General features: G+C 43.0%; 4 protein-coding genes and 1 non-coding gene across 11 annotated transcripts; 3 read left to right on the forward strand and 2 right to left on the reverse strand.

The window, feature by feature from the left end:
* Positions 1-5,310: 5,310 nt before the first annotated feature.
* TRNAI-AAU (transfer RNA isoleucine (anticodon AAU)) lies at positions 5,311-5,384 on the forward strand. Its single transcript has one exon. It is a non-coding gene; the product is annotated as a tRNA-Ile (tRNA).
* Positions 5,385-6,388: 1,004 nt separating this feature from the next.
* On the forward strand, positions 6,389-17,328 carry ZNF839 (zinc finger protein 839). Its single transcript, XM_069018295.1, has 8 exons — positions 6,389-7,067; positions 7,979-8,884; positions 10,704-10,955; positions 11,691-11,783; positions 12,133-12,285; positions 13,397-13,537; positions 14,196-14,334; positions 15,966-17,328. Exons 1-8 carry the CDS (start codon positions 6,504-6,506, stop codon positions 16,940-16,942), a joined length of 3,225 nt encoding a protein of 1,074 aa, XP_068874396.1. The 5' UTR covers positions 6,389-6,503; the 3' UTR covers positions 16,943-17,328.
* On the reverse strand, positions 8,289-26,221 carry CINP (cyclin dependent kinase 2 interacting protein). Of its 2 annotated transcripts, none has more exons than XM_069018297.1 (6): positions 26,182-26,221; positions 24,777-24,945; positions 23,452-23,578; positions 21,793-21,922; positions 20,063-20,339; positions 8,289-8,377 (listed from the first exon to the last, which is right to left on the reverse strand). In XM_069018297.1, the coding sequence occupies exons 1-5, from the start codon at positions 26,186-26,188 to the stop codon at positions 20,137-20,139; spliced, it is 636 nt and encodes a 211-aa protein (XP_068874398.1). In that variant the 5' UTR covers positions 26,189-26,221; the 3' UTR covers positions 8,289-8,377; positions 20,063-20,136. The 2 variants fall into 2 exon arrangements, with proteins under 2 accessions (XP_068874398.1, XP_068874397.1); XM_069018296.1 differs by lacking the exon at positions 8,289-8,377 and adding an exon at positions 16,304-16,393.
* Positions 26,222-26,245: 24 nt separating this feature from the next.
* On the forward strand, positions 26,246-68,620 carry TECPR2 (tectonin beta-propeller repeat containing 2). 5 transcript variants are annotated; one of them, XM_069018299.1, is made up of 21 exons: positions 26,246-26,348; positions 27,921-28,068; positions 31,144-31,428; positions 31,544-31,672; positions 32,095-32,226; positions 33,151-33,308; positions 34,414-34,726; positions 35,543-35,675; positions 36,988-37,419; positions 38,033-39,030; positions 40,410-40,593; positions 42,360-42,533; positions 44,601-44,781; positions 46,270-46,411; positions 47,629-47,869; positions 48,623-48,712; positions 49,515-49,748; positions 53,330-53,478; positions 64,863-65,004; positions 65,997-66,146; positions 66,401-68,620. In XM_069018299.1, the coding sequence occupies exons 3-21, from the start codon at positions 31,210-31,212 to the stop codon at positions 66,556-66,558; spliced, it is 4,359 nt and encodes a 1,452-aa protein (XP_068874400.1). In that variant the 5' UTR covers positions 26,246-26,348; positions 27,921-28,068; positions 31,144-31,209; the 3' UTR covers positions 66,559-68,620. The 5 variants fall into 5 exon arrangements, 2 of the variants coding, with proteins under 2 accessions (XP_068874400.1, XP_068874399.1); XR_011151483.1 differs by lacking the exons at positions 26,246-26,348; positions 27,921-28,068 and having other exon boundaries at positions 31,195-31,428; positions 66,401-66,613; positions 67,923-67,971; positions 68,142-68,620; XM_069018298.1 differs by lacking the exon at positions 27,921-28,068.
* A 15,139-nt stretch (positions 68,621-83,759) lies between these two features.
* ANKRD9 (ankyrin repeat domain 9) lies at positions 83,760-85,905 on the reverse strand. 2 transcript variants are annotated; one of them, XM_069018301.1, is made up of 2 exons: positions 85,749-85,905; positions 83,760-85,291 (listed from the first exon to the last, which is right to left on the reverse strand). In XM_069018301.1, exons 1-2 carry the CDS (start codon positions 85,903-85,905, stop codon positions 84,366-84,368), a joined length of 1,083 nt encoding a protein of 360 aa, XP_068874402.1. In that variant the 3' UTR covers positions 83,760-84,365. The 2 variants fall into 2 exon arrangements, with proteins under 2 accessions (XP_068874402.1, XP_068874403.1); XM_069018302.1 differs by having other exon boundaries at positions 85,718-85,808.
* Positions 85,906-120,378: the final 34,473 nt, after the last annotated feature.

Below are 120,378 nucleotides of genomic sequence, written 5' to 3' on the forward strand. Positions count from 1 at the left end.
TAGTTTCCTTCACCCACCTCATCCTCCTATTGCCTTTTATTTTTAGCACTTACAGATTCTATCCTGGATAATTTTTTTCAGTAATTTCACCTGAGCAAAATCCAGTTCTAATTAGCTTTATGCTACTGTTGCTTTTGACATGGTCTTATTATTCAAGAAAGATACAAAGCCAGTCATTTTGAGGGAGGCAGGACAGAAAACCTCTTTTATAATATTTAGCCCTTTATGGGTGTCAGAATAACTGTGGGAGTCTCAAGCTATGTCAATAGCAGTAAATTCAGTGAAGCTGCCTGTTATTAGTTACTGTGACAACAGTCCCTGGCAGGGATTTGGCTTGTGACAATCAGCACTTTCCGAGGCACCTTCCCTGCCTGGTGTGAAGACTCCTTCTAAGGTCAGTCAGTTCTCAAGCAGTTTCTGTCCTACTGCCTTGTTTTGGAAGATAAGAGAATTTACTAGCAGATGATGGGGGCCATTTCATGCCAGTTGCTCTTTGTGTCCAAGAAGATTTCCAGATATGCTTAATTTACAAGTATAAACACAGCCTTATAGTGGAGAAAGCCTGCCAAGAAATTTTGCAGAGGGAAAAGTTACTTAGGCAGGGATATTCTAATGCTGTCTTCCAACTAACAATCAATTTGTGTTGTCTTATTCTCTTTTCATCTCCCCAGCTTTCACACTTGCTCCTGTTAAAAAGAAACAACCAAGTGTTTTCTTTCCTTGTGAGCCAAATGCTTGTATTTTAATTAGTAGAAACCTTCCCCTTGCAACCCCTCTTTATCCAATACAGTAGCAGCACTGACATGAGAATTGTCAGTTGCTCTTCTCATTTTTATCATCTGCTGCTTCTGTTTTCTGATCACTATTGATCATGCTGCATCATAAACTAATTAGGCCATCTAACTTTGAAAAACTGAAAATAGCAGAGCAATTTTAAATTAACCATCTAATGCACTCAATATAGACAATTTACACATAGATCTATTTTAAAACCAGAAACTGAATTTGAAAATCATTGTGGGTAAAGGAAGCAATCTCTAACAGACACTCCCAAATGGGGAGGAGACCATGGCACTGTTTAATTGCTTTGGCTGTTAATTGATAACTGGTCAGTTAGTGCTTCAAGCGAGCTTATCCTCAGCCTTCACTAAAAAGACTGAGGAAACAATGTCTTGACAGCAAAAATCACCATGCTCTCTATCTCCACCTTAAGTTTTAATTTCCTATCTAAATTGCTAAATATAAGATGGACATTGTGAATTCAGACTACTTAAATACTACTCTCACAGAATTCAGTGTAAATGGATATTTTTGGTAGCAATTGATACCCTCCAACCAGTCAGAAACACAATGGCTATGTTATATGTTCTTATAATGTCAGAGCCAGCCCTGGGGCCAAAATATACCCAAGATAGACACAAAAAAAGTTAGATATTTATTGATATACTCTTTTGTTCTAATAAATGGCCATCCTGGTTTTTTGTTGTTTTTTTTTGTTTGGTTGTTGGTTTTTTTTTGTTTTTCTTACATGCAAGTAATTGGTTCTCTGGCATTAAAAAAAAATTCAAATCATATGATCTGAAAATAAGATCTTAATATCTATGGCATACCAGCCATAGATGTTAATGAACCTAAGTACTTGGGCAGAGAAACACAGGGAAAGCATTACTGTACAAACTTAATGAAAATATCTCTAGGTATATACAGAAGTCAGATAGTATATGTTTATACTATTTGGTTATGTTTATATATTTTCTTCTATAAATGTATTTTACTCATACAAAAGAAGCCCAGATCGCAGTGGAGAGCTCAAAACAACTTGAGTTGTTTAAATTTAAACGGCAGAGTTCTAATACTGTACAAAGAGTTAATCCTTTACACATTTTGAAACATTCTTACAGCACTGAAGATCTTTTCCATGTAAGCGTACAAAGCTTGTTATTGTAATTCTTTTACATCAGAGTGCTCTGTAGACAAAATAAATACCCCACATATAACAAACAACTGGGGCTTTAACCTGGCACTTATGAGATCCATCCAGTGAAAAGAATGAAGCAAAGGCCTGAATAATTTCAACTGACTGAATAAAGTGCAGAATCAGGAATGAATATTGCATTATTTGAAATGCCTCTTTGATTAATAAAGTCAATGTGTAAACTCTGAACAAAACAGGTCACTAAAATAAGAGAGATTTTCTCCAGGGACACAATGAGAATGATCACATGACAAATTAGTTATTGTTTAATCAGCAGCTGAAAGAAAATCAGGTATTGTAAGAATAACAGCATAGAAGTTTATATAGAATAAGAAGAAATAAAATGTAGATGTACTAACAAAGTTTGATTTTTGCATTCATAAGCCAAGATTTTTGGAGATTCTTAAAAATCCACTTCAGCACCATCCTGATCATTATGTGATCTCATCCTGAGAGTGACCAGGCAACAAAAAGAACCAACCAAAACAAAAAACTTCAAACACACGCTGAACAAAAAAAGCCAGGTCACAGCCTGGCAGCTTTAAGCTATGAAAGTTGTTACAGCTACAAAACAAAACTTACTTCCAGTTAGATTACCTGAATTTGGTGTACTCAAAGATGAAGACTCAAAGAAAGGTTAAAAATGTTCTGAGCACTGTAAGACTGAAAGGTTTGAGGATAAATTAAAGGAAGTGTTTTAATTAAATTTGCATAAAACATTGAAGAATAAAAGAAACCTGATCACTGCGTAGCAGTTCTTTCATGCATCTGTAACAATAGAAGTTATCTAACCTCTTCCCTCCCCTCTGTTTCAGCACACATAGATGTTCAAGCTTAGAATCGTTAGTGGAAAGGGAAAAAAAGGTTGGGAAGAACAAGTTGTAGCAATATGAACTCATCTAACACCCCCAAAAAAGTGGCCATGAATCATTCAATAGAATAAGATTTTAATGTGCAAGAGGCTAAAGAACCCAGGAAATAAGGAACAATCTAAATATAAATTATGGGCAAGTGATGGAATTCAAAGACAACACCCAATCACTGCAACTAGAGAGCGCAGAAAATTAATAATCATTTAGAATTAAAGAATCCAATACAAAATGAGGGAAGACAGCACTACAGTAGTCAAAAGAGGGTATTATAAAAATCTAAAGCAGACACTTTGTTACAAAGATGCCAAGATACCGAGGAACAAAAAGCTATGATGTTTAAGTATGATATTGATACACGTAGGAAGAGAGAAATAAAGAAGAAATGAAGAAAGCAAGAAGCTGATCTTCAAGGCCATGGTACGTAATTATTGCACTCAGAGACACACCAGATGTCTCTGAGTGCAGGGTGTGACATGGGATGATGTGAAGAAGGATGCTAAGCAATGGAAAGCAAGGCGTGCCGAACCAAGAAAACTCAGCAATTCCTGAGAAAGCACTTGGGAGAGACCAGCACCTAGGGCGATGCCCCGCAGGAGCCGAGAGAAAGACCTATTCGCACCCTGTTGCGGAGGAGTGGGACGCAGAGACTAGCTCTGGCATGCGAGACCCAGGAGCTGCCCACGGGCAGCAGGGACGGCATTTCCAGGGGCTATAGAAGCACCTACGGCCCCCTCAGCGCGGGTACTCCCTAAGAACACAGCCGCTTGGTGACCGCCAGCCTCTGTGGAGGCTCCGAGCCCGCACCACCCCTCAGAAAGACCCCGAGACCTTCACCCGTACCCCCTTACTCTGCATCCCGCGCCGTCCCGCAGGTGACGGGATTGGCAGATGAGCGGCCGGGCCCGACCCGGCCCCGCTCCCGGCGCTCCCCTCAGGCCGCCATGTTGTGTTCCAGTCGCCCCGGCAACCGCGCACGCGCCGCTCCCACGCCGCGGCCCGCTGCGCACGGCACGGCCGGGAGGCGCATGCGCGGTGTGCACGGGGCGCCATCGCCCCGCCCCTGCCCGCCAGGTGCGCGCTCAGATGTGGGGCAATTGTGGATGTCGCACCCATGGATAAGCTTTCGTTTTAAGGAAAAAAGACAATCCCAAAGTGAACGGGCTGTCTGGACGAGAGCCACCAGGACTTAAGTCAGGAGAATGGAGCAGTAAGTGGGAGAAACGTAATTTCGGCAGTGCGAGATCGCAACCCATTGGCCGCCTACCCAAAGCGGACCCCAGACTCAACTGGAAGAAAGAACTGCGCCTGCGGACTAATTAGCATGAGAAGTGAGATGCAACTAGCAAATACTGGTTTCAGTACGAATTAATAGAAAACTTATGTAGCTGGTAACCAAGGAATGCTGATGTCTTTGTTTGTTAAAATGTATACAAGTTTAAAGTTTTGATGATCACTGAGCTAGACTTTCGTGGGTTACCACCCAACTCCCTACTTTGCGCAAACTAGAATAAAACCCAGAAATACCTCGCCTAGAGGTGTCAGTTGGCGCTGCGCACCCGGTAACGAGCCCGCGTTCGGGACACACCACGGTCCCGACTCCCCGGGGATGGCGGGGCTGAGCCGCCCGTGGGTGAGGGGTTGAGGGGAACCCTCGGGACAAGGGATGTGCTCCATGAGTCCAGCGGCGGGCCCTGGCTGCTGTCAAGTCTCCCGTGGCCGGAGCAGCGCCCCGGCGGCCTCAGATTCATCCCCGGTGATGGTCTGATCCCTGGCGGATCCTGCGCGCCACTGCGGGATGTCGAGGGCAGCTGTACCGCCAGCCCGGCATGAAGAGGAGCCCGGGAAGAGACCAGGGGCTGCGTTCTCCTAACTGAGCTGTCTCCAAAACCCTGCATTTTGGAGAGCTGTGTCGTCCCCTTCGTGCCCACCACCCCACCACCCCCCCCCCGGCGTTTGCCTCTTGCTAAACGGACATCCTGTGCTTTCATGTAGGGTTCAAAGGTGAGCAGAAAGGTTGTCTTTTATATGCAGCTTATGTAATAAAAATCAAAATACTAGGAAAAGGTGACTCGTTTGTCCGTGCAAACTAAGATCCTAGTAGTGCGTTAAACAATAGGAAATGCTTTTTAAGAATGTTCAAATATTTTAATTAAATGAAACTGGAATCATATCCTAGTAAACTTGAAGTATTACCCTACTGACTTAGAGGGGAAGTTGTCCCCGATCCCGCTTTATGGTTGTTCCACTACCAGGCGCTGCATCTCTCTATAGGCAGGGCAGAGTTTTCCGGTTTGCTTTTTTGGTTTTGCTGAGGAGTTTCCACATGCGCGGGCCCGGCTCCGGCGCTCCCGGGGACGAGGAAGTTCTTCGCCCAGTCTATCGTCTTCACTCTTCCAGGCTGAGAGTGGAACATTGGCGCGGATCTGTCTTTATGTAACCCAGAGGCGGTACCGTTTGCAAGGTGGCCGGTTAGCTCAGTTGGTTAGAGCGTGGTGCTAATAACGCCAAGGTCGCGGGTTCGATCCCCGTACGGGCCATAAAAGTTAGCCTTTTCCACTTTTTTTTCTCCACTCTCTCCAATTTGTCCCACCGATTCCCACCAACCTCGCGCGGTTCTGCTGAGACACGGTGTCACCTCTACACAAGGGCACGGCCGCGAGGTGGGGTGTGTGTGTGCAGGGCTCGAGCACCCAGGGCGGCTGCAGCACTAGCCGAGCTTCATCGCGCTCCTCCGGCTGATGGAGCCTGGCCGGTCCCGGCAGAGCGCGGATTTCTGTTTCCGCGCGGGCGGCTCAGCGTGCTCGGGTGACCCCTTCGGGCGCTTTTCTGCCGTGCGGATTGCCCTTCGCGCGTGACACGCGCTCCCCCGCCCGAAACCCGCCCGGTGACAGCGAGTGGGGAGTGATCCACAGAATGGGCCACGTTGGAGGAGACCACATCTCGTACAACCTCCCTCCTCAAGCAGACTTGTCCTAGAGCACACGGCACAGGATTGCGTCCAGACCGTTCTGGGATATCTCCAGTTGAGGTAAACTACACAATCTCTCTGAGCAACCTGTTCCAGTGTTCGGTAACCTGCACAGTAAAGTTCTTCTTCATGTTCAGGTGGAACATGCTGTGCATCGGTTTCTGCCAGTTGTCTCGTGTCCTAGAGGTTGGCACCTCCGAGAAGAGCGTGGCTCCCATTCTCTTGGCACAATCCCCTTTAGATATTTATACACAGAGATGGGGCCCCCTCTCAGTTGTCTCTTCTCGAGGCTGGAAAGGCCCGACTCCCTCATCCTCTTCTCGTAAGAGAGACGCTCCAGTCCCACAACTACCCCCCGCTGCCCTGCACTGGACCAGCTCCAGGAGCCTCACGCCCCTCTTGAACTGAGACTCGGTACACTCTGCCTGAAGAGCGGGGAAACCCAACTCGCGGCAACTCCGCCCACAGGTCCCACCTCCAGCCCCACCCGGGGCCAGACGCTTCGGCCGCACCTCCGCCGGTTTTTGCCCGCGCGAGCCGCCGTCGGCGCCGGGCGGCCCCGCCCCGGGAGGGCGCGGCGGGCGCTGCCGGGGGCGCCATTGGCTCCGCTGCCGGTGCCCCGCGCATCCCCCGCGCCGCCGACACCGCCCGGGGCAGCTGCCGATGCGGCGCCCGCCCGCCTGCCAAGATGGCGTCTCCCGGGGCGGGGGGCGCCGAGGCGCCGCCGTCCCCTCCGCCCGCTGAGGACGAGCCCCCCGGGACGCGCGGGGCTCCCCCCGGCGCCGTAGCGGTGGCGGCGGGGCGGGAGGAGGGCGGCAGCGGCGGCGCGGAGCTGCTGGCGGTGACGGAGGAGCTGGTGCAGAGCTTGGCCGCCCTGGAAGCCGGTGCGGGGGCGGCGGCGAGCGGCACCGTGCTGTACCTGCGGGCGGACGGGAGCGCGGCGGAGGGCGCGGGGCTGAACGCCGGCGAGCAGCGGCGGCGACTGGAGCGGCTGCTGGAGAGCCCGGGGCTGCCCCTGCCGCCCCGTCCCGCCGCCGCGCCGCTGGCCCCCGCGGAGCTCCGGCGGGTCATCGAGCAAGTGAGCAAGGCCCAGGAGCAGCTGAAGCCGGCGGCGGCCGCCGCGGCCCCGCCGCAGCCCTGCCCCGCGGGCGGCATCATGCAGAACGCCGCCCAGCAGCTGCAGAGCGTGGCCCAGCAGGTCGCCCTGCAGCAGGACAGGGCCGCCGCGGCCGCCCGCCTCCTCCCGCAGAAGGTAACCCCGGGGGCTGGGGGGCGGGAGGCTGCGGCGCTCCATTGGGGATGAAAGCCACGGCTCCGGCGGGTTTAAACCCTTTGTAATGATTTTTTTTTTTTTTCCCGTTCTCCTCAGTCACACCTGTCCTCGGGTGTAGATTCCAGTCCCGTAGCTGAAAGGCACAGCTTTCAATGTGGTTTAGGAAAATCCGTGTTTGAATGTAGCTAATAGCTGCTGCGGTCAGTATTTCGGTCTGACAACACGTGCAGCCAAGAACAGCTTAGAAGAGCTGTTTCACAGTGGTTAAGTGGTGATACAGAAAGTTAGTGCATGCCTTTCTTGCAGGTGACAGTATCTGGGCTTTCAACCCACGTCTGGGGTGCAGGGTTTGTCAAGTGATTGATCCAAACTGAGGCAGAAATTTGGATGAAGCAGGCAGAACTGTGAGGGAGATGAACAGTAACGTCTGATTCTCTGAATCATCACCACGAAGTTTTTGTGAACTGAACACATACTATAGTATGTCCTGAACTGGTTTTTTGGCCTGTGTCATGTAGCATTGTAGTTCTCCCGTGTTTGGGGTTTGCTGAAGGTTATGAATGTGCCTTGGTGATGGCATTGACCCTGCTATTCCAGACAGACCTGCTAGTAGGAGACAAAGCTGTGACATGGCCTCAGAGCAAACTTTACATGTTTTAGTTGAACATCAGTCACAGCAGTAAATGTGCAGGAAAACCCATAGCTTGGAGGAAGGGAAATGTGTGCTTTGATGTTAAATCTGTGCTTTGATGCATTAAAATGAAAAACTAATGATGTGCAGTGGTTTCTTCATGCTTTGCTTTAAGGTCATGTGTGTATTATCTTGATAAGTATTTATTGATTAATGCTATACTTTTTGTAATTGCAATTCTTCCTTTTTTCCACAAAAGCATCTGGAAGCCATTTGTGTCCAAGTTCAGCCAGGACAGATGAAGGAAACTGAAAGGCCAATGACATCATTGGCACCAATCCAGTCCAAAACTCTAACGCTGAGTCAGCCAGTTGGTAGGAATTCTAGCATACCAGGACTTGGCATTATTAATCCCCACATAATTAGGATACAGCCTGTTTCAGGAACTGAGCAGCAGCAGCTATTCCTGCAAAGTTCTTCCGAGTCTCCGGTTCAGTTGCTTATGCAGAGGCCTTTACCATCTCATGGCTCAGTGTCTGTGAGCAAGATTCCCCCATCTAAGATGGTGAATGGACAGAGGGCTACTCGTGCCACAACATCGGCTTCAAGGTCTCCAAATCCTACCATGGCTGCAGCCAGTTCAGCAAGTACACAATGCCTTGAAAAAAAGCAAAAGGATGACAAGTTAAAGAAATCCTTGAAGGTGAAAACTCGTTCTGGACGGATTTCACGCCCCCCCAAATACAAAGCTAAAGATTACAAATTCATTAAAATGGAGGATTTGGCTGATGGTCATCAATCTGATTCTGATGACTACTCTGAGCTGAGTATAGAAGATGATGAAGAAGGAAAGGTGAAGGGAAAGGATGCGTTATTCAGTTCTTCAAATTATAATCTGAAACCCAAAATGTTTAAATGTCAGACTTGTGAAAAATCTTACATAGGAAAAGGAGGATTAGCAAGACATTATAAACTTAACCCAGACCATGGACAGCTGGAGTCTTCACCTCAGAAAATACCTCTAAATAAGCCTAATGGAAGTATATTTGTGGAAGAGCAAATGATGAGTCCAGCACATTTGGATTCAACTACTGTCACTTTAAATCATGAAAAAGCACTAGCTACCAATCTGGAAGAAACTGTTGATTCAAAGGCTGGAGAACAGGTAAAGTGTTACTTAGAAAAACTGTCAGTTCTTTCATTCAAAGTAGGATGGCAGTTCTGTAGCTGCACAGTCTTGTACTGCTCAGAAATATCCATATTTCTGATATGTAGTCATATCAGAAATATCCATATTTCTGAGCAGTACAAGTTATGATAGACTACATTAGGCAAATTTCCCAGTGAAGTGCTTTAAAAATCAAATTGTCTCTTGCAGTGCTGCAGCAACAGTACTGTTGCACAGACACATATAACTAAATGTTCACTGGGTGCTCATTTGTTACTGGGCTTCTGACAGTTTTCACCTTATCTGCATAAATGACATTCTTTGCATTTGGATAAGAACACTGTTGTTCAGTTACAGCCTTTAGCATGACAGCAACACATCATCTGCTCTCTCATTTTCTGTTGCTGAAATAATGTCATCACAGAAAAATATCTTATTTGGAACACAACAGTGAACTGCAGCTTTTCCTAGAGCAGGTTTTCAAAGTGGGGCTTTGAAACCCTGCACACCAAACACTGGTGAAATTTGAGTCTCTGGGTAGGAAGCTGCCTCAGCTGCAAATTTTTTCCTGTGATGTTTTAAGCTGGTCACTTCAAAGAAAAGTTTATCTTCTAATATTAAAATGACTCTTAACATTTTGCAGCAAGTTGATGCAGCTGCTGGCTAGGAAAAAGTACTCGTTTAGATCTAGGGGTGTCACATTTATTACTTGTGTTTGTGAAGTTGTTCTCAGGAAAGTGAAAATTTATAGCTTAAGGTGCCAGTTCAGCAAACAAACCTTCCTTCATCATCTACACTTGCTTATCATCTCTGGAAAAGGAGAATTGCAGAATGCTGAAGTCTGCTCTCTGAATTATTGTACAGTTTTTTGATACAGATAGGAAGCCAATCAAGATCCCCATGCTCAACCCCTAGTCTTATGACAAATTTAGAACTAATTTAGTAATTTAATCCCTGGATAGAACTGACATAAATTTGCCATTTTTAGAGCTTCCCTAATCAGTAGAATAGTAGGGAGTTACTGAATGTTGGGATGCAAATGTACAGATTATGCAAAGAAGCCTGATGTACCTCAGTACTATTATAAACTCATTTCTTAAAAGATGCTAGAACATTCTTGGAATTTCTAGCTTGGAAGGGAAGATGTTTAAGTAAGAAATCACTCCTTTAAACAGTTAAAAAGTTTTGTACTGAAATAATGATGATAACTTAAAAATAGAAAAGGTATTTTGAGTTTCTGTGTGATCTTATAACAGAAGCTACTTTCTAGCTATGTTCCTAGGAAAGACTGGATTTTGAAATGTGGCAACTGGGCAGTACGTTTTGATATTTAATTACTGGGCTTGTCACTGTTCATGGTGCCGGCGTTTTTGTCTTTTGTATAAAGTCTTTATGCTTTGATGTGGTTACAATGAAACCCAGGTTATTCTTTGAGTATGTTTTACTGCTAATTAAGTTTTAGTTCTACAACTTCTTTATCTAAAGAGGATATATTTTACTTCAAAAATATTAAATGTATTTAACCCGCTTAAAACAGCTCTTTTATTATGTTTATTTAATCTCTTTATTTTGTATGACATCTTGTGGTTCAAAAATGCTAACTTTGCAAATAATGACATACATGTGATGCGGAAATAGCATTCTTAACTAACGTCTTGGATTTATTCCACAACTTTATTTGCAAGTTTTGCTTGTATCCAGCTTTGCATTTTTTTAATATGCTATTATTGTTTGCATAGATGGCAAACTTAATTACAAAACTGTCTTCCTCAAAACTGTTTAAAATAGTGAATAAATACTTTTTCTTTTAATTAAGGCTTCAGAGTCTGAGGAAAGCAGACACTTGCTGGCAGAAAAACCAAATGAAACCAGTTCAGGACACCAGGGACCCGTAACACCAAAAGGACCTGGAAGACCCAGACGACCAAAGAGACGTGGTCGACCCAGGACGGGTGGAAGATCCAGGTGTTCTGGAAGGCTTAGCAGACCTGGTCAGTCCCCTTCAAAGTCACTTAGTAGTGTGTCAGCAGAACACAATGTATTCAGAAGAAAAGCTAGGTTAAAAGAGGTATGGTTCTCTTCTGCAATTACTTCACAAGTATTTTTCTCCCGCCCTATTTTTTTTCCCCCCTTTTTTTTCATCACTTATTTTCAATGAATCATTTTCAAAAAGATTTTTTTTTTTTTACATCCTTGTGTATGGACAAGATGAAAGCCCAAGATGGCTTCTAAGAAGAAAAAATTAAGTTGTCTTTTAAGAAAAAAATATTTCCAACAGAATACTGGAAAAAGGGAAAATGGGAACTCAGTCTGGAAAGGGATTTTTGACATGTAGATATATTCTTGCTATCCTTTTTCTGGAGAAGGAAAGTTACTAGCTATTACTACATATCTTCTCCAACACAGTAAAAGAAGTAATAATAAAAGAACCCCAAAAAACCAAAACAAACCCACAAAGAAGGTCTTGGGGGAGGATAGAATGGGGATTAAAATCCAACTAACACAACTTGTTCTTTGTTTTCTGTGTGTTGTAGATCCTTTATGGCTACTAAAGCTACTGAGGTTGCTGTTCTTTCTATGAATTGGCAACATTTTTGGGACTGAGTTTTGTCTGCACATGAGTAGTAACTGTTCTGAGGTCTTCTAGCTTACCCCATTTTGGAGTTAGTTTGCATGTATTCTTAAAGCTGCCTAAACATACAGCACATCTTCAAAAAAAAGTAGTGATATTTTATGTTCGGAAAATGGGGTGCATAATGTGTGGGCTGCTTTTTCCTAATAATCTCATTCTGGCTTTTGACAGCTAATACAACAATGTGATAATGAAGACTTAATGGAGCTGGCTCTCCCACGTCTTACAAAGCTTGTTACGGTGTATGAATTTCTGTTGATGAAGGTGAGTTTTTATGTAAAAATAGTAAATTATTTTAGGGATACTTCCATTAGTATACATAAAAAGATTACTTTAGAGACATAATTGAATTTCTTAAATTAGTATTGTGCAGCATGTAGATGTTCCACACATCACTTCAGTCTTACATAGGCAAAACTCTCGTAGGTTTCAACTCAAAGCCTTGGCTTTTTGCTGCCTGGTTCAGTGGCATTTTGAATATTGCATAGTCTTTTGACTTGCATGTTTCTATTTTAAAATGTTGAACATAACAAAACTGACAGATCTTAATTTAATCTTTTTTTAAAGTATAGGGAGGGAAAACCAAGCCTTTTTATTCCCCTCTTATTCCTAGGTTGAAAAAGGATATCCAGCCAAAGCTTACTTTCCAGATGTGTACAGGGAATTTGAAGACTTGCATAACATGGTAAAGAAAATGGCTTATGATCACCTCAGTAATTCTGATTCTGTGAGTTGCCAGCAGCCTGTTGAAATAAAAGATGCTAAGGTAATAAAGCACTCTGTTTGGAACTATGATTGGTTTGTTTGCTTGCTTTATTTTAGATGCCTTGCATTTTTCATTTTCTCTGATAAGCTTTCTCATGCAGGTAAATTTATTTGAAGACAACATGATTTTTGATGAGCAAAAGTTTTATTGTAAAAAGTCCAACAATTTACCAAGAAGAAAAAGAAATCCATAATAAAACTACAATTCTAGTTTATGTCAGTGGATACACCTAGAAAGATTAAAACCAATTCTAGCAGTGCTGATACCTGCCTTGCATATCTGGGATAGTATGAAGCTGCATGTTACTGCAAGGTGTCTTTAGCATTAACTGCTAATAAAAGTACATCCTGATGTTTGATCAGGAAGGAGAGGGGGGGTCTATATTTAAAATGAGTGACCTTGATTTGAAGGGATAAGTAGTTTCATTGCAAAATGAGGGCAAACTGAATGCATCTATACAGTTCACAGTGATACCAACAAATGTGAAAGGTAGGGACTGCATTAATGAAACTGCAAACTATTATTTCAGTGACTCCAGATTCATTGTTTATGGAGCTGTATCTAGAAAGACAGATGGAACCTCTTTCTTGCTTCTCTTGTGTGTTCATGTGCATTCTTAATATAGAATGATGCTTTTTAAAAAATAAAAACAAGACCAAACCAAACCCCAAAACAACCTAGCCTTGCGAAGCTGGATAGTAGCACATCTACATAGGGATGAAGCACAGGAATGGAATGTGAGGAGGGGGGAAACTCCTTAACTATGCAGAGATATTCTAAACAGGAAGACTTAAATGTTTTTTATATGATGGAGACCCTCAATAATCTTTATTAAACTCTGCTCTGAGTAACTGTCTCTGGATTCTATATATAACCATCATTCTTTCAAGTTTGCCTGTTAACAGTCACCTTCAGATGAAAATCATGTGTCAGTGTGAAGGCTAGGAGAAAACATGGGAGTCTAAATACTTGCATTGAGCTGAGGTGATTGTCAGGCTAGACATGGTGTAATTCTAGTTCAGTTTTAAGAAAACAAATCTGTATTTCAGCATTTATGTATTCAGATCTGAGAGGCTAACTTTTACTTTTTTCCCTGTATCTGTTTTTAAAGGTTGCTGAATCTCTAGGAATCACAGAAATACTCAGTGGAGAACAGAAGATGCAAGGTGCAGGCTCTTGTTCACAATGTGTAATTAAAATGGTTAGTGAGCAAGTGCCTGAGGATGTACTGGAACAAAAATGGTTAGCTGAGGTATGGAATACCTTTGTGAAAATTAACAATGAAACTAAGACAAATTAAAACTTTTTAAAACACATAATTATTCCTTACAAAATCATGCTAGTATTATCTGAGTCATGTTAAAGTAAGGCTTTCACGGTGTTCAGAAATACTGAAAGTACTCTCTGCTGTGGTATCATAGCAGGGCATATGAACTAACACATTTAGTATGTGCTTTGGGAAGACACTTGGTAGTGTTCAGGACAGAATATCAAAGACTTACAGGTCTTGCAGGGACAAAAGAACTTCGTTGAGGTGCTGGTAACTGGGGGCCCCACAGATTCCAACCTGTGTTAGAGGAAAGGCCTAACCTACAAGAGGCTCAGACGTTGGAGAAGTCATTGCTGTGCTAATTGGTGGTGGATAGAGGGGCATGAAAACAGTTTCTTTCTGACAAGTCAGTTGACAAGCTTCAGTCTGTTTACAGCTGTAGCAGAGAGCTGTGTTTCCTCCCCTTGGAGTTCTGGTGAAGTGTGAGGGCTGTGTTTAAATCCTTACCTTTTAGAAGACCTTTAGTGTAAACCCTGTTTTCAAGGATCATCAGTTCACTGCCATGATGTTTCCACAATTATCTTTTCCAGTATTTTCAACTGTTATAGGGGCAGCAGTTAATCATCTCTTATATTGACAGAGCTCAGGGGAAGAACTGTTGCCACCAGCCAAAAGGACCAAGTTAGAAGATGTAACAGAGAATGTGAACGGTGCTTATGCCAGTCAAGATGAAGTGAAAGAAAAGAGTGGAAATTTGTGTACACTGTTTGAAAAAGATGGTAACCTCTTCAGATTTTCCAGTTCTGTTCTGTTCATGGAGGAGCTGAACAAATCTTTGTTCTTCAGGCTACTGTGGTTTTTGTATTAAAGTTTCATTTCTTAACTTGCTTCCCAAGTCCTTCAAAAGCAACTGTTTAACTGGAAAGGCCTCATGAGGAGGGAAAATTTATAAATGATGCAGACAGCAGTAGCTCAATTCTAGATGCATGATAATCCAGTTATTGATACTAAGGAGCATAGTACTGTCCTCTGCTGTGTGCTTCCTGTTTGTCCTATCCCTCAAAGTGCTTGACCATTGTGTCAGCTGTGGGAGAGCAGAGGAAGAGGAAGCAGAGTGCACATTCTTCCTCTTGGTCCTTGCCTGCTACAAGAGCAGAATTCCCAGAGCTTTGTGGATCTTGGGGGAAATGGAGAGCTGGTGTAGGCTGTCCTATATCCATCATTGGAATACATCTTGTATTGGAATTGAGGCACCATTTTTCACCAGTCTTCAGATGGTTGCCTTTCTTTTTATTATTTCTTCATCTTTCATCCTGCTGCCCTTCAGATTAGCAGGGTAACAGTGAAAGGAAAGTAAATCTGTAGTAAGGTGTGTCTATCAGTACCATCCTCTTTGTAAATACCTTGTTTTGTTGTTGGTGTAAGTGGATTTGCTTTTGCCCTTTGCATGTTTTTCAGTCAATGGTCATTTTTTTTCCCTCCATTAGATTTTCTTTCTCTGAAAGGCTCTCTTCATAACCATGCTTACTTCTTGCTGCACTATGATTTTCTTCTGGGCTATGAGTTTTTAAAATTATATTTTGCTTGCACCTGCTAGTAGGGCGTTTGCTAGTCTACAGCGCAAAAAATTAAAAATAGTCCTTTCTGCAGTGTTACATCTCCTTTGTTGTGCAGTGATATCTTTCATAACAAAAAAAATCTGAAACCAAACCAACCTACTTGTTCCTTTTGACCTTTAATAATAAAGACTGACAGCTCATACCACTGCAGCTTAGTAGTTATTGTTCAACTACCTTCCGGGTTTGGGACTCTGGTCAGGTCCAGGTCAAGTAACTGGTAGAACACTGCATTTCTTGTGGTTTTTACCTTTTCTGGCACAGGACAAAAGTGCCTCTGTGGCTCTTAGCACATTAATATGTAGCAACCTGATGACATGTCTGAGTCCAGGATGTGCTTGATTAGGAATAGAAATTTAAACAAATTTAAATGCTTCCATCGACTTACTAATGGTGATGATGATGAGCAGCTGACAAATTTGTGCCTGGTAAAGTTTATATCTTTTAATGTTACTGGCTGCACAGTGGAAGAAAATTGAGTTTGACTTTCAGCTCAGGTTGTTTTCAGGATTAACAGAAAAATGCTGCCTCTTAATGTAAGGTCTCTTAATATCTCTTAATATAGAAATACTTGATAAAATATCACTATTCAAAAATTCCCTAAATATTTTTATACTGACTTTCTCATTGGGAAGTTCTGTGAAACTCCTGTAAGGTGCCTCAGGTTTGCTAATGTGGGGGAAAGAAACCAGGGAGGTAGTCTAGCTTTTCCTGCAAAATTTTTGCTGAAAAACATTTTTTTTGGCATGCAATATTAGGTTCCCAACAAAATAATATTTCTTTTCCCTTTTCAGGTTTTAATCCATTAAATGGAGAAATCTTGCTTTCAGAAGATAGGCATATCACTTGCTGCACAACTGGAAGTACATTACAGACAGCAGAAGAACATAATTCAGTTGCTGATTCAGGAGTTAGAAACTATGCTGAAAATTCAGGTACCTTCTCCCAGACTGTGGAAATGAGGATAGAGTATCCCCAGCCTGTGAGCATACAGGGAGCAGATCTGGCAGGTGCTGCATCTCTGCTGAACACTGAAGTCGTGCTGCCTGTTGAAGCAGGTGGCTCAGCTGGGCTGGTTCAGGCGCACTTTGTGAGCGGGAATGCGGCGGGGGGCCTGGCAGCTCCTGAACTCCGCAGCTCCATGCCGAAGCAGGCAGTGGGCAGTCAGAGCACTGGCTTACCAACGAGTGAAGAAAATGGTCACAATCCAAAATATCAGGAACTGCAAGAAGAAAACCCTAAATTTGCAATTAAAGAACATTCTGAGCAACTTCATAATGCTGATATGACTGATGACATACAGGAACTTGAAAAAGTTTTTTCAACAAACATTGTGCCAATAAACTACCCCCACAGTGCTCAGGCTGAATCGCATCAGAACACTGTCCAGGGAGCCTCCCTGTCCACTCGTGGGAACCAGGAAAATGCTTTTAAAAATGAGAGTGAATATTCTTCACACGAGCTGGCAAATACAGTTACTGTAGATGAAACTGTAGCTTTTGAGATTTCTGATGAGAGCCATGATTTTTTGTCTCAGGGACATGAACAGATTTTTATCCAGACTTCAGATGGGCTTATCTTGTCTCATCCAGACACTGCTGTTTTGTCTCAGGCGGAAGGCATCGTTATTGTGACTGATTCCAATGGTACTACAATGCACATTCGCACACCCGAAGGGATACCTTTGGAAACAGTGGAAGCACTACTGGCAATGGAAGCAGGTGGCCAAAGTGAAGATATTTTGCTCTCGCAAAGTGAATTGGAGCCATAATTAGAAAACCCTTTAAGCTTTCTTCTGGAAAAGACTGATTATAAAATGTATATTTTTCTAATGTGAATACTGAGATAATTGAAATTTAACTTATTTGTAAACTGTTTCTATGCCCTGTACTTTTTATAACTTATGTTTATATAAATCTAGCAGCATTGCAACCAAAAATTCTAGAATTAACATTGTTCTATTTGCTTTGTATGTTGGGGATGGGTGGAAAGTGGAAATCTTGTCAACCCAAAAACTTGCACTGTTCCCTTTTGTTACATAATTCCTTTTCTCTCTAGCCATCTAAAAATGCAGTAAGTTGTACTGCTGTTCAGCAGTGATGTGCTGTGTACTGGCAAGCTGTATATGGGTAAAATAAAAGCTATATTAAAAATGTGCATTTTCTTTGCCACTGAGATTACAAAACACCATCATTGCACTTTTTAAAAGCTATCTTGAACATTCATTAGCATCTAGACTTGATGCACATAAATCTGCCTGGAAAAATGGGCAGTTTTAAGTATAATCCACACTTCTGCATTCCGGGAACAATGTGACAGCCTAGCTGATCCTTACTGAAATAGGCATTCACTGAGTTAGGGACAAAAATAGCCTCAAACAAGATATGTTTTGTACTGAACAGTTGGAAATGTATTTAAGTTGCTTGTCTAACGTTCAGCCACATCTTTAAAAACTGCTGTTGCGTAGACATAAACGGGAAGGTGCGTAAGTAGTGATCTAATTTTCCTTAATGAGGTACCACATTCTTTTTTTGCTTTAGTCTGTGATGGCCTATTTTTGTTAGACTGGTATTAGACTTTTCTTTCAGATGATGCATCCTTATGAATTCTACCCTTTGACCTTCCTAGTAACTCCACACTACCTTGTACTGTTTAATCATAATACAAAGGGACTGTTTCTCTGAGCAGGGAGAGAACTTGGCAAATTACCTGAATTTTTGTCATACTTTCAGTATGATCCTTGGATCATATTATATTTTTGTGGAGACCTACCAGCATCCTCTGAGGCACTGTCTTTTCTTTCAAGATGTTTAGCAGGTGAAAAAGAACAGCATTAAATGAGCAGACATTACTGAAAAGTGGTAACATAAAATGTTAACCTTAAAATGTGTGTGCCACCTCATTGCTGAATAGATGCAACTACTGGGATAATCAGGCAAATCTGCCAAGCACAGGAGAATTGTACTTAAATCAAGTATGAACACTGATTTTTTTTCATGGTATTGTTACTGAAGAAAACCACTAAAATTGCATCTAAACAAAAGAGAAGACAATTTACAGATTACATAAACTGCTCTACTATGTCCCTTTAAACATAGTTGAGTTAGGCTTTTTTGTTTGGTGGGTTTTTTTCTTGGTTGCCTGAGTAGGAGATGAATTTGATTACCCAAAATGTTGCCTTTTATGAGTAGTTGTGAAAGATACTGTATGTTAATGAGTTATTAATGTGTTACTATTTGTGTCGGGGTTTTTTCCCTCTTTTTTAGGAGGTGGTAATTGCCAGAGGATACAGACCTACCTTGTAAGTGAAGGTAATATACAAAGCAAAGTTCTGCTGGTCTTGCAGTCTTCGACTGCAGTGACCAATTCTTTATGATATTCTTTTGTACTGACTGTCTAATAATTATATCTGAGGGCTACAAATATAACAATCAACTGCTTAGAGCTGGAATGACAAAACATCTCTGCAATGGTTTTGCAGTAATCTTCTGGTGTCCAACAACAGTCAATAAGCAAGAAGGGTCTGTGAATATGAAGACCTGTTCCTGAAGAGCTTCTCTCCTTTTAAGAAGTGAGAACAAACCACAATTACCTCCTGTGCAGAAAATGAAAATTGGCCTCAATTTTGCCTTCCCTATCAATTTGCACATGCTGGGAAATACAATACACCTACTCTCATCTTAAAAGCACAGTTCTATATGTGAACCAATCTTTTCTCCTTGGAAAATATTTTTGAAGTATGGAGATGTTTCCATAGTGACACAGGTCTGGCCCTACTCAGAGGAATTAAGGTGGCTGTTAAACTAGGTGGAACACTTCCACTGAAAAAATAACAAAACCCAACAAAGCTGTTCCTAACTGTATTCTTGAGCTACTGCAGAATTTCTTTTCATATGCTGGAATTGCAGGCTAAGAATAGAACTCTTATTAGCTGCCAGAAACAACCTCATTGTTCAACAGAGCAACATTTCAAGAAAACTTTTCAATTCATGACTGTCTGTCCTGTTACTGCAGGAAACTGATGTTATTTCCCTACTAAGCTTACGAGGTTTCAGCTTGGAGCTAAGTAGGTAAGTGACCCTGCTTTTCCTATCAGTACACAGGAACACACCTTCAAACCAAAACCACTTGACATCAATAACAGTAATCCAAGGAAAAACTTACTGAGCCCCATGACAGGGAGCAAACAATATGGGATAGAGCCTTGATTAAAGAAGGTTTTGTTTTATACAACAGATGCTTTCATGAAACATCTCTTAAAAAAAAAAAAAGTTAAAATTAATTAAAAGGGACAAGACCTTCTTATACAATGACTGTGGAATGCTAAATTGTACTAAAACTTCCTGGCTGCTGGTTCAGGCTTGGATCACTCTCCGAGGGTGAGGTACCCAACATCACCAGAATCAAAACCAATCCAGAATTTACACTATTGTCTGCAAGAGCATTTCAAAACCACATACCAAACTATGTGGATCCTTTTGGAGTCTTCCTTTTGTGCTTCCCTCTCCTCCACTTATAAAGCGAGCACAAAAAACATTTGCCCTGTTAATTCATGCAAAAAAATCCCCCATGTAAAGATCAAGAAGTGTTGAATTTTGATGGCAAAAGGGACCATGTAGGTATGTTAGGCTGTCCAGACTTGGGAGGAAGTAACATTTTTTGCTGTAGCTTCTATATGCATTGAATCCCCCCAGACCATCAAGCAGTCCTTACCTCTTTGTGATTATAGAGGACTTAGCCTCCTACCTGTAGCCTCTGTGTTGCCCTAAAATAGATAAAACCAACCAAAACCAGATTGTCCCACACAGGAAAAGGAGTATCAGCTGAGACAAAGTAAGGAATACAAATAGAGAAAAATATTTTTAATAAGTTTTACAAAAAATCAACTTACTTGGTAAGCCTTGCAATTTGCCAATTCAGTTTCCTGTAAGCATCACTAGAAGCAGCCATGTAACCTTTGGAATTCTAGCACTGCCTGTGTCCTGTTTCCAGCAGCATGGCTTCAAGCAGCAGTGTGCTGCTGTTCTCAATGTAAGGCTGATACAACCACGATGATAAATACACCATCATCAGATCCTGGTCAGCAGAATGAGCAATGTCTTGCACAATTGTTTGCTTGAGTTTTAGTTCCTTCTTGTACATTTCAGAGAGCTTCAGACAAACCTCATCTGAAATGGATTGAAAAACCAAACACATTGACCAGAACATTTCAGCAATTCTCTAAAAGCTAACTTATACTTGTAATATGTGGATCATAAAAAACCTCTACCTTACATAAGCTATTCCCTCAATTTAGCCTTTTCTTTTTTTTACAGCATTAATCATGTTTTTACATTAGAATATAAAATGCTAAACAATTTGGGATATATTTTACACACTTCTGATTTTGACATGAGTCCCCATTTAATTATAGAATAAGCAGTGGCACTGGTTGTCAGGACCCACTGTAATATTATCAATTACAGCTATTCCTCAAATAACCAAAATTTGATTTTAAAATTTGGTAATGCTATCCTGCAATACAAGCTTCACATTTTAGAGTCCCTCTTGATTTTAGTTAATCTAAAGGATGCTCTCACATACTGTGATGCACTTCAGCAATGAATGATCAGCAATGAGTAACACCAATAGTGAAAAACAACAGTAAAAATCCCCAACAGATCAAAACTGAAGTGTTTATTGTAAAAGCTGTTACTGGTTATGTTAGTAATAATGTTGGGGGGTACAAATGCATCTGTAATCTTTCATTGTTTGACTTCTTAAAAAGTAACTGCACAAAGTATTTTTAAAGAAAGACTGATCTTGTGTTTCTAACTTACCCTGAACTATCACTGCCTTCAGAAGGATTTAGTCTTTCATGGAGTAGACAGCATCACTAAATGATTCAGTCACAATGGGTGTTTTGACAGCAGCTGTCTTTGTCATTCTTATTCTTTTAAGCTGGCAGAAACTAATACATAAGATTCCTGCTAAACTGTGGTAGTGAAGTACAAAGCAGGGCTTCACAGAGGTATGATTTTCACTTCACAAAACAGGCAGTTGTCTCACACGCAATCAGGCTTCTCTTGAATTCAGTTTTAAAACTGGGGTAATACCAGTATGGAGGCAGTACCTTTTGCCATCAAGTGAATGCTGAAAGAATTAATATTAACAGTAGACTGTAACATTTCTTTACTTGTCTTGACTTACACTGATATCAGAGGTATTTTTCTTTGGCTGCTTGAGAATTAACTGAGGTATAGCTTGCTCTTTGCATTCAAGGATTTAATTTCAATGTCAAGTAAGAAGTCAAGTAGTTAAGCCTGCAGCTTAACACCAGCAAGTTGCAAATACATCTCTGCCTGCAGAGGATGTGGCTGTTGCAGCTTGGACATTGTAAACTGCTGACAAATTTAGTTCTATGCTGTAATTGTTGCATGTCAGACAATGCTTGGCAGTCATCAGCAGTAACCCTAAACCAAGTGGTGCATTCATTTGTTTATTGATTGGTCAATTGTAAAGGAGACAGCACTCTCTCCCTCTCAGGCAAGACATCCAGATGAGAGGGCTTATTTTTCAGTCATAAATTAGATACACTGATGACACAATGTAATTAGCTAAGATAATCAATATTTTACTTACAGAAGTATGGTGTGGGCCATGTATGAAAGAAGGGTGCTGTGCAATTCCCAGCTCCATGGTGGAATGTTTCCAAGTCACAGATCGCTTTAGTAGTCGAAGTAAGCTTTTCCATTTTCAGTTGTATTTTTGTCTGAAAATGATGAACATGGAACGTTAATGAATATCTCAGGAACATTAGGCTACTTTAATATTAAGCATTTTTAAAAAACACACTATTTGTGAAGGCTATTTAGTATTAATGTTTCTAACTCACATTTTTGTAACTCCAGACAGGAATCAAAGCTGGAATCTATATACAGATTTAATATGAGATACTGTGAAATTCTGAACACTGCAGATATGACTCTGATTTTGCACATTCTTTTGTTTCTCTCATTTAGAAATATACTAGAGCCCTTTCATTTTTTCACCTCCCTAGTTTTTCCTATAGCAATTTAGCACTGGGGAAAAACATCACACAGGTGTAGCACAAGCCCTATCATTTTTTCTAACATTACCATATCGAGATGACTTTAATTTCAAAAGATCAGCAGCAGGTGAGAAAAGCAGCTCAAGCTACTACTGACAATATATCTAGGCTGGTCTAACAGCTTGCTTCAAAAAACAGTTCATTCTATCCACTTCCTTCATGTTCACCTTACTTTGTGCATTTGGGTATGAATATTTACACCAAAATGAAGCTTGCAGGCAGTATCTTTAAGTCAAGCAGCTAACCACAGATACAGCTATGAACCTATAAGCTCACATAAACTCCTAAGGAATGAAAAATAAATTAGGTCAAAGTAGCTATGTTTAGTATCCAATCTAACACTGGCTGCTTAGACTCCTCTGTTACTCAGGAAGAGTAAAAAATTTCATCAATGCATTTATAGTCTGAATACAAAAGCACCTCAAGGAAAAAAAAAGGAAAAAAACCCCCACATTTTCCCCACAGAACAAAATCTGAGGCAAATCTACCCAGTTTCCTATTTTTTCTAAATACTGGAGGACTGTATCCTGTCTATATAAAAAAACAGATCTACCATCCTTTTAATGGGGCCTCCACTTTGGCAAAAGGCTATAGAAGCTATTTTTGATAAGAATTTAAAATTACAGTACCAGGCAGAAAAAAAAAATTTTGCTTCCTGTCAAACTGACAGGTGACAATAATTCCTAGCAAGGTATCCAGAAAAAAAGGTGGGTTACATAATAATTATCTTACTCCACTCTCCAGAGGAAGAGATCTGCACAGCAAATGCAGGTAGGCAGGCTAAAAATATGACTACATTGTCTGATCAAAGACAGCTGCACAGGTATGATGGCAGGTAAAGCACTGCTTTATGTTTTGCTGTTTCTTTTGTTCTAAACAGAGGGACTATCCAGGATGAGAAAACAGAAAACAGGTGCAGCTTTGGAATGCATTCTTTCTATGATTTGTTTCCAGATCACTTTATAAAGGGGGGAGTAGAACTATAAGCAGACAGCAGATGTAAAACCAACTTTCAAATTTACCAAATAAATGGTGCACTCTGGATTTATAGTCATTAAGGTTTGAAGCCAAAGAACTATAAATGAAAATCCCAATCTTCTGTCTACAATAAATACTTCAGGACATTTCCTTGTTACTTGAGCACGCTTAGAATTGATTCATATTGACTAAGCCTGAAAAATGAGTATTACCATATGCTTTAAGGTCTCTAGTAATTCTGCACAACAATTGTCCAACTCTTCATTGTATTTTGGGGTTGGCTTTTCAGGTTCTGTGGCATTGTTATCACATGCTATCTCCAGTTTGTTGTCTTGAAATCTAAAATAGAAACATAAGGTAGTGTAAACAACTGCATATAGGTTTACTTGACCAGTGCAGATTTTAAATCCTTGTGGTCTGATCCTACAAAATCTCTCTCTCACAGGCTGTTCATGAGAATTCCTACATAAAAACAGCACAAAGCATAGCTGGCCATGTGAGCAAATGGGGCTAGTGCAACAATCTTCAGAGAAAAACATAACTACACTACCTTAGAATATGTGCTTGAAAAAACATTTGCAGGTGTTAAGAAAACACTTTTTCCCTCTTTACCTTGCCCCTGTGCTGGAGGTTGTTCTCTCATAATTGACAAGGTATGCCCAAGCTTCAGCTGCTCCACGGGATAATCTGGTGCCTCACCACAAACTCACCTTTGTGTACAATTTAAGGCAAGACATTTATTTATCTGTGACACCACAGCAGCCAATGTACAGACACCTGCCCCATCTGGCAGACTTTCCCACACCAGCTGTAAACTTAGACCAGAGAGTAAAAACAACATCTGGCACCATTACAGCAAAATATTCCTCAGCTTGTACCTGCCAGAACCCTGTCAGACAAACCCTCTTCAGCTGTCAGGACCCTGGAGAACCTGCTCAAAGCCCTGTTAACTAAGGTTTTTCATTACAGCACGAAAATAAAAGCTCTACCAAAGTGGGGGTTTTTCAGTTTTTTGGTGGGTTTGGTTTTGTTTTGGAGTTTTTTTATGGTGGTTGTGGTGTGGTATTTTTGCTCTTTGTTGGTTTTCTTTTAAATCATCACTGTTAAAACCTTTTTGTCTGTACAAATCAGTGATTCTTTCTTAAAATCTTCTGAACTTTTGACTTGAGTGAAACTTGGTAATACTCGCCTCACTGTAAAATGTGCGAGAGAATAAGGGAACTCACATGGGCTGAAGTTTATAGAACTAGATTTTAACTTGGTACATTATATAAGGATTTAAAATACATTATGTTTGACTATGTAAAATAAACATCTCTAATTTCTTGCAAATATCATTACTATATGAGACATTATTTGAATGTAAATAGTTTCTGTAACCAAAGAATGCAACTGCTGGGTTTGATCTAAGAGCTAGTTTATCCACTGTGACATGTTATTTCCCGATCACCAAAAAGAACTTTCTAGTGAAGAAAGCAGATTATTCTCTCAATAAAAGCAATCTTTCTGCTATCTTTACTTGAATTAGCATACTTACTGCTCACTGATCCTCATGTTGACTATTTTGTTTGCCGTAGTAAATCCATTATCATTCAGTCTCTCCCATTTCATCATTAAATTATGCCAGTCTGCTGCATTATCTTTAATTTTTCTTGCACTGACAGATAAAACAGGCCTTCTTGGAGTACTATCAGGAGGGCTTTTTGCTGTATGAGAAAATAAAGCTATTGAAACCATTTAAAGCATATAGAAACATAGTGTCCAGCAGCTATTTGTGTTAAGGATTTCCTTGCTTTACTGGTGAATATTGATTAAAGTAAAATGCAATTTACGTTAACTGTCTTTGATCATGAAATCGAATTCCTCATCTATTGCTATTTACAAGAAAACTGTATTATTAAACAAATGCAAGCACATTCTGAGATGTGATGTTGCAGCATGGACGGCTGTAGTGTCTTTGTAGTGCTGGAAGATCTAGCAGTCTACTGACATCAAATGACAGATGCTTATGCAGGGTATGACAGAAAGAAATCATGGCAGCAATTACTGTGCATGCATGCAGTGCTCATGCCATGAATGTCAGAATTAATTCACAGCAACACATGAGCTGTAAGAATTTGGGGGAAGGCTGGGTCCCGCTGAAGGCGGTGGGTGCTTTATTGCTGAGCAGAAAGCCCTCGTTTCGTGGTGTCTGTTTGGAGGCCAGACAGCTGTAGGAACCCACTGCACATCCTCTGATCACACAAAGCAGGCCCTGCCCTGGCAGCCAAAGCAGGGGTCAAAGCCAAGCCAGATGCCGTGCCTGAATGTTTGCTGGCTTCAACTTTTATCCACAGAGATGTCTGAAAAGAGTTCGTCACATAAAAAGATGTAAAGTCCACACAGAATCGTAGAACGGGTCAGGCTGGGAGGGACCACAGTGGGTCACTTGGTCCAACCTTCCTGCTGAAGCAGGGCAATCCCAGAGCACGTGGCACAGGATTGCGTCCAGATGGTTTTCGGGTATCTCCAGTGACGGAGACTGCACAACCTCTCTGGCCAGTCTGTTTCAAGGCTCAGTCACAGCACAGTAAAGAAGTTCCTCCTCATGTTCAGGTGGAACTTCCTGTGCATCAGTTTCTGCCCGCTGTCTCTCGTCCTGTTGGTTGGCACCACCGAGAAGAGCCTGGCTCAATTCTCTTGACACCCACCCTTTAGATATTTATTCACAGGGATGTGGTAACAGACATGGGGAGACACGGGAGTCCTCCGCTGCACCCGGGGCGTGAGCGAGGTGCTGGGCACGGTGCACACCAGGGCGTGACAGTGGCGGCCCGGCGGGCTGGCAGGGCACCACAGGCACATTAAACCTCGTTAGTTTGCTGAGAAAACGCCGAGACGCGGCCTCTGGCTGCTCCCCACCGCCCCCCGTTCGCTCCCCCCAGCTCCCCCCCTTCACTCACCCGCCATGGCGGCCCCACCGCCCCGCGGAAGTTCGCTCACGTCCGGCCCCGCCCAGCCCGGCCCCCGAGCGGCGCAGGCACCGGGGGCGCCGCCGCTCCGCCGCCTCGGGGCCCGGCGACGTCGCTCCCTGCTGCCCTTCCTGAGCCGCCGCCCGCGCTCCGGAGCGGTGAGTGCAGCCGCGTCCCCGCGGAGCCGGGGGGACCCTTCAGGGCCGGCCCGCTCCCGCTCCCCTCCCTGGGCTCCGCAAGCGGGGCCTGCCGCGGGCGCCTGTTGCGGGCGTTGCTCCCGGGGCGCGGGCAGCGCTCGGTGAGGGGGCTCGGGGAGTGCTCCGGCGGGGGCTCGGCGGCTCTTACCGCCTGCGGAGCGGCTGGAGAGGCTGCGTCGCCCTCCCCGTGCCAGGGCTCTGGGTCTGGGCGCTAAATCCGGCGTAAGCCGAGGTAAAGCCGGCGGGAAGGCGAGGCAGCCCCGAGGGTGTCCGGCCGGGAGCCACTGGCTCTGTCCTTCTCTGGCAGGGGCTGCAGCGAGAAGGCACCCGTTGGGAAGGAATGATTTGGAACATCTGAATATGTTTCAATAGAATATGTATAAGAAATACATTTGAGGAAGGGAAGTTAAGACAAGGGGGAATGGCTTCAAACTGAAAGAAGGGGAGATTTGTGTTAGATATTAGGGATAAATTCTTCACTGTGAGAGTAGCGAGGTGCTGAAACAGATTGCCCAGAGAAGCAGCGGATACTCCATCCTTGAAAGTGTTCAAGGCGAGCTTGGATGGGGCTCAGAGCAATCTGGTCTAGTGGAAGGTGCCTCTGCCCATGGAGGGAGGATTGGAACTACCTGATCTTTAGGGTTCCCTCCAACCCAAACCATTGCAGGATCCTGTGACGGTTTCGTAGGGTGTCACAAGACCATCAGCATGAATACAGCTGAGTTTTCCCATCCCTATAAGGATGTGCAGCGACTGTGGGTTCTCCTTTTCTTACCCTTTCTTATGTCACACAGAAAAGACACAAACCTCATTTGAGCCAAAAATGCAACATTTCATGAGTTGTGTAAAGCCAAGTGTCTGTTAATCAGGTAACCATGACCTGTGTGCCAGCTGGTCATTTGCCTGTGTGCAGGACACATGAAAGCAGAGCTCCTTTGGCAGAGTGTGTGTTTGTGGTCTTTGCTCTGCTTGGCAGAAAAGCTTTGGAGATGTGACAGTGGGGTAGCCGGCTCTGGGGCGAAATGTGTGAGAAGTATTAGAAAAGAAAACCGCTTTCCTTTTTAGTTGGCAGGATCTAGCTGAGAACAGAGACTGTTATGTGTAGCTGTGGTCACAGGGGAGTTTGTCTGTGCTCTGAAGAACTTAAATGTAAGTTTTAATGTCAAAGATTAAAAAAAAAAAAAAATGGAGCTGTTGTCCATCTTCTACAAACAGGACCCTTGGGCTTAGAGAAATGCAGTGACAGCTTTAGCTTCCTGCAGTCTATCTGTGGCATATCCTGGCAGTGAACCTTTAACTACTGCCTGTCTGCTGAACTACAGGATTATCTCTCACTTTAGTTGCCTCTGTTAGGCAGCATTGAGCCTTATTCCTGTTTCTAAGACCAGAAAAAAAAATTAAAAAGCTGCTTTTCAAAACATAGCCTTGAATGTAGTATTTAAGAACTTGTGAAGTCTGAGAGTTTAGAAGGAAAGAGTCTGTCTGGTGATTGTTTTTGGTGTGCTGTTTTTCTCTACTTTATCTCTGCTGCAGGACAGCTGCTTAGCACAAGCTGATTTGCCCTATACGACTGTTATGTACTTCAGCATAACTGTGGCCAACACAGACTGAACAAATGCATCCAGTCTCAAAATCTGCTTAGAAAATAGATTATATCCACTGTTTGCCTTTGATTAATGAGGTAGGAAAAACAGATAACAATTAATCCTGAAGCTGTTAGAGACTACATGTGATACACAACTGTCATTAGAGGGGTATTGAAGACTTTAGGCTCAAAAAGCAGAGAATTGGGGCATTTATGCAGATGTTTTGAATGTACAGGCCACATGGGAGATCTTCTAGTCCCTTACTCATTTGGTTAGTGTAGATAAAATTACTTAATTAGTAGTATTTTTAATAAAATTATGAATTTGAGCTTTCACTTATGTTTTTACACAAGCAGTACAAGTGTTGTGTTAGTCTGTAAAGCACTCAAGATGAAACTAATTTGTATACACTGTAAAGAAATTATAGTTCATTGATAATTTTTTCCTTTTTTTTGATTGTACAGGGTGAATGGGTTATAGAGAACAAAATCTTAATTTGTTTTACTGACTACTTTGCCATCAGAGATTGTATTTAAATGTTACAAAGAGTGAGAACCCTAACCTAACAGCAGAGTTTTTTAATTTACCTTAGTATGTGACAAGAAATAATTCCTCCCATGGTTTTTTTGTGAGTGGGAAGAAAAAAACTATATAAAATTCTTTGTTGTCTTTTTTAAAATTAAATGTATGCTTCCAAAATATGTATCAGGTTGCAGATAGGGTTATTGTAGAGGAAAGAGGAAAAGTCTTTTTCTGGATAATACAAATTTTCATATTTCCATAGTTGGTAATTAGTTACTATATTTTAATGGTTTAGTTGAGCTGGAGGAATAAGTGATGGAAACTAAGAAAAAGGATGAATTCTGAGGGCTTGGAAGGTCCTCTAGTAACTGAGGAGTGTGAGATGGTTCTAGCTACAAGAGCAGCTTTGGATGCTGGCAGATGTAAATTGCAAGAGTCACAAAGGGGACTTAAAAACCAAAATATGTGAAATTCATGAGGCAGTAGCTGGATAGTGGTAGAAGTTGAGGTTAGATAGAGGAAGATTTGTACATAGGAGACTCAGAACAAAGACTGGATTTTGTTTTATTAGAGAAAAGAAAAAAGACCATTGACTAGTAAAATTACTGAGATGGCAAAACAGCACATTTAGAACAGCAAACTAGACTAGCAGTGGATTCGTTTTGTATTTAGTTGACTGTAGGTAGAAGGTAGTAAATGCTGAAGGAAGGGGTAGGAGACTTAAAATATAGGATAGGAAAGAGATGGTTTGTGAAAATATTGTGAAAATGTCATGATGCACTGAGGTTGTCTGTTAACTTAGTAAACATCTCAAACTAATTTTTCATTCAAAAATAGTTTGGACACATGTGTCAGCTGGCCTTTATGATATTTCATGAGGTACATGTCACAACAGGTTGTAAACATTGGAGGAGAGTGGAATTCATTTCTAAGCTCTAGCAAGCAGTAAAATTTATCACAATTAGGAACATCTAACAATAGGTTCTAGCATAGTTACTGAAAGTTTTTGTAACAGATAAAATATAAGCCAAATAACCAGTCTTTATTCCTATGGTGTTGGTTATGACATGCATGGGCAATGTCATGCAAACAGGCCCTTTGGATTTAGTGGAATTGTATATTTACAGCAAGTGTTGCAGGGCCCAAAGTGTGTGTGCTGAATGCTCTTGCCCAATAACTGAAGTAGTTGGAAAACTGAGATGCCAGAGCTTTTCACAGTAATGGAGATATAAAACTAGAGCAGCTCTTTTTTTTTTTTTTTCTAATTTAGTTGATACACATTGCAAGCAATGTATGAAGCTGCCAAACAAAAAACATTTTCCATCCTTAGAGAATTAAAAACTAGGCACAATAGGACATATCACAAATTGCAGTAGGAGTACTTCACAGAATAATTGTGAGCATTTAGAAGCATTTCTGACTTCAGCTGGTAGATTTCTGTTTTTTATTTCTGTGAGGTAGTTCTAACTCTGCTGAACCTAAAGAAAATCTTCAGTGTTAAGATCTTAAACAGCCACAGAAAACTTTCCTGTCTACAGAAATCCAAAATTCTTGTCTTGGAAAACTGCAAGTATTTTTGGTAGACTCTCTACCATTCTGTTAATCGGACTTGCTCATGGCAAAATAAAATTTAAGAAGTGAAAGCTACTTTTCTTTTCCATGTTTCAAAGTCACCAGTGAGAAGCAGCATCTAGTGCTGCAAAATGTTCTTGTCATGGTTGTAGTGATGAGAAAAATTACTGCGTTTAATTAAATTTTTTGAATATTTTTACGTTCCTCATGGTCAGCTTTTTCTGAAGGTGCCAGTATGTTGTTGCTGTGATGAGCTCTGACTAAATTGTTTTTCTTGGAGAAGGTAAACAGATTCTTTGTTTCTGTTATTCTTAGATATTCCCCCCTAAGTATATTTACAGTATTGCTCACAAGCATGAAATTATTTTCTTATCCATAAAAGGAAAGCTGGACATATGGTACTTTTTTCCTGTTTGCTCCTTATCTTTCTAAATTCAGTTGCTACATGAATACTTTCCTGTGTCTGTCAAAATTTTTACTTTCCCCATTTTTTCCTGCATTATTCTAATTTTTTGGTTGTTATTTGAATGTATAGCAGACGTAGCTCTAGCTGAACTGTTTCTCAGCTGTGTTTTTTCTTGGGCTGTGGGGCATTAAGGAGTGGAGCACAAATGCTGGTTTGTTGCTTTGATCTTACAGCACTGTCTGATACAGTGAATATTCCATGCTCTTGGGCACTGGTTAGATTGAGGGTTGAGATTGCAGAAAGATGAAGAAATATATCACATGGATTGTTCAGTGTCAGAGGCCTTATGGTTTTTTCACTAGAGAGATGAGAAATACTGCATTTGAACTCATCTTTGACAAGCTTACAGCTGCAAGAAAAAGTGGTTATCCCATATTTAATGGTTACCATACATCCTTATATGTTAGCTGAACCTAAGGAATACACTTTTTGGCAAGGAAGTTTCTTCTAAGAATAGATTACATTCACTATAAGAGTTTAACTTGCTTTTTCTTTATGCAAAGCAAAAACTGAGAATTTTTTCTTCTTTTTTTGCTAAATTGTGGCTTTCTATTAACCTTTTATTCTCTCCACACAAGTTAATGACATGTCTTTTGCTTTTGTCTTTCAGATTTCCTTATGTGGTCATGTAGATGTGTTTATTTCAGCCTTAAAATTGCTGATGTAAATCCTTGCTATGGCATCTGTGGCTTCACCAGTTATATTTAAGGAATTTTGTCCCTTGTATTATCTCCTCAATGCCATTCCTACAAAGATCCAGAAGGGCTTTCGCTCTATTGTGGTTTACCTCACAGCACTTGATACCAATGGAGACTACATTGCTGTGGGGAGCAGCATTGGAATGCTTTATCTCTACTGCAGACATTTAAACCAGATGAAAAAATATAATTTTGAGGTAAATACTAACTTTTACTGTTGTCTATTCCAATGGAGCTGAGTTGCTCAGAATTGAGCTCTCCTGTTGGTGTCTCATTAACTTTGTGAGTTCTTTGTATGGTTTGTTTCAACAGGGGAGGTGTGAATCTATAACTTTTGTAAAGCTGTTGAGTTGTTTCGATGATCTGGTTGCTGTTGGTACAGCCTCAGGTCGGGTTGCAGTTTTTCAGCTTGTGTCTTCATTACCTGGAAGGAACAAACAGGTAAATCTTTGCATTTGGCTAAACTTCTGTGAGGTTTAGGATGGCCAATCCTAGTAGAGTGCTACTGTGATTCTTTGTAAGAGTGAAACCCAGCAAGTGAAACCAAGCAATCAAATAGCTGTGAATATGTCTTAGGCTTCATATGTTAAACTTACAAAACAATAATAGTAAAGCATGCTTTGCGTTACAAAAGATGTATTTAATCAAATATGCTTCTGAGGGATTTCTCATGTGTAATAATTGGCTGATCTCTTTGGCAGGGGGGGTTGGATTATTAGGGGTTTTTGAGCTAAATAAACTTCAGAAGGACCTGCGCTTTTGTTCTTGATCTCCAGTCAAACCAGTCAGGAGTCACTGAATAGGCTTTGTGCATCCACTTTCTCTTCAGCTCATTCTTGTATTGCTTTGTTATTGTTTCACAGCTTCGCAGATTTGACGTTGCTGGCATCCACAAAAGTAGCATTACAGCTTTAGCTTGGAGTCCCAATGGAATGAAATTATTCTCTGGAGATGACAAAGGAAAGATTGTCTACTCTGCACTAGACCTAGACCAGGTGAGCGTCTGTTATAGGGACCTTAATTCACATTTGCACTTTCTGAAAGAATGCTTGTGTGCTTAAATTTTTAGCAGTTGCTTCATTGCTCAGTGTTAAGTGTTTAGTTGGATGGCTTTATTGGTATGTGTACACTTGGCCAAGTGTGTGCACACCCAGCAAGGCAACCATGGGATTTCCTTCACAGCTGCCTTACCTTTTTTAAAAAGTAATACATTTTAAAAGAAGTAGTGATTCTTCTCATTTTTCATGAACTAACTATCAAATCTTTCTTCAGATTTCTGCCAGTACTTTCTCTTTTGTTTGGAAGGGGTACTTTTGACTGATGTGGCCTTATTGATAAAGTACTTCTTCCAGAATTGTTCAGCATCTCAGTCGAGAGTGTAGAATGAAAGTAACATTTGGTTGCTGCTGGCTCACTAGCATGTTACTAGTAAATGGAATTTTTCTTACATCTTGTTAGTTAATACAGACCTGAGATGTCAACAAAATGAATGCTGACTTGAATTTCTATATGGAAGAAAAGTTTAAACAACATCTGTCCTGATGTATCTGTGACTGTCCATCTGTTTGGTTTGACAGAAATCACCAAAAGTAATGATTGCCTCAGTGTGTGTATGACCTGGCAGTGGGGAAGAAGGAAGAAAATGTGTCCTAAAGTTTCTGTTGATTTCAAGAAAAATGTGTTCACTAATATTGCAAGAGAAACTACATTTCATATTGTGTCACACACAATCTAACTCCCCTCTTGCCTATGTAAATTAAGTCCATATTCATTAAATTAATTTCATGCAACAGGAGTTCAAAAGCTTTTTGTTTGTTTATTTGTTCTCTCTTGGGCTTATAAATTTCTTTGAAGTGTTAGTTACTACCTTGTATTTTTAGGAGGGTTTGACTCTTGTGAATTGTGTGTATCTTTGAAAGGGTCTTTGCAACTCCAGCCTTGTATTGGAAGAGCCGTCTTCGATTGTCCAGTTGGATTACAACCAGAAGGTGCTGCTTGTCTCTACTTTACAGCGGACTCTGCTTTTTTACACAGAAGAGAAATCCGTGAACCAAGTTGGAACACAGCCCAGAAAAAAGTAACCCTCATAAAATCCTGATGCAGGCTCATCTATTAATTCAAAGTGAATTACAGACAGAGTGATCTAGGCAGTGAAATTAATACAACACAGCAGTCTGCTCATAAAAAGCTAGTTACAATAGCTATGGGTGATCGAACATGAAATGACAATTACACCTATTTAGAAAGTGTGTGGTTGCAAGTATGTCACAATCATATTTTCAAGGCACTATTAGGCATAAATATTTAAGATACTTTCTCATTGTTCAAACTGAAATTACTGCCAAACTTCCTCTGCAGTCCCTCTCTGTTTACTGTGACTTGGAGTGAGCAAGCATTGTTACAAGTCTGTCTAACGGGTGATGTAATACTTGATGCAAAAGGCAAGTCAGCATCCCCATTTTTCTTATACACTGAAGTGAATAAGTAGGGAGAATGTATAGTAAGCACTTAAATTTGAGTTAAAGACTAGGAACCTCTTGTGTGGCTTTGACATCTTCTCTTACATAGTCTCTCTTGGGTAAGGAAGGAGGAACCTGGTCATAGAGCAGCATGACTGACTCTATCTCTAAGCACAGGAAATTTACACTTGAGAGAGGGTTTATGATGTATCTTTCAGGGATATGAATAGTAAGAGGAGTACCAAGGGCCATCTTATAGGCGAAGGGTGTTCTTGGGTGATAGTAGTGGTGTTTCTGTTTATGAGAAATGAAGGGTTTAACAGCTGAGGTCTGTTCTGTGCTTCTTGAAAGTAAAGGTTGTCAGTTTCTTTGCATTAGTTTGTAGTGTTTTGCTTGTTTTTTATTAATTCTGGGAGAAGGAAGAGTGCATAGTAGGATCTTTTTGAGATGGACAGAGGGGCATTAAGGCTATGAAGCTTATTAGGAAGTGTCATTTGACTTGCTTAATTGATGTAGTGTCTGACATCCAAAGCTGAGGGAAAACTTGTTATTTGGAATTACTGCTCTTGTCTTACTGTAACTAAATTTGTTCTTCAGACGTTTCACTGAATATTTTAATCAAAGACACTTGATAATTTGTGTTTGTAAATTTGTGCCATTAGTTTTAAAAATTGTTTCTGAGTTGAGTATATAGCTTTTAAAATAATTTTTTTTGCATTTCAGCACTGGCAAATTTGGAGCATGTTTTATACCTGGCCTGTGTAAACAGAGTGACCTGACATTATTTGCTGCGCGACCTGGGCTTCGTCTGTGGAAGTCTGATGTTCATGGGACTGTTCAGGCCACATTCATATTGAAAGATGTATTTGCTGGAGGAATAAAAACTTTTGAACTGTATCCTCGTTTGGAACCACCTGACAGAGGAAGTTACAGCTCTCCAGAGAAACACCTTGGGCTTGTTTCATGCTTTTTCCAAGAAGGATGGGTGCTGACCTGGAACGAATACAGCATCTATTTACTAGACACTGTGAACCAGGTAGATAAATCTTGTGGCTGCATATTTTGTTTCTTCCATGTTTTTGTTCACACTATGCCATGGGACTCTGTTTTGGTTATCCCATTATATGTCTGCAATTTAAATCCGTGTTTAAAATGAACAAAAAAGAATATTTATTGTCTCCCTCCTCAAGTTGTCATTGCAATGATATACTCACCAACTGGCTCAGTATGTTGTTTATGAAAATTACATATATTTAAAGCTTTCAGTTGAGGTCTTAACATCATAATCAATTTTGATGCTTAATGAAGCATACAGAAACCTAAAATCTAGGAGTTCATGCAAAAAGATATTTTTAGGCCTATAAAATGTGCCTGGAACTATTTATTCTTTCCCTTCTACTACTGTTGGTGTCTGAAAAAAAAATAAGTACTATCTTTTATTTGGTATACAGTGAAGTGTTAGCTATTTCATTGTCTTAAAAATGCATATGAAAATGGATACAAGTTAGTATATTTTTGTCTAAATGATATTAAGCATTTGTACTGTGGCATTCTTCTGCCACCAAATTGTATATTGCTTAACTTGGTATATTTAGTTGCCTTTAGTTGGACAAAGAACAGATCTGTGGAATTTAGATTAGTATAAAAACTGAGCTGCATCATGATTAAAGGGTTCTGTCCTGTTTCTTTTTTCCATTTGCCTTTTTTTTTTTTTTGATAGGATAAAAATCTTTATCCTGTAACTGCTTATGTTGATTAAAATCCAGCAAATGCTTTTGTTAAGAGTACCATGTTGTGCAAACAGTGTGTTAATCTGATGCCAATTATTTCTTTCTCTGTTGACTCTTCATAGGCTTTGATTGGTGGCTTGGAAGGATACGGTGATATTGTGTCTGTGTCCTGTACCAACAATGAGATTTTTCTGTTAAAAGGAGATAGAGACATAATAAGAATTTCAAACAGACCCGAAGGACTGTCATCAATAGGTTTGTATAGATTAGTAAGTTTAATATGTAGAAATTAGTAAGTTTAGTATGTATAAATTAGTGTGTACCTCATGGAACATGGTGTCTATCATACTTTTTTAATATAAAAACCTCCCAAACCAACAAAACCAAAACCGAACCCCACAAAAAACTCTTCAGATTATTGCAAAAACCTGCCCGGTCCTGTAGAGTTACTCATCTGTTTTGATAGGTTATATTTAGAGATTTGGTTTATCTGCTTATCTGAGCTTCTCTTTTGGCTGCAGTGAGAATGGGGGCATTAAGAAATTAAATATGGTTGCCCTTTTTGAGAGTGGATCAGCATTAACCTAATGAGGCATCTCTAATCTGTGCATTTGAGAGCTCATTCTGAACCATGATGCTGAAGCAGTCTGGATTCCTGATCATGGTTATCCCGTTAGGATCAGTCTCAATAGCTGAATATGTTGATTTTGTGCTGCCTGTCACCAGCCACATTCCAGGTGAAATCTCAGCCTTCCTAGCAAAGAAAAAGAAAGAATTGGCAAATAAATCCAAAGAATGCTCACTAAAATTCCAAAAATAATTTGACTGTTGAATACTTGTTGCCATCTGAGTTAAGCATTTATTTTACTAGAACTCACTAAAAGGGTTTACTAATGCATTTAAATACTCCATCTTAGCTTTGTATGAACAAAATGCTAGTAAATATGCTATGAAGTCTCATTGAATGCTGGAGATCTTGCTTGTCATTACATATTGGCAATAGCTTTAGTCATTTAGGCAGTTCTTTACTCACAAGCTACTAGAGGCTGTTTATTATTTTAATCTCAACTTTCATGTATAGTTTTAAAGGAGCCTTTAGAAGTGTATTCTAATCACCACAGTGATTTATCTGGTAATTTTTCTTGATTTTTTTTCTTAGCTACTGAATGTTTGAATGAAGAAGTTAAAGGTATAGGATGGCACTTCAGTGTGTGATACATTTGGGTCTTCCAAGCTGCAGACCTGTACTGTTCTTTACACATGAACAGAAATTCAGAATTTTGCTTTTAGAAGCTTGATACAGGGTTTAGGGGGGAAGTGCTTTCATACAGATTAATTTTCAGGAAGTTTATAGTGTGTGTGTTTGTGTGCAAATATTTATTTTTAAATGCTGTGAGCTTAGAAATTTTTTTTTTTTTGCATATATACTCTTTTCTTTCAATACTCTCCAAGCATTATGCCCCTACTAATTTGATGTTAGTACTTACACTTGAAATAGTATTTATGCTTTTATTTTTCTTTTGGACAGTTTCAGATGTGAATTCAAAATTGTCAAATCTTTTAACAGATACAAGTCCTAAATTGCTGACCCCATCATCAGTCGTTTCATCTGTATCATCCAGCCCTTCAGTAGAAACAGAAAGAAAAATGGTTACTTCCCCTTCAGTTGCTGGTGATAAAAATGGCACTTCTTCTTTAGTGAAAGATGATCTGGAAACTCCAATGCTATCAGAGAAAAGTTTTGATAGAGTGGGAGACTTGAGCAGTGAAACCAGAAAAAGAGGCTGCTCTGTAGTAAGTGAATCACGAAGCAGGAGCAGCTCTGTGAACTCTGTGGACAGTGGCTCAAGCTTTATGATGTGTGCAGACCAACTTCCAGAAGCTCAGAGAGAAGGCCAACTTTCTTCACAACGGTTCAGCACCATCAGCTCTGAAGATTTTGATCAAGAACTCATTGTAAAGCCAATTAAGGTGAAAAAGAAAAAAAAGAAGAAACAGGGTAGGTCTAGCAGAACTTTCCCAGCCATGCTCGTTGTTAGAGCATGTTACATGAAAGAGTCTGTGTTTGGCAGGCTTCATTTATATTGTGGTGTTGGGCCTCTGAACTGACTGAGGGGTTGTAGTGGGCCATTTCTGTTTAAGATTAAAATCTCCTTTAAAAGTGATGAATTCATGAAGGCTTTTTAGATCTGTTTGGGGTTTTTTACTTTTAACTTTTGTTATGCTTTATGTAAACATGCTTTGAGTTCTAATGTATTCGTTAATGGAAGCATACAGTGGACTCTGCATCCAGTTTTATGTTGGAATTGTGTAATATCTATTCATCCTGTTCAGAATATTTGGCAGTGTCTTACTTAGCCATCCTTTTTAGTTTGGTAAAATAGTGTGAATACTTGATAATTTTAATTGTTTACTATATTAAGACTTTTCTTGGCTTTATATGTATCGTTTATTATTAAAGTTGAAAAAAAAATCAGTATGGTTGAAATTTAGATTTAGCTTTGTTCTTCCTCCAGTTCTAAAAATACTTTAATTTTTTACTCGGCACTGGAATTTAATAGATTTTAGTAATATTATTTTTCTCCCTTCTCTTCATGTGTGTGTAATAACAGAAAGTGGGACAAGGAAAAACCACAGCTCTCTGGAAGGCACACCAATTTATGAGCGTCAGCTTTCTGGTGACAGTCCACATTCCTTGAATGCAGACTCCTTTTCCATGACTTCCAGCATAATGAGTGGCAGCATTGATCATTTGAGTACTGGATCTCCAGATCAGGAAAGCATGTTCAGTATGGAGTCCCATACGATCTTGCAAGAAGATAATGGTTCAGAAACTTTCAGTGTCCTACAGTCTCCGGAGTCAGCAACTGTACTAATCAATGAAGAAAATGGAGATGTGGTTGATTTACAGAAACTTCCAAACAGTGACAGTGGCATGGGTGCTTCAGCTATTATAGATACTTTGGCTTCTGCATCTCCTCTGATATTCACAGAAGACTTGACAAGCAGTGTTGATGGTGAATGTAATGGTGGTGTGGTTTCTGCAAGCAATGAATCCTGTCCTGGAAAGCTGAGCCAAGAGGACGAGGAGCAGGATTTTCCTACATTGTGTAAAATAGATGAAGACTTGGATAAAATAAAGCTGCAGGATACTGAAAAATCTTCTGAAGATCCAGATCTTGCAGACCAGCTGTTCTTGGAATGCGACAGTATTCTCGGTGTCCAGACATCCCTGACACCAAAGGAAAGTGATGAAATTGGTAGGGAAGATCAACAGCAGCTCTCTCTAATCCACAGCGCTTTGTCAGACCCTTCTGTGCTCCAGTTTGACATCTCTGACAATGTTCATTCAGATAACTGTTCCATTTCTGGGTGGAATTTTGAAAGTGCAATCAAAGCTAAATGTAGTACTAGCACTGCTGAAAGGGTAGCAGACACTCATGAAAGTAAGACTGAAAAATCTGCCTCTAGTGATGAGGAAGATATTTATGGACGTGGATTACCATATTCATCTTCGGAGACCAGCATGCCTGAAGTTGGTGCTGTGCCTGGTGCACAGGATGTAGCCAAGATAAGCCTAGATGAAATGGTGCTCCTAAAATCTGATCAGGTATTTCTTCTCAGTTTAATTAAAGTACCTTTAACCTTAAAAAGAAACAGCTTTTCAAAAGAAATGTTCCTGCAGTTACTGTCCTTTACATCTTTAGGTGAGCAAATTTTTTTTTTTTTTGGATTCAAGTACACAAGTAAAGTATAAAGCCAAACAAACAAGAGTACATGTTGTAACTCTTGAAAAATGTGATGTATCTGACTTCAGAATTGGTGATGTGTGCTTGCAATGCAAAGAAGCTGTTCTGGCTGTATTATTCCCGGCTCGACAAAAATGCTGTTAGAAACCCATCCATTAAAAAGTGAACAGTAAAACCCAGTCACGCTCAAAGGCTGTTCCTGGTTTGGATCTCCAGCAGTCCAAGTTCTGCCTGATGCTGTTCCCAAATTCAGCTGACTTCATGGAGAATTAGTGCTAATTATCTCACTTGGCTGGCTTCTGCTTAAGGATTATTTTATGTGTAAATACTCAGAATAAGGATTAGTCTTTGCCCACTAACCAGCAGTAGTTAGTACTGTTTAAAATACTGACAGTTTCGTTTTTCTGTTATCCCTCTTTCCTTCATTATTTCCTTCATTATTTTGTGGGTAGTCCTCATACAGACTATAGAAAAGAAGTACTAAAGTTAATTCTAAAATCTATAGAATTGCTAGAATCACTGGAACTGCTAGCAGAAGACTTAAGAAGGAAATGCAGTTCTTGTAGGCGGGGCATTTTGTTTATTTTAGATCTGTAACAGCTTTGTATTGAGATCAAGCAAATACTCATTCATAAAGGTTGAGTTACAAGTTGGTGGTGTCCTGTCTACTAACAGCTGCAGCCTGAAGTGCAGAAGATTTTAGTTTCAGGTTAAGGTATTCTTATACTCTGTCATGTTCAGAAAACTCCCCTGGTAATGTATGCAGTGCTTGAGTTCACCTCATGCAAGCAATCAAAATTTAAGAGAGCAGGCTGTAAACCAGATTTTTGCAAGACGTGGCTCCTGTACCATACAGAGAGTACTGGAGTTGGATATTTAGCTGTCTCTGCCCTCCAGCTGTCTTGTTCCCTTTGCTCATCACTTCCTAGACAATGAATAATTTCCTGGACTACAGGCAGACTGTACATTTTTATGTATTCCTTTGTTGGAGGTGGATGACGGGGTGGAGGGGTTTATTTTTTTGCTAAATCTGTTGTTCTAGCAGTCTCATTATGCACATACAGCCTTAGAGAACAGTGACAGATGTAGTTTTATTTTACACAAGGCAAATTTCTTCATTGATTAAAGTACTTAAGTTTAGCTTTTTTTAAATCAAAACGTGAGAGCTGCTGTTCTTACATACCCATTTTCTTATGCAGTTTGAAGACACCTGACACTGTTCTGACTGTACAGTTTTTAGTTTGCAGAGAGCTGGATGGGATACTCTGGCCCTGGTTATGGCATCCTGAGCCTGGTTGTCTCAGAAAAATACATTTGGTGCCTGGACTACCGAGGCAGCCTGTACTGCAGTGCCCTTCCTTCAGCTGGGCTGCGCTGGCAGAAGTTTGAGGATGGAGTCCAGCAAGTGGCAGTTTCCCCCTCAGGTGGGTTGGCTTCTGCTGCACTGTCACCTTGTAAATATAGAACTTGGGCAGACTTGGGCATTTTGTTTGGGTTTCTTTTTTTTTTTTCTTGTTTTTTTTTTCCTTTTTTTTTAATATCAGTTATTTTTTAATTAGGTGAAACTTGTCATTTTTATGAGATTACAGATACAATTGAGTGCATATGTAATTTCCACCAAAATTGAGTTTATTGTTTGTTTGTTTTTTTCAAATAAATTACTTGCAGAAACTTGGTTGTTTAGGGCTTGTTTCATGTAGAAGTATTGTGTTGGTTTGGGTTTCTTTTTGTTAGTTTTTTAAATAGTCACAGTTATATGACTGCATCTTCACTACCTCTGCATCCCATGTTCTAGTTTAAGTGGCTTTCTTTCTACACATTTCACGTTACATTTTGGGAGGTTTTCAACATGCATTTGCCTAATTAAAGTGAACTTCAAAAGTAGCAGTTCAGTGGTAGGCAGAGACGAGCTCCTTGTCTATACAAACCCTTGATTTTTGTTACAGAGCTATAGAAGTTCTTGGCTGTAAGGGTGGTGAGGCACTGGAACAGGTTGTGCAGAGAAACTGTGGATGCCCCATCCCTGGAAGTGTTCAAGGCCAGGCTGGATGAGGTCCTCAGCAGTCTGGTCAAGTGGGAGGTGTCCCTGTCTGTGGCAGGGGGCTGGAACTAGATGATCTTCCCCTCCCACCCAAACCATTTTGTGATTCACAATTTTAAGGCTCTTTTTCTTGTAAATGTAGAATTGGCTTTGTGTATGCGTGGGTTAGTTGATTTGATTTCTTTTTAAATACTGAAGAAAAAACCTTTGAAGTTTCAGTACATTTGCATATGAATTTGTTCTGGATGGTTGTGAATGAGGATTATGTTGGATTAAAAATAAGGAGGTTTTGGTTATAAACTTGCGTCACTTTTGGCCTTCCAGGTTGTTCCAGGACTGGAGTGAAAATAAGAAGTTTCTCAGCCATTTTAATCTCTTTGTCTCCTGCCTTGCCACTACTTTTCTTCCCTGTCATCTCTAAAAGCACATATCAATCTTCCTTTCTCTCTGTAGGGGAACACTTGCTATCTGTTTTAAGAAGAAAGAAATTCTGTTTGATCTGTAGCTGAGCTTTGCTATAGCCAGAACAATTTAAGAGTACTTGTACTAGGTGAGAGTGTGGGTTCATCCAGCTCAGTATCTTACCTTTAAGAGTGGTCAACAGCAGGTCCCTGCAGAAAAGTGAAAGGAATGAGCATGTGTCATGTTTGCCCTTGGTAGTTTCAGGCTGCAGTTTTTGGTGGCTCAGATTGCCTGGGCAAAATGTTGTTCCTCTGCATTTGTTATCCGTCAGTTCCAGGAGTTCACCCAGCTTTTCACTGAATTTGTGGAAGTTTCTAGCATCCACAGTTAGCCATGGATCTATTCATGCAGGAGAGTGTTAACCACAAAATGTCAAAATGGAATTAAATGCAACTTTGTGGAATCATTCAAAGGGAATTAATATGACAATGTACTGTTCTGGTACAAGCCAGCAGTTAAGTTTGGAGTTCCATTTGATTTTCTTTTTTTAAGCTATTATTATATATTAGAAGTCAGTTACTGTTCTGGTCTTGCTTTTAAAAAAAAATTGTGTTTCTTAAACTTGCATTTTTGTTTGATGCTACTGGTTTGCTTTTCCTCTCCTATTAGTTTAGGTAGGACACATCACCTGTGACTGTTGCAGTAATTGTTGAGTGCTGTTACATTTTTTCTTTACTTCTCATACAGGGGCTCTTCTCTGGAAGATTGAACAGAAGACTAACAAAGCTTTTGCTTGTGGAAAAGTAACTATTAAAGGAAAACGGCACTGGTATGAGGCTTTACCTCAGGCTGTATTTGTAGCTCTAAGTGATGACACTGCCTGGATTATCAGAACAAATGGAGATCTGTATCTACAAACAGGTACCTGAATTAATTGCAGGCTCTTTGAACTTTTGGGGGCTGAGATTATTAGATTTCAAGTCTGAAGAATGATCACAATTTGCTATAAACTTTGATCTGCAGCCAGGACATAAGGATTCCTTTTTATATTGAGAAACACTTGGAAACAGTTGTGAGATTTTGTGTAATTAGGAGAGTGGAAAAGCCAGTTCATGACCATTTATTTTGTGTGTGCCAAGTGGAGTACATATAGTACAGAGTATTTATGACATGGGGAGGATGGGATATGGATGGAGATAAATGGAAAGGGACTGTAGAAAATACCAAAATAATATCCTTGCTTTGAAAGTGATATGATGCACTGAAAAACTCAGCCTTAAGTGGGCAGAATAGGGGAAAGTAGAAGCTTTGTGTTTTGAAAAGCACAGATCTCTTGAAGATATGAGTTACCATTTAATAATGAAAGGAAGGTATTCTGAGACAGAAGATCATGAAGTGCTTTGGAAGTATAGACAAGTGGTATGTATTTTATGTGATAGAGAAAGCAAAGCCATGGGGGAATGGAATGGGCTGTGGAGCAGGAATCTTTGCAGCTGCCTTCTGGATATGAATGAGGCACAAATTGGAAAAAGGGATAGTGCAGTGACAACTTTGAATTAATGGCTTTAGTTTTAAGCCCTTCAGTGAATAGAAGAGGATGTATTTGAAGGTGTTATGCAAGCAATATTCAGGCTAAATGCAAAGAGCTAGGATGAAGGATGGCAGTGCTAGTTTTAGAGTTAAGGGAGAAAAGTATCAAGGACTCTCAGGCATGTGGGGCTTGCACAGGGAGCTGAGTTACTAAGGAAAAATTGCCAATAACATGATGAAGGAATTACTGGTGAATGAAGAGGAGGACTGGGTTAAGGGGAATGTGTGTAAGACGTACTGAAACAGGAGAGCATCTCTGAGTGGCTATCAAAATTTAATTTTGGCACTATTTTGGCACACGCTATTAAAATTATTTTTTTTAGTTAAGTGTAGTAGTTCCAGAAAAATCAAGTGGCCTGCCCATGGTCACATGCATATTGCCAACAGGCATGATAGTGGTGATGGAGAGTGAGCTTTGGATACTAATCATAAAGGGCTCTGTGGAGGTTTGAATCAATATTTTTCTTCCCTTTGAGAGATTGGTTTGATTACATCAGCTTGCATTCTGCTGTTCTTAGGCTTCCAAATTTGTCTTTTGATGCAAGAAATAAATTCTCAGTATACTCTGTCTTCCTAATGTGAGGCAACCAGTGAAAATTGTTTCTCCGGGACCTTTTCATTCCCTCCACTGTCTTGTGGAACATTTACAACAAAAGTGTGTGCTCAGAGGTTTAGAAATGAGCATTCTTGTTAGTCTAGAATATCATACAAATGAGTCTGTTCATACTGACTTTGTCAGCATGAGAAGATGAAACAAAAGCTGTGTCTCCTGACGTGTTTCCCATGTAGTTTCTCATGTGTAAATCAAGCTTCAGTGTAATCATGAAGAAGACATGTTCCTGTAAATTAGATGCAGAAATGTGTTCAAGCTGCCTGTAAATCTACCAGAACCTCTCTGCTCCTTTCGCTAGTACACACTGTGGCATGCTCTTCTGTAATTGCTCAGTATTGAGATCAGGCATGCTCTTCTGTAATTGCTGTCAGTATTGAGATCAGGTTGCTTCCCTCCCTGGCATATTTTGGGCAAAAGTTCTTCCATTACTGGCTTTTTTTTGATGCTTCTGTCAGCTCTAATAGAGGTTTTATAAATGGAGATTCCTGGTGCTGACACTAGAGGGAGAAAAGGAACAGAAATGACAGGACTGGACATGCACTGTGCAGGATGTTGAATGATATACAGTGTCTTAATTTTTAAAATGTAAACTCAGCTATATTAGAGGAAATTATTAATATTTTATAGAAAGAACAGTCACTCATGGAAATTATGATCAAATGACAGATGTTAGCATGTCAAGGAGATTCCCTTCTGCATCTTCTTTCACTGAATTGCTTTATTTCTTTCCTTTTTGTTGCAAAAAGCCAAAGTTTGTAAAGCAATCCTCATTTTCTGATTTCTAGGCCTGAGTGTGGATCGTCCTTGTGCCCGAGCAGTAAAGGTTGACTGCCCTTATCCACTGTCACAGGTCACATCCAGAAATAATGTGGTGTGGGCTCTGAGCGAGCAGCGGGCCCTGCTGTACCGGGAGGGAGTGCGCAGCTTCTGTCCTGAAGGAGAGCAGTGGAAGAGTGATATTGTCAGGTAATAACTCTAGTGGGACATTCTGGGCATAGGAATGACACAAATAACTGTGCTGGAACTCCTTGGTGTTTGAAAAAGTGTTACCTGAACTCGTGTGTCTCTATACCTCTGTGTGCGTATATATAGCTGTTTTAGCTGTCTGTCTGTCTCTCTGTCCTTCCTTCCTTTTGTTTTTGTACAGACATATTCAGAGTAACTGCTGTTTTTCTGTCAGGTGAATGACTGCTGTGTAATGAAAGGAATTGTCATAAACAGAAGTGAGTTTAAAGAGTGAGAACAATTTAAAAAAAATCTTTATAATGTCTGTCAATGTGACTTTTTTATTAAATATTGCTTCTTTAATCTGTGCCATAATGGTTTTAATGAGCTCTCCAGTTTTTTGAGGGATTTTTTTGTTTTGTTTTCTTTTTTTGTTCTGAGATTAAATCTCTGCATTTTCTTGGTCATCCACACAGCTGGATGCACTCCCCAGCCACAACTTTTTATAAATATTTTGTGTAGTTGGTATTTAGCTTTGTAGCTGATCCTGGGCTCATGGTAGTTCCTTTGTGATAAAGTTAAAAGCACTGAGTCTCTACTGCTGGCTTTGAGAATGTAGAATATAGTGTCTCTTGTGACATCAGCCTGAAGCAAGTTTAGGAAGAAATTCAAGTTCTTGTCTTCAGGTGATTTTGTCTACTGAATATCCTATTGTGAAACCTTAACTTGTGCTACCTCCCAGCCTGGTATTTGGCTCTTGAACAGTCTAAGAAACTACTGTGTCTTTGTTCAAATGTGAAATTTGCATGTACTTTAATGAGTTTGTTTAATGAAAATACCTGTTTGACCTACACCTTAGGTACATTTCATGTTCTTGGGCTTTGTGTTAAAATTGCAGAAAGCAGTCACTATTTGTTCTTAAATTGTCAAGAAAGGTTATCTGAAAGAGCTAGCATTGTTTGCTGCCTTTTCAGTGTCTGATACGATCACCTCACCCTGTTGACTTTCTGAGCTTGAAAATCGTTTACTTATGCAGGAAACTTATAGTCCTGGATTCAGCATTTATCTTTGTCACATAGTTAGGTTGAGCTTTCTATTTGTGGTCCCTGAACTGCAGGTATTGTTCTCAGAACAGGTCAAGGAAGTTGAGGAGATACATTTATGAGGCTATTTTATCAAAAACTTAAAGAACACAGCTCTTGATTGCTTATTTTACTGAACAAAATAGGGTTTGTTTAGTTTTATTGTTATGTATCCAAGTTCCAAATCTTGAGTGATCTTTGAAGGACTCATGGGTTTTGGTTGTTGTTGTTGTTGAATGTTTTTTACTTAAACAAATTAAATATAAAGTACTGAATAACTGAAAATTTGGTATCATATGTGGTTTTTAGGTTGGTTACACTGAGTTCAACAGTGTTAAACTACTAGCATTATAATAGCTTTCTTAAAATACCATCAAGATAACTTTGAAGTAAGGTTTTTAACATTTTTACTTGTTTGCATTTCCAGTGAAATGCAAGCTTTGGAACCAGTGTGCATAACCCTTGGAGATCAGCAGACATTATGGGCTCTGGATATCCATGGCAATCTCTGGTTCAGGACTGGTATAGTTTCAAAGAAACCACAAGGAGATGATAATCATTGGTGGCAAGTAGGCATTTTTTTATTTTGCTTTCAGTTTAGTTTTTACCTTGGGTTTGTTATTTGTGTTATTTTCCCCACAAGATTCTAAGAATAAATTCAATTAATTGCTTGATATTTTATAGCACTCCTTATCATGTATATTAAAACTTCAGTGTGGCTATGGCTGAAATCCCTTTTTGGGTCTGCTTGAAAGAGGGGAGGAAAAACCATCCCATGGTCATCCAGAGCAGCATTGCAGAAGCTTTCAAGAGCACAAGAAATGCTCTGCCAGGTCATAGGACATGCTGTTGAGGCTGAGCATCAAGTCTGGTTGCTGAACGCAGCCTCTTCTCTTGTCTTCCAGTGCCCATCCTTTTCCTTAGCTAGATAAAATAAATAGTAAGTCACCATGCAAAAGAATGTGTTCCGCATTTTTCCACTCTCTTGAGGTTTCTTTGAGCCATGTGGAGCTGCTTGCTTAAGCCACAGTTCATGTGGGTGAGACCAAGTTGGTTACTTCAAGTACTGTCTGGTATTGATTTGGAATTCCTGACTGGTTTCTTCAGCTTTTCTTGTTTTCTCCAGAGAAAGAGGTGGGGAAGAAGGGAGTACAAAAACAGTTTTACAGGAAATTTGTCTACATGCCACCTAAGTTACAAGAATTTTGGTCTATGGGCGTATATAATCCCTTTTTGCTTGTGGGCATCATGAGTAGCTTGGCTTTGAGGTTACTGGCAAGCTGCTGCTGTTTTTGTGCTCTTAGGCATTTTGTTCCTTTCTAGGGGTATCCCAGAGTGTTGCCAGCCTAGTTGTCCATGACAGAACTTGGGCAATTGCTTATTTAGACCTCCATCTGCACTATGAATTAAAATGTCCATGAGGTAGTTGCAAAGGAGTATTGCATACAAGTTTTTGTCATATAGTTTGAATTGCTACACTGCACAAGTTTCTCTCTTTCAGAAGTTGAAAATTCACCACTTAGTTTGCAGAGTTCAACATGTTTTCAGAGGGAGACATCCTAAAACAAAGGGCTTTCTTAGAATGCAGATTTCTAAATGGATTGTTGTAAGCTGGTGTTTAATATTGATTGTGGCTTATTAGCAAGACAATTACTCAAAATGTACCATTTTTATTTTTCCGTTCCTACACTTTGAATATTTCTAAAAAAGCTTCTGGTGAAAGATTGTGCAGTTCACCCCAAAGCTTAACTAATTATCAAGAGCATTTTTTTTCTTTTTCCCCCAGGTAAGCATCACTGATTATGTAGTGTTTGACCAGTGCAGCCTGTTCCAGACCATAATCCAGGCAACTCACACAGTGGCAACAGCAGCTCAGGCACCTGTGGAGAAGGTGGCTGATAAGCTTCGAATGGCATTTTGGTCACAGCAGCTTCAGTGTCAGCCCAGCCTCCTCGGAGTTAATGGCAGTGGAGTCTGGATCTCTTCAGGCAAAAATGAATTCCATGTAGCAAAGGGAAACTTAATAGGTTGGTGTGCTCTTGCATCTTAATTTTTTAAGTTAAGAAAATTAAATAGAAGGAAGTAACTAACTACATCTCTGTCACCACAGAAATTACGCATGGCAAGTCAGAGCAGCTTTAATATATTTAAAAATTAAAATAAACGATTCATTAGCATTTGGTCTTAAATACTTTCTCATTTAAAGGGAAATGTTTTTCATGGAAAAGTCATTGTCAGCCAGTGAGCTGTGCACAAGTTACTCTTTTTAACACCTACATGTTTCTCTTCTCTGGGATAAGAAAGCAGTCTGAAGCTGTTGAACCTATTTTATCTCGCACAGTGGAGTCGGGCTCATGGTCAGTGTGACTATGTAAGACACTAATGTTACGGTTTTACAGAGCTAATAGAGGAATTGCTTTATTTTTCTTGCTACAGTTCTCAAAATAGAATTTTGATTTGCTACATTTCTTCGTTTAGGAAAACTAGCAATACATCTAGGATACTGTTTAACCACATCACCAAATTGGTCCCCTGTTGAAGACCATTAATATTCTTCTTTATCCTCTTCTGCATTCCCAGTTTTCTCTGTGTGTGTTTACATATGTGTCAGGAGGAAGTTTCCCTCTCCTCCCAACAGTTTCTTGAAAGATTTTCATATACGATCTTGTCTAAAATATATTTAATGAATGATTGCAATAGAATTTCTTCTAAATTTTAGATAACAAATTTTAAGAGAAAACTAAGTTTCCTACTAATACTACTCATTTCTTTCTTTCAAGGCACCTATTGGAATAATATTGTGCCTCGTGGTACTGCTTCTGCCACAAAATGGATTTTTCTGTTGGCTTCCACAGCTTCATCTAAAGAAGGTTGGTAAATCAACAGTGAAGGCGTATAATATCTGATTTTTAAATAGAGTGGAATTGATGGTGTAAGTAATTAAATATCCTGAATTACTTCAGATTTTGGTTGTCTTTTCTGTTTGCAGGGATCTAAAGTAGTTGACGTAGGGTGGAAATAGGTCTGTAAAACTACTGGAGATTAAAATAACATGTTATTCACTCTCACCTTTGGTGTGGAGTGGTGTCCAGCAGAGAAATGGGTGGTCCTCAGGAGCAGCAACTTCCTAAACTGCCAAAGCATGAATTGCCAGAATTTGTAATTGAAGTTTTGGAGCATGCTTTGCTGGAATGCCTGTACTAACCAAGTGCTTCTCCTGTCAGTGCAGTTACTGCAGCAAAATCGGTAAAAGTGAGACCCTGTGAGGGCATTGAACTGCTGGTTACAGTAGTTAGCAATTGCATTATCTACACTGGCTTTAGTGACAAAAAAGGGTTTAGAGCTGAAAAGGAATGCTGCTTTTCAAAGGCTATTATCAAGGATAAAAAAGAGCAAAAGAATAAAGAGAGGTGATAGTGCGCTGTTACGTGTGTCTTCTCTGTATTAGTTTCCTCAAGTGAAACATTTCTTCAAATGAGATCACTTACTACTTCCTTTATTTGAGAAAGGGTGTATTTAAGTGCCTAAATAAGGGCTTAGGATGTGAACATAGCCAAGAAGCTTTAGTTTTGCCTTCAAGTGTACTGATCACTTTTTCAGAAAAAGTAGATGTGTAAGCTTTCTCAGAGTGGATTAGGAATTATTTTAATAACAGAAGTGTCCTTTCCATAGGAAGCTTTTTGTGGCTGTGCCAAAGCAACAAGGATCTGTTTTGTGTCAGTGATCAGAATCCTCATTTTCGTCCTTCTACGGTGCAGCTGCCACCAGAGGCTGAAATGGTGCACTACTCTGCCTGCCAGGATGCCATTTGGGGCTTGGATAGTCTTGGGCAGATATTTATCAGAACACTTTCCTCCAGCTGCCCAACAGGGATGCACTGGACAAAACTGGATCTCTCCCAACTAGGTATGACATTTTTATTGAGTAGACTATCTCTTAGCATACTGTATTTCCCAGAATCTTCCAGTTTACTGGATTAAATAATACCTACTGGCAGATGATTGTAAAACATCAGGAACAGCTGTGGCTTTCAAAGAGTGTTCTCTTTAGCCTTTTCCTGGCCACAAGAAGTCTCCTGTTTGCAAGATACTTTGTGTGTGTTCAGTGCATCTTGCAGATGGTCAGTCTGAGGTGGCTTGGCCTGACACGGTGCTGTGCAGGGGCTCCAGCAGCTTTAACTAGGCTGGCTCTTGTACCTCAGTGCAGCCATAATCACCTGGTCTAGGGCACAAAGGTCTGAATTTTATGGTTAAAACACATTTTCAGCAGAGTCATCAAAGCTTCCTGCCAAGGAAAAATTATGCTCCAAGAGTTGCATCGTTCATGAGTGATGCAGCTGATAACACTCATGTTCACATTTATAGTGATGTAATAATTCAGCATAATGATTAGAATGTGATGCTGGTTAACTGCTCTTTTCATTTGCTTAGGTGGTTGACCATTATTTGATCATTAAAATGTAGTCCCAGTTTGGAATTTGCTCTGGAGTAATTAGGTTATTTGCCAACTTCATCAGTAATATTCTAATCAGATTTATTTCTTGAATAGTCTGACTGTTAGAGCATTCTTACCTTCATGCTAATCTGCATTCCTATTTCAAGTGAAGATAAAGGAAATTGAGACTATGTACCATTCTCTCACCATTTTAAAAATAATTCAACTGTTTTGCAGTTTTTCCATTTTTGATGGCAGTGTTCATGACTGGTCTGAGAACAGACAAGCAATTTTAACTTGAAGTTTAAGAAAAGGCAGACACAGCTGGCAGAGTTTAAGCTTCATGTGTAAAGAATTTTAGTGTTTAATTTGTAATACTTCATGGAAAAATCCTAAAATGTGTATTTAAGAATTAACTTTTTTGTCAGTTGTATACCAATAGTAATTTTTTAGAACTGATGAATTGGTTCCAAATCACTCATCAAACCATAATTAAACACTGATTGATGCCTTTTACTGACCTACAGGATAGATTTGTCCGCTCTGTCCTTCTCATGTTCCTTAGTGGGATTTGAAACTTTTCTCATGAACCATTGCTTTCCAGCAGTTTAGACAGTAACTGTTTAAGTGAAAAAATAAATAACTTCTGGCCATTGTCTGAAAATCTCAGGAGAATTCATACAGGAAATCAGTGTAACTGGTGTTGGCTGGCTGTAATACCTGGCCTGTGAACTTCAGCAGTTCAGGAGTTCAGCCTTTCATTCAGCTGTTCCTGTCAGCTCTGTGGCACATGGTGGTGGCATAGCAGAGATCTGGGGTCAGGAAATGCTCAAACACTCCACTGTACCTGTCACTGTGGGTTAGCTCTGAAATGTGAAAATGTTTTAGGCATTTTTCCTCTAATTAATTGCATATGGTAGATTGCTGCTTAACAAGTGCATATCCATGGCTGTAATAGAAGAGCCTTTATTTGTTCTAATGGGGCTGAGGAAATTGGAGAACTATTGTTACTGTTCTAGTGTATGTTTAAGTTTACTCCAGAAATATTAGGACTGTAACTGGGGAGGGCAGGCAGGGTGAGAGCAACTTTATGTAAAGTTCAGTTCAGAATTCTGTATAGAGGTGATGGGGTTTGCCAGCATTAAGGTTGAAATATTCATATTATGTTGGTAGTATTTTGCCTTTTACATTTTGTAGTGGGAGTAGCACCTAGTAGATTATTTTGATTAGAGTTCCACTATCACTATCAAGATTTCTAAACACAGTAGAATGACCTTTAGGTTTTAGCAACAAACAATGCTGCTGGTTCATGCTGCTTGCTCTAAAATAGTATATGAATGTGGTTAGCATGACCTTCTCCTAAGATACAAGCAGTAAGTGGGAGGAGGGAGAAACCCCAAAACATTTACATAAGGGCTGTGTTTTTGAATATCAAATTGTACTGTAGACGTAAATAATATCAGCTATGCCGAGTAGGTGATATGTGATTCCACGTTTGAGTGCCTGATGCTTGTCTGGATCAACACTTTGACAGCTGAGGTATCATGTGACAAAGCCATTGCTTCAACTCATGCTTTATTAGAAGAAGTAACGAGGTTTTAAGTAAGATTTTGGCTTTGCAGCTGAAAGTCAAGCCTCTGTCTACAAAAGAAAGTTGCTATAGATGTTCTCATACCAAGCAGTAGAAGTTTTTGTTTGTCATTTTGGTTTTTATAGGAAGCTGTATGGCTAAAGGAAATTTTGGGTTGAGATATGTTGATTTGTGTTTCTGTGATTCAGAAAGTTAAATAATTTTGGTTAATGGGATCTGTTTACTATTACAGATAATTAAAAGATAAAGCTATGTTGTCCTGTTGCTTCCTGTTCTTTCCCCCAGCAAGCCCTAACAATTGGGAATATTGCCTTCTGCAGAAATAAATACTTCGAACTTGAACTCTGTGGGATAAAATTCCACGCCCCTCTTTAGGGAATGCTGTGTCTGATGCAGTTTACAAGGATTAGTTGCCAGATTTCACATCCCTGAAGACAGAACTGTTACCAAGAATGGGATATCCCGAGCAGCATGGGATGTTCAATTAACCAGCAAGGCCTATTTTTAGAGTCTTTAGTTTGGAATCTGACCAGAGCATTCCTTCTGTAGTGGGTCTGTACTGCTTGGGTCCCTCTTTCTTTGGAACTTGTTTTTCATTACTTAGCTTTGTTTTGTCCGACATGGGGTGAAAAAAGGAAATCAAATGTTAGATACATTACATCACATGGCTATTTTAAAATGAATGTGAAAGAGTTTCAGTAGACAGTTAGCTAGCAGTTCTTTGTAGTCTAAAATATCAGGTATGTATCTCTACTGTCTTTGCAGGAATCTAGACTAAACCCAAGCATAAAGCACACCAAAATTCCAACACACACTTCTTTTAAGGCAACTTTGTTTTCATGGTGCTGACAGGGTTAAAATACTACTGCACATTTCAGATTGATGTAATAAATATGTACAGTGGTGAATATAAATCCATTTGAAAATCAGTTCCTTTATTTACAGATGTGACACTGTTATGTTAACACTGAAATGCATAACCCATGTGCTCTCATATTTTTGAAATGCTGGTGGCATTAAGAATGTTCTTTGCTGACTGTATTAGCAGATCAACACCTTTAAAAGTCTCCAAGCATGGCCAGCTACAGAGAAGAGTTCATGTTAGGTCATGTGAAAGTTTGTCTAGGTACTGATAACGTTTATCACGGAATGGTTCCCTGCTTGAATTTGGTTATTTTAATAGTATATTTATAATGTGCTTTAGAAATTGCAGTCTCCTATGACTAAAACATTTATTTTTAGATTTAGGAGAGAAATGTCTCACATATGCACTACCTGTTGGTTTTGTTCTTTGTATCCAGTGATTTTTTTTTTTCCTCCCACAAGTTGTATTAACTTCTAATCATTTTTATGTGACTGTGTTTAAAGCTTGTTTAATACAATGAAGTCTAAATACAAGTTCTGATTATTTGCTGAATTTGAAAGGAAAATGCCAGGTTGCTAATACTCTCTTTGTTATTAGGTGGTGTAAAGCTGATCAGCTTGACCTGTGGAAATCAGCATGTTTGGGCCTGTGACACAAATGGTGGCATTTATTTCCGTGTAGGAACTCAACCTCTTAACCCAAGTTTGATGCTTCCTGCATGGATAATGATTGAACCACCTATACAGGTAAAATGTTGATTACAATTCTTTGTAACCTGCTGGTTTAGCTCTATGCTAAACAATAAAACAGTAATTTTAGAATTCATGGAAAACAGTAGAGCCAGGTTTTGTAGTAGAGTGTAGCATTGAGCTATACCCTGAGTACCTGCTGTGTGCTAAGCAAGGGGCTGGATGGGCAAACAGCACAGGGCAGAGGGTGTGGGAAGCCTCTGCTCAAGTGGCATGGTGCTGGAGTGCCTGCCTCCCTCTTCCTTTATCCTCCTCACCTTTGTGAGTCTGGGATGCTTGCTAGGGTGCTGTGCCTGAATTCAGGGACTTTTCCATGTCATGCAGTGATTTGTAAGCATGCAGTACAAATGCAGCTCTTTTCCCTTGTTACCAGAATGAGCAAATTTTATATCCTTTCTACCTGCCAGCTGGGAGGATCAGAGTTGAAAGAAGCCTCCTAAAGTAACCTGGAAGCATATTTGCAAAATTTAGAAAACTGACAAAATCTGTTTCTCCAGTGTCTGTTTGTTGTTTAGTTTTTGGTTGTTTTCTTTTTTAATCTCTCCTTAAACCACAGTGCTTGCTTTCATTGCTGCTCTAATACTTTGCAAGTTAATCTACGAAATGGGAGTAATTTCTCTTGTGGTTTGGGACTGCTGTAATGGAGCTGACCTCTGACTACTGATTTCATTCTTTACTCCTTGGCACGAAATCGCTTGAACTGAACCATCTGCTGATCTAGCACAGTAGCACTGGATGTGTTTGCATACTTGATTGACATTTTATGATGTTACAGCATTTCTCTTAAAGATTTTGAAATATGTGGTACTTTCAAAAGTACACATTAAGAAATAGAAGTAAATCTGTGGCAGTGGAGTTGCAATCATTTATTTGGTTTTTACATCATTTGCTTTTAGTTTTGCTTATCTTTCATCAGCCAGTTGTTGGCTTGTGTGTATCTCAGGATGTAACAGCAAAGAAGGGCAGGGGAACAGGGAAATGAGAACTGCAGATATGCATCCCATCAGTTAGCTCAGCACGGGTTAGATGACTAATTCTGTACTGCAGATGTTGTCCTGGAGAAATGGTACCTTGTTTTGCAGAATAGCAGGGCAGACTGATAAATAGGTGTCAATACCACTTGCAAAAAAGACTTGGTTACAGTGCTCATTCTTGGTGTGCTGCAAGTGGGTCTTTCTGATATTATCTGTAACATGTTGTCCCTGCTGACAAGGGTGTAGGGCAGCAGGAAGAGGAGACTGAACGTGTCAGTAATGACACCTCCCATTAAGGCAGTATTCTTTAAAAAAAAGGGAAGAAACATTCCATTTAAACTGAGTTTGCCAAGAGTTAAACTTGTGTAGTACCTTCTTACCAAAGGTCTATCCAGGAAAATAGCCCAAAAAGCTGTTTCTGTATGCTGATGCTATTTTCTCTGTACTAAATGGTGCTCTACTCCTCCCCTGAAGTAGATTAAACTACTCAATACAAAGATGTTTACAAGAATTGGGATTTGCTGTGGCTAATGATGTGATGCAGTAACTTTCTTATGTAGAAAGTGGACAAGGTTGAAAATCAAATTATTTCCCATTATCTTATCAACAAAGCTGGATGATGTTGCCTTCCAAAAATTACAACCTTCTGGTACCCAGAGCAGTGTCGTTCCGTTTCCTGTTACCTTGCCAGCTCCTGGCATGGCAAATTTAATGAGTCAATATGAAAGGGCAAGAATTCAAACATTGCTTGCAGAGAAGATGAAAACTCATGGGTTACATGCTTGTTTTGAGACAATTCCAGCATGTTAGAACAAGTCATTAAAGGACCAGCCATTCATGCTTTTACAGTGGCTTAATGCAAAATAAGAAAATATGTGAACTTTAAAAGTATTTCCAAATGCTAACTTAGTATTTGGAAAACAAATTTAACATGATGTCTGAAGAATGAACTCTTCAGTGAACACTATTTGCTTATTAGGAGCACCTTACTGTTATCTGTCCCTTAATTGACTTTGCCACAGTTAATGCTGTTTCACTCTTATGTTCAGAACAACAGAAATACTGTAAGAAGTATTTGTGAATGATTCAGCCATTTTCTGTTTGAAGAAGGAAATCAAAATTGCTTCTCACTTGCTTTAAGTACAGGAGCACTCTCAAATAACGTAATTTAAAACCAACTATGGATATTTAATTCCCTAGTAAATGTCAGAGCCAATATGACTTGCCTGTCCCAGATCTCATGACTCATGAGCAGCTTGTGAGCAGCTGCAGACTCTGCTTTTATGGTGTCACTTCTTCCTAAAGGAGTGCTGCAGCTGCACAGCATCCATCTTTGCACAACTTCACAAAGGTATTCACAGACTTTGATGAGATTTTGCTCATGCTAAAATGAGTGAATATAATTTAAGTTCAGTCTTTGGCTCTGTGATGCAGTATTTTTTCTTAAATCAAGACTAAACCCATTCTCATTTGTTACTCTTCCGCTGTACCTCCTTACTGAAGCATCTCTTGAGATGAAGAATAACATATGTTCTCTGCCCTCCTTCTTTTTTATTTTATCCAGTACTTCAGAAGTGGTTGATAACATCATTAGAGTATCTTGAGCAGTAGTAGTTTATATATAGATGTTTTCTGTGATTCATCAATTTGATTCTGCAGTCTTAGAAGTCAAAATAATTATGTAGTTAAGCAGCTTTTTGGAAGCTGCTTCAAGGACATTGACAAAAGTGATCAAAATGCTTTGATTAAATTATTTTAGACCAGGAAATAGAAAATGTTTTTCCATTCTATTGTTAACATTCAAGATAAAACTATCATCTGCTGTAGCTTGTCTCAATATACATTTATATTTTTACTTATATAAAAAATTTAATTTAAAAAAAAGAGCAGGAAAAAGTATTATTTATATATATAATATAGAGTATCTTTTTATGTGTGTGTATCTTTATTGTCATTTAATGTTTTTCAGATTTCTGGCCTAAAGGAACAATAACTAAAAATAAAATAGAAAATTGGTATAGACTGTAAGACTAATTTAGATTTTTAAAGAGTAGAGCTTAATCAAAAGGTAAAAGTCTTTAAATTGCTTTCAAAGGTCCCCCCAAGTTGAACTGTTTGAAAATGATTCTTTGAACCTTTCAGCTTTGATTTCTGGTACCTTCGGAAAAAGATGCTGAGACGAAATCTCATCTTGAGAAACTCTTACTTTCCACAAGTACAATTTAAAAACTGGCCTTGAGAACCACCTTCTCAGATTTACATTAAGGCATCTATCATCTAAACAACTTTATCTGACAAAATTACAGAACAAGTATTTGTAATTAGTGATTAGTCATCTATTCATTGTAAATAATCAGTCTTACTCTAAAAATAGATTGAGACATTTTATTGTCACTTCTTTAATTGCTGCTCTTTGTTCGTGACCAAATTTCATAGAGAATAGAATTGAAAAAGCAGTTTTATTAAACCTAGAACTCTGTTTAAACATCCACATAGCTTGTCTGAACTGTGGAGTACAAGGGGTTTGTTTAAGGAAATGTTTGGCTACTGCATAAAGCTTTAGTTGATCATTTGTAGTTCCCAGGGTCTCAGCAGATGAGCACTGCTTAAATTAGTTTGCCATAAAATTGTCACCTGTGGTATGTGTATTTCGAGTTAGAGAAACTTCTGATTTATTATTCTTCCCATAAACAGCCTGGTAACTGTGTCTCTAAGCTTGATATCATTGGTAAGAGAAGTTACTACAGGTAGTAGAAGTTCTTACTGATGTAGGAGGAGCTTTTTTTTCTTACACACAGACTTCCAAAAAACTGAATTAATGCTGTTCATGCTTTCACAGTTATTCAAAAATTACTTAAACTATGAAGCAAATGGATATTTAAAAATACCATTTGAAATTAAAGGAAATTATCTGTAATTCTGAAAAATCAATACAGGATAGATTTAACTTCTTTTCAATACCTTATATTGAACATAGGTCAAGAAAAGGTAAGGAGGTTGATTGTGCCTTACGGATGAGTGTTGACTTGTTAGAAACAGTTGTCATCATCTTTGTTTTGTTTCCTTTATTTAAATAAAATTCTGCTTACCTTACAGAACACTTAATGTGGATCTGGGGGCTTTCTTCTTCTGCATCTGCCTTGCTTTTGCATTTCTCAGTGAGATTTCTGTTGTTATTAAAGCCAGTTCTGCATTAAATGGTACTTAGAGGAGAAAGTGGTGAGCAGTCCTCAGGATCTGATTTTGCCATTAAGCTGAAATGTAGGAAGGGTTTGTTCGAAATGATCTTCAAGGATTGAATATTTAGAAGGGAAGGGATTTTTTCTGTTGAAAATGCTTTATAACTTTTACTTCAGAATCATCTGTGCTACTTTTGAACATACTTGGCATGGATATCTCTGTTCTTTCCGATGCAATATCCACATGCCTATTCTTTCCTAGTCCAGTGGTTTTCACTAGCACAGACCAGCTTGCATTGCTCAGCCATTGCACAGACATCTTCTGAGTTGATATGAATTCTGCTTTGGAACGCTAAGATGAGATTCTGAGAAAGTGTCTTTTATTAGCCAAAGTCTGCTTAGGTTGGAGAAGTAATACACTCATTAGGCCTGGTTATCTCTAGACCAGACTAACTAGTCTGTTCTATGTATCTTCACTCATGTGAGGCCTCTGAAGACATTAATGGGGAGAAGATTTTCCTGGAGGACTGCACTTTTCAAGATGATGTAGAGAAAAGCTGTTTGGCAGTAGTAAGAGCAGCTGTCTCAAGGTGGGTTGCAAATAAGTATAGGAGATCAAAGCTTCTGCAGATGTGTCTTTTGTTCAGCTGATTTAGAATGCCATAATGTTTAAGTTCAAGTCTGTGCTATTCTTCACAGGCATGCCTGTCTTAAATAATTGTAAGTTACATAAAAGGTGCTTTTAGAGGCTGAAAAAATGCAATTCCAGCATTTCTTCTGAAGTGACCTCATGCTGATTCCATTGCTGAGTGTAGTGCTTATTATCTTCCTCTATGTTGCTAGTTAAGAAAACTGCTGTCACTGTTATTTCCCTGTATTTTGCTGCTTTGGAGTTATAGCCTTCTGATACTTGTTCTAAGGCATTGCTATCACCACGTTCAGAAAAGTATGTGTGTGGCCTGTCACAGGAGATAGCAACTGTTATCAGCACCAGAAGCTTCAGGTCACGGGAAGTGCTCAAAATGGGGTACACCCAGAAAATTCAGTAGGCAATCCTCCTGTGTCCTTCTGAAACATGATCTCAGGGTGGTGTATTTGCTTTCTGACAAGACTGGCTTACACTGAAAACAATTGTGGGAAAGATAACTGTCAGTTTTCATACTTCAGTTTGGTCATGACTTGGAACTTCCTTATACCTGCAACTCTTCCAATATTCCCATACTTTGGTTAGTTAACGTAGAATTTGATATTATTTTTCAGAGAGGTGAAGAAATACATTTAATATTCAGTTGGGCAAATAAAGTAACTACAACTATCGTTAAGTTTTGAGAGTTTTTCAGAGCTACTCTATTTAAAAATAAGATCACCACAGTATAAAAATTCATGGGTAGAGGATGCACATCATGGTCTAGCAGGTACAAGCTGTGGTTGCACAGAGTAAGGAGACACCTTGGGATATCTGCTGGACACATCAGACCTTTTGACCTTGAATTAGGAGCTTGAAGGCCCCTCTCTATAATGTATTACTGTCTCCCTGTTTTATGATGATGCTGTGAGTGGACGAGGTGCCAACCACCTCTCTTTGCAGACCAATCTAGCAATCATTTGCCTTCCCAGGGCTGGGTTGTGTGTCTTTCCTGCCTGGAGGTGGTTCCCTCTGCCACCTCCCCTGTCATATTGCTCAGAAATTTTGTCTTTTTGGTTACAGCTGAACCCCAAAAAAATGCTTTGCTCTCCTTGGTAAGGTATCTAAGTTTCAAAAACGGAAGAGATGCACTTTACGGGCATAGGCTCCACGAGAGGGTGTTTCACTGGTGCTTGTTAGAAGTGTGTTTATAAAAAAAATAAAAGCCTTGGTTACTTAGAGCTTTGTTTATACAAGGTTTTTATTACCTCGTGCTAAACTACGTTCTGTTTTGTGGGGATTTGCACTTAGTGTTTACTTAACACACATTTCTGTAAAAAATTAATTTTTATTCTCCTAACAGCTCATTTCTTCAGTATGTTATTAAAAATACCTGTAGTGGTAATTACAGAGAGCTTATCTCCTACATTACAGTTTATAATCTTAGTTATAAAACAGTGCCCAGAAGGCAGTCGGGCAAACCTGAGTAGGCCTGGAGTTTGTATGGTCTCTAAAGCGGTTACATGAAATTTATTATTTTTTTAATTCCTTCTAAGGAACAGTTGTACTAAGTATTTTTAAAGTATTTTATGATTCTGCTGAGAACATGTTGAGTAGTTGCATGGGTTTGGTTTGTTCTTTTCTATGATTGATACCTTATATTGTTGTCTTCCCCATGCTTCTGCAGGAAAAAAATGTTGGAATAAAAAATTCAGAGCTAACAGAGGGGAGAGGTCAAGGAATTTACTCCTTGGCTTTGCTTTGTCTTTCAGATTGTGCTAGTTATAGACAGCACAATAGATATCTCCTTGGCTGGAAATACCCGACTAAGGCCTTTGTCCCTTTATTCACTAAAGGCAGAAAGTAGGGGAAAGGGTCCTTGTTGTTCTAAGGCTTCTGAGGAAAATAATGCTCCAGTTTTACAGACAATAAACAGTTATGTTTTTCTGACAGTTTAATGCCAGCTTTGCTGAAGAACACGTGGCATCGAGGAAGACCAAACACAAATTCATCTTTCCTACTCCTGTATATTGCCTTGAACTTCTCTGCAGAGAAAAAAACAGCACTTAATTTAGCAAGCTAATGCTGAAAGGGCTTCATTTAAGTGGAACTCAGAAAATAATGTGTAAATAGGCCTGTACTGGGGGAGAGTCTCTCTAAGCTGCATTCTTTGTTTGTTGTCCTCATTAGGAGGGTCTGGATGCTGTTAGTCATGAAAATAGATTCTCTGATACACTCAATGCTCAAGAGTGTACGAAGTATCTCTGATGTGACCTTCTTACAGCCTGACCTGGGACCAGCTGAAGGTGTTTCTGATTTGTCTTTTGAGGGCAAGGAGAACATTTGTGCTGAATGTAGCCACCAGCCTGTTATAAAAAGGATTGGGCTTGGACAGACTGATAATGTTATGTTTAGTCTTCCTTATCCTGGATATTTGCAGCAGAACAGAGATAATGGGGGTTTGCTGGTACATGGACTCTGTGCTCCTGAAAAGTGACGTGGAAAATGTTCTGGTGCCTTTTTTGTGTGCGTGTGTTTGTCCTTTCTTCCTTGACAAGGAACTTTAACCATTTGTGTTCAGTTGTGACCATTAAGACAAAACTTTTGAGTAGTATGTAGGGGAGAGTGGGTGGGAGAACGTGTTAGTTTTTACTTTGGATTTTGTTTGATACTATTGTTTAAATTAAATTCTTACACTGAAACTTACTTCTCTGTGGTTTGCAGAAAGAAAGGAAATAACTTGCACAGAATTATAAAGCTAATGGACAACTTGATAACTTCAATATGTTTAGCATAGACATTGTTTCTTAATACCATTTACCAATTTGCCAGTTATGTGATTCCTTCAAGTTGACTTCATTTTATCAACCCTGTTTTCTCAACAGACGTGGCAAGCTGTTTTTTGTTGTTTTTATTTGTAGCAGACAACAAATATATCTGCATCTCTTAGTATATTGCTTTAATGTTGAAAAGGACATAGTTGATAGTGTTGCAGTCCATGGTTGTGGCGGGAAATTCTTCATATCACAAGGCAGAGTGACTGGGGTGTTTGTAGCTGAGGCACAAGACCAGAGGATAGGGAATCTGCATTCAGACCTGACTGGCTAAAAGAGTCAGACTTGTGAGATTTTTAGAGTTTAGAAATTTTTGGCACTACAAGTAATAGAAAAACAACATTCTGCAATTTTTTATCAAATAGCACTGGATCCATGAATGATCCATAATAAGCTGATCTCTCACAGTGATGAATATTATGGATAAATGTATAAACAGTTTGATGCATCAGTGTCAGAGCAGGAAGGCTGAGAGACTGCTGCAAGGTTCTTTAAAATTCCAGATTCTCCACTAAATTACAAATAGGACGTTTCACAGTCAGAGTATATAAATCTCATGAATGCTGTTGGAAGTTAAACCAGCTTGTAAAGGCTACACTGAAATAATTTATTAATTTTCATGGTTATCAGTCTCTGAAATGTTATCAGCAGATTTATGAATTTGCACAGATATCTCTCTTTAGTGCTGTGAGAGAACTCTATGTAACCTTTAACTGTAGCTGCAGAGATTTTCTTGTTATATAAATTATAAAATACTTAAAGCATGCTTATGGTAATTAGAACTTAGTGAAAATGAGAGCTATCTGAGATAATATCAGCATGATTGTTACAAGAAAATAGTACATTGTGTCAAGAAAATTTAAAATTAATTTTACCCACCTTGCTGTGGTAGCTGTGAGAGTACTTCCCTGTTGTAGATGGCTGCTTTCTGGGTAAAAAATAACCCAGAGGTCAAACATTTGCAACAAGCTCTAAGATTTGCCTGTATTTGTTTCCAGTGTCTTGTCCCTGGTTTGTGCCAAAAGCTGCTGTGTATAATGATGTCACTAGGTGTCCTGTCAGTTGTGTCCTTCACTGGCTGTCCCACAGCAGAAAGCTAGGGGGTAGAGGAATTGCCTGGATCCTTCACAGTAGGAATGAGTAAGGAGATTGTTTTATTGATGCAAGGTTATCAGAAAGAGCTAAGTAGCACGAGGAAGGAAGAGAAGCTGGAAATGAAATGCCCAGAGAGGTAGGGAAAAACTTAAGGAGGAAATGAGCTCACTTAGAAAAGCAAAGAATGAGAAGAATATTTGGCCAAGCTTTAAAACACATTACTTTGAATTTGATGATTTCCTTTTGTCTCTTAGACGTGTTGGTGCTGCAGAATAGGGTGGAAGTAATTGCTTTGATTACACTTGAGCCTGCAGTGGTATCAGGAGCAGTTTAGCTGAGATTCATGTAACTCCTTTTGTGGCTCTCCTTTTGGGTGTTTTCTCTGCTTTTCTTAGCTTCCACTACCTGTATACCTGTAGTAATGCAGAGGCTTAGGTACTAGGTGTAAGCACTCAGTAAGTCTTTTTGGATGGAAATACTCTAGCTCTTTCTCAGAGAATTCTCTTCTAGACAAATGACAGTGGAAGAGAGGCATGGGATCCTGACATGTGAGAGTGGAGAGCAAGGCGCACAAATCCCAACAGTTCAGAAACAAAAGTCCCACCAAGGTGTCCAGGCACAGTTTGGGAAGGACCCTGGTTGGAACCTGAAGTGTATTGCAGAGCATAGGCAGACACACTGTCAGTTTGTGGTGTGAAGGACCACATGTGGGAAAGGTGGCAGAAAGTCCTAAATCTGGGAGAGGTGGCTATTTAGAAGAACATGGTAAGAAGGAGATAAGTGGATTTTAAAAAATAAAATACAAAAAAAAGTTGAAAGTCAAAGGTTTCCTGTTCATGCAGTACTTCAGCCTGCACAAGCTAATAACTGCCCAGCTCCCTTATGTGAAAACATGGGACTGCAAGAGCAGAAGTGTGGAGAGGGATGGCATGGAGCTGGAAGCTGCACAGGATTGAGGCGCTGGCCCGTGATAGTGGTGTAGGGAGGTGAGCAGGGCCAAGTGGGGAGTGAGAGCCAAGGACCTGTAGAAAGAAGCAAATAAAAAATGGAGGAGAGAAATGCAAACCGAGCCAGGAATAAGGATCACTTCCAGCAAAGGGGCAGAAGTCCACATGGGAAAATTGTGGGGGGTTTTGGGCTGTTTTGTTTTTAGTGTGGTTTGGTGGGTTGGTTGGTTGGCTTTGGATATGTTTGGAGGTTTTTTGGTGTGGGTTGTTATTTTGGGGTTGGGGGTTTTTCTTGGTTGGTTGAGATTTTTTTTTTTTCAGTACAGTAGTGTAATACCAATCTGAAAGTAGCTAGGCAGCTATATATTCTATGTAGTCAGTGCTTTTTTCCAAGACAGTTAGTGGCTTTACTTGTAAGTGTTCAAACTGCAGCCACTTGAGAATTTACTTTGACCACAGGTAAATACTTGATCAAGCCTCTACCAGCCTCAAGCTTCCAACAGAGGGCAAATACCTAATAAGAGCAAACATGAGGAGACAATCTGTCAAGGGCCTTGAAACTTGAATAGACAGGATTGATTCGGTGATGCAAGTCAGACTTGGTTGTAGCTTGGTCAGACCCAAGTCAGCACCAGAATTTTAAAAGCAAAACCAAAGCAGGTAACTGTTATGTACACAGAAGGCCCATTTGGGACTGGGTTATATATATATATGCAGATCATGCTTCTGTATCCCTAGGTTTAGGCATACAGAGAGCTACTAGCTCTTCTATTTAGCACTCTGGAAATTCATCTTATGCCCATGAGGCTAAAGCAGGGAATGCAGTGCTGCTTTGTGAGGAGGTGATGTGTTTCAGACATCATACTGTCTTCTGCAGTGCCTTTATTAGGCTGGTATGGAGAAAAGTTTTTTTTTAATATGCATATTTTATGCAAAGTACATGTTTTGCAGGATATTTGCAATCATCCAGCCTGATTGGGTGATATATTTTGCTACAAAATACCAATGTTATAATGTCAGTACCACTGCTTCTGAACAGTAGTTAAGGCAAATCTCTGTAGAAGCAGGTAGAGTAAGGACATGCCTGGGAACAGAATGGGAACTGTGTTTCTCTTGTGTTTGCCAACAGGTAGTGTTGTGAATCCTCTCCTGCAGGTGTGGCTGCTCCAATACTGCAGTGCTCTGCAGCGAGTTCCATGATTGTATTCCTGTAGAGTGGAGTACAGGCAAGAAGGCAGATCATAATTTCATTGCAAAGAGGAATTCAGACTGTAAAAATGTACTGCTTTAGAATATGCTTAGAAATAAAATTCAGAGTTAGTAATGTTAGGAAAACTTTCTGTAAGGCAAGAGGAAAATACTGTATTTTGTGTATTTCATTGGAAGATTTCCCTCTTCCAACTTGCAATTGAAACTGTATCTGATTGGAATTGCAGTGGTTAAGCAAATACTAGCATTATTAGACTTGAATGCTGAACATTAAATATGAATATCATTATCAGTAATGATACATTCATTCATGTTGCTTTTGTACTTACTAAGGGCTCAACTTCTTGGAAAATGGATAATTTTGTACAATAGCAGATAAAATATCAATTACATTTCTCCCTGTCTTTAGTATCTGGTAAATATTTTACTTCTCTTGTGTACTTCTGTGAAAAACAAGTGCTACAATAGTACAAAGATACAGTAGTACAAAGTTTAAATACTGTGCTTAATTTTTATAGCCAGTAGGAATCAACTTGGTCAGCATTCATTCAAGTCCAAATGATCAGATGTTGTGGGCAATTGATAGCAAATGGAATGTCCACGTGCGAGTTGGAATTACAGATGAAATGCCTGTAGGCACTGACTGGGAACATGTACCAGGTAAAAATTAATGCATCAGTTCCTTGTTTCTGCCATTTTCTCAGTGGTTTTGTTTTGTTTAGTTGTTTTTTCTTGTTGCTTTTTAAATTGGATATTGATGCTTAAATATTTTTTTTGGCAATCAAGTGTTTGATCAGGGTTATCTTTTAAAGAGGACCTTGGTTTTACTTAAAAACACTGAGTAGTTAACTGGGAGAAATATGATGGTTTTTTGTTAATTTCTGTTGTGTTATTTCAGGCTGCTGCCACTCAGTAATACAGTTAGTAGTACAGTTCCCTTTCAGTTAAAACTAAAGCAGAATTCCTAAGCAGTAGGAGACTTGTTCTATGGGGTTTTGTATTTAATTGTGGTATCACATGAGGTTTCTACCTAGGCGTTGGTAGAAAAACCTTACGCTATTTTGCACATCTTTCTACTAATCCTGTGTGCTGAATATGTTGTGGATTAGCTAATTACACTTTTGGCTTGCCTTTAAATAAAACTGAATTTTGTTCGTTTCTTTCTAAATAACTGTGCATTGATGCTGTCTGCTTTTTAAAGATTTGTCACTGCATTTAGTCATGGCACTTAGTTGTGGAGTACTTGTAAAGTGGGGGTAGAAGTCCACAATGTCTATAATATTAACCATTTTTAGACAAACTAAGATTGTAATTGTTGGCTTATTCCCCATGTGATAGACACATACAGTGGGGGCTCCAAAAGCGTGTTATGAAGGTCCTCTGATTGGACATTGCTTGTGGCTGTGGCCACATAACAAATTGTATCCATGTTGGGATAACCCTTACGGTCAATAGATGCAGGGAATACCAGGTCTGCAGTTAAAAAGCTTTTCTGTTCACCAGTGTTTCATGTAAGAATATATAAATATATAAAAATATAAATATATATAGACTTTTGCAGTCTTGATATCTGCTTTTATTGTATTTTCTGCAAGTGTATTTAGTGTCTAGGAAAGCCTGATAATTCCCTCCTCATGGCCAATTCCCTGTAGGTTTGCAGGCCTGCCAGCTGGCTCTAAGTACCAGGACTGTGTGGGCACGCTGCCCCAATGGAGATGTTGCTCGTCGATATGGCATCACTGACAAGAATCCTGCAGGAGACTACTGGAAGAAGATTCCTGGGAATGTCTCACGTTTAACAGGCAAGTTGGTTCTGCATGACAGTCTGTCCAAAACATTGTGATGTCTGCTTTGAGTTCTGCCTCATGGTGCTCAAGCTGACCATATGCAGGGAGAGCTGCACATGCTGTAAGTGTTTCACCAAGGATGTTTTTATCACATTAGTAAAAGCCTTCTCTGGGTATAATTGGGAAAACAGATCCAAATATTAGTTATTCAGTGTTTAGAATTGGAACCTGCTACTGTAATTAAAAGATGGATAATTTATGCTTTGCAGTGACCCCTCTAGATGAACTGTGGGCAATCAGTACTTCAGGATCTCTGCTCCAGCGCCTCACTAAGACCTTTAGCCATTCCCATAGTTTGCAGAAAAATAATGACACCTCTGTTCTGCTTCACCCTGATGATTTTGAAGATGAATGGGAAGTGATATGAAGTCTCTCAAGCTTGTGAAGCAGTGAAAAAACCAGGAGGACAGAATTTCTGTAATGTATGTACAGAATATTGGATCTAAAAGCCACTCATATTGGACCTGTGATATTAGCACTTTTGTATTGGAAAACTGACCTGTTAAATAGCCCCCAAGCTGTGAGTTCTGATGTTTGTTACATAATCTTTTGGGAGACTCTTTAGGTGTGGCATACTGCAATTGTTATACCGTACTACTGTAGAAGCTCCTTTGGAAATATAGCTCTTAATTTAACCTTACTAGCAATGAAAGTGAGTACTTCACAACAGCATGCACACTAATTGTACTGATTTTGAGAAGGAATTCTGTTATATTAAATATTTCTCTACAGCAGAAACATTAAGCATTTCTCAATTTCTTCTTGTACTTGGAACTCCATACCGTACTGATGGGATCACTCCCTGACACTTGTACATATATTTAGAATTATTTTTCCTTGCAGCATGGAAGAAAACATGGTGAAGTATTTTTTAGTAAGATCTGAGAACATCATGATTACACTGTATTGTTGAAATGAACTTAGTTTGATCCATTTCCATATAAATAATTGCAAGGGTATACTAACCTTCCATTTCCAGAAATTTTTGTTCATAATTTGGCTTCATTCACAAGGTAGAAGTTTGGATTACATCTAATATCAGGGGGACTTTTGCCCATTTCCATAGCCATCAGGAAGCTGACAGAGCTTTGGGGGTGAGTCCCAGTTTGGAATAAGAAGAGGTAGCTTGTTGGGTTTGTAGTACAGAGCAGGAATGTACAAGGCAGCTTTCATAATTCCTGTTGTGCTGTATTTGTGCCTCCAGCCAGTGCTTTAACATTTGGACTCATATTGTTTTGAGTACCAAACTTAGATGTAGGAAGAACAAAAGGGTAATTGATAGAATTACCTATATATCCCATTAAAAATTGTGATATTGTGAGAAAATACTTAACAATATTCTGATTTTTAGCTATGTTAGCTAAATTTTGAAGTGTCTTATACTTAACAGATGTTGCAACAGGAGGATGTGATGAACTGGGAAATAACCTAAGTTAATCATTGCAGTTTATTTTTCTTTATACTAAATCTTCTTTGAAAGATACCTCATCTTTTTTAAGCAATAGAACTACAGATGAGAGAACCTGAGTTCAGTATGTAGGCGGAGGAGTTATTTTGTGTTCGTTCTAAGCTTACAAATCATCAGAATGTTTTAATCAGCTGCTAACCAATACTGTAAAAGAGCCAGCTTGAGGAAAGGCCAAGAGTTGAAAAGTGGGGATGTTTCTGTTTTCAGAACTTAACACATATGGAAAAGGATGTCTTTTCTTTTTAACCTCTGTTCTCTTTCAGAATAGTTCATGCGTGTACTGCACTAAACTTGGAACAAACGTGGTGCAAGGTGAGAATGGGAATTGGTGGAGAGAGAACCAAGTTATGTCACGTTTTTTTAGTAGCACTTGTGATTTTGGCTGTCAGTTCTCAGTCAAATCTCAGTCCTACAGGAAGGACAGATTTATTTCCCTTTTACAGATGATATGTTTGCTTCTTTGTTATCTCATCTCTGTACAGAGATTACCCCAGAAGGATTCTTTTAGCCTGTCTGGAAGTGGATGGTAATGGAATCAGCTTGTGAAGTAACCCAGTCTGTTTTATGCAAGCATAGCTTGGTGTCTTGAGGACCCCAAAGAAGCTGAAATTCAGCTTAAAAGTATCTTATGGCAACTCCTGAATCAATCACTTTGGAGAAAGGACATGAGGAAGAACAACTCTGTGCCCTCCAAGCACCAGATGCTCAAGTACAATGGCATTATTTAATAGTGACACTTTTGTATTACATTTTTCAAAGTCATCTTAGTAATGGTTTGAGCTTGCTAGTTGTTTATTTACTGTATAATACTGTTCCTTGCTATGGTCATTAATATTAAATTGGTGTCAAGAGCTCTTACAGACTACTTTTTAGGGTAGTTTCAACAAAATTAGGATGGGTTTTTTTACTTTTATTTCTGTATTTAGGTTTTTGGTTTTGTTTGTGCTTTAAGACAAGTGCAATAAATTAGATTTTTAAGAAATAAATTACCGTGGTAAGACTCATCTTTTGTATGATTTACAAGAGAGTTCTCTTATGTCTGGCAGCTGTGTTGTTGTGAAAGACTGTGCTTATGAAATCCCTGCCCTAATGTTGTCCCAGACAACATGGTAATTACAATATAAGGACCTAGATACTGTGAAGTTTATTTTGCATATTTTTTAAATTGTGACAGGCATATCAAGCCAGCAAAATGTTCATCTTTTAAGCAAAGGCAATTAAACACATCTCATATTTGAATATTAAGCTTGTTGCCTCCATATTAAGATAGTCTTGCTGTAATAGAAGTAAACAAATGTCTTGCCTTACATGCTGAACAAAAATTGCATGTTGACTATTTTAGCTCTCAATGAAAAATACACATTTGTGGTCCCAGCTAGAAAATGGTCCAGCAGAAAATGGTGATTGTACCACGTGTGCTGTAACTGCACCCTTCCTTGAATTTTACATTATCTGAGGACTTCCTGTGTTTCTGGCATTTTACTGGAACTGCAGCTGGGGCTTAAAAGAGAGCACCTTGGCTTTGCTTCCCAGAGGAGAGAGCTGTTTCCTGAGTGAGTCGGGACATGGGTGACTTCACACAGGAAAACAACAGTGATTAATGAGGGTTCTGACTCTTAAACACACTTCCAGCCCCAGGAATCCTGTTCAGATTCAGATGGCAGTGTCCTTGCCTAATTATCATAGCTTTTATCTTGACAAACTGGTTGAGCTGCTTCTCTGACTCCTGCAGGGAAATAGTAGTCTCCTTACAGCACTGGCTCCTTGCTATTATTCAGGAGTAATCCTGATGTCACAGTGTAAGGAAGGTGACTGTGATGAGTTGTGAAACAACCATCTTACATAGATGAGAAACTCTTGGTTTTCTTAGTCTCACAGCAATAAAAGTAAATAGGATCACGTTAAATGGTACAGAGAAAATCTTTCACTAACAAGTGTCAAAGAAAATACATTAATTGCTTAGGTAGGATAGCAGAACTGTTGATATGAAACACTGCTACTACTAGGAAAATTGAGAATGAGAAACAATTGTGAACTTGGGTCATTGTCTAAACATAGCTTTATTTGTGCAGGTACAAAGTTTCACATGTCTTCAGCCTTCACATCCTTTTCAAAGAGTGTCTGATGGAATGGACCAGAATTCCCCCTTCTTCCCACACACTTGTGATCATGAGAACACCGTAACTCCTATACAATACTTTTCAATAGATGAGCTCTGCCAATCATTTCAAAGGGTCTTCTGGGTAATTTCAGACTTGTGTGACATTCTGGCTTATATTTTTGCTTTCCTCTTAAAACTCCCTTTAATGAGTAAGCTTCTGCTAGTTGTTTCTGCAAGTTCTGGATAGATTTCAAGGAACAACCTTGATACACCTTTTCAGTAAATGCTGTTCTGAGCATAAAGGCTTGAAATTCAAGTGCTTGTATGCCTATGGCTTTGCCTGGTTAATTAGCAATTAGTGAAGCATAAATTGTTTATGAAGGTATGGAGTTCTCCTCATAACCTTGGTGTAAGTTCTCAGGTCTCCAGATTTTACATTAACTGGCCCTGTCTACATCCCATCCCTACTGTCAGGAGTAGAGAGGTAAGACTGGATCGAGGATTTCCAAAATGTAAAATGTGACATGCAAGCTGTATTCCTTTTGCAGCCTTCTGAAAGCAAAAGTTACATGTTGGAAATAGTATTGTGGTGGCAAGTAGCCAGCTAAGAAAATGGATGGATCCCTTGCCAGACAAAGTAGATCACCCTGATTTTTTGATAATGAGTTATTGTAGTTAAAAATAACCACTCTCATATCAGCAGGACGGAAGAGAAACTGTAATATATAGGACTAGATTTTAATTACTGGAAAGCAAAAATTGAGTTGCAGTCATTATCTTTTGTGAATTACTACAACCAGAGCTCCACCAATAAAGATTAAAATGTTTGGATGAATGAAATTATCTCCGTAGTGTTCTGAATAGCTATATCTAGGTTATCAGTTATGGATTTCTCACTGTTTGAAATTGAGATGGGAAGTGAGGTTTGGGTTCAGTGCAGCAAATGTTTTAGAATGTTCTGTGGCTGGTATCACCCTAGAAGCTGGGTGAAATTATCCTTTGGTCCTTGAGTCTTACCTGACTTGAAATCTATTTAAATATATCTATCAAATTGTTATATTAGCCATAAGGTTAAACATAAGGTTAAAGTCCTGCTTGATGCTAGTGGAGGAAAAAAGCATAGGAAAAGTAAAGATCTGTTTGAGAATCTTCATGTTCTTATGGATGGTGGACTTTTTATGTATGTGTATATATATATATATGCACATATATAAAAGCTTTGATTTCTGTTCTGTAAAAGCTAATAACGATAATAAAATACCAAAAAGTACTAAATCCTCCAAACTGAAAAATGCCCTTTCCATTTTGGCCCTCAGAAATTACTTCTAAATACAGGGATTTTTATAGCCTGTGATTCTGGTAGAGGCATTGAGTAGCACACAGCTGAATAGCACTGAGTAGAGCTGCAGTTACAAATTAATCTTTCAAACATTATTCACTATTTCTGATATTGAAGAAACCAGTGACTTGTTTTTCCATTTTAATATACTTTTCTCATTACCTCAGCTGAGATACCCTTAGACCAGATAAAGGAAGGAGACTTCCATTTACAACACTTGTATTTTGAATCTCATATCCAGAGAAAATGTACCTAAAGATGTGTACAGAATTTTATTAAGGTCCTGCACTTACCATCCTGGGTTTGCACAAGTGACTGCGTGCTTTATTTGTATTCGGTGGACCTGCTGTCTAATCAGTGTGGGGAGCCTGTGCTGAGAGCTCTCTGCTGTTAAGGATGTGCAGAGGTATCTTGTGTGTGGAATGGAGAAGTGACACAGGTGTTAACATTTCTTAAAGCATGAAATGAGAATACTCCACAGATGACTCCTTGCTGAGGCTGTCACGCTGCAGTATTTTTCCCTAGATGTGGACTGGATGAATTTAGCTAAGTTCTGGTGGCTCAGGTGAAAGATAAAGCTAACTAGATCTCTCCCAGGAAAAAAAAAAAAAAAGACTGGGAGGAAAGTTCCAGGGAAGCCCCCAGCAGAAGTCCTGGCACGTGTGCCTGGCTACAGAGTAGGGGGATGTACCATAGAGAATGAATTTGCTTGAGCTGCAGGGGAAAAACTGCAACTGCCAGCAAGAAAACCCCACAATCCCTGGTTGTTCTAGGGAACAGACCAGCCAGCTGATGCTGGGAAGTGCAAAGTAAGTAGGGTAATTGCTAGAATGACTGAGATTTTACTTGCTCAGCTCCCACGCTTGTCTTGCTAAATCCATTCTGTGCCTCAACAGATGGTCTAAGGTCTGTTCCCTCCATGAGCCGCACCCAGCACTCCAAATTTGGGATAAAAACATGTGAGGCAATGGACCTGTACTTGGTTCCATGGTGCTGTGGTGAAAGTCAGACCTTTTAAGTTAAGGAGAACATGGTAAATGATGAGTGTAACACTTTGAAATAACATGTGTAGCACTGTTGGTTGTCTTTGTAACTGCTGTAATAATGATGCTGACCTTGTTAAATATTAATGTCAATGCCATAGGTACTTGTGTAGGAGATCTGTTGGGCTTCAGGTCTCATCAGCTGATTACTTAAAATACTGCCAACATGAGGCCTGATTAAAACAACAACAGAATCTGAAACGTGTTTGTCCATACTAGGAATGGATACACTGGGGAGCTGAATCTCCTTGCTTTTAAGGCCTGCTGATGGCTTTTCATACTGTTCTTTGGAGCTCTTTCTCCTATCATTTCATGCATTTACATGATGCCCATATAGAGCAAATCCTTCCACGAAAACCCAGGCAACTGTGTTTTGTATGGCACCTTCTTTCCTTCCTCCCCATGTTGCCATTTCTAATTGCTATAGGATGGGAGTTGAGGTCCAGGGATGCAGTGAAGCAGCTCCTTCTACTTCGACTTTGGTTTTAATATAAAGACGGTGCTTAAACCAGCAGATATTTGTTTAACCTCTTCCTTAGTCCTTTGCAGCATGTTTTTCACCATTGCTGGCTGCTTGCAATATAGTGACTTCCTAAACCTGATTTTAATAGAAGACTTTTGAGATGGAAGGTAGCAGATGTTTGGTTGGTTTTTTTTTAATGGGTGAGAGATGCCATATTTTTCCAGAAGAGTTTTCAAAGCATACCAAGCAAGGTGAGCTTGGCTTTCACTTCAAAAGCCGTGCTTCATTCAATCCCTGAGTGTTGCAATCATACAGCCAGCGATTTCTCAAAGCCACTTTTAGAAGCAGATTGGCATCTGTCTTGCTGTCAGCTTCAGGGACCTTAAGAATAACATTGTCTCTGCAGAACTGTACTGCCAAGAGCCCAGACTTCAGTGTCTCCTTTAGCACATTTGTTCTAGGCAGCATGGACAGGCTCATCACCTACATAGGATTCCCTGCTGAGTTTTGCCAGCCTCTGCGGGGGATAATAGGAATCTTTTGCAGACCTGGACAAATGGGTAATTTCTTATGTCTCTCTAAGGATTCTTGCTTTAAGTCTAGGGTTCCCTGCTAGAATTCCCAAAGTCAGTCAGTGTGGAACACATCAGCACAAGAGACACAAATTGCATCCTTGATCAGTTACTACAAATGAAACTTTGTTCATGCCCTCTTCAGGGTGAATTTCACCAAATTTTATGCAGTTTTTAATTTTAAAAGTTGATGTTGAAGAGAGCAGCACAGCCCTTATTGTATCTACCATCTACAATTATTTTAGGACATTGAGTGACAGTGGTTTTCCAAAAGTACCCATCTCTGACCTTGAGATGGGTACTTTTAAAATCCAGTGTCTAATGGACCCAACAATTAGGCCTCTCACCCAGATGATTTGCATATTATTATTCTGTTTGCATTTTGCATTCAAGATTCTCACCTTTTGTTACTTTTAGTTCTACAAGTACAGCTTGTTCAGAGTGAGTAGATTTAAAATAGCTGTTCCCAAATTCTTGAGTGGGTTGACCTGGGTCACCACTAAAACTTCCTTGTAGATTTTCCTGCACTTTTTCCATCTAGTTTTTAATAGAAAGCACCACAGAAGTTGTATGCTTCTGTAAACAAATGTGGTCCATCAGCAGTGCCTGATGAAGCATCTTTGAGAATCACTGCTCCAGAAACACTGCTGCAGTGGGAATATGTACACTGCTTTCGCCCAAAAAAATAAAAGAAAATAAATCTGAGTTTATTTTTACTAGCACTGGTATTGTTGATCTCTTGACTTGTATTTAGCTGTTTTTCCAATAACAGACTTAGAATATCTGAATTCAGTTGTCATGTTAAGCTCTGGAACTGAGCTTAACATGAAAACTGGTCACAGTTATTACCCTGCTGACTAGAGGAAAAACAAAATTTTTTTTTTTACTATTTTGAAAAAATACTTTGTGAAAACACAGCCAGGCAAGTCAGGTCAATACTGGAATGTTTGTCTTTCATATTTAATCCTATATATATTCATGGCAGAGCTTTTACTACAATGGACCCTGGATAGGCTTTCGGAACATTATTAGTAGGACCTAAGGCTTTGCCATATAACATCTCTGGAGGCAACTCTGCTTATGTTCAGCCAAGTAAGATGTTTTTGGAAGCCATCCCAAGCAAGTCATTTTGCATAATAAATGCATCTTCTTTCTATAATGTGATAGTCTTTCTTCTTTGGCAGTGACTCATAGAATCTTAACATGGATGACACTTGGGGAAAGAACCGTCTTTTTTTTTTCCCCCTCTCTTTATTCCAGTATCTCTGCTGTAGTCCACATAAGTAAGGGGTATCTTTGGGAGCCATTCTGTGCCACTGGTTGAGAAATAGGAGTATATATTTTCAAAAGATAGTCAAGTCGTAGGAGGCCTGTGGTAGTGGTTTTGTGTAATATTTGCAGTTTTGTTCCTGGTTTGGGGTGAAGTCTTTTGCATTGCATGGCATAGTGCTAATGTAACTTTGTTTCCCTCTGATATTGATGTGTTTACATCAAGGTTACTGCAAACAGCTGGAAGCACATGAATTTCAGAAAACCATTCTGAGAAAACCAGTATGAGCAGAGATAATGCTCCTCCCACTTGGGGAGGGGGGCAGGGATGGGAGTGAGAGTCTTGAAAGGATACCTACCTTAATTCATGGTTGCTAGGGCGAGTAGAAGTAAAATTATGGTTTCAGGGAATGTTGAAGAAAGTAATTCTGACCTGTGGAAGATGAATGAGGAAAGAACAGGCTTAATGGCAGGAAGGATTTCCTTATATAAGACTTACTATGTTGTGCTGTTTTCAGGAAATGGTGGCAGTTCCATTCCATGAAGCATTTAAGATTGGACAAAGGGAACAATTCCTGTAATTATATGAGGGAATGAGAACATCTATCTGTCAGAGGCATTTAATGTTCTATTGCTTTGCTTGATTATTTTATGCAGGTGGTATCACCTTGCTTTCACTTCTTTAAGTACTCTTATGTCCCTTCATGTTCTGCTTGGTAGATCTGAATGACATTAGCAGAAAGTCAGGAATTTTGAAGGTGAAGAATGAGTGCATCTTCCTTTGATGTCATTTTCACAGAATCACAGAATGTTATGAGTTGGAAGGGACCCACAAGGATCATCAAGTCCAACTCAGGAATGAATGGCCTGTACAGTCATTTGGTGCTGTGAACACACAGCAGTTTTGCACACTAGTCCTCCAGCACTTCTCTTATCCATGAGAACATTCAGGGCTTATTCATGGCCTGTCTGAAAACAGTGCTTTTTATTGAAGAGGAGGCACAAAAGCAATGCCACCAGCAGGCTAATAACACATGACATCACCTGTAAGAGCTGTAACATAAGTGGGGTTTGGTTTGGTTGTTTTTATTTTCAGAACCAGTATGTCACAAGCATAAATAAGAAAGATTCCTTTGACCACTGATGATTTGTCATTACAACAATTTGGGAGACTTGTAAAAGGCAAATGGTTAGACTTGTGTAGGACATCCATTTTTGTTACATTGTGTTGGTTCCAATAGTCTTTCTCCACAGAGGTGATACCTGCACAAGTGGGTGCTCATGTATGGTATCAGTCTTTGACTTCAACAGGCCTGAGCTGTCCCTTTTATTTATTACCTGGTCATTTTCCCCAAAACCAGCCATCTCATGTTTTTATTGTGGTAAATCAGCAGTAAACTTGTCTTTACCTAAATGCAGATTGAGAAGGAGAGCAGGCAAACAGGAAAGAGGAATTGAAGGTTTGCTGCTGACAGACTGACTGGACAGGTAGTTCCCAAAGGCTGCTCAGAAAGGAGCAAACTGGAGTGGTGAGCAGAGCGAAGTGACCCTCACTACCCAGTTCAGCAGGACATCAAGCCTGGAACTTACAGTGAGGGTGTGGGCTTGGGAGAAGCATGATGGGCAGATACATCCTACAGCAGTAGAAAAGTGAGCAAGAAACCAGTAGAGTTACGTTTTCCTATTAACCCATAAAGAACTATGTTGCAGAGGCTTGGGAACTAGGGAGGCAGGTAGAAATGCCCAAAGCATTGAGCTAGTTTCATGTTTTGATGCAACAAAGAACATGGGTTTTCTGTAGGCTCAGAGCTCAAGACTTGCTGTCACAGGGGGTGCAGCCCTTCTGCCAGCTGAGCTAAAAGTCATCAGCTTGGATAGCCAAATTGTTTTTTTTCTTCACAGACGGCAGCTAACAGAGAGAGGTAGGACACGTCTTTCTGCCACACTGTATTTCATGCCAAGGTCACCTGTGGTCAATGTGGCATTAAAACAGCATGTGTGGTATGTGTCCCATCAGCAAGGGTGCCTCCTACAGAGTGAGCTGCATCAGTGTCAGGTTTGGATCTGAGTAAAGCTTCAATGTAGCCGAATTAATGAATAGGTCCTGGTAAGGTCACAATCCAAAGCAGGGATTTGGTTACATAAATTTCTATGCTTTTGTTTTAATAGGGAGTCTACACAAGATTTGTTTGGTATCTGAGCAACCAGTTTCTAAAGCATCAAATCCCAAGTAGGAGGCAGGAAAGGCTTCTTTTGATTCTGGAACAAAAGACTTCCGAATACCCTCCCAGCTCTGTGTCCTTGGTTCGGTACAGTACAGTGCCACTTCCCATGCATGAACTACAAATGCTGAAAAGGTGAATAGATGCAGATCCAGACTACCAGCTGGGACTTATTACCTCCCAGAGTGAGTACTCAGTGCTGCTTAGCACCCTCTGAAAGGCACAGCATTTGCTCAGCAGAGCTTTTCTTTCTGAGTTGGAGGTGGGCAGAGCCAAGCTCTGTGTCACTTCTTCCCTCTTCTGCTTGGCTCTAGCTCAGAAAATTACTCCCTCACTGTCAGGGCTAGTAATGCAATTTGCTCCCCCTTTTTTCCTCCCCCATCATTCAGCTAAAGTGGAAAGAGGATGGGAACACACAAGAGTCCTGCTGTTTGAGCAGAGCATTGTGGATCTCTTTGTAGCCCCGTGGAGCTCAGCTGTGCAATAGAAACACCAGCCTGACAACCCCAGGGCTGGTACTAGCAAAAACACTGTTTGCAGGTGCAGCATGGAGTATTGCAGGACAAGGTCTGCTGCTGTCTGGCTTGTGTTGTGAGTGCCTGTGAGACTTGAGGAGTTAAAGGCCGCTGCGGTGGCCACCGCAGGGCAATATGGAGCCAGAGACCTCTGGTGATAAGAATATTTGCTGATGTTAGTGATAAGAATGTTTGCTGATGTTACTCAGAAAAAGCTTGGCCTCAGAAGCTGGGATTTAACTTCTCTGTGTGTCTCTAAACTGGCAAGGGGGAGATGTGATGTGGGTTGGCTGTTCATCATGTCAGCAGTGGCTCAGTAGCACAGGCATATTGTTACTAGTCATAGCTAAGCATGTGTGTAAGCACAGCTGATACCATGTGGTGCCAAAGGATTAGGAACTCAGATTCTCACAGCATTCATGATAAAAGTGTTAGGGTGCTTGGCCCCAGTGTCTGCCTGGCCATGCTGTCTTCCCAAAGCCCCAGGTGCCTCCTCCTCTGTGCTTCCACAGGGGCCTGATCTCACGGAGGAGCTGGGACTTACCCAGTCTCTTGAACAGTGAAGGACAGCTTGGATGCTCTTTGCCCATTGCCATACTGGTAGTGTGCTTCCCCTGCCTCCTGAGAGCAGGGGTGTAAGTGCTGGGAGGGGTAAGTGGCAGACAAAAATCTTGGGACAGGCTGTGGTGGAGAGAGGACTTTATTCCTGACAGAAAGAATGGAGGGTGGAGTGCCTCTCTCTGCACACCCAGTCTGGAGTGGTGACTCTCAGGAAGAATGACACTCTCATAGGGACCAGAGTGACTGGAGCAAAGGATTATGAGGAAATACACCTTGCATCTTTCACCTAGAGCTTGATACCACAGCCCTGGCTGATGGGATGGTAGACTGCTGACCTGTCACAAAGGTTGGGATGATGTTGCTGGATGCAAACTGCTTATCCCTGGCCAGGATGTTGTACAGATCTCCAACACCTCAGCCGATGTTCTCCATAGTGAAGGCGGCCTGGATGATATGTAGCTGGCATTTCACTTTGAAGGAAATTACCTGGTTTTATCCTTCAAAATATTCTACCTGCTGAGTGACTCAGTGAGTGACTCACCTGGTCTGCCCTCCCAGCAGCTCTTACCTCAGGGCTGTCTCAGAAGGTGGTTTTCTGCCAGGGCATTCATGGTCTAACCACAGCCCTGATGCTGCTGCTGGCAGGGAAAATGAGGCAGCAGCAAAGCTGAGTCAAACCTTGGGCATCTGAAGGAGGAGGCAAACCCAAGGGAGTGCCACGCTCTTCCCACTGGCATGTGAGTGTTTTTCCCAGAGCGCTGAGAGCTCTGCAATGTTTCTGTGGCTCTACAGTGCTTTCAGCAGTTTTCCTAAGCTCTGGGGCCCTTAAGGTCCCAGCCCCGCTCCTGCTGGGAGAGCCTGCAGATGTTACCAGAAGCGATGTGCCCCTCTCCTCACAGAAAAAGTGGACAAGCAGTTATTCAGATCACCTCCTTTACTAGCTGGGGAATTTTATCCAGCCTGCCTTTGGTCACAGCCCTGACTGAGCATGGCATTAGCAAGGGACTGAAACCAGTGTGAGAGTCTGCATCCCTCTGTCTTGTCACTTTGAGTCACTAACCATCAATAGCTTTCCTTATTGCAGGAGTGGGAGAGAGCAGGAGAGCACTAGCAGATGGTTTTAGAGGAAAGCATGTTCAGACACTCAGCTTCTCAGGGGATTTCATTCTCTCTCTTACTGTGAGTTAGAAATTACTTATCCTTTTGGGCTTTTCTCTAAAATGCTGCCTCAGACATTGTCAGGAAAATGACATCACATTAAAAATATGAGTGTGATGTAGTATGTGTTTACTGCAATTTACTTGCACTATTAAAAATAAAACCCCCTAATGATTATAAAATAAAGCCTGAATATTAAGAGCATGATGACAAAAACACCCCTTACATCAAAACAATAATTACCCCTGGGATGGGAACAAAGGAGCAGAGGGACAATTTTGGGCAAAGTTGCTTTGCTGGCTGAGAGAGAAGACAGGGCTGCCCAGTCTTCCAAACAGAGTCAAGGTCTTTGTACACTGCCTGGTCACTGCTGGGAGGACAGTCAGTTTGCCCTCAGAGCCATGAGACTGTGGAGAGGAACTGTGGCACTCACAGCAAACTGTGAGGGAATCAGGGGGCCAAGAGGCAGGGAGGATGCTGCCCTCCTCGGAGCTGGAAGCTGCTCCCTGTCCTGGCTGAGCCAAGTCCTTCCTGCCTGGAAGTCTCTCTCTCCTCCCTTGGCCTCCTTCCATTGCTTTCCACAGAGGATCCTGAGGGAAGGCCTTGTCTAGCATTAATTGTTCATCTCCCTGTTGAGGTCCATGGAGTTTATTGCCCTTGTGTTTGCCTTAGTGGGATCACAGGGAAGGGGAGACTGGTCCATGGTCACCCCTCATATCCCAGGCATGCAGGTGTCTTGCCATGGCTCCTGAACTGGGGAATTGAGCTTTTCAGGCCTAATTTGCTTTTCTGAAGGAAAAGTGTTGATTAGCTCTGTTTCCCATTAGATTTCCAGTACAGGGAAGAACAGAACCTTACAACAGCTGGAGGGTCTGGAGCTCTCACAGGATCCCAACTTACTGGCTCAGACTTGCTAAAACTTTGCTCAGAAAGCTGAAGTGTGGGACAGATCAAAGTCCCTCTCTGCCTTCCTTGCTTCTCTGAATTGCCTCTGCCTCTCTCCTTGCTGATGCAGATCCATTATGGTCAACTCTCACATTTGTATTAGGAAAATAATATTTTTTCCTACAGAGTAAGGAGTCAGGGTTGATGGCAGGGCATGTTTTGGGGTTTAGGGACAGATGAGAGATTAAGGTTAGCTGGATAGCACCTTTGCTTGACTCAGCTGCAGGTTCCTCAGAGAGTCTTGGATGTACCACAGTTTAAAAATCAATAAAGTAAGGTTGGATTTAAAGCAGATGCTGTAAATCAATCAGATGTGATAAGCCCAACATGGGAACTGCTGGCCTGGGCCATATACAATTTAGACTAGATGTCCAGGCTCTCCTGGCTTTAGCAGTTATTCCTAAACATGATCAGTTTCTCTTCATTTGAAGGTTCTGAAGGTTTGCTTTGTTGATTTATGTGATTTTTTTCATTTATCAACTAAACCACTGGGCAAACAGATCCTGGTCATTTCAGAGGTCATCAGGGCAAGTGGAGGAAATCTTTGTACCCCAGCTGAACTTGGTTCCTTTTCTTGTAGCAGCAGGGAGGGATTGCTGATGTTTTTGCAAACTGTATTTGTGTTTCCTGCTGAGTTAGGTTTTGTGGGGGAGCTCAGCTCCTTCCACTCTTGTGCTACACGTGCACCTGTACCTGCGTGCTGGGAAGAGGAGTAAATCAGTGCAAGCAGCAGCCTTGCAGCACCATAGATGAGATTCTTGGTAATAGAGGACAGTTTGATGTGGTCTGAGCGAGTCATAAGCAGAACTTCTTTTTCACATGTTGTAGATGGAGGAGGAGAGACCACTGAAACCACACAGAGAATGAATGCCTATGTAGCTTCAGACAGGTGATGACACCAAGCAGGGATGGAAGTAGTTATTAACTCAGATGTTATGAAACTTGGTTTGCAAGGATTTACAGTGCTCTTTAAATATTAAGCACATGGCACGAGTGCCTTGTTTGCCTGGATGGATGATGCAATGCACAAGGATCTGCTGATGCCAGTAGATTTCTTATACTGCAAGTCAAAAACCCATATGGCTTGAACACCAAACACAGGACAAAACAGGGATTAGGAAACAAACCTGGCACTCTGGCCCCTTTCTAGTCTCAGTCTTTCTTTGTCTCTGTGCCAGGGTAAAAGAAGACTTTTAAAGAGCACAAATCCAGCTTTTAAACAAGTTACTCAAAATTACAATAGACTTCATCTCCTTCAGCAGACTCTAGGCAGGCTAAACTTTGGGAGCTGCAGAGGGGAGTCAGTTGCAGAGTCAAAACTAACTCGGTACTTCCTCTCTCCCCTTGCTTCCTGGACAAAAATGATTCAGGCATTTTTTACCTGTCACAGCAAATAATACCACTTTGTACTACAAGGTGGGTAGTATATGAATATTTTGGTTTGAAAGTGCTTGAGCAACCCATGGGACATATTTATTAGATTTCATCACTGTTTCATGATAGAAAGTCATTTTTAGGGGACTAACTATAACCAAGCTTTTCAGGAATGCTGGTTCTATCTACTGCCTTGCATGCTTTTGGAAAGCATTTCCTATGGATGAGTAATTTGCCTTGTGTGACAAGATTAACCTGTGCAGGTAAGACAGAAGCTTTTAAGTATTTATCTCCTTACCCCTGTGCTCCCATGGTGTTAGGACTTGGTGAATCTTCTTTCCCATACCTTTGTGGCCAGCTCCCTGGCTCTAGTACCACAGTCCTCTTCAGTGACATAATCACTGTCCATGTTTGCTTTATTAAGCTTGTCAGTGGCGGTGCAGCTGGCACTTACTGGCACTTTTGTTCCAAGAGAAGGAAAACTGAATGGGCTGTGGAGCCTGCACTCCACCGTGCCCTAAACATGGCAGAAGACAGAGATGTGCTGGCAGGTCAGTCTGAGGAAAGCTGATGCTGCTATTGCTTGGTCTATAAACAAAAGACTTCTGTTTCCAATGCCAAGAAGCCCCAGCCTTTTTCCAAGCTGTGACTCTGTCTGAAAAACAAGCCTGGCCCCAGCTGGGTGAGTGATCCATGTAGTCACCAGTGTAGTTTGCCCATAGTTCCTCCCCAGATGCAGCGTGGCAGACACCAGTGAGCCACATGCAGGGAGGGCTCTTCGGCAGAGCCATCCCAGCGTGGGCTTGGCACCAAGTCTGCCTCCTGTCCCAGAATAACAGGAAGGGCACAGCAGTCAGCTGGCTTTGGACCCATCACAACATGCTGAGGGGATCCGTTCTGTTTGTAGAAATGAATTACCCCAGAGCTGGTGGGAGGGCTCTAGGGAGTCACAGGGCAGCCTTTGCATCGAATTTGTGTTTTGTTAAAGGGCTCATTTGAAGGTGTAGGATGTCCTGCCCAGCCTGTTGTGCTGTTCCACTGTGTAATTACTCTCAAAGCTTGGGAGCAGGAGTGTCTTCCAGCGCTCAGGTGAATCAACCAACCAATTCCCCACTGCTGAAGCTCGTTATGTCTTTGTCAACAAAACTGATAAACATTCCCTCCCACCCCCAGCTCTGTCTCTTCCACCACCTCATGACACTTGGCCATGTGCAAGTGAGACCTGACTGCTTTACTATTTGTCTGTTTTGAAAGATGTTTCCACACCACTGTTACAGAAGCAATGGGGAACACATACACTAATAAAGAATGTAGCAACATAGATATTTTTTTTTTAAGTGGCTAGGTTTAGAAGATTAGGATTAATTCTCTGAATTTCTGTATTTTTAGAATCAACAAGGTAGCTGAAGAGAGCAGTTAGAATTGTTCCATGTTTTCCAGCAAAGAATTTTAATTTCCCATGGTGATGGGTTTGAGCATGTATCAGCTTGGTTTCTTAGGAAAAAGGAACACTTTCTCTTCTAGGAAATATTTTCAGTGCTATCAGCCTAAGAAAAGCAATCTTCTTTCTGTTTCTTCTCAAATTTCAGAAGTATGGTTTATCTTTTACTATGCATGCAGTAGAGTGATTATTTTAGATGAAATACCACTCTGTTCTGATGAAACACTAACAGCTTATAGCCTCTAATTCTGTGGTTTTCTTTTTTGTTCCTTAACCAAAATTAAGTTCATGTGCCTTGAACATGGCTCTTCTCTACTAAAAACATCAATTCCTTGATGACCCTAGAGGGAACAGCAGTGCTGAAATAGTTCAAGTGGCAAACAACTTCCTGGCTATGAATTTAAGCAGTGAAACAAAACCCTACTGTTTCAATGATAACTTCCAAGAACAGAGCCAAAGCCCAGGAGATCACTATCACTATGCAGGGCTGGTGGAGCCAGCACAGCTCCCTGCAGAGCACACAGGGGCAGTGCCAGTTACACCCAGAGTGCCTGGAATGCTGGAGAGTAAAGGTTGCACAGCAAAGCTGTACCCTTTGCCCGGTCAAAACAGAAGCGCTAGACGCGGGACATTACTCAGAAAGGGCTTTTTGATATGGAGCAGCTGTGAAGATGTTGTTTGTACCTTGGAGTATCTCAGAAGGGATAGCTGGGGAAAGGCTGGATATCTAAGCTACTGATCTGGTAACCAGAGTGCACACCAAGACTGCCATGGTGCTCTCAGCTGAACCTGAGCCATCACACACTGATGGGGAGTGGCACTGGAGTGGCCAGACTCCACTGCAAAAAGCCATGATCTAGGATCCTGGGCTAACTGTCATATGTCCTTACATCCCTCTGGGAATAGCAGGCTGACCCTGCTGCTCTGAGCTACCCTCCTCACCTTGCAGCAATCACACCGAGGGGCTGCACGGTCCAGCCCTGCCAAGGCAAGTACATTTTTGGCCACAGCAATGTGTGTGCTCCATCTCTGTCTGCCTGACAACAAACACCTTGGCCCTCCAAGGGGAAGAGAGACAACTTCACAAGGAAGCCAACTGTTATTTATGCGTATTTTAAAATACATTTTGTTCAGATGCACATCCTTGCCAGCCTTGTTTAGGGAAGTTTTAACAGTATCTGGCTTCTCTTTGGTCTTGTGTATAAGACGAGGAAGTTTTCATCTGTGCCTTTAAAAAAACCCCGCATCTCTGCCAAGATGTATTAGGAGAGCTGTAAAAAAGGAGTCATCCTGTTCCAGGACGGCAAAGGCTTATGTAACAGGGAAATCCTAACAAAAAGATACTCCCCCACCCTGCACATGCTTTTCCAAGGCACATGCCACTCCAGGGTTTTCAGCTGCTTGATTTGTATTTTGATCACATCTGCCACTGGTTTATTCGGATGTATTTACAAATATGTTCTTCCACATATCCTCATTTGTACATGCCATAGAATGTCTTTATAAAATGCAGCACGGCCCTCACCTCACCACAAGGATCTTTAAATAAAATATATTGTAAAGTGCCAGATACAATTATTTTAAAAAATACTGTTCTCAGTAAAACAGACACTTGGCCACTGCATTAGCAGCTTTGTATACTGATACATTTTTAGCACAAGTCTATTTCTGTCAGGTGAGCGGGAGGCCCTCATACCACCCCTCTAGCTCTCCAGTTTCAAGTCCAAAGGCTTTAGAAAATGAGGCAGAGGCAGATTGTCCAGAGCCTCTGGGAAGTGCTCAGGTGAAATGGTCCTGATCAAGACACGCATGGCTCCAACAAACAGCGATGGGGGAGCTAAGCCCACCAGGCACTGGAACCTGTTCTCCCCCAGGAGGTCCTGCCACTGCTGCCGGTTGTCCAACAGTTGCTGTTTCATTGCAAACTTGAGGTCCTGAGGCACGAAGAAGAAGAGGCAGTCGAGGCAGAGGAGCTTGGCACGCATGTTAGCTGCCGGCACGTGGGAGATCTGCTGCAGCAGGGTGTCGAGGGGGGTGTTCCCAGCACTGTCCTGCAGGCAGGGCGACGCGCCGTGCCCCAGCAGCAGGAGCAGGCACTCGGGCCGCACCAGTTCGCAGGCCATGTGCAAGGCTGTCTTGCCGCCCTCCACGCGGCTGCAGCCCTGGCGGTCCAGGTGGCCGGCTCTGTCACTCGGGGGCAAGGCTTGGATGGCCTTGAGGATTCGGAAGAGCACCCGGACGCGGTTGTAGCGGACGGCCATGGCCAGGTGCGGGGCTGCCTGGCAGCAGCTGAAGCTTTGGCTGGGCACGGCCAGGGCACTCTGGGGGAACTTAGTGAGCAGGTGCCGGGCGTAGGGCTGGTGGTCGTGCACCAGCGCGTAGAGCAGCGCCTCCGAGGGCGAGTACACGCTCACCTTGCCCCCGTCTTCCCAGTGGAAGACCTCCATGGTCCGCATGTCCTCCAGGAACCAGACGGGCAGCAGGTCCCTCACCGCCTGGTAGAAGGCGAAGGATGATTTCTTGCACTGCTTCTGGGACTGGGCGCCGCAGCCGCCGACCCAGCGGACGCTCCAGGGCATGGCGTGCGGCCGGGCTCCGCCGGGGGCTGCCTCCCACCATCGGCCCGGACCTGCGGGAGCGGACGGGCGGTCAATGCCGGGCGGCCGGGGCTCCCCGGGCTGCTTCCGGGGCTCGCTGGGCTGGCCCGCCCGCCTGCCGCCGGCGCGGGGGACAGCGAGCCGCCCCCGGTGCAGGAGACACCCGTATCCCGGAGCACGGGACCGCCATCCCTCCCTCCCTTCCTGCGTCCCTGCTGCCGCTGCACGGGACGCCCGTGTCCCCGGTACACGGAGACCCGGTAAAAGGAAACGGCCTCCCCTCAGCGCACAGGACGCCCATATCCCTGGCGCACGGGAACCCGGTACAGGGAAACGGCCTCCCCGCGGTGCACTAGACACCCTTATTCCCATGCACGGAGACCCGGGTACAGGGGAACGGCCTCCCCGCAGTGCACAGGGACCGGTGCACGGGAACGGCCTCCCTCCCCCCCGCTCACCTCCCCGCCGGTCCCGCAGTGCCGCCCGTACCGTGTCCGCTGCGGTGCAAGGGCAGGAAGCGGGAGCGCCGCGCGCCGCCGCGGGGCCCTTTTATCGCCCCCCCGCCCGGGCGGTGAAGGTCGGTCAGGACCGGGGAACTGTCCGGCCAACGCCGATTGGCCGCCGCCCCGGCGCCCCGGCCGCCCATTGGCTGCGCCGGGAGGACGGGGCCCGGCGCCGGCGCGTGCGTCACAGGAGGCAAAGTTCCAAGAAACTTGGCGGAGGGCTCGGAGTCCCGCGGGGGCGGGGCGGGAATGCCGCGGGGCGGGGGCCGGGGGTCGGGGCCGTGGGGGTTGCGGGGTGCGGGCTGAAGGGTCCCGGGGGCGTAGGGATCGGGGCTCCCGGAAGCGAGAGGTCCCAGGCACATGGGGTTCCTGAGGTATGGGGTGTGGGGTCCCGAGGGTGTAGGGATCGGGGTCCCCGGGGGTATGAGGTCGTAAGGATATGAGGTCCCAGGAGTGCGGGGGTCTGGGGTCCCAAAGGTATGGAGTCCAGATACGTGGTGTCCTGAGGGTATGGGACGCTGGGGATAAGGGATGCAGAGAGCACAGAGTCCCCGGGGGCATGGGATCCTGAGTCTTTGGGACCCGGGGCGCACCAGAGCCTGGACACATGGGTCAAGGGCACATGGCGTCTGGGCCACAGCGGGGCTGTGCACAGGGGCTGTGGGACACCCGGGCCCCTGGGCGTGGGACGCTGCAGACGTGCAGTGCCCGGGTACAGGGATGCCGGGGCAGGCAGTGTCACACCCCCCTGCCCGCCCTGGCAGGGCCCAGCCTGGCCTATGCCAGTTCTTGGCTTGCCCCCTGCCCGCCCCCGTGAGTGGCTCGGGCTGGGGCCTGGCACTGCCCTTCTGCCAGCGCATGTGTGAGCACACGTGCTTGTTGCTAAACTTGCGGCTCTCGCATGTCTCCAGAGAGTGACATTTGCCTGCAGCCATTCCCTCGGAGAGGCACCTGTCAGGTTTGGGCTACAGAAGAGAGAGGAGGTGGTCATGGTGTGGGGTGAGCCCGGCACTGCCCGCAGCCCTGCACCAGGGGTTTCCCTTGCACACCTGCAGTCCCTTGGCCCTAAAATGCATGTGTACAGGTAAGAGTCACACACTGGGAAAGCAAGTGCTGGTGTGTAGTGGTTTGGTCTAAAATATTCATTACTGAGATCTGCTCTCTAAGGCCTCCTCACTGATAGCAAATGCTGGGACCTGCTCTATCCTTGTCCCCATCAGAGCATCTCCATCTTCCTCTGTGTGTTTGGCCCCAGTGTCTCCCCCTCTTGCAGTCATTGTCCTCTCAGTCAGGAAGATCAGACTCCCTGGCATCTGCAGGTGGGCAGTGCCAGTCACTGATGGATTCATGGGCCACAGCTCTGGTTTCTCTGTCCTTGGAGTTCTCCCATTGCTGCTATTAGCTGCTGGAATGGAAGACACTCATGCACACTGAGGGGGATTGCCAGACATGGGCTGAAATGCTCTGCTTCCCTGCAGCCCTCTCTGTGAAGCTGCTTGGGAGGCAGGAAGGGAGCCCACATCATGCTACCAACCATCCCCATGCCCCTGATGAGCATGAAGCTGGCGAGGAACAGCCATCCCCTTTGTCATGCCTCTTCTGAACCACCATTCATCCAGGGAAACAATGCCTAAACTGTGCTTGGTTTGCTTTGTAACTTCTTCCCTGCCACGCGATGCTCACACCAAACCCTGGGGATCCATGTGAGGGGGTGCAGGCAGGTGGGGGAGCTGGGCAGGATACTGCATGCCACTGTCACACTTAAAAACTCTTGCTGACCACTCTTGCTGAGGGAAGAGAATAAAATAACATCCACTGAGCTGCTTTGCCAGAGAGAATTATGTCCAGCGTTTGTCAGCACGATTCGTCATCCGAGGATCCCCACAGATCCACCACAGCTCCTGGCGTCCTGGATGTCAGCCATGGCACAGAAAATCCTCTTTGACTGCTCATTTCCGATTCCAGGTGAAAACCCATTAAAGGCAGCCGCTTCACCACTCCCTGCTACCACCAGGGCACTCACCTGTCAGTTGCCTCCTATGACTGCAGGCATGGGATAATTTGTACCAAAGTGCAGGATCTAAAGAAATGGTTTAAAAAGAGCTGACTCTACAGCCTTTCCTTTGTGTGTGCCTATGCCTTGCTGCCCATCGCTGATGGCAGTGCTACCTGCCATATCTCCCTGTGCTGCCTGCTCTGGGGGATGCCCTGATGAGAATCCCAAATCCTGTTCTAGCTGTTGCCAGGACATTGCCATTGATTTGGATGTCCAGTGTGGTGATAAGTCAGGTTGCCCAGCCCTTTCTACTCATCCTCCACACATGCCTGGGCAAGCCAAGTGGTGTCAGAGCCCAAAGGTAAGGCATAAGCACAGTTGCAAAGCCAAATCGGCTTTTGTGTAGAAAATTAATGTCTTTGGTGTAGAAGTGGGACTGTTATTCATGGGCCAAGCTCTCCTGTGGAGGTGGTGGGAATGGTTACAACCATAGTGTGCTTTGGGCCCCAGCACTGGCTTAAAAACAGGCCAGAGTGTGCCAAGTCCTTTTGGCCTCACAGCTGGTGGGTAACCCTTTGCAAATTGTATTTGTCACATACATTTGAAGTGGGAGCCTTCCAACAGGAAAGGCAGCCTGTCTGTGGGCTGCACTGGATTACATTTGCCTCCAAAATTGTTTATAGGGTGCTCAGCACTAGCGATGTAACAGGACAGCCCAGAAAAGTTTTAATTTTGTGATATGTATTATTTTTTGCACAGACCCATGAACATGACTTGTTTGTTTGCAGTCCAGCCTGGTTTTACTCACTCTGAATTAAGTAACTGATCTTATTACTGATCCGACTATGAGAGGGCTTATCACAGGTTCCTTGGCACATGACAGAGATTACTCTGTCGGTGCAACCACATCCAAGTAATGTGACGTGTCCTCTCAGAGCTATTTTTGTCTTTACCCTCCTCTGGGACCTTGATCCTTTGGTTTCTCCAGCCAGTGACCAACTAAAACCTTCTTAATACTACGGAAACCCCAACTACGTAATTGGACGAAGGGAAAAGCTCTGCCATTTCTTATGGCAGACGTCATTTGCTTCTTAAGGCTTTCATTAAATTGAGGGCAGGATAATTTTGACTTAATAGACATGATTGTGGGTGTAATTAAAAGCAAAATAAAAATAGGCACTATCAGGGACTACACTGAACATGGTCTAGTGTTGGGTTTGAGCATGAGATTGAAGATGGGCAAAGAGTACATCCCTTATTCTTGAACAGAGCTGAAGGATACAGGGTTTACTCCAGTCCTAGCAAGAAATTTGTGCATGGGTTTGACTCTGAACACCTACCAGTCTCCTCTGGAAGAAGGCAGGCTCAGGAACAAAGGTCAGCAGAGTTCGGACAACAGCTCCAGACCCATGGTGGGCTGGAGCAGCACAGCTGACACTTCACTTTAAGCCTCTGGGATCTTCATCAACAAGTCAGAGAGAAATGCCTAATGTCCTGTTTGGCTAAAACTGCCACATCTTCAGAGTGAAGCAAGGAATGAGGAGAGCCAGGGGTTTTGCAGTAGGGGCAGTTGGCTGGAATATACACACTGTATGTCCCCTTCTCACCACAGGTACATCACTGATCTTCAGTTTAATCTCTCTGTGCCACCAGCATCCCAGCTGCACAGGGGGTGCCGTAATGCTGCTTTCACCATCCTATTTTAGCTGGGAGTTCTTTCTGTTAGGGATAATACGCAAGTATATTGTTCTGGTCCTTGGGGTCCTGGCTCTGGATGGGGAACCCTCTGCTCTGCTGTGTTAGACAGGGGACAGAGACTGGTCATCCTGCGGGGAGACACAGTGGCAGAGCTGCTGGCAGTCGCTAGACAGGATTTGTTCTCCTTTGGTGAGGACATGCCATGTGAGGAGGCGGATGGCAGCCCCAGGCACTCTGTTCAGCTCTGATGAATAATAGCTGTTGCTGACACCTCGTGGAAGCCTCACACAAACATTTTCTCAGAAACATTTTGGTTTCATTTCTTCTGCTGCTGGTGGTTCCCCACCTGATGAACTTGTCCTTTGTTTCTGTCATCTCAGGGCCCTTGGCTGCCTGCAGCACCAGGGATGGGAAGGCAGCAAGGGAAGCTGCCTGGGGCTGGCTGGTAAGGAGGAGTGCACATCTTCTTCCTGCGTGGTGGTGAGTGAGGGCTGTTCACCGTGGATGGCTTTTGCACATCAGATGCAGAGAGGAGAGCACCTCCCCTCCTATACCCACCTGGGTCTGTAACACCTATCATGTACATGCTTTTTGTGTGTCTCTTTGCCCATCTCCATTTTTCAGGGGAGCATTTTGGCAAGTGGCTGTCCTTTCATTTCAGAATATCAAATCACTTTGGATAAGACACAGAAGTTTTCCTGGGAAGTGCAAAAATATTTTCATTTGATAAACAAGACAGCTGATTAGAGAGTCAGCGGTAATTTGGGTTGGGGCAATGCTCCTGTCTCCCTTGCTGGAACCATCAGTCAACATCACCCTGTCCAGGGGAGGAGTCATGGCCTTGAACCTCGCCCTGTTCTCATGACTCACCATTGCACTGTTTTGCTCAGCATCCACCTCTTCTTCCTCCTGTCTTCATTTGTATTACAGTCAGTGTCTGCTTGCTTGACTTTGTGTGAATCATCATTCCACGCTGAACCTGAGCTGCCCATAACTTCAGCTGCTTTGCTTTCTCTGCTGCGTTACAGGGTCAGCTCCATCCTGACCCATGGCATGAAAGAAAAATCTGCTTTGGAAACAACAAAGTGAGCAAGTCTTCTCTTGTTACTCTTGTTTCCTGGATGCTGCTGAGCAAATTCCAAAAACCTGCATCCCAAATGATTCTTGGTGGAGTAGGCTGCCCAGAGAGGTTGAGGAATCTTGATCCCTGGAGATATTAAAAAGCTGCCTGGACGCAATCCAGAGTAATGTGCTCCTGGGGACTGCATGAGCAGGGGGGGTTGGATTAGATGGCCTCCAGCAGTCCCTTCCAACCTTACCCATTTTTGATTTTTGGGAGCCCAAGTGAAGCTCTGATACATTTTGTTTTGGAACAGAAATCTCTCCACTGGCTCTGTAGGAAGTACACAATGTGAGGGTTGACTGCTGTCAGACATCAGTCCCAGCTGATGAGAGGCTGAACTGGTGTCATGGATTTGTTGAGGTTGGCCACCAGTGGGATAAACCAATTTTTAAGGCTTTGAAACTTACTTTTTATTCTGGTTCCTTGATAAAGTGGTCTGGCAGAGTGAGGTGCACAGCAAGGTGATGAGCTCCTTCAGCTGCAGCTGCTTTGCAAGCCCTCAGGGATGCTCACCGGCTGTGGTCAGTGTCCTCTTCACCTTGGCTGGGTTCACAGCCCACCTCTCATTAAGCCTTGATTTTGGCACCTGTAATAAAAGAGCCACATTTATCCTTTTGGAAACTTGCGGAAACTCCCAGAGCTGCAGGAGAGATTAAATTTCATCCAGTGTATTACAGGGGGAAGCTGAAAAGCATGCTTGGCCCTTAAAAGACTAAAAAGTACCTTTTGGGGAGCCTTTCTGTTTCGTAAGCAAGCAGTCAAGAGGGGTCAGAGAGCTCCTGGTGCCTTTGGACCATTTTGGCCTTCAGCTTGATGTTGGTTGTTAAAAATATTTTCCCAGATGTATTAATACGACCAGACTGGATTGCATCTGAGCTGAACATTGTGAGCCTGAGGCAGGACATAAATATAGAAGCAAAACAGGCTGACATAAGAGTCATCTGTCCTCTTCTACACAAGAAGTGAAGGGGAAAGAGAGGGAACTTATTCTGTTGCAATTTTTAGACACTTCCAGGAATTAGCCTGAGCCTCAGATAGTGCCTGCATGGGGTCCTTAGGCACAGAAGCCCCCACGTATCCCTCTCCCAGCCCCTGGTGTGCTGTGGCACAGGACTGCACACTCAGCACATTTTTAGCCCAGGGTTAGATCTGCCTAGACAAGGTCTGCAATCAGGAAGGACTATTTGTTTGATGTGTTTGCCCAACAGGATTACCCTTATCATAATGACACAGCAACCTGGCCTTGGCAGAGCAACCCCCAAGGGCACAAGGGGTCAAACTCTTGCCTCCATTGCCCCAAATATGCACAGTGTAGCTTGTCTCTTATCGTGCAATATCCAGCCATGCTTCAGTTGGCATTCAGTGCTCTGCTTTGGGAAAGAGCAATTGTGCCAGGTACTGCTGCCTGCTGACATCACACTTGGCATTTCTCTCTCCCCACCTGAAAAAAAAAAATCAATCATATTCAAAGGTTAGAAAAATGATGCAGTGTTTTATAATTAGAGAATAGGATGGCTTCCCCAGTGGGAATTGCTCTGAGCAGGTGCCTGATTGAATTCAATGTGAATTTGTTGCCCTCTGGCTCCCTAAGAACCAATGGATTGCCTACCTTTAGTATTATCTATCATGAACATGCCTTAAAATCACTACTTAATCATCTCTTTGTCTACAAAAGTATACCTGTGATTATTAAATTTTGCTTCTTAAAACACTCAAGGAAGCTCCGGGATGAAAGCTCAGTTTTCCTGTAGATACATAGGATAAAGGTTTTGCTAAAGCAGAGCCTGGCCCCACAGGGGATCAGTACCCAGACTTACTCACTCCAGTTCTGGCCAGGCCAGAGACACCTCCTTGTTCCCTGTTGGTGTAATTTTAACCCCAGCACTTTTCAGGCCGGTTGATGTGAGCTTGTCCTCACCAGCTCCCGGGCTATTTTCAGAAGCAGAACCTGCCACTCACTATGTGCCAGTTCCAAAACAAGCAGGATCCTTTGTTTATAATGTGCTATAACTGGCCTGAATGAAACCTGCGTTTCTTCAGGCTGTAGGGCCCAGGACTGCTGATGCAGCAGCACCCTAATTCCAAGCAATGCTGCTGGGAATCCTGAAATGGCTTTGCATAAAGCTGAGGGATGTGTAGGTACATAGTGTTAGCGGTATGTTCACAAGCTCCTGGTTTCTGGAGCAGGCTGTACTTGTCAGGGCTGTGTAGATCTCCTTCTCTAGATGAGATTTGGGGGGATGGAGCCTCCTTGGAGCAAAGCAGAGAGATCCTCTTTCTGCAGCAGCTTCATTGTGTAGATGCTTGGGTTGCCACAGGGAGCATTACCCTAACCATCCTTTTTTTCCCCAAGGCATTTGTAGTTGGGATGTGAGCAGGGCTCTGTGACTCAGAAACTACCTATCCAACCATTGGGCCTAAATGATTTGAGTTCACCTGTGATTAGTGTATATTTAATTTTGGTGGCATGTGTGGCTGTTCGGACCCTGCTGTTCAGCATGGAACTTTTCTGACCTCGTAGCTCATTGCAGGACAAACTTCTGTCTAAGATAAAGCAAAGCAGCCCCCCCACTTTTGTTTAGAGGCTGGTACATACAGTATAGTGCTTACCCAAGGGTTGTATTTGATCTGGCTTTGCTGTAAGAAACCCCTCTGCTATTTCAGTTCTAAAACACAATAGATATATGGCCAAGCAGAAAGATTAAAAGAAGTACTGGCTAATGCTTTGTGTGTCTTAGAGGACTTATTTTTATTCCCATTTGTTCTTTCTCTCTGCTTTTGGCTGCTGCTGGGTCTGTTGAAATAACAAACAGGGATAAAGAAAGAGGGCAGCTCTGTCGTGAGCTTCCTTTGGTGGGAAGTGGCTGCGGTGCAGCAGTTAACTCCAACGGTGACGGCAGCCTCTGCAGCTCTGCTGCCAACAACCCAACGGGAAACCCGTCCTGTTTTTCTGAAAAAAGATTGGATTATCAGTCAAAGGCCTTTTTTCTGCAGAGTGGTGTTTAGAGTCTGTCTTTTGCTTTGTAAAAAAGTAGTCAGAAATCTTCTAGTGCTGTGTGCAGCTGCTCTGCTGCCAAGAAAACCTCCAGGGCCTGGTGATGAGGCCTCTGCAATATTTCCGGTTTCTTTGTAATTACTTTCTAATTAAATTTTCAAATCCAAGTACAATCAGGAGGTTAAACCATAGCAAGTTCATAGTAGGGTCTTTCCATTTGCTTTTTCTTTTTCTAAGTCAGTAGCTATCCCCTATGTAGAGGTGATAGGTAATTTTGTGCATATAAAAGTGCTTAAAATCAGGGTGGCAATGCCTTTTACCTGATGGATTCAGCACTAGCATAATTTTATGCACTCTCCATTTGGAAGCACTGCTTTTGCATAGAAATTGTTGTAACTGCCTGATCATATTTGTCCATTAGTATGTCTACTCATGGGTTATTAAGTGGCTGGGGTATTAGAGTCCAAGCTTCCCTTGCCAGGATTTCCCTCTACTTCTCCACATGCAATTTAGGGAAATGGGAGGACTGATGTTTCCAAGGTGTTGCAAGAGTTTTGTGATGCCTCCATCCCAGAAAACAGAAATAAAAAAGGTCTAAAATGATGATGTAAAGTAATTGGGAGATGAGATACATGACAAAAACTAGCCATGTGCAAATAGTGAAGCTGAGAAACACCTGAACTCAGTTGTTAAGTGCTGCACAAAGGTCGGCTGGCTCCCTGCCACCACCTGAGCCATGCAGGGGTCCCAGTGGTCTCCTCCCTTTGGCTCTGCTCCCTGGACCTCTCCTGCTTGGATACTGGGACCAGGACAGGCTGACCATTGCCTTCCATCTCTGCAGCAGGGCTGCCCACAGTGGAGCAGCCACTGTTGAGGTGAACAGAGTGTTTGGATTTTGTTCTGCAAGTTTTTTTACTGCAGAAAGGTGTGAAGCACACTTGGACAAGGTCTTGGGCTCCTTCAGACTCTTTTGGAGTTGGAGTGCTGTGGACATAGCCCATCCTGGCCACCCATCCCATGTGTGTACCCTGCCCATGCCAATGTGATCTGTTGCCAATGGGGGTTATTTGATGGCTCTTGGGAGTGCTGCTGTTCAGAGCTGGGTATGGCAGCACCTGCTGGAGCACCCAACAGTGCAGGTGGGAATTTCAGTCATGCTAAGAAGCATTGCAGGTGACAGACAAAATTACTCGGGCTCACCTCTTCACATCTCTGCTTTGCTGCTGTCAGCCTCTAGCCCTGCTCTCCTGCCCCCAAACTGGGGATGGCAGAATAAGAAGTGCCTATGTCCTGGTTTACAGCCAGGTGGTTCAGCTTAAACCACTGAAGAAAGTGGGTCTGGGATAATACATCAGTGTTATAAAGGAAGGTAGGCCTTGGAGTAAGGTTTGTGCTTGGGAGAGGTAATGCTATGGGGTTGTGTGGTTTTTAAATGATGTCAGCGTTTGCAATCCCTTAGAGTTGTGTTTGGGTTAAACCCACAAGAGACATAAGAGTTCATTTGAGTTTACCCTGGAAACCTTGCTGCCATCTCTGAGGCACAAATGTTCCTGGAGACAGCCTACTCTTGAAATTCATGCATTCTGTGAAGCAGAAAGAAAAACATAGTGGCCAGGGTTCAAGCACATTTCTTGGTTGTCCTGGTGATAAGTGCCTGATAAAGGTTCAAGATCTTTGATTGCTTGTATAGAATAAAAGCAGCTTTGCTTAAGTTACTGCTGGCATCCATGGTCTCCCAGAGGGTGCTGATCTGTTGTTCCCAGTGTCTGGGCCATTCTTGGTGAGTGAGACAAGGTTGTGTTGTGTGGGTTGTAGTTTGTCCTATGACAGAAGGGACCTTCTAGGTTTTCAGTCTGTGGCATGCTGCAGTGGCTGTGTCATGCAAACATTTGCAGTAAGCTGGATCCCCCCTCTGAGGGACAGGGGCTTTGTGAAAGGAGTATGGGATGGTGGCACAAGCCCACTGCAGTTGGCAGCCTGCTGCAATGGTCCCTGGAAGCAAGCCAAGGGTAGCTGGTTAGCACCACCATTAGGTTTCAGAGTTGACAGCCTGTGGAGATGTAAAGGCAAAAAAAGCCTCCTTGGCGCTGCCACTTCCAGCTTTTTGTTGTCTGGCGAAGAAGGGACTGGTTCTCTGACTCTTGGTTTGTGCTCTGAGAGACTAAGTGCGTTTGAGGGCAGGATTTTTTTTAGCAGAAGTGTGAGGATGGTGGTGGGGGGAGAGGTGAGGCGAGGTCAGAGCAGTGGGATGTGACATTCAGGTTTTCTCTCAGGGCTCCAGTGCGCTGAAGCAGATGTCAGAACCTGAACTCCTTGAGTCACCTGCAGTAGTGAGGATGGAGCTGCATCCTCTCTGCTGCCTTCAGCCCCTGCTCTCATGGGGCTTCCCCAGCCCCATCTGCCTGTCACCATGGGCAACTTCCCAAAGCTGGAGCCTCAACTGCTTTCGTTTCTGCACAGGCCACTTAGTCATTTCCCACTTGTAAACAAACATTTTGGAGACACTGGAGAAGCTGAGCCACCAAGAGGACAAAGTTCTGTTGCTTTTAAAGCAGCTCATTCATCAGTGAGTTTTACCGTACAGCAGCTCAGCCACAGCTGAACTGAAATCACCCTCTCCTTGTCATACAGGGAACAGGAAAATGTGCTTCTGGAGCAGGCCAGTCATTCAATCGTCAGCTTGACTTCCATTTAAAGTGTTGTAGTTGAGGTGGCTTTGTTCTGAGATTTTTTTAAATCTGTCTTGTGACCTCTTCTTCTTCCTTATATGCAGAGGTCTTCCTGAGTGTCTCTGATGACACTTGCATTGGTAGTGCAATGGAGATCTGAAGCGTGGTTGTTGCTGCAAACTAGAGGCAAACAATTCCCCTCAGTCCTTGAAAAAAGGAGGAATCTGCTCATCCATGTTTTAACTGCTGCCTGGCTTCTGTACTTTTCTAACCTTGATTTCCACTTGTGTGACCTGCCCATAGGTGTGGGCTCACATTTTCCTCCCGCTGACCCAGGCAGGGCATCACGTGGTTCCACACTGATGTGGTTCTTGAAAATTCATTGTGACTGAGGTCACGCACAGCTTGGAGGTGAATTATTGCCAGGTCTCCTGGAGCATTACCCAGCAGTGCTGGAAATGGCCCTGGGGATGAACACTCTTGCAAATGATCCGCCAGCCCCTTCCTCAAAGAGGTCCTCATACGAGAAGGTCTAAAGTGGAAAATTGTTTTTCAAAAAAATCTGAGAGGGATAAAAAAATCAAAAAGCTGTGGGAACTGTTTAAATAAAATTTTAAACAGCAGAGTGGACATTTTAGTTGAGAGATTTATTCATGTCTCATAAAAAAAAAAAAATACAAACCTAATTATTTACCAAAAAGCTGTATCACAAGGGGTGGATGCTGCCAGCATGCGGGGCTGAGCCAGAGCTCCCGGTCCCACTGCTCCTGCTCTGTCCATGGGCTTTGGGCTGGCACAGGCACAGTGCTCCTTCCTGCCTGCCACCAGCCTGGTGAACATGGCTGGCTTGCGCTCAAACTTAGCACAAGCTGGGTCAGGCACCTGATAAATCTAAGCCAAAACCGAAGTGCGTTTGGCTGCTGAGGATGGAGCTGCTGTCAATTTGTTTTTCTCGGCTCAGCAGTTCCCCCTGAGATCTCCATCAACAAATCGATGCTCGGCGTCGCACTGTCCTGCCTCAGCTCCTCATCCCGGGAGCTGTGTGTGTCCTCAGGCTGGCCCTGAGGGACGTGCGGCCTCCCATGGCCACTCAGAGCAGCAGCCTGGGGCTGGCTCAACACCGAGCTTAACTCCCATCGGAGCTGCTGGGATTCACTTCAGAGCTCAGCGAGTGCCAAGTGCTCCCTGGACTGGGACACCCCCCTGGCTGCCGGGTGAGGGGTGTGTCACTGTGTTAGATAAGCCTTTTGGGTTCCCTCTGGTTTGCTGCACTTCATTAGGAGCCAGAATTTAACATTTTCTGCTGGACTTGCCCCTCTGCAGTGACAGCCTGACTCTGCGTCTGTGAGGCGGATTCATGTTTTCCGCTTGGGTATTTCCAGTGACACTGGTCAGGCACAAAATCATATGATCTGAAAGAACAATTTTGGCTATCTTACCCCAAATGTCAGATTCTTTCTGTCTTTTTAAAAATTATTTTAATTTTTAGGACTCTTTTCCCTAAACTGTTTAAAACTAGAAAAAAAACTCCAGAAGTTTGCTGTAATAAAATTGGGACCACGGTACAAATTGCCAGGGCTCTTCCCGGCGGCATTCCGGCCAAAGCTGACTTGCGGTGCCTGTTCCAACTTGCAGCAGCCGCGAGTGCATCAGCAGCCAAAGGTTCCCCCCTGCAGCACAGTTACAGCTACTGCAGGTGCCCCGTCAGCTGGAGCTCATTTATTCATGAGGATTGTTCCTGTTTTTAAAAAATGGAAGAGAAAAAAAAAAAAAAGGTACTTTGTACCGCTAAAATCCGGAGAAAATTCTACTGACTTCAGCAAAAGCAGATGGGATTGTTAATGTCATGATGGAATTGGCAATTCTTGGCACTCCTTTTCCTTTGTGGGACCCGATCTGAGGAGTTTCCCACGGAGATATGTTGGGTCACAGGTCATGATATAATGACTACATCCACGGGTCAGCGCCAGACATAGTTTTGCTCCTCACTCATGATGAGTCATGAAGAAAAGATGGGCTAAAGCTTTATGTGGTTCAAGGGACGACTGAAAAAATTCATAGTGAAATGTGTTGAGGGATACTGAGGCAACACCACAGTGCAAGGACAGGGCTAAGAATCAAACTGTTGGAGGTGGTGGGGTTTTTGGGGGGAGAATTTTGGTTGATGCTCTGTTCTGGTAATACCCCCTTGTCTGGGTGCAGCTGGGACCGATGGGCCTTCACATGATCCAGCCCCACCACTCCTGTTATCTCATGGGCATTTGTGCCAGTGCTTGCCAAAGCACTTGGGCTTGCTGTTGCTTCAGGCTCTAGCCAAATTTAGGCAAATGCAACTAAATGTACTACACAGAGATCACAGACGAAATGTCCTTTCCAACTTTACCTTGTTAGATTCTTTTCTAAAAGAAAATGGAACTCCTGAAAAATGTGCTGGCCTTGTGCATCACCTACACCAAGAGCATCTACATGAGTATATATTGACCTGCCCCATTTTAGGGATGCAGTGGGGCTTGGCCAGAAGTTGGCAGAGGCTCATAAAGCAGTTGGGGGGCTTTGTTCCCCTCTTACATGCACATACAGACCCCCATAGCTCTTAGCTGGCTGCTGGCACAGCCCTCAGTGTAGCACAGACTATGTTTTCTCATGTGCAATTCAATAAATTCAGCATTTTCAGGACCTCGGCATAATCAGGGTTTTCAATCTTCTCCTTCATTGCCTTCTAATATACCCTCCTAACAATTAACTCTGTGTGTTGGGAGAATGCCAAATGCAGGGTAAAAGACTTCGTTTTTCTTTCCCATAATTAAATGTCGTGTTCGCTGCTGTCTTTCCCACTCGATTAAGTATCCGTGTATGGTCTAAAATGCTCTTTGGTGAATTAGCATAAAGTCTGTCAGGATTTCAACCAACATTCTCCCTCCCGCTGCATCTGTGCAGCTCACAAAGGGCAATGCTGGCTGGCAGCGGGGGCCTGGAGATGGGTTTGCTGCAACTCAGAAAGAACCACTTGCAAACCTCTCCCTGGTCTCCCTCCGTGCTGCAGGCCACTCAGGGCAGCTCACTGATGAGAGTCTTTTTTTAAAATTACATCTAAAGACATATTGGAGAAATATCCCCCAAGCTGGACTCCGGCAATATCTACAGCACTGCATGTGATGGCAAAAAATATAATAGGTTGTCAATGACTAATAAATGTGTCAGTTATGGGCTGGGAGGTGAAATATCAGAACTTTCCACCAGTTCAGGATGAGCTGGAAGTGAGATGATGACTGGGATTCTCAGCACAAGATGAGCAGTGGGGTTATCCTGGTTGGCAGGCCTTTCCTGGGAAATGGCCACTTGAAGGGTTTCCCCAAAAAGCATTTCCTGGAGCCAGTGCACTTTTTCCTACATCCCCCAGGGCTGCTCTGTGCCACCCAGTTCCAGGTAGAGGGTGCTGGTAGGTGCCTGGGCAGTATGACATTCCAAGGGGCAGCATATTTCTAATCAGCTTTTTAGCACAGCCCCAGCTCCTACCAAGAGTCTGTCCTTGTCTCCATTACATCCTTCAGTGCCCAGCCCTCCTCTTCACCCTTCAAAATGTTCCTTTTTTCCCCCACTGTGCTCATTTTTTAAATAACAGAGTGGGTTAGGTTGGAAAAAATTTAAGATCATCGAGTCTGTTAACCCAGCACTAAACCATCTCCCAAGTGCCACATCTGCACATCTTTTAAGTTCCTCCAGGGACAATGACTCCACCACTTCCCTGGGCAGCCTGTTCTGGGCAGCACCTTCCCTGGGCAGCTTGACCACTATTTCAGTGAAGAAATTTTTCCTCATATCCAATCTAAACCTCCTGGCACAATTTGAAGTTGTTTTCTCTTGTCCTATTGTTTGTTTCTTTAATTTTCATAATTCTTCAATCTTCTCAACTTCAGGTTTGTTACCAAGTGCAGAAGCAGTCTCTGATATGGGAGATGGGTCGTTATAAGTTGGGAGAAGACTTAGTGGTGAGAGGAACAGAGCTGGCAGATAAACCTGGGATGTGGCTGAGTCCCAAGCCCTCCTTGTCCAGAGATACCTCTGCTCCCTGATCCCTGGATGGAATCTCATACCACTGCTGTTTCCCATTTCCTCCTGCAGCTCTCTTGGTGTCCTTTGGATAAACAGCTGCAGAAAGGGAGCCTTTGTTTCCAGAAGCGTTGGGGGAATGGCTCGTGGTGGTACAGATAACCCTGCCTGTTGAGGAGAGGCTGCAGTACAACTGGGAGGGTACACAATGAATTATTCACCAGCTGTTTCCTCTCCTTTCAAGACATTTTCTGTAAAAACAGGGGCTGGAAGTGGTGCATGTGAGATGTGCAATCAACCACACAGAAGGAGTTTGAGCTTTTGGCTTGCTGGGTACTCAGACCATCCGTCACGAATAACTGGTTTGTGCAAATTTGTCTGGGCCTCCACGATGTTTGACTGCAGGTGGCCCATAAATGTGTTTTCTTTTTCTCTGAATGCCTGCTGAAGACCTGAAAGTCTGATTTACAGAAGTGCCAGGTGCCCGCAGCTTTGACAGGCATTGGCAGGAGTAGGAGGTAGGATGCTTTAAACATACAGAGAGAGGCACAGTGCCATGCACCCCCAGGAGTGGGCTCTTGGGACCTTCTGCTTGGGCCCCTGGCTGTTTGCAGCCTCTCCTTTGCGTGGCCCAGTCCCTAAGGAGGAGACAGTGACAGCTCCCTCTCCTCGGGCTGCAGATAAAGGAGATGCTCTCACACTGGTGAGCACTGGGCTGCATTGGTGAGGTGCTATGGAAAGAAGCCCATGAGAAAAAAATACAGGCCCCCATGCCTGAGTCCAGCACTGGCAAAAAGCAAGATGTGAATAAAAGGCATTGCTGGTTTTTTTTTTTTTTTTTTTTTCTTTTCTTCAACCTGGCTATTCAAACTGCCATGAAAAATATATCAGTTCTTTTCTTTTATAACCTCTTACAAGCTCTCAATTTTAGCCTCCACTCCCCAGAGCCCATAAAATAAATGGGTAGAAACACCATAAAAATGAACAAAATCACAAACCATAGCTAGTTCATATTCTGAGTGTCTCATTAAGTGCATATTAAGGAAAATCCCTCATCTTACATAAATATGTAATTGTTTATAAATCTGTAACTAATTTTAAGCTATTTGGAACAGCCTTATAGTAGAATGACCTGGAAATTGAAGGAGGTGCCAGCTGACTGCACTAAAGGACAAGAACAGATTAGATGTGAAATACCTCTATTTTAATAGATTTGAAAAAATTTTCCAGAAAACTTACAGGTTAAAAAAAGGTAAAATTGCTCATTTATTTCATGTTTTTAGCTTTAAATAATAAGAATATTTTCCCCCTAGGAACTCAGCACCCTGCCATATTCAGGAACTGAGAACTTAACCAGGAACCAGATGGTCAGGCCACCTTCCTCTCCTGCTGTCGCTTTTTAGCAGTGGGTACTCAGCCTGCTTTCTGCCATCACCTCCACCTCTACAGGGCAACAGCAGAGACATGAGAGAGGTTATTGGGAAAGGACAGTATCCTCTTGTACTGCCTTGCCTATTTGCATAAGAACTATCTCAGAGCTGGAAAATAGTCTTTTGTGCCTGCAGTTCCAAGGGAAACTCATGGCAGGGGGAACAGAGGAATAGACATAAAAACAAATGGACACACACATTTCATTTCTGTTCCTCATGCTGAATATTGATGCACAGTGCATAGAACACCTGGCCTTTGCAGCCAAATCCTACCTGATCCCCTGGCCATGGATGCAGGGGATGACAAGTGCTTCCCAGTCTCCCAGGTCGCATGCTGACAAGGCCTAGGCATCAAGTTGAGACTTTCCCAGCCATTTCCCAACCCTAGCCAGGTCCTATTCCAAGAAAAGAAGAGCAAGGTAAAGTTCTGCATCCTCTTTCAGCATTGCCCCCAGTTGAGGAGCATCCTTCACAGCTGCCCTCTAGCTCCCAAGTGTACCTTTGTCATGAAACCAGAGGGCGGCTCCAGGCTTTCCTCAACCTGCCTGGGGAGAGAGGAAACGCGATCCTATCTCCTAAGGGAAGCTGGAAACAGCCGAGTTGATAAGAAGGAAATCCATCCCTGTCCTAGCTGTGCCTGGGATGCAGCACTGACTCCCTCCCTCTCCGAGTGCTTTGGAGAGGAGTTAAAACCTTGCTGCCCCTTTGGTGGAGACTGAGCTGGCCCCAGAGTGGGGTCGAGCCTTTGCTGCTGCTATGGGTGGGTGCACGATGACAACCCACATGATTATGTTCCCAGCAGTGGGTACAGTGAAGTGCTGCCAGATGATGACACCTCACAGGGTCCCAGGGATGCTTTTAGATTCATCTATTAATAGCTCCCTGTGTTTTCATTTCTGGAAACATAAATATGTATCCCCAAATGCTCCTGATTTTCACATGCCTGGAAGTTGGTAAATTGGTGACTGATTTCAGGTCTGTCCAACGTAAGGCTCTGTGATTGATCGGCATGTCCGGAGCCATCCTCACCTCACTCCTATGCCAAAATCCTGGGAGCGTGTGCTCATCATAGTGACAGGCTGGGAACAATCTGAGGAGGAAAGCTGCAGGAGCTGGGTCAGTCCTGGAGCAGGCTGGCATAACTTCAGCTGATTTGAATGTGAATTACACCCATTTAGGCCAGGCCTGGAATTTGCCCCTGGCATGGGCTGGCTCTGCAGCTTCACTAAACCAGTTGTTTTTGCCTCAAAATGCTGTCTGTGGGAAAAGAGCTGAGCAAAAGCAACTCACGGTGCCAACCTCAGCTGTGACTTTGCCTATGAAAAACGCAACGAATATGAGCGATTCTTACGTCTCGTGATTTTAGATTTTCTTTAGAAATTGCAGTAGTTAGTGAGTGCATACAAATGTGTGTGCATGGGATGCAAACACATAAACTCCCACCCATGAACACACACTCTAAATACTAGCTGATTCAAGTATAAGTGTTTTGTTTCTGGATTTAAACTTCCTCCAGATTTAGTAATTTTGGAGTGCAGATTTTGTCACACTGTACTGCTGAGATGCTCAGTGCAAATGTTGGGTTTGATCTGGCTGCTGACAATTTCTTGGGTGATTTGCGTTCTGGGCATTGTTACATGGTTCTGTCTCTGAACCCAAACATCTCTCTGGGCTCTGGACTAGCTGAACTGCTGGTTTTGGGGTACATGGGTATGTAGGTAGGGCTCCCCACAGACCGGAGATCAGCATTTCCACCTTCCCAAAAGGTCACCTTGTAGCATCTTTTAGCTGTTGAGTGACTAAATTAAAGTGTTCAACCTAGTGGCAGCATAGGAAGGACATCACTGATGATGAAGACCCCACTGATGGGAACACATGTGTACAGGCGTGTTTAAGATCAAGCACAGTGAAATGTCTATCAAGAAGATATTTGCAGGTGATGGCAAATTCAATATGCTGAGACAAGAGCCACCCTGAATCATCCGCAGCTGGTGGGACAATGTCCCTGTGCCCAGGACTGTGTCTCCATCCTCTGGCAACATAAAGATCACCCAAGGTGAGCTGCTGCCTCCAGCCAGCTCAGCATGGACCTGCCAGCTTCAAATATCACCCTGAGCCGTTATCTGATACAAATGCAGCTCTTCCTGGGATCAAAGAAAGCAACCTGCATTGAAAAAGACTCATCAGAACTTTGACTCTGTGCCCCCTGCACCACCCTCAGGAGTGACAGAGGACACAGCCATGCCCTGCAGAGGTCACGCTTCACTCCAGATGGAAATGGCATTTCTGGGCACCCTCTGGCCTCTTTTAAAAGTCTTAATAAATTTAAGTCCCATATTTGGCTAAGGTAAAACAATTTGCAATTCTAGTCACTCACATGAGAATTATTTTAGGATAAAGAGCAGAGGCATTTGCAGTCTGGTGAGACACTCCTTGCAAGTATTAATTTGGTCTTGTTGCTGGGGGGACTTTCTGGAGAAAAGAATAGTGAGAAGAGAAAAAAAGAAAAAGAAAGCAGAGAAGAAAACCGGAAAGTGAAGGTCATGTCTTCCCTGTCTGGAGATGGTCTTTACCAATGATGGTGAACTGTCCTTGCCTAGATCTCTGTGCCTGGACACAGAAAGGGAGAGAACAGCAGTTTTGGCCCTAAAAATGCAGAAATAGGAGGGTGATATTTTGCTTTCCTGCTGCTCACAGGGAGTCACTCAAAAGCCTACTGCAGTGCAGAGCAAAACGTGGCCATAGTGATCCAGCTGCTTATCGAGCTGGGGAGGGCCTGAAGTCAACTAATTTGGTAGCAGCCTGTTTGTGTAGTGTAATCCCATGTTAGCCTTGAAAATGCTAAATCAGGAGTGAAATCAAGATTTTTCTCACCACTGGATTTAGTTTAGCCTTTTCCAAATGGGATAATATAGCAGAATGCTGCCTTTCTTGGAGCTGTTATATTTCATCCCATTTTATTTCCTTGCTTGTTTTCAGTAGCCGAGGACTTTCCAAAAGAATAGTTTTGTGCTCTGCAGGCTGCTCAGAGCAGGTCATACTAACGAGCTGTGGATAACGTTTCAGAGAGCATCTCAGAAACCAGAGGCTGTGCCTCAAAGCCCGGCTGCAAGCCCCTGGGCTATCCAACATCAGGCTTCCCATTCCAGCACCGGTTTTCCCCAGCAGGACAGAGGCTGTATGAAACAAGCTATCGGTGAGATTACTGCATGGCTGGGCTCTGCTTCTGAGGGACAGGAAACTCCATTAAAGAACCAGTGCAAGTTGCAGGGCACAGTGTGCACTGTGCTGAACTGAGTGGCACTGGTTTGGAGGCTACCGCTACATGGAAACAGTGGGACATGGTGCATCCTGGTGTTTAGTCCCTGTGTGCAAAGGCTGTCACAGGATGCATGACTCACACTTCGTGGCCTTAAACTGCTTTTGTTAATGTTGCAGGCCCAAACGGCCTGGGAAAGGCTGGCCAGGAGGGATCCCATGGCTGGCAGTCCATGCACAGCCTCCTCTGCCGCCGCAGTGAGGATGGAGGGAGTTCCCGGGGGAGGGCAGCAGGCTCAGGGCCACAGCCGCCCTTGCCTGCCTCTGCCTGACGCAGTCCACGAGTACCTTCTTCCCGTGCTGGGAGAAAGGCGTGTGAGCATTGGGAGGACCTTTTTGGCAATCCTTTGCCGTGGGGTTTGCCATCCCTCGCCCCTGATTTCCACCAGCAGGGTGAGGGATAGGCTTGGAAGCAACGAGGACTTCCCAGTGTGTTCCTTAGGACCGGTCTGACAGAGGCATCTTCTGGGCAGTGTTGTGAAATCCAATCCGGTTTTTCTTTCCCTGTGACACAGATCTCACTTTACCTGCCCTCTTCCTGCCTACCAGCAGCTCCAGCCAGCTGTGTCTTACACTGAACTCTTGCTTGAAGTCAGTGTATTTTCCACAGCTTTCAGTCACAGATGAGTGTGCTGATAACTGATTACAACTTCCAAGGACTCTCCCATGCAGTCTTCTCTGTCCATTATGAAACAGCGAGGTATGGCAGAGAAGAAAATCAAGTAAGTGACGAGGACAGAGTCGGTCACAAACTGAATGAATCAGCAAACACCCAGTTTTCAGTTACTTACTTTCAGTAGGCCAAATCTTCAGGGCTGAATTTTTCTCTTTCAGTTCCTCTTGGGTGCTTAAATCACATGCAATACTTAGCAAATATAGATTTCCACCTCATGTGTAAAAACAATGAGATGAATAATTTTAGCACAGATGGCTCTTGTAATACTGCTCTGGTTCCAAATATTCAAGGATCCCTTTAGAGCCCTGGGTCCTCATTCCTGGTATTTGAAAGCTAATGTTTGACTATTTTTATTTTTAATTCTATTCCATTCCATTTCTCAACTTCAAGGTTATAATTTTGCCCTAGAAAGGCTTAGGGAAATGAAGAAATTAAAGGACACCTCAAACATATTTTTTGAGATCATTGGTGATTTTAACATTACATAATTTGAGCCTCTCTAAGTTGTGGAATCACAACTGATAATGTCAAAAAAGGGTATTCAAGATAAGGTCCCTTTTAAACAAATAGTATGTAAGGAGCTGACCAATATTAAAACCTCTTGAAAAAACCCTGTGTCACAAAGAAAAGTAGATGGTGTGAATGCAACCCAGGATGGTTTCTGCCTAGTTCCACATGATGCTGGGTGGAGTGACCCTGACCAGAGCAGCTTATTTGCCTCTGACCCCTTGTTCACCATCACTGCCCGGATACCCACAGAAACCCCCTCAGCTGATGAACTCCTCACCAGGTAGGTGGTTAAAGCTTTCATTTAGACATCAAAAAAGCCCCAGCAGCCTACAGCTCCTACAAACTGGCCTTCAAGTGGTTGCTGTTAGCTACTCATGCTGGATATAGAGGGCACTCAGAAGCTGGAAGGTTTGGATTGGGAATCCCACACAGGAGGTGCTGGTTTTGGGTATTGGTCTTTGCTGGTGTGTTCAGTAGCAGTGCTGGGATTTGGGCTGGAGGTAAGCTTGTTTTGTTAAGCTTTCTGGTGGGGGCTGAGTGGTGCCTGCAGGGAACCTTTCTCTGCCTTGGAAGATGAAGGTGGGCTCTGGCTTCCCTGGAGGATGTAAGAGCTGGGCTGGAGGCCAATGAGGCTTGTGTGTGTTTTGAAGGATGGAAAATTGCAGAGCCTGTGCAATGCATAGGGGTTGGAAAGTTCTGTCAACCTGATGACAGCAAGTTCAGTGTGGGCTGCTCCCTGATATGGGAGAATAGACCTGTCCAAGTTATTCAGAGCTGGGGCTTAAGGAGCAGGAGAGCCCAGAGTGGGCAGTTTGCAGTGTGAGGCTGGAGCAAGGCACATCTGCAGACAGATGCCCTTGGGGAACATATCCCAGAGGTCTCTCACAAAGAGTAATCAGTGCTTTTAGGGGTTGCTGCTGTGCTGGTTCAGAGACTCCCTGGACACAGTAATGCTTACTCTCAGAAGTATCATCTTGCTGCTTCAGATATGTCGCTTTTAGGCTGATTTGTGGCTGGGTCTGGCCCTTCCAACAGCAACTGAACATTAACAGCTGAAGGCTTAACAGTAATATGCTTAGTGTAATAAGATCAATTATATTAAATGCCTGATTAAGAGCCTGAGGGACTGGAATCCTTCCTCTGCAGGGGCACCAGTGAGTGCCCTGGCACCAGTGGGTGAGGCTTCCCCTCCTCCAGAAGCTGTGTGTTCTACACCTCACGTCCAGCCTGCTTTTAGTTGTAAACAGACATTTTTTTCTCTTCTTACCACTCTTCACTCCTGGTGCAGGTTACATCAGGGAGTTCTCTGACGTGGGTTTCCACCCTTTGAGCTGGATGGCCATCACTGAGTTGCTTCATCCTGGCTGGGAAATAGGATGTACATGAGGGCACTTCTAATGTGGGGCTTGGGGGCACAGCCCTTGTCACCTGAGCACCTGTGTTCACATGGGGAGCAGTGCTGCAAAGCACCTGTGCATGGCAAAATTAGCTTCACACATAATGGTGCTACATGCAAAGTGCTTCAGAAAGGGGGAACCAGCTCAGAGCAGGTTGGGGGGGAATATGCTTCTACTTCTATCAGCTCAGCCTTCACATTCCCAGAAAAACATGAATTTCAGCTGGATGTTACAGTCAACTAAATGTCTTTGACTCTCTACTTAATATACTAGAGACGCACACCAGAAATTTAGAAGAGAATTGAATCTGAATATTAAACCTGCAATTCCCCAGAGGGAAATTTTCTCAACTTGTCTGATTCTCCAAGGAGATGGTATTCCCAAAGAACTAATTTTGTTACTAATGATCAGATGAAATAAGGCTCTGTCAGAGCCTAACTTGGCACCAGTTGAACACATATGGAATTTGTCATCAGTAATAATGAAAAAGATAGTTTGAAACTTTATCAAATGTGCATTTTTTTCACTGAAAGTGCACTTGGAACTAAAACCACTGCTCTTCTCAACCTGTGAGGTGAATAGATGATTATGTCCTCTGAAACCCATATCAAAGGGGATGCTCTACCTTTCTATAGTGTTTTCCTTTTATTTGAAGTCATTTTACAGAAACTGATGTTGGAAGTTGTCATGACGTGAGAAGCAGAAAAGTTGCCAAATGTCTTGGAAACACAGGCAGCTGCTTCTGGGAAAGTGGATAGCTAAGGGCTAACAGGAAGGCAACTGCTTGATTCCAAATTTAGATTCAATGTCCCAAATAACATAAATCTGCTGAATTCCATCTCTGTCTATTCAGGCCTCTTAAAAATCTTGTGCTTGGGATGCTGTGTCTCAGGACTTTTGAAGGTAAATTTTGTCCCCATTTGGCACTAGCAGAATGGCTGAGCAGATCAGCAATTATTTATTCTTTATTATTCACATACATTGTAAAATATAGTAATTTTTCACTGTGTTCTGCCCTGGGCAATGGAGGAACAGGCAGAGCACAGCAGCTTTGACCTGGGTTAGGTGAAGGAAAAAAAGGACTGGGGGAGGAAGTGTGCAGCTGGGGCGAGGTTGGTGCTGTTCCTCCCGTGGACGGACTTGCCTGAGGGGGGAGGAGGTTCTTTGCTTTCCCCCTCACTCAGCAAGAGCAGTGCTGGCCCAGCAGTGGGGACCATCGTGTGATTGAAACAAGCCATTGCTAGGTGAGTGTTTGTCGGGTGATGGGAGGATCTGGGTGGATGTGTGAGTAAAGGATAGGAATAAAATTGGAAGAGTGGGGAAGAGGAAGATCTGACTAATGGGCCTTTGTCTGAGAGGCATATGAAATGTCCTGTAGAGTCCAACAGTATATCCTTACCAAAGGTGAGGCATCAGCTGCATCCCACTGCCCAGCTGAAGGGCACTCTGCACTGCAGTCCAGTGTCTTGCACAGCATCTGCTCCCACTTTTCAGGGGAAACCTGAGTGCTGTTTGCTTCCATGGTTCTTCTCTCAGCAGGGACTGGCTGTTATCCTCTGACCCAAGCTTAGAGGAAAAGCACATCTTGTGCACTGCCCTCCTTTTCTTCCCCTTTCCTCCTTTTTCTCTTTCCCCCTTTCCTGTACATCAAGACCTCACTTGCACGGGCTTCATACCTGAGCCATGGCTGCAAGGAGTACAGAAGGAGAAATCAAACCCAAAAATCAACTATGGACACAATGTGCCTGACTCTCATTGAGTGTTGGTGAAGCTCCTTCATGGAGGGCTGTCAGCTAAATGAGAGGGTATGAACATTCCTGGTTGAGGTGGATCAAGAAAGGAAGACTTTTGCTCTGTATGTGGGTCCCTGCCTTCTTGCCCTGCTGGGGTGCAGCAATCTGACCTTTATCCTGACCAGGTGACACTCCCAGGAGACATGAGGATCCACATGCTCCCACCCACTCCTCTTGCCCGGTGGCTGGTGGTGCTCAGAATCATCCCAGGAAGAGTGTGGAGGATGCCTTTATTGGAGTGGGGTTGTGAGTGTCCAAGGGTGACACCAGTCCTGGGAGGCTTCCTGCAGCATCCAAGCCTGGATGAGCTTCCCCTCAGCAAATGCTCCAGCTGGATGACTCGGCGGTGCAGTCATGCAGTAGCAGCCGTCCAACCCTGTAAACCACAGAGCAACAGAAACTTTAAACAGAAGTTGCTGAAGAGCACTTGCAAGAGGCCCAAAGTACTCTGGTTGGGCCAACTCTCCAAGGATAACCGGGACGATACCCTGAGCCAGTGTGGCCTCAAGCTCCTGGAGTGACTGTTGGCATCCTGGGGTGGGTGAATCCTTCTACGGAGCAGAGGGGGAGGATTGTCTGTGCTGACCTGTAAAGCAAAATAGCCATATTTTTTACCTTTAAGTATTTTTAGGTGGAGGAGTGGCTTGAAAGTTCATTTCTTCTCTCATTTATGTTGATTTTCCATCAAGCCCTGTCAAGAGTCTGGCTTGTTCCTTAGAGTTAATGTAATGAGCAGGCCAGGTCTTGCACTGATACTCCCTTCCTGGATTTGGAGTCAGGTTGGCAAGGAAAATCAACCCCTTGGGAAGCTGGGCAGCTTTCATAGCAGTTAGTGATGCCTCTTGGCTTTTTGTGTCTTCCGGGAAACTTCTCTTGTGGCTCTGTCCTGTGGGAGCTGGTAAGGATTCATGCTGAAATCACTGCTGGGTAAAAGGGCTGCTCCAGCCTCCCCCAAGCTTTGCGGGTGCCTGTGTCTCAGGACTGAACCGTGGCTTAAGGGCTTGGCCCCAGCCGTGGGACACAGGTAGCCTGTTTGCCTTCCTTTGGAAGGGATGAGCTGCTGTCCTCATAGTTCACAGGTCCTGCAAGACGCTTTGAAATCTTGTTCTAAAGGGGATAATTGATCCCTCTCTCCTCAGCGGCTGTGGGTGTGGGAGCGATGTAGCGAGGCGGGTGGGAGGCTGGAGGAGCTCGGACCCATCGCTTTGTTGGCGTCGCTTTGAACCCACCACCCCGGCTGAATAGTGGGAGTGTTTCCCTCTCAAAAAGCACCTGCATTTTAGAGTTCGGTAACTGCCAACTTAAAATCCTCCCTCTCTCCCAAGAGGAGGCATAGCTCTTGTTGCTTTTTCATCCAAAGTGCAGCAGCCTGTGATAAGCCACGCTCCAGCCCTGAGTGCGGAGGGGAAACCAGACGGTTTGTGGAAGGTCCCGGCCTTGTCCTGCGGGACGGCTGGGAGCTGCACCATGGCTCCGTAAAGCCCGCTTTGCTTTGCAGGGGAGTGAGCACTTGGCTCTGGTATTTCTTACTGCCTGGCCGAGGGCTCCGTCCCGCCGCGGCTCCGCGCTGCTCTTGGATCCGGTGCTCTTCAGAGAGCAGCTCCGCATGCGAGGGAGGAGCCTGGTTGGGTGCTGCTCGGCTGGGTTCGGAGTTTCTATTTTTTTTTTTTTTTTTCTTAATTTCCCCAGTCATTGTGGCCGCTGCCGAAGGCTTTTTGTGAATCCAGCTCCACTAGAGGGCAATGTGATCTGGCGTGGGAAGGACCGAGCCAGCCAGGGAATGGCACGGCTGCATCTCCGCATGGGATGGTGCCGGGCACTGGCCCGGCCTGGGGCTGAGCCAAGGGCTCGGCTCACCCTGAACGGGACCCCACTGCTGGGGCGAGAGCATCTCCTGTTCACTGCCACAGTGCAGAGACAAGACGGGACTTGACAGTCAATGAATGTCACCGAAAAGGGGGGATAAAGCCCCAAGGACTCCTGAGCACCGCTGAGATGGCAAAGCAAAGGCGTGGGTGGGGGATGGATGACACGCAAAAGCGTGTTCCTGCTGCCAGCAGAGGAGCCTGCCCTGGACACATCTCCTTGCAGGAGATGTCAAGGATGATTGCTCTGTGCTTTGAGCACAGTCCAGTGTGGTGGGAGGTGAAGCTGTCTGTCACAAGTTGTCTGTTCTCTTGGCCTCCCTTGGGGTTGGGGGGGAGGTGGGTGCAGGGAGCACTTTGTTTTCATAGGGTCTGGGAGACTGTAGTTTATTCAATATATTGAAGATAATAGGGGATCAGTTTCCTTTCCTGGTCTGGGTAAGGTTTGTTATAACATCACATCACTGTTTTGAGACCATGCGTGATACAGTGTGGCTTCTCCTGGGAGTCCAGAAGGCTGTGAAAACTGAGTTTCCTTTTTTTTTTTTTTTGAGTGTGGAGGATATATGATTATCTGTGCTTCCTTACACATGATCAGGCACAACAAAATGAGTAGGAGTGGGCCCAGACTGGTATGGAGGCAGGGGAATGCTCCAGACCGGTGACCAGACTAGCTGTGGAGTGGAGGGCTGGGTGGGGAGGGTGACTGGGTTCCTTCACTGAAGAAAAGCTCCAGGCTTTGCCAGTAGCGAGGCCAGCATTGGCAAGTGGCTGTGGCAGCTGGCCAGCAGCTGTGGGGTGTAGCTATGAAGTGCCCACACCTTTGGATATGGATTGTTGGCTGCACACTGATTGCTCCCAGGGCCCTTCCTCTGCAGAGGATCATTCTCTTCCAGGCCAAATGCTGTCCCAACTGTTACAGTGGCTGAGCAACACATTCCTTGTCTTTAGGGAACAAGAGAGGAAGAAGATGACCTGAGGGAGTCTAGACCTACCCCAAATGTGGATTTGGGGTTTAAGGCCAAGTCTCCTCATAAGGTTCAGGGGAATGTGCTTTGGCAATAGACTAATGCTCCAACAGTGACTCTTGGCATTTTTGCTGCTCTGTCCACCTTGCTTTAGGCTGCCCATGCTGGGCTGGTCATTGTCCCCAGGGAAGGCTGTGGAGCAGTGTGAGCCATGCTGGAGGGGCTGTAGGACCCTACCACAGGGTGGGGCCAGCTCTTGGTTGCCAAAAAGCTCTTCAGCCTAGGGTGGCCCTGGCTCTGCCCTAAGCCAGTTTCTGGAGTAGACACAGCCAGGACTAAGGGCTCCCCATGGGGGAGGCAACACCACAGCAGCTGCCTGCCCTGCTGGAAATTGCACCCATTAAATTTAACGTGGAACCTGCTGCAAGGTAGCATATCAGTAAAAAAAGTGAATCGCTGACTTTGACATTCCCTCGCATGAAAACTGACCTTGGGAGATGACAAAATGCAGCTGTACTGAGGAGTGACCTAATGAAGTTTGACTTTAGTTATTCTAGGCTTTCTTCAACTTTTGGTAGGTGTTTTCACTGCATTAACACTGTAGTGGCTCTCCTCTCCTCCTGCCCAACACCTTGGGCATGGGCATGTGGGACTTGGTGACCCCTTCCAAAAGGCTGTCAAGAAAGAAAAATTAATCCTAGCTCAGTACATTATGTCATTTTGGTTTTCTTCTGTGGTTTATTTTTCTTTAATTTCATCTGCTCCAAATTTGGGTGCACAGAAATTTCCACTTCAACCCAATCCATGAGCTTTTGACAGACAGGTTTATTTAAGACCTACAGCTGGAAGAAGTAATTAAGGTTCCACTGAAAATGCAACTTCTTGACCTAAGGCAAAAGTACTAAATTTCAACTTAGTTTTACTTTATAATCTCAGGTTCAGCTTCATAGCTGTGTAACATTTTATTGCTGATGGTGGAAACAGGGCTCTTGTATCCTCCTTTTGTTTATGTAGTGGAAACTCACAAAGGTATGAAAAGCCCTGAAAACCCATTTCCCTCCCTTCACAAACCAAAGCCTACAACAGGGGGCAGATATTTTTTCTATTTAGCGTGCTGCAACCAAGCACTTTTAAACATTCACTTCCATTGTAGGACTGGTGGTGTGGGGGCCAGGGTTTGTCCTTGTTTCACCAGGACTGGGATGAGTTGTCTCATGATGTGTGGATCTTGTATTGCTGAGCTGAGGTTTGGAGCTTCCAGCCCTTAAACCCTTCTGGGTGATACCTGCCCCTGGTAAACTCTGGCCCTTGGAGCTCTAAACGTGCTACCAGCCCCTCACCCAACACTGGGAGTAGGGATGGGAAGGGAAGCTGTACCTTACCTGCATCTCCCTGAGACCGATTTCCATGCTAGAGGTAGGGGGAAGTTCAGGCCTGGCTCAGGGAGAGGGTGTGTAAAACTCACACTACAGCTGCCTGGAAATATGGCCAAATGGGAATATAAACAAACTTCTTAAAAAATCAATAAAGCAAGAAAGTAGTGTGGAATCTTTAGAAAATCAGATGCTCACATTTTTGTCACAGAAGAGCATTCCACACTGGTTTTTTTATTAACTTGCATTCTTGAACAGCCTTCTCCTGTCATCCCTCCTTCTTCCCCCTCAACCTTTCTAAAGGTTTTCCTGGAAAGAGTAGACAAGGAAACGGCTGATGATCAATGGCAGACTAAAAGCCAACTCTTTTAGAATGAATTACAGGAACAAACCTTGCTCTGTTTTTCTGGGAAAACTTTACTTAGTTAACTCTCTTGGATAAATCACTGCTGTTAGCAGGAAAGCCCTGCTGGTCTCATCTCTACTGCATCCTCTTGCACCCATACTTCATCTCCAGAATATGTGCTGTTAATCCTGTCTGGAGCCTGTTGCTGCCTTAGAATGCTCCCTTTTTGGCTGGGTGGGGTTGCTGCTGTTGTTTATTAACAAGCACAGTTAAAATATGCTGCTGCTTTTTGCTTTGTGCCATCACGCAGAGTTGTCTGACCTCAGCATCAGGAGATGGAGGAGAGCCACGAGCCTGGTTTGCCAGTGCAGTGAATAGCTGCTGATGGAGCCTGGATCACTGCTGTCACAACCCCCTTGCTGCAGAGCAGAGGTACAGCAGGAGCTCCCGCTGCACATCCACATGGGCTTAAAACATTCTGACAAGTAAACTGTATGGGCTGGCTTGATGCAAGATCAGATAGAGTTTGTCAGGGCTGCTCCAGCCTCATGGTTCATTGGAGATTACCCATCTTCCCACAGCTGGCATGGCCCTGGCACGTAGCTCCCAGCCAACTGCAGTGCTCAGGGTAATCCAGGCCCCCTGTGCTTGTACCTGACCAGGACCAGTTTTGGACTGTGGGGCACCTGCTGGTGTTCACACCTGGTGAGGGTGATGCCATGGCTCGAGAGGGCAAGGCCTGTTCCACCCTGCAGCCAGCAAATAGTGCAAAGGAACAATATTTTAGGTGGGCAGAGATGCAGATCCCAGGGGACTGCCAATGTTCTTGGCTAACTCAGCCCAGGCAAAGCTTTGCTGTGGCATGGACCACTGACCCTGGGGAGAAGCTGGTGTGGTCCTCAGCTTTCACAAACCCAGAGGCAGCTGAAGGGATGCAGCCCAAGCCTGGAGGATCTATCCCTGCCACAGTCAGAAGTTCAGTATTTGTGAAAGAGGAGAAGGATTGTGTCTGCTCAGTGGTTCCAGGGGAAGCTGTGTCCTGCGGAGTAGGGAGTGGGAGGCAAAGGGAAAACCAGAGAGCAATTTAAAGGAGTCCTTCATTCACTGCCTGTGCTGTGAGGTCAGCAAGGAGGCTGTTTGGGAGCTTATGGCACTGCTGCTGCACTGTGGCATTTGCTAACACAGCTTCTAAATCCAAGGGGAAACAAGAGAGAAAGAAAATTCAAAATAAACTGAAAATTTTGTTTTCATTTAAAATAAAATCCGTTATATGCAAAAAATGGGAATAACTTTATCCCTGTCAAAATACTTTTTGATACGGTTTTGTGTGCAGACTGCTTCATTTCCATCCGTTTTGCAATAAAAAGCACCCGACTTCTCACCGGGGCTGGCTCTGGCAATATCCCTCAGTGACGCATTTGCAGTTGGCAGGGGAAGGAGGGAGAAGGTTCATGTGGGGTCAAATACATCCCAAGCGGGTGTTCCTCCAAGCGGGAAGAGCTGCAGTGCAGAGATGCAGCTGCGGTGGCTTGTTGTCCTTGGAAAGGCCCTGCAGGGCTGAGGAGGGACAATAGTGTTCCTGTGCCAGCTCTCATGTGTGTTCAGCCGAGCCCTTCTCTGGTTTTTGTCCCACTGGCTCCCTGTGGGCTCCTCGTGGTTTGAAGAGGGGCTGTGATGAGCTGGAGCAAATCTTTCTGCCAGGGCTGTTCTCAGCAAAACGGGGCTTTGGGTGATGCTTGGCTAGAGTTGGCTGTGCACTTACATGTCTCAATACCCAGTTCCTCAGTTACCTCCTGTTACCTGCTCTCCCCTGTAGCCTTTAGGGCAGCCTGGAAAGAGACAAAGTCTGTGTGTCACAAGCAGTGCTGGCCAAAACCCAGTGCTTGTGTTCCCCTCCTGTGTCCTCAGGTGGATTATGTGTATGAGCCACTGCTACTGCCAGGTAAGTGATGTCTCAATGTTTTCTACATTTAAAAAATCTGTTTTTCTTGTTCCAAATGATTTCAAACATGAGCTAATTGTCTAGATGACTCTTCTTGCACCAGAGAGTTCATCTTCCCATGTTCAGCACAGGGTCTAGTCCAGTAGTAGGGCTTTGGTTGCTCTGACAAACAGTGATGATCAGGAGGAAGAATGACAGTGATGTTGAAACAAATATACTGAGCTGGACTGGTTTTCTTTGCAAGCATTTTGTTTTCTGACAGCCGCAGAAATCTTTGCCTGGGGATCCCATGCTAAGAAAAATACCCCCAGGAAACGCAGTTCAAAGGCTGGGAGAGGGAACTTTCTTCCAGTGCAGCTTTGACAAAAGCACACACAAGTGTAGTAGTATAGACCAAAACCCTTCTGACCTCTCCCAGCAATGGGCTGGGCTCCTCAGGAGCCACAAGCCCTTCTCTCTCTGCATTTTGACTAAAGACACCCCAGAAACCGAGGGTTTGGCATCTGAATCATACAATTTGTCAGTGACCTGTGCTATTTGGAGACTTGGGAATGTGGCACCAGGATGCAGAGCAAGGCTCTGTTTGTAAGTCACGCTGCTGCTGTAACATATGTCCTCGAGGGCAAGTTTCATGAACAGCAGCTCTGAGATGAAATGCTCCCACGTGGCTCTGTTCCCCCTCACAGGGAGAGATGCACAGCCCTTCCTGGCAGCCGGCATTTGTTGTGATTTGGGACTGCAGTGGAGGAGTTTTCACGCAGAGCTGGGGACTCTGGGGGAGGAAGGCGCCCAGCCTGGCTGCGCTTGCAGAGCCAGCAGTGGCAGCCTGACCTGCAGGTAATGATCTGACCTCCTTCTCTTAATTAAGAGAGTGAGCCCTGGTTGGGGTGATCATCATCACGGTGGCTCCTCACTGGTGCTGAGCTGCGCAGGGTGGCAGTGAGGGGATGCAGATTGGGCAGCTTTCTGAGCAAGGGTATTTTAATGCGTGTTGCCCAAGCCCACACAGACCTCTGGAAGCACTGAGTGGACTCTTTATCCCAGAAGGGCATTAAAGGCAGCCCTAGAAGGGAAAATGCCAGGACAGGGGGGTAGGAGGTCATGAAAAGGGAGTGAGGGGGAAGAGAAGCAGAGAAGATGTTTACCAAGGGCCTAATTAGCACGAGTGAAAAAATGGTAATAGGGTGAAGAGAGACTGGGAAGGAAGGGGAGAGCTGTGTGTATGTAGAAACCAGCTGGTAGAGAGGAACCAGATGAAAGGGAAGAAACCAGAAACAGGAGAGGAGCAGGGATGGGGAAACAGGAGTTGGGAGGCAGAGAAGGAAGGCAGGAGGATTAGTTATTTTGAGGGACTTTGTCAGCAGAAGAAATTTAAGGTTAGGGGAAATGGCATCTGTGGAAAGTAGAGAGGTGAGTTGAACTGAGGGAGGAAAACCTGTGCTTTAATATTTCTTCTCTCCAGGAAGAGGATAAAATGGTTTCAGGATAGCTGTGTGCTTGGTTACACTGAGAGGAAAACCTGGATAGAGCAAGAAAAAGACCAAGGTCCATAATGAACAACAAAAGAACAAAGGAACAGAAGGAAGCTGTCAAGCAGTTGATTACAGAGAGAAGGAAATCGGATTTTCTTTTCTCCCCTAAGCAGGGTAAAAGTGGGCTCAGCTCTCCTTCTCTCTCTGAGTAACCCTGAGGTGGCTGTTTTGCTGTTTCTCTGTTGATTATGCAGCTGTTGGGTTATATCCATGTGGGCACATGTGAGCAGAGCTTGTCCATGGAGCTGTTTCCCATTTCCAGGCCTCTCCTGGGGGTTTCTCCAGCAGGGCTGGGTATGGGCACTAGCTGTGCCTGGGTCTGCAGCCCCAACACAGGGCTCAGAAATGATGGGGGTGCTCTCCCTTGACAGCTGCGCCCCAAGGAAGCTAAACCTTAGCTGCAGCCTCTCTTTCTCTATCTCCCAGCTGTGTGCCAGGTAAGAACTCAGTTTTAATTACTGAGTAATAACCTTTTTCACTTTCCCTTTGGAGCCACTGCTGTTGAACTGTGCAGTGCTCAGGATGCTGAGCCCCTGTGTGCATCTCCAAGGCCCAGACCACCCAGCCAGGAAAGAAACACACACCAGGGAAAAGCCCAAACCACGGAGGCATGGCTGTGGTGGGACCGTCTCTGCTCTTGGGCAGAGCTAAGACCAGGGTGCAGGTAGGTTTCTCCTGTTTCTTTCTTTCTGCAATATCCACCCTCTGTAATTCCAGTAACATGGGTGTAATCCTGTCTAGAGGTCTCAGATGCTCTTCTTCCCCTGTTTGTACAGCAGTACTATAGGCAGAGGAACTTGGGTCTGATTCAAGAAACTGCCTGGGCAGTACAGGCTCTGCTCATACCTGATGTCGAGGCACATGCAGAATGGCACTTGTTGGCCTGGAAACTCAATTGTAGGAATTTTTGTGTGTGTGTGTGGTTTTTTGCAACTTCATGTTCTCTATGAGAATTTCTGACAGACCTGGTGAAAATGTTTAACAGCTTCCACAACACTTAAAACATCCCCCTGCCTCTCTTTCCCTTACTATAGTGGGCAACTATAATTGTAAAATAGAAGAACTACCCTTGTAGTCTATCAGAGGTGCTCATGGAAAGGGTCCTTCTGTGAAGTATAAATAATTTTGCATTTTAATGAACTTCTGGATAGATTTTGGTTCTGTGTGAGGTTTGCACCCAGCAGAGAGGGGGAAAATGTCTGTTAATCAGAAATCATTACCAAAATAATGACACCATAATACAGGCCCAAATCCTGCTCCTTGTCACCACCCAAGTAATCATGTGGAACCAAATGCATCCAGAAGTGCCACTCCTATAGTAATCTCTGAATCAGCTGTGGTGGTGGTGTAAGTCAGGAGTGACTCCAAAAAGTCAAAGCATCACCTTTCTGCTTGTGTCCTGCATGGGGAAGGCACAGAATGTGCTGTGAGGTCAGGGATGTGAGCATGGTGTGGTCCTACATACACCAGCCCCCTGGGAAGGACTCCACAGCCAAGGGGGATCACTCCTGGGCAGTCATGTTCCCTCCTCCCCCCCCCAAGCGTGGGGGGATCCCCCCATCTTTGCAGCTGTCCTACAGCACAGGGAGTCTGGTTTGCTGCCCATGCTACTTGCTCTTGATGCAAAATGAGCCATTGTGCAAACATGGCTTTGCCTTTGATGGGAGAAAGGAAAATCCAGGACTGGGCAAAACTGAAAGCAAGGTGATCGCAGGTGAGTGGAGTGAATCATGTCTGAGGACATGAGGAATGGCAGCAGCCATGGGTGTTATGAGAAAATCCTCCTCCAATGGGCATCTCTGCCGTAATATAATTGCACTTCAGGCAAAAGGCACGTCTGATTTGGCAACAGATAAGGGCTAAGTGAAACTCTTCTTGTTTGTTTTTCTTAGCTTTACAGCTCATAACTGGACTGGCTGGGTTTCCTCCACAAAAAATGCAAAAATTTAATGACATTGAAACAGCTGAAAGGCAAAGCAAAGTAAAGCTGAACAGCTCCCTGTTTTTCTAAAAATTTAAAACTTTCAAACTTCAGACTTTTCTTCTGTCTTTACTCCATTTTTATTAATTTTAATTTAAAACCTGAAAACCATGGTTCAGTACCAAACCAAGCATTTCATTTCACATCAAACTGAAGTGTCAGTAGCAATAGTAATCATATAAACAGCCATTTTCATAATACAAAGAAAGGGACATGCTGAGGCTGGAGATCTTGTTTGGAATGGGAGACTCAGTGGGTGCCCTGGTGACAGCAGCAAGAACACAAGTGCATGCACAGGTCTGTCCCTTTCACTGACAGAATCAGACCATACAGTCAAATTGTACAGTCACCAGCCGTACAGACAGAGAGGCCCTTCTGGGATGGAATAAGGAAACTACAGTCCCTCCTTTTCAGCCTTTAACAGCAGTTCAAGGCCCTGGATCACACTTCTCTCCTTCCAGTTAAAGAAGGCCAAAGTGGTTTTGCTTGGTGAAAAGAAAAATAAACCCAAAGCCTCAGAAGAAAATATCAAACTCCTTCCCCCTGCTGAATTAGGTATTTTTTATAGGATGACATTTTCAGGGAAGCAAACGTCATGAGAGCCAGTGAGCACTGAGAGATCTGTATGTGATACGTGATAAACTGAAACCATAGCAGGTTGGGGTGGTTTAACTGTTTTAGCAGGCAGATGCAGGGGGGTGGGAGGATGTGGGGGTGTACTGACAGTCCTGCTGCCCTTAATGAACTGAGCTGTGAGCAGAGTGCAGAGCAGGTGGGGCCCTGACCTCCGCTCCCCACGGGAGTGAGCAGGGAGCAGGACCAGTGCTTGCCTTGCCCTGGGCTCTGCCCATTGGCTTCACCCTTGATGGTTTTGTTTCCTGTGCTGTGGTGGACAGGTTCACGGGCAGTGATTCCTGTCAGGCATCAGTTGTGGACCACAAAGTGAGTCAGATC

Source organism: Aphelocoma coerulescens, chromosome 5 (assembly GCF_041296385.1).
Source record: "Aphelocoma coerulescens isolate FSJ_1873_10779 chromosome 5, UR_Acoe_1.0, whole genome shotgun sequence".
Taxonomy (NCBI): Eukaryota; Metazoa; Chordata; class Aves; order Passeriformes; family Corvidae; genus Aphelocoma; species Aphelocoma coerulescens.

Excerpts from the sequence above, each read along its gene's own strand:
- TECPR2 (XM_069018299.1), top strand. The coding sequence starts at position 31,210 with ATGGCATCTGTGGCTTCACCAGTTATATTTAAGGAATTTTGTCCCTTG. Across the intron at positions 32,227-33,150 it reads CTGCACTAGACCTAGACCAG|GGTCTTTGCAACTCCAGCCT; the intron begins GTGAGCGTCTGT and ends TATCTTTGAAAG. Across the intron at positions 42,534-44,600 it reads AGATCTGTATCTACAAACAG|GCCTGAGTGTGGATCGTCCT; the intron begins GTACCTGAATTA and ends TCTGATTTCTAG.
- ANKRD9 (XM_069018301.1), bottom strand. The coding sequence starts at position 85,905 with ATGGGCGGCCGGGGCGCCGGGGCGGCGGCCAATCGGCGTTGGCCGGAC. Across the intron at positions 85,292-85,748 it reads CTTGCACCGCAGCGGACACG|GTCCGGGCCGATGGTGGGAG; the intron begins GTACGGGCGGCA and ends CCGCTCCCGCAG.
- CINP (XM_069018297.1), bottom strand. Across the intron at positions 21,923-23,451 it reads TAGAGACCTTAAAGCATATG|ACAAAAATACAACTGAAAAT; the intron begins GTAATACTCATT and ends CATCATTTTCAG. Across the intron at positions 20,340-21,792 it reads ATGGCCCACACCATACTTCT|ATGAGGTTTGTCTGAAGCTC; the intron begins GTAAGTAAAATA and ends AATCCATTTCAG.
- ZNF839 (XM_069018295.1), top strand. The coding sequence starts at position 6,504 with ATGGCGTCTCCCGGGGCGGGGGGCGCCGAGGCGCCGCCGTCCCCTCCG. Across the intron at positions 11,784-12,132 it reads ATGAATTTCTGTTGATGAAG|GTTGAAAAAGGATATCCAGC; the intron begins GTGAGTTTTTAT and ends TCTTATTCCTAG. Across the intron at positions 13,538-14,195 it reads AACAAAAATGGTTAGCTGAG|AGCTCAGGGGAAGAACTGTT; the intron begins GTATGGAATACC and ends TTATATTGACAG.